Source organism: Mobula birostris, chromosome 3, assembly GCF_030028105.1.
Source record: "Mobula birostris isolate sMobBir1 chromosome 3, sMobBir1.hap1, whole genome shotgun sequence".
Taxonomy (NCBI): Eukaryota; Metazoa; Chordata; class Chondrichthyes; order Myliobatiformes; family Myliobatidae; genus Mobula; species Mobula birostris.
Window position 1 is genome coordinate 155,877,357 of NC_092372.1, and position 144,179 is coordinate 156,021,535.

At 41.5% G+C, this 144,179-nt stretch overlaps 1 protein-coding gene and 1 long non-coding RNA gene across 3 annotated transcripts; one reads left to right on the forward strand and one right to left on the reverse strand.

The window, feature by feature from the left end:
• The first annotated feature begins 6,053 nt into the window (after positions 1–6,053).
• LOC140195359 (uncharacterized) lies at positions 6,054–37,237 on the forward strand. 2 transcript variants are annotated; one of them, XR_011885434.1, is made up of 3 exons: positions 6,054–6,123; positions 9,264–9,520; positions 37,058–37,237. It is a non-coding gene; the product is annotated as an uncharacterized lncRNA (long non-coding RNA). The 2 variants fall into 2 exon arrangements; XR_011885435.1 differs by lacking the exon at positions 6,054–6,123 and adding an exon at positions 7,780–7,837.
• Positions 8,862–74,370, reverse strand: znf830 (zinc finger protein 830). The gene is made up of 10 exons (XM_072253540.1): positions 74,209–74,370; positions 60,948–61,043; positions 56,533–56,656; positions 50,304–50,337; positions 47,625–47,839; positions 36,776–36,863; positions 34,693–34,756; positions 34,434–34,514; positions 25,180–25,256; positions 8,862–9,099 (listed from the first exon to the last, which is right to left on the reverse strand). Exons 1-10 carry the CDS (start codon positions 74,329–74,331, stop codon positions 8,922–8,924), a joined length of 1,080 nt encoding a protein of 359 aa, XP_072109641.1. The 5' UTR covers positions 74,332–74,370; the 3' UTR covers positions 8,862–8,921.
• Positions 74,371–144,179: the final 69,809 nt, after the last annotated feature.

The following is a 144,179-nucleotide window of genomic DNA, read 5'->3' on the forward strand; positions in this document are numbered from 1 at the left end:
TGTGTGCCTACAAACACATACTGTACATTCCCAAACCAAAAGTTGTGGATGAACCAGGAGGCTCACAGTCTGCTGATGACTAGATCTGTGGCATTTAAGTCTGACGACCTAGGTCTGTACAAGAAGACCAGGTATGATTTGCGGAGGGCAATTTCAAAAGTGAAGAAACAATTCTGAATAAGGTTGGAGGTGACGTCAGATGCATGTCAACACCAGCAGGCTTTGCAGGACATTAATCCTATAAAGCAAAACACAACATCATGAATGGCAGTGATACTTCACTACCAGACAGACTCAATCCTTTGAAAGAGAGAATAAAACTACATCTGTGAGGATCCCGGCAGCACCTGGTGATCCTGTGGTCTCTGTCTTGAAGGCCAGTGTCAGGCTGTCTTTCAGGAGGGTGAATGCTCACTCACAAGGCAGCTGCCCCGATGGAGCACCTGGTAAGGCTCTGAAAACTTGTATCAACCAACTGGCAGGTTATCAAAGACATTTTCAATCTCTCACTGCTACGGTAGGAAGTTCCCACCTGCTTCAAAAGAACAACAATTGTACCAGTGCCCAAGAAGAGTAGTGTGAACTGCTTTAATGACTATTGTTGAGTAGCATTCACATCTACGCTGATGAAATGCTTTGAAAGGTTGAAACTCCTGCCTCAGCAAGGACCTGAACTCACTGCAATTTGCCTATCACCACAACAGGTCTACGGCAGTTGCGATCTCATTGGTCTTTCACGTGGCCTTGGATCACCTGGACAATACAAACACCTATTGATACTGTTTATTGATTATAGCTCAGTGTTTCGCACCATCACTCCAACAGTCCTGATCAAAAAGCTACAGAACCAGGGCCTCTGTACCTCCTTCTGCAACTGGATCCTTGACTTCCTAACTGGAAGACCACAAACTGTGTGGATTGGTAATAATATTTCCTCCTCGCTGACGATCAACACTGGCGGACCTCAGGGACTTGTGCTTAGTCCACTGCTCTACTCTATATACCCACGACTGTGTGGCTAGGTACATCTCAAATGCTATCTATAAGTTTGCTGATGGTACTCCCACTGTTGGCAGAATCTCAAGTGGTGACGGGAGGGCGTATAAGAGCAATATATACCAACTAGTTGAGTGGCGTCGTTAACAACTTTGGACTCAATGTTAGTAAGACCAAAGAGCTGATTGTAGACTTCAGAAAGAGTAAGACAAAAGAGCACATACCAATTCTCACAGAGGGATCAGAAGTGGAGAGAGTGAGAGTTTCAAATTTCTGGGTGTCAGTCTTTGAGGACCTAACCTTGTCTCAACGTATTTATGCAGCCATAAAGAAGGCAAGACAGCAGTTATATTCCACTAGGAGTTTGAGATTTGGTTCATCGTCTAAAACACTCAAACGTCAACAGATATACCGTGGAGAGCATTCTGTCTGGCTGAATCACTGTCTAGTATGGTGGGGGCTAGTATACATGATCAAAGTAAGCTGCAGAAAGTTGTAAAATTAGTCAGCTCCGTCATGGGTACTAGCCTCTGCAATATCCATGACATCTTCACAGAGCGGTGCCTCAGATAGGTGGCATCCATCATTAAAGACCCCCAGCACTCAGGGTATGTCCTCTTCTCATTGCTACCATCAGGAAGGAGGTACAGAAGCCTGAAGGCACACACTCAGCGATTCAGGAACAGCTTTTCCCCCTCTGCCATCCAATTTCTAAATGGACATTGAACTCGTGAAGACTACCTCAATACTGTTTTAAATTCCTGATCTTTCACTACTTATTTTAACTACTTTATATATATTTACTGTAATTCAGTTTTTTCCATATTTATCATGTATTGCATTGCAAAGTAACAAATTTCATGATATATGCTGCTGATTACCTGATTCTGATAAGGCAATATACTGGGGAAAACTCTGTGCAGATTCTGTAATTGCTGTCTAATCTGTGAACCGTGTGCAGTAGGTATGGGGTTCTTCCAAAGCTCCCACAACAGTAGGAGAGTGCGTGGTTCAATCCGTCACATCATTATTTGCTCAGCTGATGCCAGACAAGTTTTGGATTTGCAGGGCAGAATTGTACATGAAGTGCTAAAACTTTGCAAATAATGGAACAAGCTGAGAGTTGAAGTGCAAACAGACACAGGTTTGAGTATGTGGCACATTGGGGCCATGGTAGAAAACAAAATGGTGGCTCAAACTCAAACAGGCTTCATGGGCGTCCTGCAGTACTAAAAGACAGTTAATAAATTGTTCACATATTCCATGGAGACGATGGAAATGTCTTTTAATACAGATCCATTTATAGTTAAATTTACAGATTGATTACCTAGGATTGGTGTGTGTGTATATGGGGCATGCGTTTGGTCCAAGAGGAAAATTGGATCCAGTCAAAGCTATTAAGCACAGAAGCTTCATGCTTCATTGAAATATGTTATGGCAACTTCCATGGAGATGAATGGCCAGGAGATTCCATCCTGAGAAGGTGTAAATGTAAAATTGATCTATAGTCAAAGGATAGCTACCAAAACTGTCCAGAAGCAAGACCACCATTGTGTAAAAACAAGTGACATATGAGTGTAGATGTACTGGCAGTCTTCAGTCCCCTTCCCAGCAACTTTATTTTCAAAGAGTGGAAGTCAGAAGAAAGGACACTGAATGATAACTTTACACAATGATCACGAGTACCAAATGTAACATCAGTTTCTTGTTAAAAGTTCTAAAAATGTAAATCTGCACTGTTACAATTGCTGCAGATGAGAGAATTTACTCTCTGTGCTACAAGCAGGACTTTAAGGTGCAGGCTAGGCAGCATCTATGGAAAAGAGTATTGTGGGCATTTTGGGCTGAAACCCTTCGGCAGGACTGGAGGAAAAAAAGCTGAGGAGTAGACTTAAAAGATGGGGGGGAGGGGTGAGAGAAACTCAAGGTGATAGTGGAACCTGAAGGGGGAGGGGTGAAGTAAAGAGCTGGGAAGTAAATTGGTTGAAAGAGACAGAAGGCCATGGAAGAAAGAAATGGGGGGAGGAGCACCAGAGGGAGGCGATGGGCAGGCAAGGAGATAAGGTGAGAGAGGAAAAATGGGATGGAAAATGGTGAAGGAAGGGGGACGGGGTGGTGGGAATTACCAGAAGTTCGAGAAATCTATGTTCATGCATTCAGACTGGAGGCTACCCAAATGGAATACAAGATGTTGTTCCTCCATTGGCTCTAATGGCATTGGTAGAAAGGGGGAAGAGGTCTTGCACAGAGAGTATAGGGAGTTAGAAAGAAGCTGAAGAGCAGGACTTCCAAGCTAGTGATCTCAAGCTTACTCCTAGCCCCACGTGCTAGTCAGGGCAGGAATTGGATGACAGTACAGATGGATGAGTAATTACAGGAGGCAGGATTTCACATTCTAGGATCATTGGAACCTCTTCTGGAGCAGGGGTGACTTGTAAGAGGGATGGGTTGCACCTAACCTGGACAGTAACCAATATCCTGACTGGGAGGTTTGTTAATGCTACTGGAGGAGAGTTAAAACTAGTTTTGCAGCAGCCTGGGAACCAGAATACCAGGTCAGTAAAGGAAGGTAGATATCAGGGCAAATTTTGAAAGGCAAAAATGAAATAACAGGTTCGATGGGTCTGATAGCTTGAAATGTGTATATTTTAATGCTAGGAGTATTAAGGGTAAAGAGATGAACCTAGAGCATGGATCAGTGTAGGGAATCTATGATGTTGTGGACATTACAGAGACTTGGTTGAGAGGGACAGGAATGGGTGCATAATATCCCAGGGTTTTGACATTTTATTAAACATAGAGAGGGAGGTAAAAGGAGGAGGAAGGGGGGAAGAGCTGCACTACTAATGAGGGACAATACATAGCTGCACGCAAAAGGGACATAATAGAAGGCTTGTCCACTGAGTCTACATGGATAGAATTCAAAAATAGGAAGGGTCCAATCACTCTGATAGAATTGTACTACAGACCTCCAGTAATCAAGGGACATGAAGGAACAGATATGCAGGCAGATAAACGAAAGGTGTAAAAGGTGTAAGGGTTGTTATTAAGGGGGACTTCAACTTCCCTAAAATAAACTAGGACCTTCTGAGTGCAAGAGGTTTAGATGGGGCAGAATTTGTCCAGTGCATCCAGGACGGTTGCTTAAATCAGTATGTTGAGAGTCCAGTGAGAGGAGGGACTGTACTGGACCAGGTGCTGGGTAATGAGCCTGGTCAGGTGACCTAACTTTCAGCGGGTGAGCTGTTAGGGAACAGAGACCACAACTCCTTAAGTTTTAAGATAGTTATAGATAAGGACACATATGGACCTTGTGGGAGAGTATTAAACTGGAGCAGGGCAAATTATGAAAGCATTAGGTGGGAACGAGGGACAGTTAATTGGGAACAGCTGTTTTTTGGGACAAGTCCACATCCAACATGTGGAGGGTGTTTAAAGTCTAACTACACAAAGTACAGTATGTTCTAGTCAGAAGGACAAGGATGGCAAGGTAAGAGAACCTTGAATGTTAAGGGAGATGATGAACTTAGTCAAGAAGGAAAAGTACATAAGGCTTAAGAGGCTAAAATCAAACAGAGCCCTTGAGAATCCCAGTGCATTCTATATATACATCAGGAGCAAGGGGATAACCAGAGAGAGTGGGACCACTCAAGGATGTGGGTGACATCCTGAATTAGTTTGTTACATCAGTATTTACCAAGGAGAAGGACGTGGATGGAGATCTGCGCCAAGACTATTAATATATGAGGGCATTTCAAAGTACCAGAGGAGGTAGCGTTGGGTTTCTTAAAGAGCCTTGAGGTGGATAAGCCCCCAGTACCTAATGGGATATACCCCACGTTATTGAAAGAGGCAAGAGAGATTTCTGGGGCCTTGACCAATATCTTTGTATTCTCTATAGCCACAGGCAAGGTCCTGGAGGACTGGCAATGAGCTAATGTTGTTCCATTGTTCAAGAAGGGAAGCAGGGAAAATCCTGGAAACTATCAACCGACGAGTTTCACGAAAGTGGTAGGGAAGTTACTGGAGAGAATTCTTAGGGATACAATTGATAAGCATTTGTAAAGCCATGGTCTAATTAGGGAGAGCCAGCATGGTTTTTTACGGGGCAAGTTGCATCTTACTAACTTGAAATTTTGACAAGATGATAGGGGTGAAATGATGAAGGTCGAGCCGTGGATGTTGTCTATGTGGAATTTAGTAAGGCTTTGTCAAGGTTCCTCATGGGAGGCTCATCCAGAAGATCAAGATGCAATGGAACAATGGTGAATTGGCTGTTTGGATTCAGAACTGGCTTGCCTATAGAAGACAGAGGATGGTGGTTGAAGGATCTTGCTCTTGTTGGGAGTCTGTGATTAGTGATGTTCTGCAGGGGTCTGTAAGGGGACTGCTTCTGTTTGTGATGTACATAAGTGACCTAGATGAAAATGTAGGCCAGTGTGTTAGTAAGTTTGCAGATGATACAAAGATTGGCAGTGTTGTGGAAAATATAGATGACTGGGAAAGAATACAACAGAATATAGATCAGCTGCAGATATGAGTGGCAAAATGGCAGATGAAGTTTAAACTGGCCAAATGTGAAGTTGCACCTTGGTAGGTCAAATGTTAAGACCCTTAACAGTGTTGCTGAGCATAGAGATCTTGGGATCCAAGTTCATAGCTCACTGAAGGTGGCTACACAGGTTGATAAGGGTAATTAAGATACAAGACAGATGCTTTATTGACCCCAAAGGAAATTACAGTATCACAGTAGCATTACAAGTGCACAGATATACAACTATTAGAAGAGGACTACGAAAGAATAAAAATAAGTTACCTTAAAAATAAGATATACAAGACTTACAAGTCAAAGATTACAAGATTTACAAGTTCACACTAATAAGGTGGTAGTGCAAGAATTTCCGTAATATGATACAGTAATGGGTGCATATTTGCATCATCCAGATAAGAAGTGATAGCAGTATTGCACAGGGTGTCCATAACAACAGGGTGTGGTAAACAGAGCTAAACAGAGATAAACAAAGATCAAACAGAGTTCTGGTAACTGAGGTTAATAACAGTCTAACAGGAGGGGGTCATCACTTCCCCGGCTACAGATTGACTCATTATAGAGCCTAATGGTCAAGGGTAAGTATGACCTCATAATGCGCACTTTGGAGCAGTGCAGTTGTCTTGGTCTGTTACTGAGAGTGCTCCTATGCTCAGCCAAGGTGGCATGCAGAGGGTGAGAAACATTGTCCAGAATTGCCAGGATTTTCCAGAGGGACCTTTACTCTACCTCAGCCTCCAATATGTCCAGTTTGACACCTATAATAGTGCCAGCCTTTCTAATCAGTTTATTGAGCCTGTTGACATCAGCTGTGTTGATGCCATTGCCCAGCACACCACTGCATAGAAGATTGTATTGGCGACAACGGAGTGGTAGATTGTGAAGGAGAGGCCTGCATACTCCAAAGGACCTCATCCTCCTCAGGAGGTGGAGGTGATGTGGCCCTTCTTGTACATAGCCTCTGTGCTGGTGCTCCACTCAAGTCTGTCATCCAGGTGCACCCCCCATGTACTTGTAGATCCTCACCATCAATAGTATCGGGAAACAGTAAGATTTCATCTTCCTAAAGTCCATCACCATCTCCTATGTCTTACTGATGTTGAGCTGCAGATGGTTCAGCTTGCACCATTCGACAAAGTCCTCCACCAGGGCCCTCAATTCATCCTCCTGTCCTCCTTTCATACATCCAACTATTGCTGAGGCATCAGAGAATTTCTGCAGATAACATGACTCGGTGATGTATCTAAAGTCCAAGGTATACGGAGTAAACAGGAAGGGGGCCGATACAATCCCCTGTGCGGCTCCAGTGCTGCTTATAGCCATGTCTGACACACAGCTCTGAAGCTGCACAGACTGGTCTGCTAGTCAGGTAGTCTATTATCCAGGATGTAATGGAAGTACCAACCTGTACTGAATGGAGCTCTTCCCCCAGCAATGAGGGCTGAATGGTGTCGGAGGCACTAGAAAAATCAAAAAAACATGATCCTCAGTGCTGCCCTGCTTATCCAAATGGGGTAGACTCTGTTCAGCGGGTAGATGACAGCATCGTCAACTCCAATGTGCTCCTGTCGGTGATCAAGGACTGATCTGACCAGGGGTCAGAGGTGAGCCAGGACCGGCCTCTCAGGGGTCTTATGATCAGGGCCACTGGACGGTAGTCATTCCAGACATTTGGTCAGCCCTTCTTGGGTACCAGGACCACATATGGTGCTTTCCTCACAGTTGTGACCCTCTCCAGGCTGAGATTCAGATTGAAAATGTGCTGACCAACTCCACACAGCCGCTCAGCACCTCGGGTCCCAACGCTTTGCTGCATCTGAGTTTCCTCAGAGCTCTCCTCGCCTGCTCAGTAGTGAAGGTGAGTCCATGATGACTGGGAAGTTGGTAGAAGGTGGAAGAAGGCATTTGGCATGCTTGCCTCTTCAGTCGAGCACTGAGTTCAAAAGTCAGGATGTTGCAGCTTTATAAAACTCTAGTTAGGCTGCATGGGAGCATTGCATATAGTTCTGGTCACCCCATTATCGTAAGGATGTTGAGGCTTTGAAGAGGGTGCAGAAGAGGTTTACCAGAATGCTGCTGAATTAAAGGGCATGTGCTGTAATGAGAGGTTGGATAAACTTGGGTTGTTTTCTCTGGAGTGGTGGAGGCTGAGGGGAGATCTGATAGAGGTCTATAAGGTTAAGCAAGACAGACATAGAGTAGACAGTCAGCATATCTTTCGTAGTGTTGAAATGTCTAATACCAGAGGATATGCATTTAACATGGTGGGAGCTTTTTAAAGGAGACGTAGAGGTAAGTTGGTTTGTTGTGTGTGTGTTTTTTTTTTACACACACAGAGTAGTGGGTGACTGGAATGCACTGCCTGAGGTGGCTTTAGAGGTTGATATACTAAGGACTTTTAAGAGACGTTAAGATACACACATGAATGTGAGGAAAATGGAGGGATATGGACATTATGAAGAGATGAAGAAAGAGAGGTTGGCAAGTTGATTACTAATTTATGTGGTTTAGTACATCACTGTGGGCCAAAGACCCTGTTTTCTGTGCTGTATTGTTCTATGTTCTCTGTAAAAGAGATTTACCCTTTACTGTTTTTGGACTGGAAATTCAGCTCTTGCAACATAACACAAAACCAGCATATTACTTTGTAAAATTCCATTTCTAAAACAAACTTGTACAAAAGAGCTAGGTTTTCAAACCAAATTTTACCACAATGCTTGATTTCTTCTTCAGAAAAAGTTGTTAACATAGAAAACCTACAACACAATACAGGCCCTTTGGCCCACAAAGCTGTGCCAAACATGTCCTTACCTGAGAAATTACCTAGGGTATACCTGTCCAGGAGTCTCTTAAAAGACCCATCGTATCTACCACCACTACTGTCGCCGGCAGCCTATTCCACGCACGCACCACCCTGCATAAAAAAAAACTTACCCCTGATATCTCCTCTGTACCTACTTCCAGGCACCTTAAAACTGTGCCCTCTCGTGCTAGCCATTTCCACCTTGGGAAAAAGCCTCTGACTATCCACACGATCAATGCCACTCGTGTTACTGGGCGCCGCCAAATTTAATCTTGTATAAAGCTCAGTGCAGAAAAATGAAATATGATCAGAAAATCCTGTTAGTTGAAGTAATCTGATAAAACTAAATCTGGACACAAGTGAACATTTATTTTAATGTAATAACCACTGTACATCTGAAAAGCTTTACCAATCTAAAAAAGAAATAATATTTCAAAGTATCCCCATGGTCATGACTGAAGTTCTTGAATATTTATCAGTTCATGCGAAAGCTCCATAAGAAGTCAGCCTTGATTAGCAATACGAATAGGTTTGTTGTATGCTTATTTTGAGTAATTATTGCACAACAGTGTACTAAAGCAAAGCTCCTTTTGCTCGCCAATCACCTGAAAGGAACTCTTGAAGTTCCTCTTCCTCATAGGTATCAACTTTCTCATCACCTTGTGATGGTCTGCCTTTCAAAGTTGTCATCAATTGTTGCTTTACAGTCTCTTGCCGGTCTCTTAAATACTCTACACGTTTGTAGCACATGCTGCAGGAAAAGAAAGAAACGACAATAATTATGAAAAGAATTAATAACTAAAGAATAAGCAAAACAATATTTCATGATTTTATCATGCAAACTAATGCATGACAAATTCATCAGACCAGAAACAGGTTTATTACTGACATGTTGTGAAATTTGTTGTTTTGCAGCAACAGTACAGTGCAATACATAAAAAAAATATAAAAAATTACAATACAAAAGAAAATTACAAATAGAAGCAAAAATAGTGAAGTAGTGTTTATGGATCATTCCGAAATCCTTGGTGGAGGGCAAGTACTGAGAAGAGAGCACGTCCTGGATGGTGAGGGTCCTTAATGATGAATGCTACCACCTTCAGGCATTGTCTTTTGAAGATGACCTTGATGAATATTGATGGACTATTAAAATTGTACAGCAAGAAGAACAGGTGAGGTATCAGGAGAAGTATTATTTTAGAGTACTATTAACAAAAGTGTTTGTTTAAACTGGAGGAGAAAAGGGACATAAAACAAAAATCACATAAGGAACACACACAAAAAGCTGTTGGAACTCACCGGGTCAGGCATCATCTATAGAGGTAAATAAACAGTCGACGTGGGCTTCAGCTCGAAACGGCAACTGTCCATTTCCCTTTTTCAATGCTACCTGTTCGCTGAGTTTAGATTGGGACAAGCTGTTTTCTGGCAAATGTGTACATGGTAAGAGGGAGGCTTTCAAACATGAATTTTTGAGAGCTCAGAGCATGTATGTGCCTGTCAGAATAAAAGGCAAGGACAACAGGTTTAGGGAACCTTGGCTTTCAAGAGATATTGAGGCCCTGGTTAAGGAAAAAGAGGTGCATTGCAGGTATAGGCAGGTAGAAACAAATGAGGTATTTATGGAGTATAAAAGCAATAGAACACAAGAAAGGAATCAGGAGCACTAAAGGAAGGCATGAGGTTGCCCTAGCAGATATGGTGAAGGAGAATCCTAAGAGATTCTATAGGTATGTTAAGAGCAAAAGGATTGCAAGGGACAAAACTGGTTCTCTGGAAGGTCAGAATGATAATTTGTACATAGAGCCAAAAGAGATGGGGGAAGATCTTAAATGGATTTTTTGCATCTGTTCAGGACACAGATACAAAATCAATAGAAGTGAGATGAAACAGCAGCAAGTTCATGGACCCTATACAGATTACAGTGGTGGATATGTTTGCTATCTTGAGGCAAATCAGAGTGGATAAATCCCCAGGGCTTGACAAGATGTTTCCTTGGACCATGTGAGAGGCAAGTGCAGAAATTGCAAGGGTCCTAGTAGAGATATTTAAATCATCCTTGGCAACAGGTAAGGTACTGGAGATTGGAGGATAGCTAATGTTGTTCCACCATTTAAGAAAAGCTCAAAGAATAAACCAGGAAATTATAGACCGGTGAGCCTGACATGAGTAGTTGGAAAGTTATTGAAAGGTGTTCTAAGAGATAAGAGTAATTGGACAGTTTGGGACTGACAGGGATAGTCAGCATGGATGTGTGCGTAATAGGCCATGTCAAACTAACATAGAGTTTTTCGAGGAAGTTACCAGGAAAGCTGATGAAAGCAAAGCAGTGGATGTTGTCGAAGGCCTTGCTGAAGTCCATGTAGACAGAGTCTTGCATGAGAGTTTGGTCAATAAGGTATAGTCACTTGGTGTTTAAGATGAGGTAGTAAAAATGGATTAGACATTGGCTCTGTGGGATGTGTCACAGGGTGGTAGTAGATGGTTGCCTCTCTGAGTGAAGGCCTGTGACTGGTGGAGTGCTGCAGGGATTGGTGCTTGTCATCTACATCAGCGATCTGGATGATAATGTGGTTAACTAGATCAGCAAATTTGCAGACGACACTAAGATTGGGGGTGTAATGCACAGCAAGGAAAAGGATCAAAGCGTGAAGCCAGATCGGGATCAGCTGAAAAATGAGCTGAAATATGGCAGATGGAATTTAATGCAGACAAATGTGAAACGTTGAACTTTGGGAGGACCAACCTACGGTATGTCTTATAGAGCGAGTGGCAGGACACTGAGGAGTGTGGTAGAAAAAGGGGATCTGGGAATACAAGTCCAATCATTGAAAATGGTGTCACAGGCAGATAGAGCTGTAAAGAAAGCTTCTGGCACATTAGCCACAGAGATCAAAGTATTGAGTACAGGAATTGGGATGTTATGTCCACATTGTACAAGGCATTGGTGAGGCCTAACTTAGAGTATTGTATGCAGCTTCGGTCACAACCTACAAGAAAGTTGTAAATGAGATTGAAAGAGTACAGAGAAAGTTTACAAGGATGTTGCCAGGACTAGAGGACCTGAGTTACAAGGAAAGATTGAACAGGTTAGAATTTTATCCCCAGAACACAGAAGATTGAGAGGAGATGATAGGGGTATATAAAATTAAGAGGTATTGATAGGGTAATGCAAGCAGGCTTTTTCCATTGAGGTTGGGAGGGACTACAACTCGAGGCCATGGGTTAAGGTTGAAAGGTGAAATGTTCATGGGTAACATGAGGGGAAACTTCTTCACTCTGAGGGTGGTAAGTGTGGAGTGAGCTGCTAGTGCAAGTGGTGGGTGTGATTTTGATTTCAACATTTAAGATGAGTTCTGATAGGTGTATGGGGGTGGAGCGGGGGGAGGAATATAAGACCATAAGATATAGGAGTAGAATTAGGCTATCTGGCCCATCGAGTCATTTCCACCATTCAAGCATGGCTGATCCTTTTTCTATCTCTTCCTCAACCCCAGTACCTGGCCTTCTCCAAGAACTTATTAATCTTTGCCTTAAATACGCCCAACGATCTGGTCTTCACAGCTACACAAATTCACCACACTTTGGCTAAAGAAATTTCTCCGCATTCCTGTTCTGAAAGGGCGTCCCTCTATTCCTAGACTCTCCCACCATGGGAAACATCCTTTCCATATCTATTCTGTCCAGGACTTTCAACAGTCAAAAGGTTTCAATGGGATCCCCTCCCCCCCCATCCTTCTGAATTCCAGTAAGTACAGATCCACAGCCATGAAACATTCCTCATATGATAACCCTTTCATTCCCAGAATCATACTCGCGAACCTCCTCTGGACCCTCTCCAATGCCAGCATATCTTTTCTAAGAGGAGGGGCCCAAAACTGTTCACAATACTCAAGGCGAGGCCTCACCAGTGCCTTATAAAGCCTCAGCATCACATCCTTGCTCTTACATTCCAGACCTTTTGAAATGAATGCTAACGTGGCATTTGCCTTCCTCACCACTGACTTAACCTGCAAGTTAACCTCAAGGGTGTTCTGCAGAAGGACTCCCACGTCCCTCTGCTCTCAGATTCCTGGATTTTCTCCCCATTTAGAAAACAGTCAGCACATTTATTTCCTCTTCCAAAGTGCATGACCATGTACTTTCCAAGATTATATTTAATTTGCCACTTTCTTGCCCGTTCTCCTAATCTGTCTATGTCCTTCCACAGCCTTCCTGTTTCCTCAACACTACCTGCCCCTCCACCAATCTTTGTACCATCGGCAAACTTGACAACAAAGCCGTCTATTCCATCATCTAAATCATTTATGTACAGCACAGAAAGAAGTGGTCCCAACACCGACCCCTGCGAAACACCACTAGTCACTGACAGCCAACCAGAAAAGGATCCTTTTATTCCCACTCACTGCCTCTTACCAATCAGCCAATGCTCTAACCATGTCAGTAACTTTCCTGTAATATCATGGGCTCTTAACTTGGTAAGCAGCCTCATGTGTGGCTTCTTGTCAAAGGCCTTCTGGAAGTCCAAATATACAACATCCACTACATCCCCCTTATCTATCCTACTTGAAATCTCCTCAAAGAATTCCAACAGGTTTGTCAGGCAGGATTTTCCCTGAAGGAAACCATGCTGACTTTGTACTACCTTGTCCTGTGTCAGCAAGTACTCCATCACCTCATCCTTAACAATTGACTCCAATATCTTCCCAACCATTGAGGTCGGGCTAACTGGTTTATAATTTCCTTTCTGCTGCCTTCCTCTTTTTTTAAAGAGTGGAGTAAAATTTTCAATTTTCCAGTCCTCTGGTACCATGCCAGAGACCAATGATTTTTGAAAGATCATTTCTAGTACCACTACAATCTCTAACACTACCTCTTTCAGAATCCTAGGGTGCAGTTCCTCTGGTCCGCATGACCCAAGTATCTTTAAGTCTTTCAGCTTTTTGAGCACCTTCTCCCTTCTAACAGCAACTGCATCCACTTCTCTTCCTCCACACACTACAGCATCAAGTAAACTTGTGACCTCCACAGTGAAGACTGATGCAAAATACTCATTTAGTTCATCAGCAATCTCCTTGTCCCTCATTATTATTTCTCCTGCCTCATTTTCTAGTGGTCCTATATCCACTCTCATTTCTCTTATTTTTAACATACTTGAAAAAACTTTTACCATCCACTTTGGTATTAGTTGCTAGCTTGCTTTCATATTTCATCTTTTCCCTTCTCATGATTTTTTAGTTACTCTCTGTAGCTTTTAACAACTTCCCAATCCTTGATCTTCCCACTAATTTTTGCTTTGTTGTATGCCCTTTCTTTTGCTGTTACATTAGCTTTGACTTCCCTTGTCAGCCACGATTGTACTATTTTACCATTTGAGAATTTCTTCATTTTTGGAATACAAATGTCCTGCACCTTCCTCTTTTTTCCCAGAAACACACGCAATTGCTGCCCTGCTGACATCCCTGCCAGTAGCAATTTATTTTGGCCAACTCCTCTCTCATAGCACTGTAATTTCCTTTACTCCACTGAAACACTGCTACATCAGACTTTCCTTTCTCCCTATCAAATTTCAGGTTGAACACAATCATATTGTGATCAATGGTTCCTAAGGGTTCTTTTACCCTAATTGCCTCTAGTTCATTACATAGCACCCAATCCAGTATACCTGATCCCCGAGTAGGAGGGCCGTGGTCTGAGCGCAGGTCAATGCAACCAGGCAGTTTAAATGGTTTGACATGGACTGGATGGGCCGAAGGGTCTTTTTCTATGACTCTGCCATTTTTATTCACAACAACAGATACGGGCCTTGTCTATTGAAGCTTTTCTCATAAGACAACCCTTCCATACCCAGTCATGTTTGAGTAAATCATCTATGAATTATTTCTATATACCTTCTTTCACTGAAATACCTATTAATTCTTTCAAAACTGCCTCAGCATGAAGAATGCTATAATGTTCTTTCTTGCAGTTTTCAGTGTTCAATACTTAAGAATGCCAAGCTTGAGATGAAAATAAATTACTTGGCCATTCTGGCCTATCCTTGTCTTTAAATCACTCCATCCCTGCTCCACTATCAATTGATCCCATACTAAATGCAAAACAACTATTTCCTTAAATAAACTAATATTAACTAGATTCAATACTCTCTAAAATGAAGAGTCTTATTTTTTATTATTTTATTATTTAGATCAGTGGTGCCCAAACATGGACCATTACCATTAAGCACGGAGTCCTTGGACTCTGATTGAGAACCACTGATTTAGTGATTTGGAACGGTAACAGGCTCTTCTGGGTGATGAGCCCCTGCCACGCAATTATACCCTGCCATGTGACCAATTAATCTACATGTGTTTAGAATGTGGGAGGAAACTGGAGCACTCAGGGGAAACCCACACAGCAAGGCGAGAACATATAAACTTCTTACAGATAGGTGGAATTGAAAGTAGGTTGTTGGCAGTGTAATAGCATTACGCTAGCCACTATACTGTCACACTACCCTTCATTAGTCTTCTTTCTGATGATGAGCCCACTTGATCAGTTTCTGGGTCATGTTTGGACATCTCTATAGTTTGTTTTCAGCTATAGGGGATACGCTATACTGGATTGGGTGTTATGTAATGAACCAGAGGTGATGATGGATTTTAAGGGAAAAGAACTTCTTGGAGGCAATAATCACAAAATGACTGAGTTCAACTTGAAATCTGACAGGGAGAAAGTGAAGGGAAAATCTTGCCTGATGAACCTGTTGGAATTCTTTAAGGAGATTACAAGTAGGATAGATAGGAACGTCAACAAAAATCAACACAAATGTAATGACTTCTAACATACACTTTATTGAGATCCGCCACAAATGGCAAAATCATAAATATAACCCCACCCCCAAAACGTAATAGCATAACAGGTAACATACACGGTGAACTTAACTCTTGACAGTCTGGGTAAATTCCGCCTAATGAAATTAAGGATGCAGTGGATGTTGTATATTTAGACTTCCAGAATGCCTTTGACAAGGTGCCATACATGAGGCAGCTTATCAAGATAAGGGCCCATGGGATTACAAGAAAGTTACTGGCATGGTTAGAGCATTGGCTGATTGATAGCAGGCAGCAAGTGGGAATAAAAGGATCCTTTTCTGGTTGGCTGGCAGTGGTATTCCACAGGGTTCGGTGTTGGGATCACTTCTTTTTACACTGTATATTAAAGTTTTAGATGATGGAATAGATGGCTTTGTTTACAGATTTGCAGATGATATGAAGCTTGGTGGAGGCAGGTATAGGCATCCGTTAGTCTCATGAGACCATGGATTTGCGCCTTGGAAGGTTTCCAGGGCGCAGGCCTGGGCAAGGTTGTATGGAAGACCAGCAGTTGCCCATGCCGCAAGTCTCCCCTCTCCACGCCACCGATGTTGTCCAAGGGAAGGGCATTAGGACCCATGCAGCTTGGCACCGGTGTCGCCGCAGAGCAATGTGTGGTTAAGTGCCTTGCTCAGGGACACACCGCTGCCTCAGCCAAGGCTCGAACTAGCGACCTTCAAATCACTAGATGAATGCCTTAACCACTTGGCCACGTGCCAACACGAGGGGCAGGTAGTGTTGAGGAAACAGGTGGGCTACAGAAGGACTCAGGCAGATTAGGAGAATGGGCAAGAAAGTGGCAAATGAAATGCAATGTTGGAAAATGCATGGACATGCATTTTGGTAGTAGAAACAAATGTGCAGACTATTTTCTAAACAGATAGAAAATCCAAAAATCTGAAATGCAAAGGGACATGGGGGTCCTTATACAGAACACCCTAAAAGTTAACATGCAGGCTGAGTCAGTGGTGAGGAAGGCAAATGCAATGTTAGCATTCACTTCAAGAGGTCTGGAATACAAGAGCAGGGATGTGATGCTGATGCTTTATAAGGCACTGGTGAGGCCTCACCTGAGTATTGTGAACAGTGTTGGGCTTCTTATCTAAGAAGATGTGTGCTGGCATTGGAGAGCATTCAGACGAGGTTTACAAGGATGATTTCAGGAATAAAAGAGTTATCAAATGAGGAACATTTGATGGCTCTTATTCTGTACTCGCTAGAATTTAGAAGGTTGAGGGGGGAATCTCATTGAAATCTTCTGCTCTCTGAAAAAAATACCATTTAGTTATGAAGAGGTGGGAATATAACACCTTATCATTGTCCAAGTCACAATGACAATAAGGGTTAATTTTTTTATATGGCTTTGTTAATTTAAACTATGGTAAGCTATAAACCTTATTGAATGGGTGCATACTACTTCTTCTATCGTGTCCACGGACAGTCTATACATGGCCCAGCCAGAAATGGACACATTTTTGCACCTTGTTGTTGAATTCGGCAAGATCCGCAACAGTACAGGGTTCCTCCAGCGATGGGCATTGCAGGAGATGTTGCATAGTTTGTGGTTCAGTTCCACATTCACAAGTTGTTGGGCTGGTTGTATATCCCCATCTGCTTAGTGACACCTTTGAACGACCTACACCAGTCCTAAGTCTGTTAAGGCACTTCCAGGTTGCCCAGTTGCAATTAGCTCCTGGGGGGGAGGCTTTCATCCGGTAGAATTTCCATCCAGTCTCAAACAACTGGTGAGCCGGTCTTTCCACAAGGCGATGCGGGCTTCAGATGGGGTTGATTGTAACAGAACAACACTGTTCATGAAGCTCTTCCGGCGGCTGGGTGTAGGTGTGTGACCATGTAGAGGGTGCCTCTCATCTGATGTTTGACGGAGTCATTCTTTCTTGCTGACTACCGTTCTTCCTATATCGGGGAGCAATACCCGCCAGGATATAGGCTATTGGTGTTTGTTGGTTTTAAACAACCTGTGATAAGTTGGCAGCTTGCATTCAGAACGGCATCCATCTTAGCATGAGTAGATCTTTCCCATGCAGGGTAGGCATATTCGGCAGTGGAATAGCAAAGAGCAAGTGCACTGGTTTGCAATGTTTTCGAGCCTGCTCCCCACTTTGTGTTAGTGAGCTTTTTCAGGATGATGTTTCGTGCGCTCATTTTTGCTTTTGTCTTATTGATGTGGTTCTTGAAAGTGAGGCATCTGTCAAGGGTGACTCCTGAGTACAAACGTAGATTGGGTGCTCGCAATGCATCAATGTTGCTCCACACCAGGTCACTTTAAACTGTCGTTTGGCTTCACGGTTCCTGAGGTGGAATGCACGAACTTGCGTCTTTGATGGGTTTGCGTGGAGGTGGTTTTCTTCATAGTAGGATGTTAGTCCCTCCAAGGCCTCAGAAAGTGTTTTCTCCATGGTGTTAAAATCAGTGCTTTGGGCAGTGATGCATAAGTCATCAGCATATATAAAATGGCTTATAACGGTGCATACTAAATTAGGCAATAATAATATTCTATCAAAATATGTTTCTGCAATACAGCTCTACACAAACCAAAGGCAAGTCTAATGATGGCTATTTCTCCTTCACCAACGGCAATAATTTGCATTATGGCAAAAATATAGACTTTGCAAATATGCTTAACTTTCTACAAATGAGCTGAGTTCATGAGAAGTGCAAGTTCATTTCAAAACAGATACACATCACAAGTAACAGTACTGTAAACCCGTATTATTACAATTAGGTTGAAACAGCACCTTCAAAAGTTATAGATATAAAATATTTAAAGTTAATCGATCTATATGCCCAGCAAAAAGCTGTGGTTTGTGACAATACACAAATCCAAAAACTCAAACTATAAATCTTCAGCTTTCTAAGTAGGTGTTCCAAATAATTCAGTAAAGTACACAAATTGTCATGGTATGTTTCAGAGATTATAACACAGAGAAATGCTGCCTTCTGGGCTGAAACATGATTGTGTTGAGACAAGATGCCAAAGTGATAGAAAAATTATAAATTACAATTGAACAATTCTCATTTCAATAGCATACATCCTCTCGTATTTCATTGTCAAGAATTTAGAAAAATTAAAACAAAATTGGAAACTACTCCATGAATATCGATTAACTGTGTTCTTATTAGCCACATACCATTATATTCTGACAAGTCCTGATTTGCAACAATAGTTGCACAAGACCCACAAAAATTAGCCCACAGCCAGCATGTTGTCCCATCAGCAGAGCATTCTATGAAATGCCTCAGGCTTCTAAACTTATCTGTAATTGATACCACTCAGATTCACAACACTATTAGGAGAACAGGTTTGCCAGCATTATACTTAACTGATGTCCTACCGCTAACTTTACTGATATTGGTGGCAATATTAGCTCTTTCAGCCTTGAGGTTATTCAATTTTCTGCAAATTGTAAATTCATATCTCAGAAACATAATACCCGATTAATGTAATGGGATCTTAACATTCAACATCGGATTATAAAAATCAACTGTTCATAACTGAATCTGAAAATAAAGTAGTGTACTCATTGATTTTCACTGCCATTAAACAGGGTCATAAATTTAAAGCACAGAAACAAGTAATTCAAACCACCACATTTTTATTGCAACTTAAAGTAACTTTTATGTCTTGCACTGTACTGCTGCAAAACAACAAATTCATGACATACATCAGCGACTACACCTATGCTGATATTAATCTATTTTTCCAATACAGCCCAGTTTTCTGTGCATTGACAATTCAAAATTCAGCTTAATCTCAGTGTACCTGCATTCACACTCTCTCACTGCATATATATGTATTATGAATATATATTATATATAAATTCTTCCTCCGATTCCCTTCTAAACTTTCTAAATCTTTTCCCTAAACCATTTTTCTGGTTTTAGACACCACCTTGCTGCCCACCCGATCTAAGCCCTCATAATTCTGCATAGTTCCATCAGTACTCCATCAACCTCCTCTGCTCTCACTTGAGTACATTTACATCCTATCTATAATGTGGCAGATGTGCAGAGTAGTCCATTTGTGGCCTAACCAATGTTTTATAAACTTGCACCATAGCCTGCATATTTTTAGACTTTATGCTCTGGCTAATGAAGGGAAGAATTTCATGTGCATTCTTCAGAAACTCACCTACTGTCACCTTCGGGGATCCTTGGATTGGCACAAGACTAAATTCCACCATTTTGATGGCCATTGTTCATTGCTGTACCCTTTTGGGTGTATCTTTTCGATTTTGAGCTGCTGATCATGAAAATCACCATGAAGTTTCCCTATCACACATGTTTTTAACAATCACCCACAATGTAAGCTAGAAAGTTCTCTATCTTATCCTGGTATGCCAGGACACGCTTAGGCAGGGCAAATGCTGCATGGCAGGACGGGTTTTAAGAAAAGTAACAAATGTATACGCTAATTCTCAAAGACAAAGCATGACTCCTCTTACTAAGGCCTGTGAGCTCTTGAGACCTTGGGTGTAAAATTGGTGACCAAAGACAAAGGCTGGGCTCCTCATACTTGTGGCACAACATGCGCTGTCAATCTTAGAGCTTGGCTCAGAGGTACTCGGGGGTCAATGCCACTGGCTGTTTTAATGAAGTGGTGAGAGCAGAAGGATCACGTGACAGACTGCTACTTCCATCTGACCAGTGTGCCTGGTTTCTCTGCTAAAAAGAGGACATCCATTGAATACCCCAATCTTCCTTCAGCCATGAGACCTGTGATGCATGACAGTAGTCTTCCAGTACCGAAGCCACCAGAGACATGGAGTCTTGAGGAGGCAGATAAAGATGCCATGATGCACAAACCAGGAATGGATGATGACACTAATATTGATATAGATTTTGAACCTTTTATGTTGAGTGAATCTCAACTAATAACTCAAACTGTGTTAAATAACCTGATTGGAGACCTGGATTTGTCAAAGGTAATTGCAAAATTACTGGGTTTAAAGCTGCAAGGATCAAATCTGTTGTCATCAGGCTCAAAAATTTCTGTGAAGAATTTCGATATTTGAGACAGATGTTTCCCAGAATAACTGAGGAAAATATTAAGAAAGGTATTTTTGTTGCTCCACAAATCAAACAGGTCAATGACATTTAAGTCAAAGAACACCAAGTGGGACTAGAGAAAAATCACATAGAAGGCATTTAAGGATGTTGCTGAAAATTTTCTTGACAATTACAGGGCATCAAACTTCATGCAGCTGGTTGACAACATGCTTCAAGCATACAAAACCATGAAGTGCAACACGTCACTAAAGATCCATTTTCTGCATTCCCATTTAGACTTCTTCCTTGCAAATCTTAGCACTGTCAGTGATGAACATGGTGAAAGATTTCACCAGGACATTGCGGTCATGGAGCAACAGTATCAGGGCAACTGGAATCCATCAATGCTGGCTGAGAATTGGTGACAAATTAAGTGAGAAACCTCAAAGACCATGTAGAAATAAAAACTAAAACATTTTGAGCTTAGTTGAACTATTGGAAAACATCAGCACCATTATGAAATTAAACATTGTATTCAATAAAAATTCATTCCTTGTTTCTCCAAATTCCTACACAAGCAGTCTGACATTATATTTCTGTTCAGCTGCAAGCTGTCTACCATAATCACAAAACATTTCTGAGGAAGCAACACTTTTGAAAAAAGCTGCTGATCAATATCATGCTGTCATGTAAAATTACCTTTCTCACTATTAACATACAAATTTATCTGCAAGCTTAATTATCACACCTCCCACATTAATTTCTATGTCAATTTCCTTGAATCCCAGGCTTTCTAATTTCTTGGAACAGTCTCCTACATAGGATTAATGTAAAACAACTGATAGAAATTAAAGGGAAATTTATATGATTGATTTTCAAACACTTAACTGTGCAATTCCAGCATCTGTTTGTCTTGAACTTCTGGCAATTTAATGGCACCAATAACTCCCTAATACTCTATCGAAATCAACACAGCCTAAATAGGGTCTTAGCAAAAATCAACAGAACAAAATGACATTCTAAGAGTTTGTTCTTCTTTGGCTTCCAAATTAGTACTTCCCAACAGGGACTGCACCAAATGAATATTATACCAACTTGGTGAAGCCAAGTTTATGTATAAATAACAAATGACCAGCTCAATTTTCCTCTTGAACAGAAATTAGACAGTTAACAATCTGGTGTGAATTCCCATATTTGCACTTCTGTTTTTACACTAACTGTTAATATGGGAATGAAACACTATCTTTTGAGGCAAGGTCCTATGTAAAAATGAAGAAAGTGAGTTTTAGGCATTGAAAATTATACAACTCCAAACGTATCTGCTGATTTCAGTCACACAAATAGAATCACTCATCTCTTTCTTATTGTCTACTTCCCTATGCTTTAGTTTCCTTAGAAACCTTGGACTGTAAATATGCAACTGGAATGAAAGTGAATTTGATAAACAGCTTGTATCTCATTGACTGGAAAAGACACAAAGCATTTTTTTTAATACTCTCTGTCACACTGACAAAGCTGAAGAATAATATTAATTTATCAACAGCATCAAGCAGGTTTACAAAAAATTGATTTTGAGAAAATTTCTGCTGAGCACCCAAGTGAACTCAGGCAAAACCTGAAACAAATGAATGGCTATCACGGAGACATACATAAAGGTTACACTTCCAGAAGTTTATTAATCTATCTCGTTAAATGATAAGGTTCAAAAATCATGTTTGGTGTATTTAGCCCAACTATAAATAATTATACTAGATTTGAACTCATTTGAGACTGGAAGAAACAGCTGGGGTAAAACTGAGGCATAAAGTGGCATTGGGATTCTTGGGAGGGATAGTGCTTAGAAACTGAATTCTTACAACCTTAAGGAAGGTAAAACTGCAAGATGAATTAGACAAGATGAAACAAAAAATCTTTAAAAAAAAAGAATGGTGAATATAAGACTAAAAGTGTTATGCTTGAATGCATGTAGTATACACAATAAGGTAGATGTTCTGCAGTGCAGTTAGAAATTGGTAGGTATGATGTGAGCACCTGACTGAAAGATCATAGCCGTGTGCTTCACATCCAAGGATACACATTGTATCAAAAAACAGGAAGGTGGGCTGAGGGGGTGGGGTAGCCTTTTTAGCCCTTAAAAAATTAGTATCAAATCTTTAGAAGGAAGTGTAGGTACAGTTAAGAAACTGCATGCGTATAAAGACCTTATAAACTCAAGAAAATCTGGAGGTGCTGGAAATCCAAGCAACACACACAAAATGCTGGAGGAACTCAGCAGGCTAGACAACATCTACAGAAAAAAGTAAATAGTCAATGTTTCATGCCGAGACCCTTCATCAGGACTGGGGAAAAAAAATGAGAAGTCAGAGTACAAAGGTGGGGAGGAGGGGGGCCTGAAATGTTTACTCTCTTCCACAGATGATGCCTGGCCTGCTGAGTGCCTCCAGCATTTTGCATACGTTGCTAATAGAAGTTATATACATAGATCTTCATTCAAACAGTAAACAAAACCCAGGATGATGATAGAGCATCAAGGCTGGTATTTCTGGGAGACGCAGGATCAGCAGATGCCAAAGCAGCAGCAGCATTCTGAAGAGAGGATGAGGCAATCATGGCTGATAAGAAAAGACAGACACCATAAACACAAAAGAAATGGCACAAAATATAATAAAAATTAGTGGAAAGCTAGAGGAGTGGAAAGCTTTAAATATATATATCAATTTAAAAAGCAATATGAAGGGAAAAGGTTAAATGTGAAGGTAAACTGTCCAATAATATAAAAAGAGGATAGCAAAAGTTATTTCAGATATACAAAAAGTAAAAGAGAGGTGAGAGTGGACATCAGACTGCTGGAAAATGACATTAGAGAGGGAGCTAGCAAAAAGTGGATGAACAACAATCTTCATTGTGGAAGACACCAGAAGTATGCCAGTAATTCAAGAGTGTTGGGGCAAAAGTGAGTGTAATGGCTACTAAGGAGAACTTGCTTGGGAAGCTGAGAGGTCTAAAGATAGATAAGTCACCTGGGCCAGGTGGATGACACCCAGTGTTCTAAAAGAGGTAGATGAAGAGGTTGTGGAGGCATTAATAGGATTTTTTAAGAATCACTAGTTTCTGGAATGGTTCCAGAGGATTTTAAGATTACAACTATCACTCCACTTTTTAAGAAGGAAGGGAGATAAAAGACAGGAATTTATAGGCCAGTTAGCTTGACTTCAGTGGCTGGTAAGAGTCCATAGTTACAGATGAGGTTTCGGGGTACTTGAAGGCACATGATAAAATAGGCCAAAGTCAGCATAGTTTCTTCAAGGGGATTTCTTGCCTGACAAACCTGTAATGATTCTTTGAGGAAATAACAGACAAAGGAGGGTCAGTGGATATTGTTTACTTGGATTCTCAGAAGACCTTTGACAAGGTGCTGCACATGCGGTTGTTAAATAAAAAAGGAATGTATGGTATTATAGGACAGATACTGCATGGAATAAGGATTGGCTGACTGGCAGAAGATAAAGAATGGGAATAAATGGGGAATTTTCTGGTTGTCTGCGAGTGACTAGTGATGTTCTGCAGAGTTGCTGTTGGGTCCACTACTTTACTCATTATATACTATACTGATGTTCAGGATGATGGAATTGACGGCTTTGTGACCAAGTCTGCGGATGATACAAGATAGGTGGAGGGGCAGATAGTGTTGAGAGGCAGCAAGTCTGCAAAAGAACATATTAGGAGAGTTGGAAAAGAAGTGGCAGATGAAAATATTCGGATGCTGACATTGGGATGGGTTGAGAGGAGGTTTACAACAATGATCCTAGGAATAATGGCTCTTTGCCTAGACTCACTGGAGTTTAGAAGAATGAGGGAGGATCTCATTGAAACTCACTGAATATTGAAAGGCACAGGGTGCACATGGAGAGGTTGTTTCCAATTGGGAAAAATTTAGGACCGGAGGTACTGCCTTGGAACAGAAATGAGGAAGAATTTTTTTTGCCAGAGATTTGTGTATGACTGTGGAGACCAAATCATTGGGTTTGTTTAAACTGGAGGTTGACAGGTTCTTGATTAGGTTATGTGTCAAAGGTTACGGGAAGGTGACAGGAGAATGGGATTGAGAGCGAAAATAAATCAAATAGTTAAGTAGAAAAAAAATCAAAGAATCAACCCTCAATTATATCACATCTTCTCCAAAGAGTGTAGAAGGTAGCAAGAAAATCAAGATATCATAAAGAATGAAAAGGATGAAAAAGAATTTGCATTTTCTATTCAGAATCATAGGATATTTCACAGTGCTTCACAATGGACTACATTTTTGAAGTGCATGTTGAGCCAGAAATGCTGAGCATCTGAGCTCCTCACCATCACAGAAGCCAGACTTCCCATTCAAAAACACATGATATTAAGAAATGGCTTCAAGGACTGAACACGACAAAGTTTGTAGAAACAGACGAGTTCGTAGCTGTAGTACCGAAGACCAACACACAAGAAAATGCCAAAAATGTAGCTAAGCAGTTTTAGAAATGCTAAATTATATCTAATTGATAATGCAGAAATCTCCCGCTTACAAAAAGTAGCATTCATATTTAAAAAAATCAGACAATAACATCTCCAATAAGTGAAAGATATTTTGACATTCAACAATCACCATTGCAATAAAGCCATTAGTGACAGAGACACATAACTGAGTAATGAAACTGTAGAATCACTAAAGAAAAATTAAAACATTGAAATCTATTTAATACAGAAAACAATATGAAGTAAAGTTAATCCATCCCCAATCTTGTGATGTGACCAGATAATATAGATAGAAAAGGAACAGATCACATATTTCAAAGGGTAGCACTTTCACTTTTAAACCTCTAACATGGTAAATTTATAAAACACTGTAAAAACAATGTTAAAAAAACTATCAATCAGACATTTAATCAATTGTACTGTTACATATCCCAATGCAAAACTTATTTGAATTTACTTACATTTGTTCATCAATTTCTTCTATTTGTCTATCTAAACGAACTTCTTCGTCATCTTCTGCTACAATTGCTTCTGAAACCTTTGTGTCATAAAGAAATTAGTGATAATTAAAGTAGGATAAATATTTATTACAAAAGCAGCAGTTTTAAACCTGTATAATAACTGAACAAAATCTCATTGGTGCTAAGGAGATAATCAGTTACACCCTCCTCTGAAGATTCCTGCCAGCACTGAGGCTAGATTTCACTCAACCAACTTGCTTCATTTCAGATGAAGAAACATGCAGGTGCACTGATACCAGAGGTTGCAGGCCACTACAATATCCCAACTGCAACACTGAAAATTTGCCTCAGGACTATCTGCACCCCTAGAAATGCACATTCTGTACAGCTACAACACTGGTACTTTCCCAACAATATGGAAAAATTCCCAGTTGTGTCCAGATTATTAGCTAAATGGAGAGAAACTGCAAGTCTGTAAATTTCTGAAGAATTGAGGTGTTTTCTGTATGAATCACAAAGAAATAAGCCAGCAGGTTCGACAAATGGATAAGATAAACAGCCTACTGGACTTCATTGAAAGGAGGCTGGAGTTTAACAACAGAAAGACTTTGTCACAATTGTATAGAATACCAGCAAAGCCAGACCTGGAAAACACAGATGTGGTCTAATACCTAAAAAAAGAATATGGTAGTAGAACAGGTCTACAGGTGAAAGTTCTGAATTGGAGCAGAGCCAACTTTGAGGGCATCAGGCAGGATCCAGCTGGGGTAAACTGGGTAACTCTATTCAAAAACAAAGGAACAGATGGCAAGTGGGCAGCTTTTATAAAGGTCATATCAAGACTCCAGCAAGTTATGGTTGGGGTGAAAGGTAGACATACCAAATTCAGGGAATTCTGGCTGATTGAGGCTCTGCCAAGGAAAAAGAAATAATCATACATTAAATTTAGACAGCTGGTATCAATGAACCTCTTGATGAATATAAGAAGTTAAAGACCACCAACGAAATCAGGAGGGCAAAAGAGGGCATGAGACGGATTTGTCAGGCAGAGTAAAAGAGATATTGTAATAAGAGATGCCGAGATGGCAGAGGAACTGAATGCGTATTTTGCAACAGTCTTCAGAGTGGAAGACATTTGTAGTACAGCAGACATTCAAGAGTGTCAGGGAAGTGAAGTATGTGCAGTGAAAATTACGACTGAGAAGGTGCTCATGAAGCTTAATGGTCTGAGGGTGGATGAATTTCCTGGACCTGATGGAATGCACCCTTGGATTCTGGAGGAAGTAGTTGGAGAGATTGCAGAGGCATTAACAATGATCTTTCAAGAATTGATAAGATTCTGGCATTGTACCGGATGATTGAAAAAATTGCAAGTGTTACTCCGCTATTTAAGAAGGGTGGGAGGCAGCAGAAAGGAAACTATGAACCTGTTAGCCTGACATCAATTGTTGGAATCGATTGTTAGGGATGAGACTACGGAGTACCTGGAGGCACATGACAAGATAGGCCAAAGCCCTGCCTGACTAACCTTCAGCAATTTTTTGAGGAAATTACAAGCAGGATAGACAAAGGAAATGCAGTAGATGTGGTGTACTTGCCTTTTCAGAGGGCCTTTGACAAGGTGCCACACGTAAGGCTGCTTAGCAAGATAAGAGCTCATGGAATTACAGGGAAGTTACTAGCATGGGTGGAGCATTGGCTGATTGGCACAAAATGGAATAAAGGGATCCTATTTTGGCTGGCTGCTGGTTACCAGTGGAGTTCCACATTGGTCGGTGTTTGGACCACTGCTTTTTACGACGTAGGTCAATGATTTGGACTATGGATTTGTGGCTAAATTTGCCAATGAAACAAAGATAGGTGGAGGAGTGGGTAGAGTTGAGGAAACAAAGAGCCTGCAGAGACTTAGATAGTTTAGGGGAATGGGCAAAGAAGTGGCAAATGAAATACAATGTTGGAAAGTGTATGGTTGTGCACTTTGGTGGAAGAAATAAATGGGCAGACTATCATTTAGATGGGGAGAGAATTCAAAATGCAGAGATGCAAAGGGACTTGGGAGCCCTTGTGCAGGATACCCTAAAGGTTAACCTCCAGGTTGAGTCGGTGGTGAAGAAGGCAAATGCAATGTTGGCATTCATTTCTAGAGGTACAGAATATAACAGCAGGGATGTGATGTTGAAGCTTTATAAGGCACTCGGGAGACCACACTTGGAGTGTTGTGTGCAGTTTGTTTTAGAAAGGATATACTGACATTGGAGAGGGTTCAGAGAAGATTAACGAGAATGACTCCAGGAATGAAAAGATTACCATATGAGGAACGTCTGGCAGCTCTTGGGCTGTATTCCCTGGAGTTCAGAATGAGGGGGGATCTCACAGAAACATTCTGAATGTTAAAAGGCTTGAACAGATTAGATATGGCAAAGTTATTTCCTATGGTAGGGGAGTCCAGGACAAGAGGGCATGATTTCAGGATTGAAGGACGTCCATTTGGAACAGAGATGCGGAGAAATTACTATAGTCAGAGGGTGGTAAATCTGTGGAATTTGTTGCCATGAGCAGCTGTAGAGGCCAGTCACTGGGTGTATTTAAGGCAGAGACAGATAGATTCTTGAATGGCCAGGGCATCAAAGGGTATGGGGAGAAGGCAGGGGAGTGGGGATTACTGAAAGAATTGGATCAGCCCATGATTGGATGGCGGAGCAGACTTGATGGGCTGAATGGCCTACTTCTGCTCTTATATCTTATGGTCTAATAATATTAAGAGTAAAAGGGAGCAAGTGAGAGTCGAGTTCCTCTTAAAGACCATCAGGGCTACCTACGTGTAGAACTGCAAGAGATTTTTAATGTCTATTTCTCCTGGATGCCTAGGAAATGAGGGGAATACGTAGTGAGGTCTTAGAACATATGCATACTATGGGGAAGGAAGTATTTGCAGCCTGAAGCAAATTAAGAAGGGCAAATCCAAAGTGCACCCTGGACTTTATGGGAGGCCATGGAAGAAATCGTAAAGGCACTTTAAGAAATATATGCTTCACTATTAGCCACTAATGAAGTGCGAGAAGACTGCAGGGTGGCCATTTGTTCACTGAAAGGTAGCAAGAACAAGCCAGGAACTACAGGGCAATCAGCCTGACTTCAGTTGTAGGGAAGTTACTGAAGGGAATCTGAGGGACAAGATCTAATATCACTATAGCAAGGTCTGATCAGGAACAGTCAGCATGGTTTTGTGAGAAGGAGGTCATGTCTGATGAATCTTTTGGAGATTTATGAAGAGGTAACTAAAGGGATAGATGATGGTAGGGCAATGGATGTCGCCAATAGGGACTTTACTAAGGCTTTTGACAAGGTCTATATGGGAGGCTGTCAGGGAGGTTAGGTCGCATGGGATTAAGGGGGCACAGCAAGGTAGATTCAGAATTGGAACGCTGAGAGGAAGAAAACAATGATGGTTAAAAGTTGATTCCCTGACTGGAGCCTGTGACTAGTGGGGTATCTCAGGAGTCAGTGTTGGGACCGTTGCTATTCATTATTTATGTAAATGATTTAGATATGAATGTACTTGGCATGATTGGAAATGATTTTAGCAATGGTTTGCTGATAATTCTAAAATTTGGGGTCTTACTAACAATGAAACAGGTTACAGTGAATTGCCAGTGATCTTGATTAGATGGGAAGATGGGCTGAGGAAACAGATTAGTATGAGGTGATGAATTCTGAACCAGGGTAAGACTTACAGAGTGAATAGTGGCACTGATGAGTATTGAGGAACAGAAGGACAAGGGAGTACTAAGTGCACTGTTCACTAAAAGCAGCCGTGCAAGTAGATAGGGTGACGAAAAAGGCATTTAGCATGCCGACCTTCGTCAGTCTGGACATCGAGTTTAGGAGAAGAGATAATATGCTGCAGTTACATAAGCATTGGTGAGGCCACACCAGGGAAATTGTGCACAGTTTTGTCAAGATGGAGAAGGTACAGAAGGGATTTACAAAGATACTGCCTGGATTAAAGTGCATGAATTGTAGAAGAGATTATCCAGGCTGGATCATTATTCCTAGGAGTGCAGGATAATGTTTAGAAAATCATTAGAATCAGGTTTATATCATTGGCATACAGTATGTACATGTTGTTGTTTTTGCGGCAGCAGATACAGTGCACAACATTAAAAAAACCTATAAATTACAATACTATATATATTTTTTTTTCAAAATCATTGTCTTTTTGAGTCATTGCCTTTTGAAGATGTCCTCGATACTGAAAAGGCTTGTGCCCAACATGGAGCTGGCTGAGCTTACAACTTTCTACCATTTTTTTTCCAATCCAGTCCCTTCATACCAGATGATTATGCAACCAGTTAGAATGCTCTCCATAATACATCTGCAGAAATTTGCTGAAGGCTTTGGTGACATACTAAATCTCCTCAATCTTTAACGAAATATAGCCATTGTTGTGCCTTCTTGCAATTGCATCAATGTTGGGCCCAGGATAGATTTTCAGAGACATTGGTACCCAGGAACTTGAACCTACACAGCCTTTCCACTGCTGATCCCTCAGCGAGGATTGGTGTGTGTTCCCTCGAGTCCCCTTGGTGAAGTCCACAATCAATTCCTTGATCTTATTGACATTGAATACAAAGCTTTTGCTGCAACACCACTCAACCCGATAATCTATCCTCACACTTGTACGCTTCCTCGTCACCATCTGAAATCCTGCCAACAACAGTTGTGTCTCAGCAAGTGTATAAATGGTGTTTTGAGTCGTGCCTAGCCACACAGTCATGTATGTAGAGAGCAGAGCCGTGGGCTAAGCACACATCCTTGAGGTGTGCTGCTGTCAATTGTCAGCAAGGAGATCTTATTTCCGATCGCACTGACTGGGTTTTGCAATGAGGAAGTCAAGGATGCAGTTTCAGAGGGAGGTACAGAGGCCCAGGATTTGGAATTTGTTGATTAGTACTGAGGGTATGATGGTGTTGAACACTGAGCTGTAATCAATAACGCCTGATGTTGGTATTGCTATTATCCAGGTGGTCCAAAGCTGGTTGCAGAGCCAGTGAGATTGCATCCACAGTAGACCTATTGGCAATAGGCAAATTGCAGTGGGTCCAGGTTCTTGCTTAAGTAGCCTGGCCACGGCCAACCTCAAAGCACTTTATCACAGTAAATGTGAGTGCAACTGGGCAATAATCATTGAGGCAGCTCACCCTGTTCTTCTTGGACACTTGTATTATTGCCACCCTTTTGAAGCAGGTGACAACTTCCAAATGTAGCAGTGAGAGACTGAAGATGTCCTTGAACACTCCTGCCAGTTGGATAGCACAGGTTTAAAGTTCCCTACCAGGTACACCATCGGGGTTTGCCGCCTTGCGAGGGTTCACTCTTTTGAAAGATGTTCTGACATCAGCTTCTGAGACAGAGATTACAGGGTCACCAGATGCTGCAGAGATTTGCCCTGGTAAAGGTTGATTCTCCCTTTCAAAGCATGCGTAAAGTGCATTTCATTCATCTGGGAGTGAAGTATCACAGCCATTAACAATGTTACGTTTTGCCTTGTAGGAAATAATGGCATACAAACCTGCCAGAGCTGATGTGCATCTAATTTCGTGTCTAACTTCAATCGGAATTATTTTCTGCATTTAAAATAGCCTTCTGTAGGTTGTACCTGGATCCCTTGCATGAAAGTGTAGGTGTGGGATGGCACAGGAAGTATTCTTGATGGTGATGTAACAGTGGTCAAATATATTGGCTTTCCTGGTTCCACAGGTGATATGTTGGTGGCAGTTGGTCATACTTCTTCAAGCTGGTCTGGTTGAAATTTCCTGCAATGATCAGGAAGGCACCAAGGTGTGCTGTTTTGTGACTGCTGGTCACGATGTTCAGCTCCTCCTGAAGTTGGCAGGGGTAGAATGTACACTGCTACCAGGATGATGGCAGAAAACTCACTCGGCCACCAGATGTTCCAGGTCGGGTGAGCAGGACTGCGACAGAATCGCCACATCGATGCATCATGATAAAATAATCATGAAGGAACTCCGCCTCCACCTCCTCTACCTTTAACAGACTCCGCTGTCCTGTCCAAGTAATGGATGGTGAAGCCCTGGACACAGAAACATAGAAAATAGGAGCAGGAGTAGGCCATTCGGCCCTTCGAGCTTGCACCGCCATTCAGTATGATCATGGCTGATCATCCAACTCAGAACCCTGTACCAGCCTTCTCTCCATACCCCCTGATCCCCTTAGCCACAAGGGCCATATCTAACTCCCTCTTAAATATAGCTAATGAACTGGCCTCAACTGTTTCCTGTGGCAGAGAACTCCACAGATTCACCACTCTCTGTGTGAAGAAGTTTTTCCTAATCTCGGTCCTAAATGGCTTCTCCTTTATCCTCAAACTGTGACCCCTCGTTCTGGACTTCCCCAACATCGGGAACAATCTTCCTGCATCTAGCCTGTCCAATCCCTTTAGGATTTTATACGTTTCAATCAGATCCCCTCTCAATCTTCTAAATTCCAACGAGTATAAGCCTAGTCGATCTAGTCTTTCATCATAAGAAAGTCCTGCCATCCCAGGAATCAATCTGGTGAACCTTCTTTGTACTCCCTCTATGGCAAGGATGTCTTTCCTCAGATTAGGGGACTGCAAGGTTGCATCTGAAATGGTGGCAGTGAGGAATGTGTTCATGAAACAAAGTACACTGCAATCCCTGGTGTCCCCTCGGGTATTGCAATCTTGCTCTGAGGTCTTCAGTTTTATTTTCCAGAGACTGTTTATTTCATCAGCAGGTTAGCAGGGGGTGGGGGTCTAAGGGCTCTGCGTTTTAATTTTACCTGCAGGCCAGCACACTGTCCATGTTTCCTTTTCCTTAAACAGAAATTGCACTTGTGACCCGAGTCTGCAGTCGGGGTCCGCGAATTTGAGGATCGATAGATTTTTTTAAGCATCTTAAAATGATGCTCTCACTGAAGTGCCCATGTCTGTGATGGTAGATTTCAGCTGGAGTAATCCTAACTGGGAGTATTTTATGATTCCCTTCAGAGCTGCGCACGCAAAAGAGTTGCCATTTTTGTATTATGAGGAGTATGGATAAGGTGGATGGTCATAGCCAGGGGTGGGAAATCCAGAATTTGAGGGCACAGATACAAGAAAAGTGGGGAGATATTTGAAAGCGACCTGAGAAATAATTTCTTTACACAGAGTAGTGAGTATCTACAATGAACTTCCAGAGGAAACGGTTGAGGGATTTGGATAGGTACATGGAGGGGAGGGGCTTAGAGGGTTCTGAGCTGAATATGGGCAACTGGGACAGGAGACTGGTCCCAAACAGGTTCTAAACAGAATCACTCATGAGGCTGTTCAGATGCTATACCATGCTTAGAGCGAAGTTTTTAAATAGCATTCATTGAGTGTGTTTGTGTTCAAAAAGCAGTGATTTTTGTTACTAATAGTTAGCGAGAAATAAGCAGTTGGATCCAATTTATTCTGTTTCATTTAAGTACAGTACATAATTTGATACTCAGTTAAACTGCAGTTCGTCTTTTTAATACTGTACTGGTTTAACTATTTCCATGAAACTTTGGCTAACTGGGACAACTGCTTAATTGAGTCCAAATGTACTGGCCCCAATGAACCCGAATTGACAGTATCCTCTCTGAGCCTCACCTCTTCCATGCTTCCCTTTGCTTATCCTATTTCTCTCTCAGTTTCTGCAGGTGAGGTCTGACGTACCTAAAAAGAATCCTTCTTGTACAGTTGATCTGCTTGATTCAGGCTATATGAGCAGACCAATCTTTGTCTCACTTGACTCCAGACCCCATTACAGCTTGGTGAAAACAGACCAAGCAGCATGAATTCTGGAAGTGAGATAAGAGTAATTGCCCTTGACATCAAGCCAGCATTTTTATATGTGCCTTCATAAAACTTAAGTCAATGGCTACCAAATAGAAAACACCCCTGTAGCTCAGATCAAACCTTCCTCAAAGAAGGATTGTTCTGATTGTCTGAGTCAATTATTCCAGCTCAAGACCAATACTGCAAGTTCCTTAGGGCCAAACCTCTTCTGCTTGATTACCTCCCAAAATCACAAATTCTACTATCCAGAGACACAAGGGCAACAGGTGTATGGGAACACCATAATCTGCAGATTCCTGACCAAGTAATGTGTAACCCTGACAGGAAGATATGTTGATGACCTGATGTTGGGTCTACAGTCTGGAGTTTCCTCCTCAACACTGTTGGAGTATCATCAGCAAAATTACCAATGTTGAGGTTGAGAGCTTCAAGTTTCGAAGTGTGAACAGCCTCACAAACAAGAGAAAATGCAGATGCTGGAAATCCAAGCAACACACCCAAAATGCTGGGGGAGCTCAGCAGGCCAGGCAGCATCTATAGAAAAGAGAACAGTCGATGTTTCCAACATTTTATGTGTGATGCTTATCACCAATAGCCTGCCATGTTCTAGCCACGTTGACATCTCAGCCAAGAAAGTTCAGCAATGCCTCAATTACTAAAGAAATGTGATTTGTCCCTATAAACTCTTACCAATTTTTACCAATACACCACAGATACATTCTATCTGGATGCATAACACCTTGTTATGGCAACTGCTCTGCACATGACTACAGCAAACTGCAGAGTTGTGGACACAGCTCAGCACATCACAAGAACCAGTCTCCCCCTATGGACTTTGTCTATACTTCTTGCTGCTTCTGTAAAGCAGCCCGCGTAATCAAAAATCTCACCCACCTCAGACATTCTCCCCTCTCCCATCAGGACAAAGATATACATGCCTGAAAGCATGGACCACCAGGCTCAAGGATAGCTTCTATCCCATTTTATCAGACCCTTGTACGATCAGATGGACTTCTGGCCTATCAATCTTGATATGATCATGCATTTTATCAATTATTTGCACAGCACCTTTTCGGTGGCTTTCACACTTTATTCTGCATTGTTATTACTTTACCTTATTCTAACTCAACGTACTGTGTAATGACTTCATTTGTATAAACCGTATGTAAGACAAGCTTTTCAGTGCATCTTGGTAAATGACAATAATAAACCAATACCAAAATAGCACTTATAGAGGCTATAAATGCTGGCCTTGCCAATAGGTCCTGGAAATATTTGCACATTGTTTTATAAGTTCCGACCCAGATTTGAAACCGTGCAGTTTAATAATAAAGGATAGATGATCCTTTATCCACAGTTTTCTAATATGTGACTGCAAATAATACTTCATATTCTTAAAATGACTCACCGTATTAACCTGTCTGATTTCTTTTTGAAATTCTTCCCATTCTTTATCCATCTGATCTTTCGGTAGGTCTACCTTCCGCACCTGCAGTATTAGGCGAGAGTGAGAAAGGTAACAATCAGTTATCAGAAATATAGCAGGTCTGTGCTGCCCTCTACAGCTTATCAAAGTGAAACTTGCAAAAATAGGCAGCAAATAAAGACATGCGTAATTAAAAATAGTATTAGGTTTGGAGAATAATGTAGATTCTATATGTACTTGCCATTGCATCCTTTACTGGATCATCGAAGAATCCTTCTGGCAAAGATTCAGCAGTATTCTCTTTCCTAAAGGAACAACATAGTTCTGATTATGTTTTGAAGCAATTAATTATCAGAAACTTAGCTCACCTTGTTTAACAATGACATGAACTTTTCAGAGAGAATGAATACAATCTTCTGTCCTGAAAAGTACTTCAGTCTTCTCAATACTAAATGAACATGAATTCTTTAAAAATAAGACTTTTTGATTTTTATTAGCTTTTATAATAAATATACCACTAAATTTGCAGCAATTCAAGTTCAAGAACTTACTAAAATAAACACAAGAGATTCTGCAGATTTCACTATGCCTGCCTTTTTGTTGGCTACGTAAAACAACCCAACCCTTCCCTGGTATTGGTCCCCAAGTCTTCCTGTACCACAATGATGACTGCATTGGTGCTGCTTCATGCACCCATGCTGAGCTCGTCAATTTAATCAACTTTGCCTCCAACTTCCACCCTACCCATAAATTCACTTAGACAATTTCTGACAGCTCCCTCCACTTTCTCGATCTCTGGAGACAAACTGCCTTCCGATATCTTTTATAAGCCTACTGGTTATCATGGCTGTCTTGACTATACTTCCTCCCACCCTGTCTCCTGTAAAAATGCTATTCCCTTTTCTCAGTTCCTTCGTCTCCACCGCATCTGGTCCCAGGAATGAGGCTTTCCTTTCCAGAACATCAGAGATGTCCTCCTTCAAAGAACGGTGTTTCCCTTCTTCCACCACTGATGTTGTCCTCAGCCACATCCCCTCCATTTCCTAGACATCCGTGCTCACCTCATCTTACTACTGCCTTAACAGGGATAGAGTTCCTCTCGTCCTCACCTACCACCCCACGAGGCACCACATCCAACACATCATTCTCCACAAATTCTGCCATCTTCAACGAGATCCTACCACCAAACACATCTTTACATCCTCCCACAGAGACTGCTCCCTCCATGATTCCCTTGTCCATTTGTCCCTCTAATCTCCCACCTGCTGCATATCCCTGAAAGCGACAGAAATGCTATATCTGCCATTCACCTCCTCCCTTACCGCTATTCAGGGCCTCAGACAGTCCTTCCAGGTCAGGCAACACTTCACCTAAGAATCTGTTAGGGCCGTCTATTGTATCAGGTACTCCTGATGCAGCCTCCTCTATGTTAGTGTGACCCAACGTAAATTGGGGTCCACTTTGTCGAGCATCTCTGCTTCACCCGCCAAAAGCAGAATTTCACAGTGGCCAAACATTTTAATTCCTATTCCCCATTTCCATTCCAACATGGCCTCCTCTTTTGTCATGGAAAAAAAAACACTTTCAGGATAGAGGAGTAACACCTCATATTCTGTCTAGGTAGTCTCCAACCTAATGGCATGAACATCGATTTTTCCTTCTGGTATTTCTTCCCACCCCCACTTTCCTCCTCTTCTATTCCCCACTCTGACCTCTTATCTCCTCCTCACCTGCCTATCACCTTCCCCTGGTGCTCCCCCTTCTTCCCTTTCTCCCATGGTGCACTCTCCTCTCCTATAAGATTCCTTCTTTTCCAGCCCTTTATCTTTTCCACCCACCTGGCTTCAACTGTCACCTTCTAGCTTGTCCTCCTTCCCCTCCCCTCACCTTTTTACATCTGGCACCTTCCCCCTTCCTTCTCAGACCTGAAAAAGTGGCTCCAGCCTGAAATGTCGACAGTTCATTCATTTCCACAGATGCTGCCTGACCTGCTGAGTTCCTCCAGTATTTTGTGAATCATTAAACTTGTTCTTTTTTAATTGTTTTAGTAACACTTTTGACATATATCTTGTTACATAAAGTGACAATAATAATTAGAAAATGTTTATATGAAGTGGACGCCTACCAAATAAATACATGGTTATAGGGTTTTGCAATCAAATATTTGTTTATCAAGATATAATGAAAACAAGTTAATAATTAAAATTAAATAGACTTTTTTTCAGAAATGGAATAGTATTTAAAATCATACACACCATTTACATATGTTACAATTACTAAACTTGCTCTGTAATTAGTTCATAATTACCACATCAGAATTTCACCTTTCCACAATCTTCTCTGCTTGTTCTGGTTTTTGGATAGATCCAGAATGAGAAACAGCAGTAGGTGTTAGACCGCTATCAAAGAAATCTGGAAAGAGTGTGAGGAAGAAACAAGTTAGAAATCAAAACAGGGAATTTGAACTGAAGGGGTACTTTTCAGTTTCTTTCAGTTACATATCAGAATGTTTTTACTAAGACAATCTACCTGCTTCATACTCCATCAACACCATTATGTAGCTGTGCAGAAGAAACACTAATTGTGAGTACTTATCTCTCTGTCAGGGGTTCATATCACAATCGGGCAATAGATCAACTCTGAAGATGTTTTTCCTTCTCCCACAATCATGGCTGAAACTTCTGGCAGAGTCTGAGCATTTGGGAAGAAGTTTGAGGAAGCACTGACAATGGCCACTGCATTTAGAAGCAGTTTGCTTCAAATTCTTTCTGACTAAATAAAAACTAATAAACCTTGAGACCAGAGTCCAGCCTTTTTCACTTAACAAATGAGTCCTGCTTGAAGCATTATAAGCAGTATGGTAATTTGGGAGAAAAAGAAAGAAAATTGGGTAATTGGGAAAGAATGCACTAAACAAAATTGCCTTGATGATTTTCATCTTATTACATGTGTAAAAACTTTGCTGTGATGTGATTGCTTTGAAGAATTTCTTTCCATGGTGGCTACGAGCCAATTGCTGAAAAGAGATCGATCTCGGAGAAGTGAAGGGACACAGTTTTGCAGTTCCCCTAGCCAGATCCAAATCCTGTGCTGTGACTGGTACCTTGCCACACAGATCGGACTATCGGAGATGGTATTTAGATCGCTGTTGTTCATCGTGTGGAAAGGCTGACAGTGACCTGATATCCAGCAATAATAAGTGAGGCTGGTGTATGAGAGGAAGAATAGGCTGGGCAAACTTTACTTCACATATTACTCACCATCTACTACAGGGCCAGTTCTTTTATTTTCCTGTCACTGATGTGATTAACATTGTACCTTTAAAATTCAATTACTGCACAAAAAATGTCATAAGGAGCGCAATTTCTGGGCAATATTTTTTATTTCAGTGATATGAATACAAATGTTGTCCAGAATAATCTGAGGTAAATAGTATCTAGTTCTATAATTCCAGGCTTTTGAGACAAGCAAAAGCAAAACTCCAAAGAAAGCATTATAATATAAAAAACTAACATCAAATTATGTGATTTTTTTACATCTAATTTTGTTTAAAAACTTCTGTATTTTAATAAACAACCAAACCTAATGTTAAATAATTTTTAAACAAAATAGTCCTTGACGGGTCACTCTTATTTATTTTATTGATAAATTTAATAAAGTATTTTGGAGAGTATGCAACAGGAAATACAGTTAGAAATTAGCAATAACTGAAGGGCCATTTTACATAGACTCAACTCAGTACAGTGGGTTCCAGTTAATTGGGGCAGCTGCGTATTTGGGACAACTCCTAAAGAACAAAGACTAGTCGAGAAGATAGCCAGGATTCCCTTTGTTTATTTGGGACACTTTGCTGCTTAATTGGGACAGGAGATCGTTGCTGAACAGTTTCTAACAAGTGCCAGTCGCTTGCACTTATGTGGCCGCTACACACGACACCGTACTTGGAGAGAAGTTTATAAACAGTGTCAGTTGTGAGTGTCTGTGTTATTTTTTGTCACTGATAGTTGGCGAGAAATAAGCAATTGAACAATTCAAGAATTGTAGTGAGTTGAGCACTGAGGCTTGGAGATCCCAGAAATAGCCAGCAGTAATAATGAAATGATTTCACAACCTTAACAACACGCAAAATGTGGGAGGAACTCAGTAGGCCAGGCCGCATCCTAAGAAGCACTTGGACGGATTGGTAATCATCTTGAAAGTTATAATGAAGATGAAGACTTGGAGGATGCAATCATCAAAGCATTGTATGAAGGCAGTCTATTATTTGTACTAGGTATCGATATTGATTTTGTTCCTCTAAGTCAATCAAAAGAACATGGCAGTGTACACTATATGAATTCCTCTGCCGATAACTATTAGGAACTAATACAGAGTTTTATAGGTATTAGTAGTGTTCTAATTTGGTCTGTATTTCATTTAAATACATACATTGTTACTCAGTTAAACAGCAGTTTTCTTTTTTTATACCTATTTAATTATTTCCATGAAACTTCAGCTAATTGGGGCAGAATGGGGCCAAAATGTACTGGTTCCTTGTGTCCCAATAAACTGGATTCTACTGCACCTGAATCACTGCACAATGAAACAAAATCAGGTAGATTTTTAGGCCAAACAGCTACAAAGGGGATAAATGACGGAGAGGGTAATAGGAGTAAAAATGATATGATGCAGTATGAAGGGAGAGGATAAAGTGAATGTGGAAAAGGTGAGGTACTGACTTGAAAGCAACAATACAGCAACACTCCAATAATGGTGTTTTTAAAATTCACTATTTTTAAGATCTTACGCAGTGCTATCATATTTTTTTGAATGAACCTAGTAAGCTTAAAGGGAGCAGAGTTAAAGGACCCTGGTATTTAAAGGGAGTGTGAAAACAGAGTCCAGATATGCTTAAAGGGAGAGTGGAGGCAGAACCCAATGAGCCAGATGCCAAACCAAGAGGATTTCTGAACAATCTGATACCGGATTGTCAGAGTTTCATTGTACTCAGAAATAAGTGGGGAGGGGAGGAGAATTAGAAATCATGGAAGGGTAAGTGGACATAAGGGGAGTAAGGAGGTTGGAAAGTGGGCAGATCATCCAGAAAAATATAAGAGACTGCACACACTAGAATCTGGAGGAACTCTGTGAATCAGGCAAAATCAATGGACGGAAATTGACAATCAACATTTTGTGCTGAGACCCTTCATCTAGACTGAAAGATAGAGGGGATATAGACAGTATGCAGAGGTGAAGCATCCAAGTGAGGAGGGGTGATAGGCAGATGGTAGAGGGGAAGTGGAGATAGCAGCATAAGCTGGGTGGCAATAGACGGAAGTGACAAAGGGCTGAAGATAATGGAATATGATTGGGGAAGAAGGTGGAGAATGGAAGCGAATAAGGGCGGTCAGGAGGGCAGATGGGGCTAGTGGGAGTGGAACCAGTGGGAGGAGTAGGTGGAGAGGTTGGAGGAGGGAAAGGAAATAGGGTAATGGGGGCTGGGGTGAGTGCAAGGTAAACTGGGTAGATCAGGAGGAGAGAGAAAAGGGAGAGAGCAGGAAACAGTTTACTGGAATTGGAGAATGATATTGCTATTAGATTGTAGATTACTCTGGTGGAAAAGAAGGTGATGTTCTCTAGTTTGCATCAAGCCTTACCCTGGCAGTAGAGAAGGCTGAGGATAGACATATTGATGTGGGAAAATGGGAGGAGAATTAAAATGGCTAGCAACCGGGAGATCCATACTGACACAGCAGACGGAGCACAAGTGCTGGCAAAGTGGTTTCTAGTCTGTGTCTGGTCTCACTGACATAGCAAAGGCCACATCAGGGGCACCAGAAGTAATAATTAAAGCTAGAAGGTTTGCACGTGAATGACTGCCTCACTTGGAAGGAGTGTTTCAGATGGTGGTGAGGGAAGTGGTGTAGGGACAAGTGTTAAAGACCTCTTATTGTCACAGGGATAAGTGTCTGCGAGGGAGGGATGAACGGATCTGAGAGTCAGGGAGAGAGAGATTCCTGCAGAAAGGGGTGGGGTGGGGAGAGGAAATCTGTGGCAGTTGGTAAGATAATGATGTAGCTGGCAAAAGTTGTGCTGTATGGTTGTTAGATACATCGGTTAGTGAGGTGATATACGACAACCAGGGGAACTTTACCCCTGTACTATCTAGGGCTGGGACGGGATAAAAGCAGAAAAATTGGAACTAATGGAGATACAGGCAGGGCTCCAATGGTAACAGTGTAGAGGGGAACCCCATTTTCTGAAAGAAGAGGATATCTCAGATGTCTGGGAGTGGAAAATCTCATTTCAGCAGATGGAAGGTCGGAGAAAAAGGAATGACATTGGACAGGGTAAGAAGTGTAGTCCAGTTACCTATGTGAGTTATTGATGGGTAATCTGTTTCCTGAGATGGAGACAGAAAGATTAAAATAAGACAAACAGGTGTTGAAGATGGACCAAGTGAAAGTGAGGATAGGGTCGAAGTTGATAGCCAAGTTAATGAAATTGTTAAGTTCTGCAGGAAACAGCACAATGCATATACACTGAATTCTTCAACTTCTGAACTACAAAAAGCTCCCCTGCCCCCAACTCCTTTTCCTCTCTCATCCCAATTTACTGTTCAGCCTACTCATCACAGATCCCATTACTCTGTTTCTTTCCCCTCCTTCACACTCTCCACCTACCTGGGTGTGATATTGTAGCCAACACCCACACAATGATCCATTTGTTTAAGGTGTGTTCGTAATTACATGCCACACATTACAATAGCAATCTAGTTTTACAAGTTTGACAATTTCCCTCCATAACAATTAGCACCCTGCTCTTAACAAGTCATTCAGAAACCAATGGGGGGGGAGGGGGGGCAAGAGAAGCCCAATGCACCACAACTAAGAATTTAACAATATTTTTTAGCTCTGAATTGCATGTAATAAGGCAAATGTTTTCTACTTCAAATTAATGGTTCAAATCAAAGTACCAATCCAAAAGATATGAATTAAATTCTCTTGTGGCAACTAGGGAATTTAAACTAAACGTATTTGGAATAAACTTATTTACATGGTAACTGAATATTTAGATATGGTAATCAAGAAAAAGATCAGCTGGGCAAATGAGATGTTTTAATGCCGGCTGATGACCTGTATTAACCTGCCTGATATGATGGTGGTATCAACTGAATAGCAACTTTCAGGAGAGATTTGGATAATATTAAATACGATTAAGGGGAAAGAGTACAAGAGTAGGACAATGTGGATATCTCCTTTGATACGACAGCACAATTGTGTAGACAGTCAAATCTAAGAACAAATATTAGATGCTCAGTGTGGTTTATTTAATATATAAAAATGTTTATGCTCCAGATTGAAATAATTTACATGGTAATCATTATACACCAACACAGATGCCACAAAATATATGGAACTTAATGCTTCATTGAACACTAGCACATTAAATAAAAATGGAAAATACTGCTGATACTTATCAAAATAAAGCAGCACTTGTGGAAAGAAATGAAGAGGTGATCGATTTAGTGCGCAGAGGGAACATGAGCCGAGGGGACAGAAGGAAGAGAGGACAGAGGGGGCAGAAGTAGTGATGGGGAGGAACAAGGAGGGAGTGTGCCTAGATGTTGTAGATAAGCAATAGTATGCTATAACAATAATTTAATATTGCTCATTAACCACCAATAATCGTAGTCTCTTTCCTGAAATCATCAGCAGAATTCTGCTGGTTCTCTTTCAAGAACCTTCCTCAACAAAAGCAACCATAAGAATGGATCAGCTTTACCATGTAAATAAAGTGGGGCCGACTGGTTAATTAGTTGCTGATATAATATTCAGTGGTTGCAATTTCTTTAAAGCTGACATTTGCAAGCTTGAAATCATTGCTTTTAGACCAAAGCAAAAATTTCATCCCTTCCTTTACTATAAACTCTTCTCTTCCAGTCACACTTCAGCTGAATCACAATACCTTGTACCAAGTTTTAACACTATCCTTCAATATTCCCAATGTTGCAATTTAACAACCTCAAATCAATCTGTCATTACTGGAAGTTTAAAACCTTATGAAAGTTGTCAAAAATTAAGCACAGTTTCAATCATTTATTTATTATTATTAGAAGTGTGTGACAAAGTGTAAATTGAAATGTAAACAGATAAATATTCAATCACAATGAGGTATGTTACAAACAATTTGTATTGAACATCTTATAATGATGCCCAAGATGTCCATACATCAACTGAGTCTATGCTAGGCCCCAGGGAGCACAGATAGCATGCTTCCACCACATCTGTTCGGAGGATGTAGCTTTCTATTCCAGGATATCAGAGATATCCTCCTTTAAAGGACAGGATAACCCCTTCCTCCACAATTGATGCTGCCCTCACATGCATCTCCTCCTATTTCCAGTACATCTGCGCTCACCCCATCTTTCCACCATCTTAACAGTGATACAATTACTCTTGTCCTAACCTATCAGGCCATCAGCCTCCACATCCTCCGCCATCTCCAAAGGGATCCTACCACAAACCACATCTTTACCTCCCCACTTCTCTCTGCTTTCTGCAAGAATCTCTCTCTCTGCGAATCCCTTGTCCATTTGTCCCTCCCAGCACTTATCCCTGCAAGCAGCAAGTGGTCTAGGTGCTACATCTGCCTATACACCTCCTCCTTCACCTCCATTTAGGGCCCCAGGCAATCCTTCCAGGTGAGGCAACATTTCACCTTCGAACCTGCTAGGGTCGTCTTGTGTCCAGTGCTCCTGATGCAGCCTCCTCTACACTGGTGAGATCTGTTGTAAATTGGAAGACTGCTTCATCAAGCACAAGTGGGACTTTTTAATTCCCATTTCCGTTCCGACCTGTTGGTCTATGGCCTCATTTTTTGCCTCCTCAGGGTAGAGGAGCAACCATCTTGGTAGCCTCCAACCCGATAGCATGAAAATCAATTTCTCCTTTGGATAAACAAATCTCCCACCCCCTGCCCATCTTCCTCTATTCCCCACTCTGACCTTTTAGCTCTTCTCACCTTCCTAAAACCTCCCCCTGGATCCCCTCCTCCTTCTCTTGTGGTCCACTCTCTCCTCTTCTATCAGATTCTTTCTTCTCCAGCCCTTGAACTTTCCCACGCACCTAGCTTCATCTATCACCTTCCAGCTAGCCTCCTTCCCCCCCCCCCCATCTTTTTATTCTAGCATTTTCTCCCTTCCTTCAGTCCCGAAGCAGGACCTTGGACTGAAACTCATTCCAAAGATAATGCTGAATTCCTCCAGCATTTTGTGTTGCCCTTTCAATGTTCTGTTTTGTATAAATTGTTCTAACCAAAATGACTAGTGTGGCAATTGCACAATATTACACAGCCAACATGGATTTTGTGATATCACAATATTTACCCTTTGAATGACCTTTGAAAACATACTTCATTGTTTATTCTTCAAAGCTGGTAACTAACTACACTCTCAAAAATAACCTCATTTAAAGAACTGTCACACAGATTGCTATATCAAATGTACAACAATTATGAGATTTCCTCTAGATTTTATGTAATGAAGAACATTAACTCGAAATCTAATAGTGTATTCATAACAGTGTCAGTATCTATGTCCATGGTTGCCAATGATCAAGAATTTTATATAACTCCAAACACTAGACTATCTACAGAACAACTAGAACTTGCAACAAATTCACAAAACTGGAGATTAATGTTCACATATCTGTGTATACATGAACTGAAGACTCCTGACTTTGTTTTTTAACCAAACTTCAATCTCCAATGAGAACATTCTACATTGAGCAAATAGTACCATTCTTACATCACAGATTCTATGCTTAAAAATACTTTATTTTAAGCTGAATGTCAGTAAGGTTGGCTTACAGAAAATTCACCATTTATCTCCTCTGACGCAACTGTAGATTCTGAGGAAAAACTCACATATTTGGACCAGATGATCATTTGTGACAAGCCAAGTGCAAGTACTGATAATATATTAAGAACTCTTTATTGTTCACACTCCAGAAAAGGAATTACTTTATAACAGCACTTCCTGTAAATTCAGCATAAAGGGACATCACATCAACTAGGTTGACACTAGAACTGATCCAGAGATTCAGACGTAAATGAATGGCCTTTTATCCAATCAGAGGATGAGAGTGTAAATAAGGATATGGATAGTCTTACGTGGCATCCTCAAGCAAACAAGAATGAAAAGAACCAAGCTAACCTTACCAAGTTAGTGGGAGCCAACACAACAATAAATTATACTCACTTTGTGTTTGCAATTAAAAAATTATGCACAAGGAAGCTGCCTAGAAAAGTAATTACAAAGAGAAAATCTGCAGATGCTGGAAATCCAAGTAACACAGACAAAATGCTGGAAGAACTCATAGGCCAGGCAGCATCTATGGAAAAGAGTACAGTCAGCATTTCAGGCTAAGACCTTTCAGCAGGATTGGAGAAAAAAAGATGAGGAGGAGAGTTAAAAGGTGGGTGGAGGGGAGGGAGAAACACAAGGTGATGGGTGAAACTGAGAAGGGGAGGATTGAAGTAAAGAGCTGGGAAGTTGGTTGGTTAAAGAGATACAGTGCTGGCGAAGGGGGAGTCTAATAGGAGAGAACAGAAGGCCATGGAAGAAAGAAAAGGAGGGGGAGCACCAGAGGGAGGTGATGGGCAGGCAAGGAGATAAGGTGAGAGAGGGAAAAGGGGATGGGGAATGGTGAAGAGGAAGGGGGGGGGCATCGAGAATTTGATGTTCAAGCTATCAGGTTGGAGGATACCCAGATGGAATATAAGATATTGTTCCTCCAACCTGAATGTGGCCTCATCGCGACAGTAGAGAAGACCATGGATAGACATAGGAAGTGGAATTAAAATGGCTGTTACTTGTGAAAACGCCATCCCCTTCACTCAATTCCTCTGTCTTCTCCACATCTGCCCTCAGGATGAGGCTTTTCATTTCAGAACGAAGGAGATGTCCTCTTCCTTCAAAGAAAGGAACTTCTCCTCCTCCACCATTAACGTTGGCCTCAACTGCACCTTTTCCATTTCACACACGTCTACTCTCATCCCATCTTCCCGCCTCCCTACCAGGGATAGGGTTCCTCTCATCCTCACCTATCACCCCACCAGCCTCTGCATCCAGCACATAATTGTCTGCAAGTTCCTCCAAGTCCAATGGGATCCCACTATCTTTCCCTCCCCACCCTCCACTTTATGCTTTCCACAGGGATCACCTCCAATGTGACTCCCTTATCCATTCGTCCTTCCTCATTGATCTCCCTCCTGGCACTTATCCTTGCAAGCGAAACAAGTGCTACACTTCCCATCTCACTACTATTCAGGACCCCAAACAGTCCTACCAGGAGAGGCGACACTTCACCTGTGGTCTGTTGAGGTCACATCCTGTGACTCGTGCTCCTGGTGTGTCCTCCTGTATACCGGTGAGGCCTGATGTAGATTCCGAGCACTATGTTCTGCCCGCCAGGAAAAGCGGAATCTCCCAGTTGCCACCCATTTTAATTCCACTTCTCATTCCAATATGTCAATCCATGGCCTCCTCTCCTGTCGCAATGAGGCCACACTCAGGTTGAAGGAACAACACTTTATATTCCGTCTGGGTAGCCTCCAACCTGATGGCATGAACATCGATTTCTTGAACTTCCGGTAATGGGCCCCACCTCCTCTCCTTCACCATTCCCCATCCCCCTTTCCATCTCTCACCTTATCTCCTCCCCCTGGTGCTCCTCCCCCTTCTTCTTTCTTCCATTGTCTTCTGTTCTCTCCTATCGGACTCCCCTTTCTCCAGGTCTGTATCTCTTTCATCAATCAACTTCCCAGCTCTTTACTTCATCCTGCCCCCTCCTGGTTTCACCTTTTACGTTGTGTTTCTCTCTCCCCTCCCCCATGTTTTAAATCTACTCCTCATCTTTTTTTTTCTCCAGTCCTGCTGAAAGGTCTCGGCCTGAAACGTCAGCTGTACGTTTTCCCACAGATACCACCTGGCCTGCTGAGTTCCTCCAACATTTTGTGAGTGTTGCTAGAAAATTAATCAAGTTATTTCGCAATGAGATTAAATGGTTTGTCACATGAAAGTCACCCTAGCGCCCTTAAGGAAAAAAAATCAAGACTATTATTCTGAAACAAGCAATGGCTTGCTTATTTAAGGGATAAGATCATCAGGGCATTCAGTCTTTTCAGCTTGAACTGGCCCTGGGATCAACAAATAATCGTATTTCTTTAACAGCACCTATTTTTCACTCATATATACAATGAAGGGCATAATTAAAATTCCAACCGTCATTGCGCAACACAATTCTAGTTTCACTGGAAAGGATCTTATTTTACATACATGATTCCTGGAGAGGTTAATATGACTGCATAGCCGCTAATAACCCAGTAACTCTATATGCATTTAGCGCTAAATTGGAAGTCATACCGATCAGTGCACAATTGTTACCGAGTGAACAGAATTTATAGTGAATTAGAGATCAATAAATACCTGTGGGGAAGAGGGAGTGTGGTAAGTTAAGGAGGGGCAAGGTAGAAGAAGCAAAGAAGCCTCATTCCATCAATATCAAAGAAGATCACATAGTCATGCAGCATCCGTGGAATCTGTGGCACTTCCCTAAAATATTGCTTATTTCCTTTTCCACAGATGCTGTCTGACTTTCTTTTTCTTAATGTTTTGTTCTTGCTTCAGATTTCTGGCATTTGCATTTTTATTTGCTCATAAATTGTTGACATCTGGGACTTACTTCCTATTCCTCAACAGACTCAATAAGCACAACAATTATCCATCCCTGTTTTAGGGTCCATTTCCACATTTTTCTCAAAAGATTAAAATCTAAAGCAAAGGCCCTTTAAATAAAGAGAATTATTTACACGTTTGTTGCAAAACAGTCACTGAAATTGCATGTGAACATGAGCTCATAACTCCAATTGAGTATTGACTGTAAATTACATCTGGAATTTTCCACATAGCAAACAGTCCTTATTATGCATACATCAAAATCTAAAGAACAGCAAAGACAAATTAAAATTCATCTTGTATACTAGTTTAATCATGAATTGCAGAATGGTTGGACAAAAATAGGGCCTTAAGTAAAACGTTGCCTTCTATTTTCCTGCAATGATGATTGAAATGTTAAAAATAGTGCCTGCAGTGATATGTGTTTAATGAAGGCCTCTCTTTCAAATCATTACCTGCAGGAAGGATGTTTTCTGTCTTGTTCTGCACAGGTGCTGGAAGAGTAGCGTTTTTCTGTAAAACTTCCACTCCCAAAGGAGACGCAGGATGACCTCTTTCCTCGGCCACTTTTTCGACATCATCATTACTGACAACTTCTGAATTTCGACTAGCATGCTGCATGCACTGTTGAGACAGTTTATTCACTGGATCGATAAAGTTAGCCGGTAACCTACAAGTATTAATGGTGAAGAACAAAAATCACCAGTATATTTTTTCTGGACATTTTTTCATTATAATATTTCAAGTACTTTCTGTGATTAAAAAATATCTGCGACTTTAAATGACAGTGTCCTTATTTCTATCCCAAATTAGACTATAAACTAAATCTAGCTAGAGGATTAAATTCAAATCTGGCATCAGGCCTTCAGCTTAAACTAATAAGAACAGTTGTGATTATTTCTGTCTTACTGCTTGAATAGCTGTACGTATAAATAAAAAGGCAAGCAGTAGAAAAGCATACAACCTTAATGAAAATTTGGAATAAACACCAAGTGCTGAGAAGCATAGAAGATTACATTTTTAGTGACCTAATTATATCATTTAGAAGTGCGTGCCTGAGAATGCCACTACACAAATCCAAAAATGGCATGTTACCTAGGCAACTGACCTAGCCCATAAACAGCAAAATTAGGAATATTTCAGGCATCCTAGCTCTAATCCAGATATTTGATCCTTGACCTTTGGCAGGATTTTAATTTGAGCTGTTTTATTTTTCTGGCATGTAACTCCCTAAGTGACAACAATAGGTTTTCCATTTTAGGAAAATCAGAAAAGCAGTTGCTTTGCTCTTCATAATAGACATTAAGAACTAAAAGATGATTATTTCTTCCCATGGTGAAAAGAATAGATAAATTTGATAGAAATCAAACAGAACAAAATGGATAAGAAATGGGAAATTGAGGCATATTTGGAAATAGCCTATGTAAATAGACATCAGTGATTATGAAAAGGAGATGGGAGAGAGACATAACAGAACTTGGTTTAGACATGATATTCTGTCAACAGGAAGAATTTTAAAAACTTTACACTGAAAACTGGAATTTAAAGGAAGGTGGTGATAAATGCACGAAGTACAGATAATAATCTGATTTCGTCACTGTGTGAATTTGAAGGCATGGGATGGTCTGTGAATCATAATCAAAAAACGAGGAAAAAGATTAACCAAAGGGTTGTATGCTCTAGATTTAAATGATGTAAATATTTCAACACAAAACTGTGTCTTTGGTCTGATCTGCTTTAGTAATGTGGCACTTGGTACAATTGTCTGCTACATTTAATATACGTGTTTAGCAACTGTCACATTAATTGCATATAAGAGCCCATGGTATCACAGAAAGATACTAGCATGGATAAAGCACTGGCTGAATGGCAGGAGGCAAAGAGTGGGAATAAATGGAGGTTTTTCTGGTTGGCTGTCAGAGGTTAGTTGTGTTTCAAAGGGGTCTGTGTTGGGGTTGCTTCTTTTTATATGTCAATGACTTGGATGACGGAATTCATGGCTTTGTGGCCAAGTATGTAGATGATATGAAGACAGGTGAAGGGGCAGGTAGTTTTGAGGAAGTAGAGAGGCTCCAGAAGGACTTAAGACAGAAGTGGCATATGGAAAACAGTGTCAGGAAGTGTACTGTCATACACTTTGGTTGAAAAGTTGTATATACTATTTATTATAAATTTCTATAAATTGCACATTTAGACAGAGACGTAATGTAAAGATTTTTACTCCTCATGTATATGAAGGATGTAAGTAATAAAGTCAATGCAATTCAAGAAATAAAAGTGTAGACTATTTTCTAAATGGAGAGAAAATTCAAAAATCTGAGGTGCAAGGGATTCTCTAAAGGTTAAATTGGCCGGTTGTGTTAATTGGCAGGTGAGGAAGGCAAATGCGATGTTAGCATTCATTTCGAGAGGACTAGAGTATAAAAACAAGGATGTACTGTTGAGGCTGTGTAAAGCACTGGTGAGGCCTCACTTGGAGTATTGTGAACAGTTCTGGGTCCCTTATCTAAGCATAGATGTACTGACATTGGCGAGGATTCAAAGGAAGTTCACAAAAAAGATTCTGGGGTTGAACGGCTTGCCATATGAGCAGCGCTTGTTGGCTCTAGGCCTGTACTCACGAGAATTCAGAAGAATGAGGGGTGACCTTATTGAAACCTATCAAATGGTGAAAGGCCTCGATGGCGTAGCTGTGGAGAGTATCTTTCCTATAGTGGGAGAGTCTAAGTCCAGAGGGCACAGCCTCAGAACAGAGGGATGCTTATTTAGAATGGAGACGAGGAGATTTCTTTAGCCAGAGAAATGGTGAATCTATGGAATTTGTTGCCACAAGTGGTTGTGGAGCCCAAGACATTGGGTATATTTAAGGCAGTGGTTGACAGATTCTTGATTAGTCAGGGCATGAAGGGTTATGGGAGAGAAAGCAGAAGATTGGAGCTGAGAGGGAAAATGGATCAGCTATGATGAAATGGCAGAGCAGACTTGATGGACCAAATAGCTTAATTCTACTCCTAGACCTTATGGTCTTGTATTGCTTCTGAAGCTTTAATCCCTCACTCATATGAAATCATTTAAAAATCTAACCTTTGCAACAGAAGAATAAACAGTGCAATCTTTGCTGAAAAATTACTCACCCAGTACTTGTAGCTGCTCTAGATTCACAGTAGGCTGCAAAAGAAGTATACATTTGCTATAAAAATGTTTGCTGCTATGGCAAGAAATATTAATTAAATTTTGATGACATTGTTGGTTGTTTCTTGTACTCAGACCGTATTTTAAAATTCAAGGAACATCTTGATTTGATATTTTTCTCATCACTTTATTGCAGTCTAGATCCCTGTCCAAAGTTCACTGAATTACAAATCTCTATATACAATTGCACAATTTAGGAATGGAGAGGACTGAGAGGGATAAAGAAAGTCTTGATTTTGAAGATGAGGACATAGAAATTCTCTCTTAATACTCTGAATAAAATAACAGTGGGTAGTTGAAAAGCTCTTCGAGGTTTCAGTCAGAGAAATCAAAGAAAAGCTCTAGGTTAAGTTTTTTTTTTCTCTTCTTTATATGTCCTCAGCTAGGACAGTAGAGATGCCAGGCAAGATAGCTGAATGCTCCTCTTACGTGATGTAGGAAGACATGGAGACTTCCAGTGTCCCTGACGTCTACAACTGCGAGACGTGCGTCTAGCTCCAGCTTCTAACAATCCGTGTTAAGTATTTGGAGCTGGAACTGGACGAACTCTGGATCATTCAGGAGGGTGAAGGAGTGATAGACAGGACACAGTGAGAGGTAGTTACACCCAAGCTGCAGGATGCAGGAAACTGGGTTACAGTCAGGAAGAAGAAAACGGTTAAGGGGCCATCGCAGAGTACCCCTGTGGTCACCCCCCTCCACAACAGGTATATCACTTTCAATACTGTTGTGGGGGGGGGGGGTTGGGGAAGGAGGTTGACCTAACGGAGGAAAGTCACAGTCGTCTTTGGTAGCAAGTCTGGCTCTGTAACTCAGAATGGAAGTGGGGAGAAGAGGCATGCTGTGGTGATAGGGGACTCGTTAGTTAGGGGAATGGACAGGAGGTTCTGCGGGCGAGAACGAGATTCCCGGATGGTACACTGCCTCCCGGGTGCCAGGGCAAGGACATCTCAGATCAAGTCCTCAGCGTTCTTAAGTGGGAGGGTAAGCAGACATAGGATGTGGGCCATGTAGTTACCAATGACACAGGTAGGAAGAGTGACGAGGTTCTCCAAAGTGGGAGGGTGAACAGCCACAGGTTGTGCTCCATGTAAGTATCAATGACATGCGTAGGACGAGTGACAATGTTCTGCATATGGAGTTCTGGGATTAGGTGCGTTAAAGGGCAGGACCTCCAGAGTTGTAATCTCAGGATTGCTACCCATACCACGTGCTAGTGAGGCCAGAACTAGGAAGATTATAAAGTTTAATATGTGGGTAAGGAGTTGGTGTAGGGGAGAACGGTATAAGATTTTTGGATCATTGGGCTTGCTTCCAAGGAAGATGGGACCTGTACAAACGAGATGGTTTGCACTCGAACTGGAGAACTAATATCCTAATGGGAAGGTTTGTTAATGCTGCACAGTGGAGTTTAAAGTAGAGTTGCAGGAGGATGGGAACCAGAATGCCTGAACAGTTAGTGGAGAGATTATGCAGCACATATTGGTAAGACCTCAGGCAAAGTTAGGAATCAAAAGGTTGAGCATGGCGTGACTAGTAGCATATATTTCAGTGCAAAAAAGTATCATAGCAAGGCAGATGAGCTCATAACATGGATCAACACCAGTAATTATGATGTTGTAGCCATTACTGAGATTTGGTTGCAGGAGAGGCAGGACAGGAAGCTCAGTATTCTGGAGCTCCGTTGTTTTAGACGTAACAGAGCAGGAGGGATTAAAGGAGGAGGGGTAATGTTAGTAGTCAGGGAAAATGTCACTGCAGTACTCAGTAAGAACAGACGGGAGAACTCAACTAATGAGGCTTTATGAGTGGAACTGGGAAAAAAGGAAGGTATGACCACATTACTGGGGCTTTAGAGGAACCAATCTGTACAGAGACTGCAGACTGTTGCAAGAAACATGAGGTTGCTATAGTAGGTGATTTTACCTTTCCACATATTGACTGAGAGTCCCATACTGTAAAAGGACTAGATGGGATAGAGTTTGTCAAATATGTTCAGTAAAGTTTCCTTCATCAGTATGTAGAAATCCCAACAAGAGAGTACGCAATACTAGATTTGCAGTTACGGAATGAACCAGGGCAGGTGACAGAGAAGTTTGTGTTGGGGAACACTTTGAATCTAGTGACTACAACGCCATTAGTTTCAAAGTAAATATGCAAAGAGATAGGTCTGGTCCATGGGTTGAGATTCTAAATTGGAGAAAGGCCAATTTTAATGGTATTAGAAATGATCTGCCAAGTGTGGTATGGGACAAGCTGTTTTCTGGCAAAGGTATACTTGGAAAGTGGAAGGCCTACAAAAGTGAAATTATGAGAGTACAAAGCTTGTATGTGCCCGTCAGAATAAAAGGTAAAGATAACAAGTGTAGAGAACTTTGGTTTTCAAGAGATACTGAGGCTCTGTTTAAGAGAAAACAGGAGGTGCAGAACAGGTATAGACAAGAAAGAACAAATGAAGTGTTTATGGAGTACAAGGAATGGAAGAGAACACTTAAGAAAGAAATCAGAATGCTAAAAGGAGGCATGAAGTTGCTCTAGCAGACAAGGTGAAGGAGAATCCCACGGGATTCTACGGGTATGTTAAGAGTAAAAGAACTGCAAGTGACAAAATTGGCCCCCTGGAACACCAGCATGGTAATCCATGTGTAGAGCCAAAACAGATGAGGGAGATCTAAAATGCATTATTTGCATCTGTGTTTACTCAGGAGATAGATACAGATTCTACAGAAGTGAGGCAATGTGGCATCAACTTCATGGACCCTGTGCAGATTACAGAGGAGAAGGCATTTGCTAGCCTGAGGCAAATCAGGGTGGATAAATCCCCAGGGCCTGACAAGGGAGGTAAGTGCAGAAATTGCCAATCACCTAGTAGAGATATGCAAAACTTCCTTAGTGATAGGACAGGCACCAGAGGATTGGAGGAAAGCCAATGTTGTTCCACTGTTTAAAATACGCTGTAAACATAATCCAGGAAATTATAGGCTGGTGAGTCCAACATCAGTTATAGGAAAGTTATTGGAAGGTTTTCTAAGTGACTGGATATATAAGTACGTGGAGAGACATGGACTGATAAAGCATGGCTTTGCGCACGGTAGGCTATGTCTCACCAATCTTATACAGTTTTTCAAGGAAAGTGGATGTTGGCCCTTGGATCCCATGCCCCTTTACTTTCTCAATAAGCCTTGCATGGGGTACCATATCAAATGCCTTGCTGAAATCCATATACACTACATCTACTGCTCTTCCTTCATCAATGTGTTTAGCCACATCCTCAAAAAATTCAATCAGGCTCGTAAGGCACGACCTGCCCTTGACAAAGCCATGTTGACTACTCCTTATCATATTATTCCTCTCCAAATGTTCATAAATCCTGCCCCTCAGGATCTTCTCCATCAACTTACCAAACACTGAAGTAAGACTCACTGGTCTATATTTTCCTGGGCTATCTCTACTCCCTTTCTTGAATAAAGGAACAACATTCGTAACCCTCCAATCCTCCGGAACCTCTCCCGTCCCCATTGATGATGCAAAGATCATCGCCAGAGGCTCAGCAATCTCCTCCCTCGCCTCCCACAGTAGCCTGAGGTACATCCCTCATCCAGTCCCGGCGACTTATACAACGTGATGCTTTCCAAAAGCTCCAGCACACATCCTCATTCTTAATATCTACATGCTCAAGCTTTTCAGTCTGCTGAAAGTCATCACTACAATCACCAAGATCCTTTTCCATAGTGAATACTGAAGTAAAGTATTCATGAAGTACCTCTGCTATTTCCTCCGGTTCCATACACACTTTCCCACTGTCACACTTGATAGGTCCTATTCTTGCTCATCATATCCCCTTGCTCTTCACATACTTGTAGAATGCCTTGGGGTTTTCCTTAATCCTGCCCGTCAAGGCCTTCTCGTGCTCCCTTCTGGCTCTCCTAATTTCCTTAAGCTCCTTCCTATTAGCCTTATAATCTTCTAGATCTCTAACATTACCTAGCTCTTTGAATCTTTTGTAAGCTTTTCTTTTCTTCTTGACTAGATTTATTACAGCCTTTGTACACCACAGTTCCTGTACCCTACCATAACTTCCCTGTCTCATTGGAACGTACCTATACAGAACTCCACACAAATATCCCCTGAATATTTGCCACATTTCTTCCGTACTTTTCCCTGAGAACAGTCCCTGTTTCCAATTTAAGCCTCCAATTTCCTGCCAGAAAGTCTCATAATTCCCCTTACTCCAATTAAAAGCTTTTCTAATGACTGTTCCTATCTCTCTCCAATGCTATTGTAAAGGAGGTAGGATTATGATCATTATCTCCAAAATGCTCTTCCACTGAGAGATCTGACACCTGACCAGGTTCATTTCCCAATACCAAATCAAGTACAGCCTCTCCTCGTGTAGGCTTATCTACATATTCTGTCAAGAAACCTTCCTGAACACACCTAACAAACTCCACCTCATCTAATCCCCTCGCTCTTGATAGATACCAATCGATATTTAGGAAATTAAAGTCTCCCATCACGACAACTCTGTTATTATTAATCCTTTCCAGGATCTGTTTCCCTATCTGCTCCTCAATATCCCTTTTACTATTGGGCAGCCTATAAAAAACACCCAGTATTGACCCCTTCCTGTTCCTAACCTCCACCCACAGAGACTCCGTAGACAATCCCTCCATGGCGTCCACCTTTTCTGCAGCCGTGACACTATCTCTGATCAACAGTGCCACGTCCCCACCTCTTTTGCCTCGCTCCCTGTCCTTTCTGAAACATCTAAAACCCGGCACTTGAAGTAACCATTCCTGTCCCTGAGCCATCCAAGTCTCTGTAATGGCCACCTCATCAAATCTCCAAGTACTGATCCACGCTCTAAGCTCATCCACTTTGTACACAACACTCCTTGCATTAAAATACACACATCTCAAATCTTCGCTCTGAGCGCGTCCCTTCTCTATCACCTGTCTATCCTCCCTCTTGCACTGTCTACAAGCTTTCTCTATTAGTGAGCCAACCTCCTCTTCCCCAGTCTCTTGAGTTTGGTTCCCACCCGCCAACATACGGTGCATTGGCCTTCATCAATCGTGGGATTGAGTTTAAGAGCTGAGAGGTAATGCTGCAGCTATATAGGACGCTGGTCAGACCCCACTTGGAGTACTGTGCTCAGTTCTGGCCACCTCACTACAGGAAGAATGTGGAAACCATAGAAAGGGTGCAAAGGAGATTTACAAGGATGTTGCTTGGATTGAGGAGCATGCCTTACAAGAATTGGTTGAGTGAATTCCGCCTTTTCTTCTTGGAGCGACAGAGGATGAGAGGTAACCTGATAGAGGTGTACAAGATGATGAGAGGCATTGGTCATGTGCATAGTCAGAGGCATTTTCCCAGGGCTGAAATGGCTAGCACGTGAGGGCACAGTTTTAAGGTGCTTGGAAATAGGAGATGTCAGGGTAAGTTTTTTTTTTTACACAGAGAGTGGTAAATGTGTGGAATGGGCCGCCAGTGATGGTGGTGGGGGTGAATACGACAGGGTCTTTTAAGAAACTCCTGGATAGGTACATGGCGCTTAGAAAAATAGAGGGCCATGGGTAACCCTAGATAATCTCGAAGGGAAGGACATCTTCAGCTCAGCTTTGTGGGCCGAAGGGCCTGTATTGTGCTGAAAGTTTTCTATGCTTCCTTCAGCTTCTTGTTTATTGTTTCAGATCTCAGCATGCTTGTGAAGTTGCACCAGGGAACATGCCAGTTTTTAACCAGGAAAGGAACTGAAAGTAGACTGGGGAAGTGGAGAGAGGATTGATGGAAAAAGCGGATTGGGCAAGCTCAGGAGAATCAAGGTTGGGTGGAAAACTGGGGCTTGTTAAAGGATGGTACAACTTCATTCAGGGAGATAACTGGGCCAGGATTGGGGAATAGGGCAGGAGGATCTGTGGGGTGGGAGAAAGAGTTATTATTGGGTTCAGTCAAAGAATTAACAGTGGGGGCTAGAGATTGTCAAAGGAGGAATGAAGGTATGATGTGCTCAGTTCAGCTCATACGACAACCATGGAGTCAGAAAGGCAGAAGCACAAAATTAAACCAGGTGCGGAGGTGAAAGTGAACACTTAGAATGGATTACAGAATTTCTCCAACAAAGAATTATATCAACAGAACATTTTTTAAATTCTTAAAATTGTTTACCTTTGATCTTCTTTATTGGTTGTGTTTCTGTATCTGTACCTTTTCTCTTTATTACAGGAACTGTTGCTGTATTAACTCTTGATGGTCCAGTTGCTTGATCTACATTTCTTAGCTTCTCCAGGTTCTGCAAGAAACAGTGTGATTACTGTGCTTTCCTATGGGATCAACAGCACCTCCCAACACAGCATTTTTGACAGATATTTCCTGGTAAGGGTATCTTTATGCACAAATAACACTGATTGATCTAGCAATTTCAAAACTTGGGCAGTCTTAGCTGCTCTTGGAACATAGAACAACAGGCCCTTCAGCCCACAATGCTGCGCCAAACCAGTGAAATTAGTATTCAAATGGCCAACGAAACAAATTCCTTTTGCCAACACAATGTCCATATCCTTCCGTTTCCCTCAAATTTGTGTGCCTATCTAAATGTCTCTTAAAAGTCCCTAATGAATTTGCCCCAGCCATCACCCTGGGCAGCCAGGCAGCACATTCTAGGCACCCACCACTCTGTGTAAAAAAAACCTGACCCTCATATCCCTTTTGAACTTATCCCCTCCCACCTTAATATCTTCTGGTATTAGACAATTCCACCCTGAGAAAAGGATACTCTGTTTACTCTATCTATGCTTCTCATAAACTTATAAACCTCTATCAGATCTCCCCTCAGCTTCGCTGCTCTTCAGAAAACCCAAACTCTCATTATAGCACATGCCCTGCAATCCAGGCAGCATCCTGGTAAACCTCTTCTGCACCATCTCCAAAGCCTCAACATCCTTCCTATAATGGCCGATCACAACTATACGGAATAATCCTGATTGGGTTTTGACTAATAAAGACAAGCATGCCGTATCTTTTCTTAACCAAACTATCAACCTGTGCAGCCACTTTCAGAGAGCTATGAACTTGGATCCCAAGATCCCTCCTGATTGACAACACTGTTAAAGATCTTGCCCTTAACAGTGTACTGTCTCCTTGCCTTTGCCCTACCAAGGTGTAACACCTCACCTTTATCTGGGTTAAACTCCATCTGCCATTTCTCCACTCATATCTGCGCTGTATCCTCCCCCTCCCCCCATTTTCATCCAAGTCATTTTGAAAAATCACAAACAGCAGAGGTCTCAGTACAGATCCCTGTGGAAAACCAATAAGCACAGAACTCCAGCTAAAATAAGTCCCTTTGACCACTACCCTCTGTATTCCATGGGCAAGCCAGTTCTGACTCCTAACAGCCATTTCACCGTGGATCCCATGGGACCTAATTTTCTGGATGAGCCTCCGATGAGGGACCCAGTCAAATGCCTCACCCAAATCCATGTAGGCAATATCCACAACTCTGCCTTCATCAATCACCCTCGTCACCTCATCAAAAAACTCAAACAAGTTAATAAGACACGACTTGCCCCGCACAAAACCATGTTGGCTCTCCCTATTTGGGCCACAGTTTTCCAAATAGTCACAAATCCTATCCCCAAGAATTCTCTCCAGTATCTTCCCTACCACTGACATGAAATTCACCGGACTATAGTTTCCAAGATATTTCCTGGTTCTTTTTTTGAATAATGGAACATTAGCTACTCACCAGTCCTCCAGATCCTTGCCATTGGCTAGACATGGGTTAAGACCCAGCCATCTCATTTCTTGCCTCTCTCAATAACCTGGAATATATCCCATCATGCCTGAAGAACATATCCAACAATGCCCTTTAAGAGTTCCAACATTACCTCCCCCTTTGACTTGAAGGGTCCTGCTCAGTACTGCTCTCCCTATCCTCCACATCCTTCTTCTTGGTAAATACTGATGTAAAGTACTCATTAAGGACGCTCTCACTGGTTATCCTCTTGGGATAATACCAATGCCATGGGATTCTATTTAATCCTACTTGCCAAGGCCTTTTCGTGACCCCTCATGTCTTTCTTAATTCCCTCAAGTTCTTTTCTGGGTTCTTTATAATCCTCAATGTCATCTATAAATTTGCTGATGATAAAACCATCGTTGGCAGAATTTCAGATGGTGACGAAAGGGCGTACAGGAGCGAGATATACCAGTTAGTTGAGTGGCGTCGCAGCAACAATCTTGCACTCGACATCAGCAAGACCAAAGAGCTGGATGTGGACTTCAGAAAGGGTAAGACGAGGGAACACAAACCAATCCTCATAGAGGAATCAGAAGTGGAGAGAGTGAGCAATTTCAAGTTCATGGATGTCAATACCTTTGAGGCCCTAACCTGGATACAACATATTGATGCAGCTATAAAGAAGGCAAGACAATGGCTATATCTCATTAGGAGTTTGAGGAGATTTGGTCTGTAAACTAAAACACTCAAAAACTTCAACAAGTGTACCATGGACAACATTCTAACCCACTGTATCTCTGTCTGGTATTGGGGGGGGGGGGGGGGGGCAGCTACTCCAGAATATCGAAGTAAGTTGCAGAGACTGTAAAACTAGTCAACTCCATCACGGGTACTAGGCTCTGAAGTATCCAAGGCATTTCAAGGAGCGGTGCCTTTGGAAGGTGGTGTCCATCATTAGGGATCTCCACCACCCAGGACGTGCCCTCTTCACACTGTTACCATTATGTAGAAGGTACACACTCAGCGATTCAGGAACAGCTTCTTCCCCTCTGCCATCCACTTTCTGTTTTTTTTGCACTATTTATTTTAACTTAACTATTTAATAGACATGTATATATTTAATGTAACTCAGGTCTTTTTGCTCTTTATATTTATTTATCATGTACTTTATTGTATGCTGCCATAAAGTTAACAAATTTCACAACATATGCAGGTGATATTGAACCCGATTCTGATTCAAGGCTGTTTGAAACTACTTTCCTAAGTAGTTTCCATTTTCTCCTTGCCTAAATACATCACCTCTCTTGTCATCCAAAGTTCTCTTGCAATGCCATCTTTGTCCTTTCTGTCCTGTACGCTGTGTATTTTGTCTTCAAGCACCCTCCACACGTCAGTTATGGATGCCCTAAAACTGTTCCCAATTACCTCTCCCTAGTTCCTACCTAATGCTCTCATAATCTGCCCTGCTCCAATTTAATAGTCTCCCACAAGGTCCATACTTATCCTTTATCTATAGCTATCTTAAAACTCAAGGAGTTGTGGTCACTGTTCACTAACCGCTCACCCACTGAAAGGTCAGTCACTGATCAGGCTCATTACTGAACACTAGGTACAGTACAGCCCTTCCTCCTGTTGGACTATCAACATTAATGTAAGCAACCATCCCGGATGCACCAAAACAAAACCTCTGCCTCACCTAAACCTCTTGCACTAAGAAGATTCCGGTTTACATCCGGGAAGTTGAAATCCCCCATGACATATGACAACAACCCTATTATTTTACACCTTTCCTAAATCAGCCTGCATATGTATTCCTTAATGTCCCAGTGGCAATTGAGGGTGGGTAGCAGAGGTCTGTAGTACAATGCTAGTGGTTCCACGCTTCCTGTTTTTTTGAGTTCTATCCATACAGGCTCAGTGGACGAGCCCTCCATTATGTCCAGCCCAAGTACCGCTGTGATGTTGTCCCTGATTAATAGTGCAACACCCCATATTTGTCACGAATAGTGGTGAACAGCTAAACCAAGTAGAGGAGGTGGCTCAAAAACCATCGCCTTCTCTGACGAATCATAGGATTAGTTTAACTTGACATAGTCAGAATTTTCATCTGTACACAAGCTACAAGTTTTACAGGACTGCAATATATGGCTATAAAGGGGTCAACCATTGTGTTGGCCTCTGTCCCAAAACCAGTTTTAACATCATTACTCCCTTTAACCCATACCACAAAGAATTTGTGTTTTTTTAAAAAAAAGCAAAACTGACAATACAAAACTTAGTTTATAGTGTCACATTTTTGGAATTGATGTAACATAACAGAATAAGGTTTAATATTACTGGCATATGCCATGACATTTATTGGTTGTGGCAGTACATTGCAATACATAATAAAAGAAAACTATACATTAGAACAAGATATATCTGACTATATTAAATAATTACATACTGTACATGAGTTCAAAGTCCATTCATAAATCTGATTGCAGAGGGGAAGGAGCTGTTCCTAAAACTTTGAGTATGTGTCTTCAGGCCCCTGTAACAACGCCTTCATGGTAACAATGAGAAGAGGGTATGTCCTGGGTGATGAGTCATCTGCAAATTTATAGATGGCACTTGAGCTGTGCTTAACTACCCAGTCATGGATGCAGAGATAGTAGAGCAGTGGGCTAAGCACGTGTTTTGAGGTGCGCCAATATTGATCAACAGGGAGGAGGAGATATTATTTTCAAGCCACACTGACTGTGGTCTTCCAATGAGAAAGCGAAAGATTCAGCTGCAGAAGGAGATACAGAAGCCTAGGTTTTGGAGCTTGTTGTTTCGTACTAAGTAACCATATTCTTACCTCTTTATGTTGCTTCCCCAGAATGTGTGTCTGCCACAGTAGTTCATTTTTCACTGGAGTGCTGCAAATCACACAGCTGAGATGACCTAAACTGTTATATGTTCGAACTAGTTAAGGTAAAGCAAACTTCAAAAGTTTATGCATTTGATATAAGAATTTCAAACACAGTACTTATCATTATCTCTGTTTAAGTGTGAATTCTTACTGTATAGGTACAACAAAATAACAGGCTGCATGAGAATATGCCAAATGTTTAAAAGAAAGTAATGGAAAAGAAACATTGAGTCAGATCTTCTGCTTAAAAGCCAGCAGGTCCATTCAGATGTGATGGTTCACACCAGCTTATCCAAGAGGAACCTTTGGGCTCCCAAGCATATGCTGAAATCCAACCTTCCGCTCAGTTCTAAATATTGCCAGACATCTGTGTTATGCCACTAGACTGTCTGAATTAGAAGCCTAGAACTGGTTTTGAGTATCAGGCATTCAAGTGGCTCTTGAGAGTTACAAGGTGGTTTAATAATGGATTGGGGAGAGATAGAAGGGACATGAGTAAGACTAAGTAAAACCCCAAGGCATTCTATATGGAAAATTAAGAACAGGAGCACAACTAGAATCAGGGTAGGACCAATCAGGGTTAAAAAAGGGAATTTTGTGTCCGGAGTCAGAAGAGTTAGGGGAGGTCCTCAATGAATACATTGCATCAGTACTCATCAGTGAGAAGGACCTTGATGAATCCGAGGTCAGCATAGAACATGCTGATAAGCTGGATCATGTCAACCTTAACAAAGATGTTTTGCTAGAACTTTTGAAAACATTAGGAAGATAAATCCCCAGGGCTGGATGGGATATAACCCAGGTTTCTACAGGAAGCGAGGCAAGAGACTGCTGCCCGGGCACTGATCCCCGAGTCCTCGCTGGCTACAACATTGGTGCTAGATTGGAGGCGGCAAATGTTATTTCTTTGTTCAAGAAAGGTAACAGAGATAACCCCAGGAATTATAGACCAGTGAGTCTTACATCAGTGGTCAGTCACAGAACACAACTGAAACAGGCCCTTCAGCTCATCTAGTCCAATGCCAAACTATGCACTTTGACAGAAGGAATAAAGGCATGGGCTGTTTTTTAAATGGAGGAAAAAAATTCAAAAATCATATGTGCAAAGAGACTTGGGAGTCCTTGTGCAAGATTTCCAGAAGATTAACCAGCAGGTTGAGTTTGTGGCAAGGAAGGCAAATGCAATGTTAGCATTCATTTCAAGAGGACTAGAATATAAAAGCAAGGTTTTATTGCTGAAGGTTTATAAGGCATTGATCAGACTGTACTTGGAGCATTAAGAGTTTTGGGCCCCTTATCTAAGAAAAGTTGTGCTGTCATTAGAGAAGGTCCAGAGGATGTTCACGAGAATGATCCCAGGAATGAAAGGGTTAACATATAGAGCTTAGAAGACTAAGGGGGAATGTCATTGAAACCTATAGAATATTGAAAGGCCCCAATGGAATGGATGTGGAGAAGATGTTTCCTATAGCGGGGGAGCCTAGGACAAGAGGGCACAGCTTCAGACCTGAGGATGTCCATTTAGAAGAGAGATAAGGAAAATTTTCTTCAGCTAGAGGGTGGTGAATCTATGGAATTCATTGCCACAAATGGCTGTGCAGGCCAAGTCATTGGGTATATTTAAGGCTGAGGTTGATAGGTTCTTGACTAATCAAAGATTACAGGGAAAAGGCAGGAGAATGGGGTTGAGAGGGATAATCAATCAGTTACGATGGAATGGCAAGCAGACTCAATGGGCCAAATGGGCTAACTGTTCCTGTGTCTTATGGTCTTAATCTGCTTAGTAAAGTCAACCTGCACCCAGACCATAGACCTCCATACCCCTCCCATCCATGTACTTATCCAAATTTCTCTTAAATGTTGAAATCAAACCTGCATCTACAGCTTCCTTTGGCAGCGCATTCCACACTGTCACTACTCTCTGAGTGAAGTTCCCCATCATGTTACCCTTAAACATTTCACCTTTCACCCTTAACCCATGACCTCTAGTTCTAATCTCATCCAACCTCAGTGGCAAGACGAAAACACGAGGAAATCTGCAGATGCTGGAAATTCAAGCAACACACATCAAGCAGCATCTCTAGGGAGAGGTACAGTCGACGTTTCGGGCCGAGACCCTTCGTCAGGACTAACTGAAAGAAAGAAGAGCTAGTAACTTCCTAGAGATGCTGCCTGGCCTGCTGCGTTCACCAGCAACTTTGATGTGTGTTGCTCAGTGGAAAGAGCCTGCTTACATTCACCCTATCTATACCCTCACAATTCTGTATACCTCTATCTGAACTCACCTTATTCTCCTACGCTACAGGGAATGAAGTCATAACCTGTTCAACCTTTCCCTGTAATTCAGATCCTCAAACCTTGGCAATATCCTTCACATTTTCTCTGCAATCTTTCAAACTTATTGATATGTTTCCTGCAGGAAGGTGACCAGAACTGCATATAATACCTCAAGTCAGGCCTTACCAATGTGTTATACAACTTCAACATAAAATCCCAACTCCTATGCTCAATACACTGATTTATGAAGGCCAATGTGCCAAAAGCTCTCTTTACAATCCTATCAACCTGTGATACCACTTTTAAGGAATTATGGATCAGTATTCCCTGTGTTCTACCACACTCCTTGTGCTCTGGCACTCACCAGATAATTCCTACCATAGTTTATCCTCCCAAACTGTAACACCTCACAGTTGTCTGCATTAAAGTCAATTGCTACTTTTCAGCCCATTTTCAAGTTGGTCCAGATCCCACTGCTAGTTTTGATATCCTTCCTCATTATGCCCCCAATCTTGTTGGGCAAACTACTGGAGAGGATTCTTAGGCACAAGAATTACAATCATTTGGAGAAGCATAGTCGATTTGGAAAAATCAACACGGTTTTGTGAGGGAGTGACAAAACATCTTAATGAAGGCAGAGCAGTGAATGTGGTGTGTATAGATTTTAGTAATTAATTCAACAAGGTTCCCCATGTTAGGCTCATTCAGAAAGTCAGGAGGCCTGCGAACCAGGGAAGCCTGGCTGTGTGGATTCCAAATTGGCTTGCCTATAAAAGGCAGAGTATAGAACTAGATGGAGAGTATTCCGCCTGGAGATTGGTGACTAGCAGTGTTCTGCAAGGATCTATTCTGGGACCCTTGTCCTTTGTGATTTTTATAAATGACTCAGATGAGGAGGTGGAAGGGTATGCAAGTTTGCAGATGACACAAAGGTTGGCGGTGCTGTGGATAAGTTACAACAGGACATTGACAGGATGCAGAGCCGGGCATGATGAACAGATGGAGTTCAACCCAAAAAGGTATGAATTGATTCATTTTGGAAAGTCAAACTTCAAGGTAGAATACAGGGTTAATGGTACGATTCTTAGAAGTGTAGAGAAACAGGGGGATCTTGGGGTTCACGTCCATAGATCTCTCAAAGTTGCATGCAAGTTGATAGGGTGGTTAAGACGGTGTATGGTATGTTGGGCATTATTAATCAGAGGGTTATGTTCAAGGGCCACAAGGTAATGTAGCTCTATAAAACCTTGGTTAGACCACACTTGGAGTATTGTGTTCAGTTCTCGTCACCTCATTATCAGAATATTTGGAAGCTATAAAGAGAGTGCAGAGGAGCTTTACCAGGATGCTGCCTGGATTAGAAAGCTTGTTTTATGAGACTAGATTAAGAAAATTGGGGCTTTTCTCTTTGGAGGATGAAAGAGGACTTGGGAGGTGTACAAGATGTTAATTTACAGAGACTTTTTCCCAGGGCAGAAATGGTTCATACAAGCGAGCATAACTTTAAGAAGTTTCGAGTATGGGGGGATATCACAGGTTGTGGACGATGGTAGAAACAGATACATTAGGGACATTTAAGAGGTTCTTATGTAGGTACATGGATGAAAGAAAAATGGATGGCTATGTAGGAAGAAAAGGTTAGATGGATCTTGGAGTAGTTTAGAGGGTTGACACAACAATGTGGGCTGAAGTGCTGTACTGTTGTGTGCTCTATTAGACTTCAGCCTTTTCTGACACTGAATTTCAATTGCTTGAATTATTTTCTCTGTTAATTTTCAATCCTTAGATCCTCAATTGTTCAGGATATGCACCATATATCTCATTATCTATTGAGGCTCCTGATGATCTTGTGCCATTGCTATTCTGCTAAAAAGCAACTTGTAAGTAAAAACTAGTCTATCTAATGAGGTCACTGCTACAGACCCATTTCAGCAATAATTGGCCCACCAGGTTAGACATTGGTGAATTGAAGTTCAGAAGGAGAAATATTAATAAATATTATCATTGTATTTATTCAGGAATGCAAAAACCAGAGTAAATTATGGAGTCAAATAAAACCATGCACTGTAACACACCAAGATATCAAATCAAAACAGATTATTCTTGCCTCTTTTTTCTACCATGTGAAAGATTGCAAAATATAACTTGTAGTTATTTCTATCCTCAGTAATTCAAGCTAAGTGCTTTAAACTAAACTACTAAAAGAACATAAACAACATAGTGGAGGACCAGACACGGGCTGACAATGCCGCACTGGCTTAACCAAAAACCTACTAAAGCAGTCTCCCTTCTGCCTACATGTCCAAACCATTCCATTCTCTAGATATTGATGGTGCCTATCTAAGAGCTTCTTAAACAACTCTTTTGTATTTCACTCCAGTAATGCCCCGAGCAGTGCATTCCAGGCACCCACCACTTCTGTGTACAAAAAAAAAGCCACACACGTTTTTGAATTTAACACCCCTTCCCCTCACCTTAAATACATGCCCTCTAGCATTAGACATTTTGACATTGGGTTAAAAAGATACAGCTGCCTACTCTATGCCCTCATGGACTGATAAATCTCTATCAGGTCTCTGCAGCCCCAGAGAAAACAACTCAAATCTGTCCAATCCTGGTAAGTCACTCCTACACCATTGCCACAACCTTCACATACTGGGGTGAATAAAACTGAATGCAATACTTCAGATGTGCAGGCAAGCTGGAGCTTTACAAAGCTACAACATAACTTCCTGAGTCTTGAACTTAGTGCCTCGACGAATACAGGCAAGCATGTCATTTGTCCTCTTTACCTATCAATCTGGGCAACTGCTTTCACGTAGTTATGGACTGACACAACAAGACCCCTCTGTACATCAACATTATTAAGGGTTCTGCCATTACTTGTGTACCACACTTTTACATTTAATCTCCCAAAGTGCAACACTTCACTATCTGTTCTTTCTTCACCCATATCTGCAACTGATCTATATGCACTTGTATGCTTTGGCAGTCTTCTATATTATCCACAACGTCACCATTCTTTACATCCTCTGCAAACTTATTACTGCACCCATCCATGTTTTCATCCAAGTCATTTATCAGAACCAACGGGCACCCCAGTACAGATCACTGCAACACACCACCAGTCAAGGACCTGCAGCCAAAACGTCTATTGTCCACTACCTCATCTACTATGGGCAAGCCAATTCAGAATCCAAATGACAATCACCACAGCCCATGCATCTCAAAATTCTGGATGTGCCTACTACATGTGACCTATTCAAATACTTTACTAAAATCCACGTAGACAACATCCAGAGCTCTACCTTCATCACTTCCTTGAAAAACGCAATCAACATAAGACCTGACTTGTCCCACACAAAATCATGCTGACTGCCTCTAATTAAACCATGATTCTCCAATGTTCATAAACCCTACCCCAAGAATCCTGTCCAGTAGCTTCCCTACCATTAATGTGAGAGTCACCAGTCTATCCCTATACCCCTATTTAAATAACAGAAGAGCATTAGCTATTCACTAGTCCACTGGAACCTTCCCTGTGACTAGAAGGGATATGAAGATTTTGGTAAAAGATCCAGTAATTTCATCCTTTGCTTCTCAATAAACTGGGGTGTATCCCATCAGGCCCTGGGAACTTATCCACCTTCATGTTCTTCATGAGAGCCAACAGTATTTGTTCATTAATCGCAAAATGCTCTGGTATATTAGCCTGCTTCACACTGATCTCACTTCCAGCTACTGGTAAATAATGACAAAACGTACTCACTTAGGACTTTGCCCACATCCTCCACCTCCAAGCACATGTACCCTCCTTTATCCTTCAGTGGTCCCACCTGCTCCCTAATTACCCTCTTGCCCTAGTGCACATGTAGAATGTCTTTGGCTCCTTTTTAATCCCACTTGTTGAGGGCATTGCATGGCCCCTCCAGGCTCTCCTAATTTCCTTCTTGAGTTCTTTTCTAGCTTCTCCATTATCCTCAGGGGCTCAGTTTGACTGTAGCTTCCTAATCCTTACATACGCTTCCTTTTCCTTGACCAAATTCATCACCTCTCTCATAATCTAAAGTTCCACTGCCCTGCCATACTTGTTCTTTTCTTAAAGGAATATATGCATCCTGTACTCTCTGCAGTTGGTCTTTAAACACCTTCCACATGCCAGATGTGGACTTGCACATTAACAGCTGCTCTCAATTAACTCTCCCTTGGTCTTGCTTAATACTCTCATAGTTTGACCTGCCCCAATTTAATGTACTCCCACAAGGTCCAGATTTACCTTTATTCACAGCTAAATTAAAGCTTCTGGAGTTGTGATCACTGTCCCCTAAATGTTCTCCTACTGAAAGGTCAGTCAGCCAGCCAACATCAGATCTCCACTACCAGGTCCACAATTCACCTCCACTAGTTGAACCATCTACTTCATGATTTAAGAAACCTTCCTGGAAGCATCTAACAAATTCTGCCCCATCAAAACCCCTTGCGCAATAGAAGTTCCAGTTTACATTGGGGAAGTTGAAATCATCCATGACAATTCTGTTGTTTTTTTCACCTTTCCTAATCTACCTATGTACCTACTGCTGAATTTCCAGTGGCTATTGGGGGGTGGGGGGCATTGTCCTGTGGTATAATCCCAATAGTGTGACACCTTTCTTACTTTTGACTTACATCCAAACAGACTTGGAATATCAGCCCTCCACTATATTGCCATTGAGTGCAGCTGTGATGTTTCCCCACCCCACCCGCTTCTACCTCCCTGTCTATTCTAAAATATCGAAACGCTGGAATATTACTATCAAATCCTCTCCTCATCTCAACAAAGTCTATTATGATCACAACATAAGTTCATGTACTGATCCATGCTCCAAGTTCATTTCTCACAGTCTTAATACTCCTAGCACTGAAATAAAACACACTTCAACTCATCCCTCCCTTTTCGCCTATTACCTCAGCCTTGCCCGCCTTTCTTTACATACTCACTGGTGATGTATTCTCAATCCTGCCACTTAATGACCTAATAATAGGCAGTTTCAAAACTTCAGCTCGGGCAAGCTGGGCCAAAAGGCCTGTTTCCGTGCTGTAGTTCTCTATGACTCTGTGGTGCTCTGTGACTTGGGACAGGTGACTGTCAATGTCTCATGCCATTGAGCCTTCATAAGGACTAAGCTGCAATCTGAGTTCAAGGCCACTGAACCAGACTTAACTAGGATCCAACCATGGTAATCGGTGAAAGGAAACTGAAGTGATCAAATAAACCTGAAACTTCAAAAAGGATGTAATCTCAGCAGTGATAATATGGCACTACTGGATGGCTGTAGGAAAAAAAACTGTATCACTAATGTCCTAAAGGGAAAGGACATCTATACTTACACAGTCAAGCTTCTTTGTGAATCCAGTCCCATCAACGTGGTTGATTCCCACAGTCTACTTTTAGAGCAATTAGGACTTGACAATGAATGCCAGCTTGTATTGTCTACTTCTCATTAATGAGTTATTAACAAAAAAAGTTTTAAATATAGGACTGGGAGGGGGATTTAAATGAGAAGTTTTGGACATCTAAGATGGTGACAGTTTCAGGAAAGGAAGAATACCTTGATTGGAAATGCACAAAAGGACTTTGAATGTGATATGGAACAAGTATTTTAAAGAACTGGCAAGAAGAGCAGAAGTGTGGAGAAAGAGAAATGAATGCCCACAGATGCAGTATAGTGGGATGAGGCAGGAAGTGGAAATAGATCAAGGCAGAATTTGGAAGGAAGTATGCTGGAATTCATAGGACTATAAGAAAGATATCAGTCAAGATAGGATTAGTGTAAAAATGAGTGTCTGATGGCTCAGAAGAATTCAGTGGGCCAAAGGGACTGTTTACATTTGATATCTCTCTTTAATAGTAAGCATTTCTTAAACAATTTGAGCTAAAACCAAATAGATTGTATTAAATGTATGTTTAAAATTGATGATAATCAAGCAAGGAGACCAGATATGTTATCCTGTTTTGGCATAAAAATCTGTTTAAGGGAGACATGGGCATAATCAATCAATGACATAAAAGGCAAAGATGTCAGGAGACCTGCTGGGGTCCTCATAGGGATAGAATAGCAGCAGGAAGTTCCAGGTGCGAGAATTCCTGTTCATTCCAGCAATACATAAATAAACTTCATGATGTACCGGGGTGAGATGCACAACACTGAAATCAGTACAGCCCAGGGACAGACCCTTTGGTCCACAGTGTCTGTGCCACTGCGATGCCAATTTAAACTGCACATCTGCCTGCACCATATCTACATCTCTTCATTCCCTGCCCATTGAATACCTTTTAAGTGTTGCTATCATATCTGCTTCCACTACTTTCAATGCACCTACCACTCTGTATAAATAAACTTGGCTTGGGAATCTCCTTTACACTTCCCACCTCTCAGCTTGAAGCTATGCCCTCTAGTATTTGACATTTCCACTCTGCGAAAGAGACCTTGATTACCTTCCCTGTCTATGTCTCTCAGAGTTTTATCCATTCCTTCAGGTTTTGGAGTTGTATAGAAACATTGGATTATCTACTCTAATCCAATTTTCCTGCAGCAATTCCACATTCTTCTAGGCCCTGCTTATTTGAGTACTTGTATAGATATCTCTTAAATCTTGTAACTGTGCCTGCCCAAATCAACTCCTCTGGCAACCAGTCTGTGTGTAAAGTTTACTCATCAGATATCCTTTAAATGTCCTCTCACCTTGAACTTATGCATCTTGCTACCATGAGAAACAGTCCATCAACCTCTTACTATTATCCGTCTATCACAGTAATCTCTTAATTTTATATACCTGCATCATATCACTTCACCCTCTAGAGAAGACTGTTGATTAACATCTTTTACAAACTCATAGACTTTCACATTTATCCTGACGAGATCTCTTCCCAGTCTCTTTTAAAAATGCTATTCCTTTCTCTCGGTTCCTCCATCTCCACTGCATCTGCTCTTAAAATGAGGCTTTCCATTCTAGAACATCTGAGATGTCAGCGCTTTTTTTTTTCCAAAAAATGGTGTTTATCTTCCACCTCCATCAATGCTGCCCTCACCCAGATCTTCTCCATTCCCCCTGCATATTTGCCCTCTCTCCATCCTCTTGCATGGATAAAGTATCTCAGGTGCTTACTTACCATCCCACTAGCCTCCGTATCCAGCAAATCATTCTCAACTTCTGCCATCTTCTATGGGATCTTTACACTAAGCACATCTTTCCTCCTCCCCACCTCTGTTTTCCACAGGGTTTTCTTTCCGTTACTCCCTTGTCCACTCATTTCTCCTGCCCCCCCGCCAATGATCTCCCTCCTGGCACTTTCCCCTGCAAGTGTGACAAGTGCTACACCTGCCCCTACACCTCCTCCCTCCACTACTCAGGGATGCAAACAGACCTTCAGGTGAGGCAACACTTCACCTGTGAGTCTGTTGGAGCCATCTATTGTATCTGGTGCGGCCATCTCTACATCGGTGAGGCCCGACTCAGATTGGAGAACAGTTTCATTGAGCACCTTTGTTCTGTCTGTCGCAAAAGACAAGATCTCCCTGTGGCTACCAATTCTACTTCAACTTCCCATTGCCAATCTTACTATCCATGGTCGCCTCTACTGCCATGAAAGGCCAAACTCAAGTTGGAGGAGAAACGTCTCATATTCTGTCAGGGTGGTCTCCAACCTGATGGTATAAATATCGATTTATCTGACTTCCAGTACCTACCACCGACTTAGCCCTACTTTGGTTTTCCATCCCCTATTCTGGTTACCTCTCAACCTGTCTCTTCCCTCTGGTTCCACCCTTCCGTCCCTTTATTCCAAGGTTCACTGCCCTTATTAGATTCCTTCTTCTTCATTCCTATGTCTCTTCCACCGATCACCTCTAAAGCTGCTGACTTTATCCACCCTCCCCCACTAACCCACTTGCCCCATCATCTGTTCTCAGTTCTCACGTGCTAACTTGTCTTCCTTCTCCTCCCTTACTTCATTATTCTGGCTTCTAGCCATTTATTTTCCATCCCTGAAAAAGGGTCTCAGCCTGATATGATTCTCCCCCATCGATGCTGCCTGACATGCTGAATTTCTCCCAGCATTTTGTGTGCGTACCTCTCACCTTTTTCTTCAGGAAAAAAACACCCAGATTATTCAAAGCAACAGTTCTGTTGAAGGGTCTTGTCCTGAAACAGTAACTGTTCCATTTTCCTCGAGAGATGTTGCATAACTTGCTGAATTTATCCAGCATTTTGAGAGCGTTGCTCCAGATTTCCAGCATCTGCAGACTCTCCTGAGGCTCTACATTATTCAATCTCTTTTTGACTCACGTCCTCCTTGTGAATCTCTTCTGTGCCCTCTGGAGGTTTGTCACATCTTTACCATGGTCAGGAAATCAGAAATGCAGACAATATACCACTAGCCAATATTTTGTAAATCGGAAACATGATGTTCCAATTCTTTTAACCATAGCCTCAGCCAATAAAGACAAGCATACAATATACCTGCCTCATCCTACTCATGTTTCCATTTTCAGGAAATGATGTTCTTGTGTCTCTGCTCAGCAACACTTTCCAGGGTCCTACCATTCCTGGCCAGGTTTTACTTCACAAAATTCATTTATCGTAGCTAAATTCAATCAGCCATTCCTCTGCTTATTTTCTCAGTTGATGTATCTCCCATGTAACCTTAGACAACCTTCTCCACTGTCCACTATCCAGCAACTTTGGTGTTATTTGCAAGCTTACTAATTATGTCATCAACATTCTCGTCCAAGTAATGATAAGAAACCAACATTGATCATTGTGGCACACCACTAGACAAAACCTCCGTTCTGAACAACAATTTTTCTCTTACACCTTCTGCATTCTACCACCAAGCCAATTTCCTATTCAATGGGATTGCTCACTCTGGCTCCTGCATGGTCTTGCTGACTCGTCTTACCTCGACTAGCCTTACTGAAGCCCACTGTGGTGGCGAGTAGTGCACTTCTTACTACCATAAACCTCAGCTACACCAACAGCCTGTGCCAAAATGGTGAGATTCCAGGCAGCTCGCGGTCACCACTGCTGCTTCTGCTATCTCTCCCTGGTGTGTGGGGGTTCAGGAGGGATGGTGGCAGCTTCCTATGGCACTGAGTCCTAGTTAAACCAGCGAAGTAAGCTCACAGACTGAGAACAAGCTGCCCCCCCCCCCAATCCCAATCAGAGACAACATCCTGTGAAAATCCAGAGGATCATTAAGCAAAAAGGCCTGTTTCTGTGCTGTAGTTTTTCTATGGTTTCTAACAAATGGAAACAAGGTTGAGGGCCATGTGCTCCTGAGATCAAGGGTCATCCTGGGAAGACCGAGGGAAATCCTGGGGTCAAAACCCAGAGGTCAGCAAATCCAGAGGTTGAGGGCTCGAAGTTTGCAAGTCTGGTACCTGGGCAACGGCAGGGGGTCAGAAGCAGCCTGTTCTGGGGTTGAAGGACCAACTGTGTGTTGAGTGGGAAAGGTGTTTAATTTGCTGTTGCCTCTATGTTGACTATGTGTTCTGTTGAACATTGTGAGCATGGTATGTAGGGATCGGAATGTGTGGTGACATTTGTGGGCTGCCCCCAAGACATTCTTAACTTGCACTGGTTGTGAACGTAAACACCACATTTTACTCGATATGTCAATGTACATTTGATAAATAAATCTAATCTAATCTAATGTAGGCAACATCCACTGCCAAACTGTTCGATCACCTCTTCAAACAACTCAAGATTTATGAGGCACCTTTCCCCATGCTCAAAGCCATGCTGACAATTCCTTATTGGTCTCACTTTTGCAAATGCAAACAAATCTTGCCCCCCAGAATCCCCTGTAGTAAGTTTCCCATCAGTCTTGCAAAGTTTACCAAGCTTATCCTGCTACTCTTTTTAAATAGAGGCACATCATCAGCTATCTTCCAGTATCTTACCTGTGGCTGAAAATGTTCCACAACAATTTTTCATGGAGCACTAGTAACCTCCTGCCTTGCTTCCCATCAGTCCTGAAACTGTGCAGTCAAATTTACCAATGTCAGCAGCATCCCCTTAGGTAATGGCAAAGCACAAAGGAGTGCAAATACTAATAACCAAGCGTTCTCATTACTCTAGTAAGATATGAAATGAGAGCTACTAGAATGCTGACATTATTAGATGCACATTGAACACCAGAAAAACATCAGATGTACCAATCCCATTTCCTAGTGGATGCTGCAAATGAAAGAAGTAATCTGCTCTAGATTGTCTCAATTTCAAAGCAATTTGGACATAAAAAAAATAAATATGCGTCCATATAATGGCCAAATTCATTTATTTGTCTGCCTTTCTTTCAGGTATACAACATCCCCTGGACCATTTCAGTTTACGTGAGCACTCGTGCTAATTGTACCGATCAATTAATTTCAGGCAACGCATTTGAAAGTCATATTTTAGGGATATGAAACGGAGTACAACACTTTTCATGGGATTATATGAACATTTTGACTAAAACACCAAAGGGGTCAGACTTTGACTATATCGGAAAAGCGCTATCCTTCATGGTTTAAAAAGAACGTCTACAGCAGCCCCCCCCCCGCCCCCTCTCCGTTACCCTCGACTTTACTGATCTCAGGGCACTGGCGTAGTTTACTTGGTGACACGAGAGAGAATGAGTGGAAATCTGGAGCAACACCTGCAATGTGCTGGAGGAGTTCAGCAGGTCAGGCAGCATCAAAAGTGGGAAATAAGCAGTCCACCCTTCATGAGTCTCTCGGTCCGAAAAGTCGACTGTTCATAACTCCCCACAGATGCGGCATAGCCTACTGAGGTCCTGCAGCTTTGTGTTTGTGTTGATCACGTTGTTTACTGATTGATAAATGTGGATGTGAGCCTGAATGGCGAGCAACAGGTTCACCCCCTCCAGCTGCCCGGCCTCTCCAAAAGGATATTTAGCGAGCGGAGACTCAATCCTTCTGCTGCTCGCGCCCGCCCGCTGCTTCTCCCTCATCAGCCGCCGCAGCTCCTGCTGGTTGACAACTTTCTTCTTCGCCTTGACCAGAGCCGCCATCTCCGTTGCAGCGATCAGTTCCGGCGCGTACCGGATGGGTTTCTTCAGCGGCGTGCAACGTCACTTCCGGGCGAAGTTCCACGCCGTCTCCGCCCCTATTTGGGGAGGGGAGATCAACCTCGGGGGTTGTATCGCAATTATCGCCACGACAAATTGAATTATTGTACGGAAGTTATATTCCCGAGGTTACAACGATGAAAAATTAACAGTTACAGATTTTCTTCTAAGGCACCATGATGCATGTTACAGTCAACAAAGTATTTTTGAAGCGCAACAGTTTGTAATGTATAGAACGAATCCGCAACCCCACAAATTGTAAACTGAGTACTAGATAGTTTTAGTGGGGAGACAAATATTGGCCGGCAAATCAAGAATCATGGTTGTTCTTCAAATTTTTACATTCCCATTTTTGAGGATTTTGACTTCTTTTGCAACCATTTTCTCCCTTAGTTTTGGAATTCTATTTCTCCCCCCACAAAGTAGGTCAAAAACATAATAATGTAAAAATTAGGAGAAGGATTAAGCCACTCATCTATGCGAGGTTTCTCTGTCACTTACAAAGATCAGGGTTGATAGATTTCAATACCGTTCTCAGTACTCATTCTTTCAGACCCTTTATACAGTAAAACTAATGACGCAACATCCTTGGGGCTATGGTGGTACAGGATTTATGGATTTTCTGCACTATTTTTGATGTACAGAATGATTGTGGTTGATCTACAGAGGGGCCTTGGCATCCAAGTCCATAGAAAGTGACCATGTACGTAGATAGGCTGTTAAAGAAGGCATGTGACGTACTTGGTTACATTGGTGAGGCATTGAGTATAAGACTCTGGGAGTAACATTGCAGATACTTGGAACTTGGTTGCTATGCGAACTTTGGTTAGGTCACACTTGGGAGTATTGTGTGTAATTATTACAGGAAGGATATGGAAACTGTGGAAATGGTAGAGAAGCGATTTACCGGGCTGCCACTGACATATTAGCGGGAATGAGCTCTAAGGAGAGGTTGGAGAAACTTGTTTTTCCTCTAGGGTTGGAGGCTGAGAGGAAATGTGATTGGAGTCTATAAAATTATGAAAGACGGATAGGGAAGACTCTATGAATCTTTTTCCCAGGATAGAAGTATCAAGTTGTGTAGAACATGCATTTAACCTGGGGGTGCGTGGGGGGGGGGGGGGGTGCAAGACAATTTTTTTTTGCCCAGAGATTGGTATGCGCCAGGAATAGGCTGCCAGGACTGGCCATTGAAGCAGATAGGAAAGTTGTGTGTAAGAGTGTTAGATAAGACTTTTAAGATATACCATAAGAGCAGAATTAGGCTGATTTATTTTCCCCATCTACCCTATTCTCAAGCCTTCTCCCTTTATCGTTTGATACCTTTACTAATCAGGAAGCTATCAACCTCTGCTATAAATATATCCAATAAATTGGCCTCCACACTCATCCAAGGCAATGAACTCCACAGGTGTGCCACCCTCTGGCAAAATAAATTCCTCCTCACCTCTGTTCTAAACAAACGTCTTTGTATTCTGAGGCCCTGCTCTTTGGTCTGAAACCCTCAAACTATCAGAAACATCCTCACGAAAGATAGTCTGTCTGGGCTTTGATTTCAATGAGATCCCTTCCCCCCCATTTTTCTAAACTCCAGTAAGTAAAGGCCCAGAGCCATCAAACACTCCTCATACATTAACCCTTTCATTCTCAGGACCCAAAACTGCTCACCACAGATAGACAGATGATTATGCAGGGAATGGAGAGATGTGCATTAGGTGCAGGAGGAGAGATTTAATTTAATTGAACATCATGTTTGGCAGAGACACAGGCCAAAGAGCCTGCTCCTGTGCTTATTCTGAGTAAATGTTATTTCTAGTAAAACACCAAATCACTTTCAATTCACTTTGTTCAGAAGGTACCCAGTGGTGAAATGAATTTTCCAGTGAATCAGTGGAATTAAAAGCAAACACAGGAAACAGGTGAGATTAAAAGGAATGGGATTGTGGTTTGGTGAATGTAAATTGCGTAATGAATGGAGTGTCAGAAATAGCACCCTAATGGGTTGAAAGTGAACTTGGGAAATGGGGCCCTGGTGAGTTTAAATTCAACAACGGGTCTTGGCCCCAGTGAGTTTAAAGAGAGTGCAGAAAACAGATTAGATGTGCTTAAATGGAGCACAGAAAACAAGGCCTGATGTTTAAATGGATTATACAGTAATTTGGGAAATGGAGGACATCAGGAATTAGAAAACCATTTCACTTGAATGTGAACAATAAGATCCTGCCCAAGGCCATTGCTAAGTGAGTCAAGTCTCCGGTGGTGTGGTATCCTCAGTACAATGCAAATCAGTGGGTGGGAGACAAATAGTTTCCCCATCAAGCCTGGAGTGAGGCAAGATTTCCCTCTCTCCCCTGCCTTGTTTGTGTGCTACACAGAACCATTTGCCAATCCATCCAGAAGGATAAGAGGGGCAACATTGCCAGGTTTCTGCCCAGATTTGTCAGGCCTGCATAAGCAGGCACCTCCCAGTTGCCCCCACCCCCACCTAATAGGAATCACCTGCAGCCTATTTAAACCCAGCTCTCACCACAGCCCTTATTCAACCATCAAACCAGCCAGCCTCAACTATTTACTCCTAGCCTTGTTGCCTGCGAGCTTAACATCTGCTTTCTTTTGTTTTGTGGCCCCAATGGCTTGTTATGGTTGCAGTTTATTATTTAAGTTATTTGTTCACTGCTGAATCATCTTTGCTGTTCTGAATTTGGTCAAACCTCTTCTACACTCCCTGACAGGATGAATGACCTGGCAGAGTTTGCATGCCTGAGAGAAGTCATCTGTCAACAGGAGCACATGATCCAGAAGCAACAGGAAACCTTTGACCACCTACTCACAGCTTTCAACTAACTCTCCATCTCGTTACAGCAACCCTGTTAATTAACCTCCTCCCTCCGCGCCTTCAAATTCAGTGCTTAAATGCTATGGTGGATCCCCAACCTGACGCTATCACTTCCTAGCCCAATGTGCCTTACTCTTCGAGCTCCAGCCACCTCTATCTGCTTCAGACTGAACCAAGGTTGCCTTCATCATTTCTCTCTTGACTGGGCGAGCTCTGACCTAGGCCACCGCTAACGGCCAATAAAACCCCCATTTGCAACCAATATGAGGACTTTACCACTGGGATGCATGCACTGGGGTTTCAACCATTTGGGAAGTGGAAGGAAGGCAGCCGGATGGGAAACTTTGCCTTTGTCAAGGCTCATGTTCTGTGCTGGATTACGTGTGGAATTAAGGACCCTTGCAGCTGGAATGAGGAAGCGCTACTAGTCCATTACTTCCATGGCATTTTGGAGCACTTGAAAGACAAGCTGCTGACCTGGGAGATGTCCATCAAACTCAAGGACCTCATCATTCTAGCCCATCAAATTGATGAACGCCTTATCAAATGACCCACCAAGTTATCAGCCAGAGCCCCAGTTCCATTCCCAGAACCATTTCAATCTGCAGGATCCTCATCCTCAATGTCTCCAGAAGCCATGCTGTTTCGGAGTGCTCCCTCCCTCTCCACCCCTCCCCCCCCCCTCCCCCCAGGAGCATGAGTGTTAGTGGAGACACAACTTGAGCACCTACTGCAGAGCCACCGATCACCCACGCATCGAGTGTTCACTGCATCTGGGAAAATGGCACCAGCAGGTAGATATGATGGGCCTTGGAGAATGACTTGGGGAAAGTTAGAACAGTGTATGAGAACGCCTTGGTGAGTAGGTTTAAGGAAAACACCAAGACATGCTACACATATATTTGGACTGTGGTCAATCAGTGAACAGGAGTGTGAGAAGAAGAGCGACTTCACACAGATCCGCGATTGAAGATTAAAAAAGCATGCTTGTGACTGTTTTTGGAGTTTGAAATGCAGCTAATGAGTGAACAGAATTCATTAGCAAGGGCAAATAAAAAGGCAGGGGCAAGCAGAAGTGGCCACTGTTAGAGTGGGGAAGCTTTGGCTTTGGTCATCAGATTTTGGTAAGCTAGTTATCTGGTAAGTTTCTTCTTCTTTATTCTTCATTCCTTGTCTGTTAGGGCATAGTTAGAGCAGTGAGAATGACTCCAGGTTAGTGTTATATTCTTTGTGTACTAAGTAGGAGTTCTGAAAGACCCACAACCTTCCACGTAGCCACATCTGCACCAGGTGCACCAAGCTACAGCTCCTCCGAGAACGTGTTAAGGAACTGGAGCTGCCACTCAGTGACATGCGGCCCATATGGGAGACTCAGGAAGTGATAGATAGGAGCTACAGGGAAGTAGTCACCCTTGGCTGCAGGAGGCAGGTATCTGGGTGACCTTCAGGAGAAGGTAGGGAAATAGGCGATGAGAGCAGAGTCCCCTTGTGACCATACCTCAAACTGGATACTGTTTAGGGGGGATCTACCAAGGGGGAGCTGCAGTGACCAGGTCTCTAGCACTGAGCCTGGCACCGTGGCTCAGAAGAGAATGGAGATGAAGAGGACTGCAGTAGTGATAGGAGATTCCATAGTTAGAGGAGTAGAGACGGGATTCTGTGTACGCTACAGAGACACCTGGATGGTATGTTGTCTCCCCGGTGCTAGGGTCAGGAATGTCTCAGATTTTGACAATGGCATTCTGAAAGGGAGCATGAGCTGCAGAAATCTTGGTACATATTGGCAGCAAAGACATTGGTAGGTATGGAGTGGAGTTCCTGAAGAGAGATTTTAGGGAGCTAGGTATAAAGCTGAAAAGCAGGAGTCACTGAGGTTCAGAATAGGAGCATTTGGCAAATGAATGCTTGGCTGATGAACTGATTTGGGGGGTGGGGGGGAGTCAGATTTGTAGATCATTGAGATCTTTTCTGGGGTAGATACAACCTGTACAAAAGGGACAGCTTTCTCTCCAGTGCTTATTTAATAATCCAAATAGAGTAATTGCTGTCTGGTCTTGCAGAGCTATAGATCTCAGTTCTTATCTATTGGTGCTGGGGTATGCTTTTTCTGTGTTTCGCATTCATATTTCGCTGTTTATGATGGATAAAGAACTGTGTATTACCTTCACAATGTTGGCACTGATTTTTGGGTATGTTTTGATGTGCTCCTAAAAGAAGCTTCTAAAGTCCGTATTGTTCTAGGGTTGATGACTGGCATGATAGTGATGATGGGATGAAGAATATGTCATGTCTTGAGTATTAAATTGCTGTAGATAGCTCAACCCTCTTCATGGATGCTCATTTAGAGCTGGTGGAACTTCTGCTGTCTGGTATGGTGGTTGTGTCATATAACACGATATCCTTGGTATAAAGGCAGAATTTCTTTCCTAAAACAGTTGTCATTCCTGTCAAGCCGGCATGTAGTTCAGATAGATTGGTAAAGACCCGATCAAGTGAAAGAACGATAAATAGTGACTGCAGATGCTGGAATCTGGAGCAACAATGCAAACTGCTGAGGAACTCAGAGGGTTAAGTGGCATGTATACCAGCAAAGGGAGGATTGGTGTTTTAGATGCTGCTGCAGGGTCACAACCCAAAATGTCAACCACTGTTTCAGCCTCCTTTGCTCCAGGGAAAACAGTCCCAGCATATCCAGTTTCTCCTTATGACTCAAAGCCTCCAGTCCTTGTGAATATCCTTTTGAATCTTTTCTGTACCCTTTATAGCTTAATCACATTCTTCCTGTAGTATGGCAACCAGACTGACATGCAGAATTCCAAATGGGGTCTCAACAGTGTCTTGTACAGCTGTAACGAGATTCCCAGCTCAATGCCCCATCCAATGAAGACAAGTGTGCTTACCACATCCCTTTCAGGACACTCCAAAGAACTTAATGTGCAATTAACTACTTCTGAAGTGACCTCATGTTATAATTCCCTGAGGTTCTTCCAAGTGGTGTTCAATATGTAAAGCATGCTAGTTTATAAACAGGTGGAAGCTTTCTTGCCCGCATTTGATCTTGTGTTCTAAGACTTCCTGAGGTTTGGAGTCAGGACTTCTCTCTCTCCCCACCTGATGATACTGCACTGTCAGTGTTGGAATCTGGGATGTTGGCTTCACCTAAGAGGCAATATAAATGCTGGGGCATGTTAGCAAGACTGAACTTCACCAGCAAGTTCCATGGGAAGTCTAGTAACAAAGAAATTGCACAGATTCAACATTGTGAATCTGTAAGTCTGGAATTTCTGCCTTCACTTTAGCTAGCATAACCTGCATTATCATTAACTTACAGGCTATTGTGAATTAAATAATTTGCTCTTATTGCAAGCAAATCACTTTGTTAAAAAGGCCAATGGAAAGTTAGTCTATATATGAAGAGCAGCTGAAATGCAAGTGGGAGGAGCCATGTTTGGTTGTTGTGGAGCTTCATTAATATTCTAATTTGGATGGTGCGCCCAGTGCAATTCATGAAAGGTATATAGGCTTTGGAGGGGGTGTGGTGCAAATTCAAAGAAGTGCTGGCAAGAGTTAAATTATGAGCACAGATTTGCCTTTTGTTTCCTTGAGTTTAGAAAGCTGAAGGATGATCTGGTAGAGACGTTTAAAATTGTAAAGGTGTTAGAAAATTGGACGGGAAATATATTTTCTCCAGTGGGGGGGGGGGTTGGGATTCAGAGCAACAAGGTACTTTTGAAAAAGTAGTGTGAGTAATTTAACAAGTGGAATCAAGGACTTTCGCATAAAGGGTTGTAGAAATATGAAACCCTCTTTTCCAAAAGACTTTTCGTCTAGATCAATTGCAGTTTTCAAAAGTCTAATTGCTTGTTGTTAGGCAAAGGTACCAGGGGATACAGAACAAAGGTAGGTAAACAAGATGGGTATGACTGGCTTGTGCTTATTCCAATTTTATATTTATGTGCTTCAACACAATCGGAGGCCATATTAGATCCTCCTGCCTCTCAGCAGAACAGAGCAATTCCATCTGTTCTAATTCTTCTCTTATCACCTGTAGTGCCCATCACTCATAGACCCATCACATCCCCTTCGATTCTTTGCTCTATACAAAGGGGTAATTAACATTAGCCAGTTAACTTATCAGCATGCCTTTTGTCTGTAGGAGGAAATTGGAGTACTTGGCAGAACCTATTTGATCAAAGAGTGAACTATGCAAACTTCACATCGACAGCACCCAAAACTGAGCTGAAATCTGTGTTCCTGGAGCTGTGAGGCAGCAGCACTACCTGATGTATCATCTCACTGCCAAACTGGGGAGTAGGATGAGAGAAACACCATTGGACATATTAACCTAGGAAGGGTCTTTAAAAATGTTCAATCTGGGGCAAGTTCCAATTAATTTTGGAGTATAGTAAATAAGTAGCACTCACCACTGATTAGAAATCCTGCCAGGTGTCTCTGAGTGTCATTTGTCTTTGGAGTTGATCTTTCTGGTCACATGCCCAAATGAGCAAAGTTATAATGAAAACAGGACATCCTGTACAAAAGTAGTTGAGGCAGGAAATTTCCTATTTATGTACAAGGTGTTTCACTTGATATGGGACCGTTGGTGTAATGTACAGTATATGCTTATGCATATATTCCTGCATCCAATACAGGAAAATATGGAGATAGACAGACAGGAACTGCTACAATATATGCAGCTTAATTATTCAACATGCTAACCTCATTGCATGTTCAGTGGATTCTGGTTAACTGGGATAAACCAAGACCAGTACATTTTGGCCTAATTAAATGGCTGTCCCCATTAGATGAAGCTTCATGGAAATAGTTAAAAAAAAGACAAACTATTGTTTAACTGATGAGCAATTTATTTATTTAAGTTAAATACAGAATAAATTAGAACACTACCGATTCCTCTACAGTACATTAAAATTGTGATTTAGTTCCTAAGAGCTATTGACGGAGGAATTTATCCTGTGTACACTGCCAGTTCTTTTGATTGACTGTAGATAGAATCAGCACAGAAACCTAGTGCAGATAATCTCAACAGTTTCCTGTCCCAGTTAAGCAATATTATATCTCAAATGAATGAAGTCCTGGCTAGTTTCTTGATCAGTTTTTGTTCTTTGAGTTGTCCCAAATAAGTGGCTGCCCAGATTAACCAATGGCCCAATTAATCAGAATCCACTCAACTTGCATTGTGCATTACATAAAATGCACTGCTTTCCTTTTTTGTAAGGAATTAGATTACTGTATCACTTAGTAATGGGTCTTGGCTAAATTGATTTTTATTTGTATCCTTGGTTCTATTTAGTACTGGAGCCTTAAACGCACTCCTGTCTGTATCAATGGTTTTAAAGTATACAGGGTTGAGAACTTCAAGTTTCAAGGTGTAAACATCACCAATACCTTGTCCTGGTCCAACCACATAAATGCTGTGCCCAAGAAAGCACCTCTACTTCCTCAGAAGTCTAAGAAAACTTGGCACATCCCTGATGACCACTCACATCCATAATTAAGTGCTTTGAGAGGTTGGTCATGCTTAGAATTAACTCCTGCCAAGTCAAGGATCTGGACCCACTGCAATTTTCCAAGTGCCAAAACTAGTCTATAGTGGATGCATTCTCACTGGCTCTGCACTCGGCTTTGGAGCACCCCAAGCACAGCAATATATATGTCAGGCTGCTGTTTATCAATTATAGTTCAGCATTCAACATCGCAATTTCCTCAGTTCTAATCAACAGGCTTCAAAACCTGGGCCTCTGGACCTCTTCTGCAACTGGATCTTTGACTTCCACATCAGGAACTCACAGTCAGTATGAATTGGTAATAACATCTCCTCCTCAGAATATTCTCCACTGTACGTCTATAGAAATTTGAAAGTCTTTAGTGACATGCCAAATCTCCTCAAACTTCGAATGAAGCAGAGCCACTAATGTGCTTCTTTGTGATTGCATCAATGTGTTGATCCTCTGAGATGTTGACATCCAAGAACTTGAAGCTGCTCATCTTTTCCACCATTGACTTTTAAATGACGACTGGTATATGTTCTCCTGACTTCTCTTTCCAGAAGTCCACAATCAATTCCTTGGCCTTTCACTCAACCAGCTGATCTATCCCACTCTTGCAAACCTCCTCATTGCTCTCTGATATTCTGCTAACAGTAGAGTAATCAATGAATTTATGGATGGCTTTTGAACTGTGTCTACCCACACAGTTTTGAGTGTAGAGAGAGTAGGACAATGGACTGAGCACACATCCTTGAGGTGCACCAGTGTTGACTGTCAACGAAGAGGAGATATTATTTCTGAACTGCACTGACTTTTAATTTCCAAGTTTGTGGTTTCCCACAGTTTTCGATGATCTAGGTTTAAGCTTGACCCTTAGTTTCCAAAGCATAGTTTTCAAATGGATTGTTTCCTTTGAACTCTACATAAAAATGATATTCTTGTACCTCTGTATTGCATCATCAACTACAAGCACATAGAGTCGTCAAACAGTGCACCAGAGAAATATGCCCTTTGGCCTATCCACTCCATATCAAACCATTTAAACTGCCTACTCCCATCAACCTGCAGGACTGCTAAGACTATAGCCCTCATGAAGAAGTTCCCCCTCATGTTCTCCTAAACTTTTCACCTTTCACCCTTAACTCATGACCTTTAGTTGTAGTTCCACCCAACCTCAGTGGAAGAAGCCTGCTTGTAGTTACCCCATCTATACCGTCCATAATTTTGTGTACCTCTATCAAATCTCCTCTCAATCTCTATATTCTAATGAATAAAATCCAAACCTATGCAATCTTTCCTTTACATCCTTGTAAATTTTCTATATTCTTTCAAATTTATTTGCATCTCTCCTGTAGGTAGGGGACCAAAATTGCACACAATGTTCCAAATTAGGTCTTGTACAACTTCAACATAACATCCCATCTCCTGTATTCAATACTTTGATCTATGAAGGCAAATGTGCCGCAAGCTTTTTTTAATGACCCTATCTATCTGTGATGCCACTTTCGAAGAATTATGAACCTGTATTCCCAGATCCCTTTGTTCTACCACTCTTCTTGGTGCCCTACCATTCACTGTGTAAGAGCTACTCTGGTTGGTCCTACTGAAGTGTAATATCTTGCATTTACCTGCCTTAAATTCCATCTGCCATTTTCCAGTCCACTTTTCCAGCTGGTCCAGATCCCACTGCAAGCTCTGATAGCTTTCTGCTGTGTGCAGGGAGCTGTCAGGGTGTGGAGGAGGATGGAGGGTGTGAATTAGACTACAGTGCTGGATCAAGAGGCTGAAGGAAGCTCACCAGACAGAGTGCCCCTTGTCTCTACGTGCTCTGTACGCACTCTGTAGATCCACTTCGGTGCAGTTCTGGGCTCTGTGAAGTGCTTTGAAAGTGCTTTCCAACAAGGGTTTGAGGGTAGCAGTTCTTAATGGTGATTTTGTTGAGTGTTCAGCAGTTGATTCAGGAACCACAACTCCATCTTTCTTTTTGAAAAAAATTAATGCTGCACTGGCTGGGCACTGGGATGGTCAAATGAAGCCATGCTGTAATGTTTCGGCAATGTAATCATTCATGGCTTGGGACTCAGGAGGGGAGAGGGAGAACAGAAGACCTCAGAGAGGGGTGGTGCCCAGGTGTCGATCACACAGTTTGTGAGGCAGCAGGGTAATGGGTTCCCTTTTACAGATGATAGCTAAATCATGGTATTCCTGTGGAATTCTGCTGAGGTCAAGAGTTTCCACCGTCTCCACAGGTTTATGGTATGAGGCTGCAGGCAGGTGGTCAGCGGGGGCTCCCTGACTCAGCAGTGAAGCAGATCACCAGGCAACGTGAGGGTAGTGAGTGGAGAGCCAGGGGTAACCCTAGATGATACAAGTGTTGGATGAGTTGATGATAAGGAATTGGTTAGACTTGCGATGCTCTCCTCTGCTCATGTGCTCAGGCCGTGTGTGCACTCTGATCATCCTGGGACCTAAGGGACATCTGTCAATGGATGTGATGTAGAGAGGGTGAGATAAGTATGGTAGGGAGTCCAAGCTACACAACAGTGTCCAGTCCAGAAAGTGCCTGCTGCACCGGGATCCTCCAGAGCCTACTGTGTGCATAGAGCCGTCAGCGTGTGGAGGAGGACAGAGGGAGTGAGTCAGGCTATAGTGTTGGAACAAGAGGCTGGAGGGAGGCCCCTCATCTCCACCTGGTGGTGCAGCTATCCCAGACACAGTGTGTATTTGATGCATGGGTAATCAATGGCTCCGCTGTAAGCGCATGTTCTTTCTCCACTGATACTCAAGCTTTTGGGGTGTTAAGGGAGCACTCCTCAATTGCATACGTTCTGGAGATGTTGATGATGAGGATCTTGCAGACTGAAATGGTTCTGGCTGATGATCTGGAGGGTCATTTGTTAAGATGCTTGTCCATTCAGTGGGCCAGACTGATGAGGTGTTTGACTTCAGTGGGCATCTCCTGAGTAGACTGCTCATCTCTCAAGCACTCCAAGATGCCGTGATGGTAATGCACCAGCAGCACTTCCTCATTCCAGCGGTGAGGGTTCTGAATTCCACAGTGTAACCCAGCACGGAGGGTAAGCCTCGACGCACCACAGGGTTGTGGTGACAGCACGGTTGAAATAGGCTGCAGGCGATGAGTTGAAAATGAGTGGCAGGGGCAACTGGGAGGTGCCTGCCTGTGCAGACCTGACAAATCTGGCTGAAACCTGGCACTGTTATGCTCTAATGCTTCCTGATGGATTGACAAAAGGGTTCTGCAGACATCCCACCTCTCCCGGAAGTTCTGTGAATTTCCCACATATGAATAGTGGCTCCCTGATGCCCGCAAATTATATACAATATCACGGAAATCAATTTTTTTGAGAGCGAGCCAGAGAAAGCAAGAGAGAGCGCAAGAGTGACCACGAGAGAGAGCGCGCGCGAGAGACAGAGCGAGAGCAAGCAAGCGAGAGAGAAAGCAAGCGAGAGTGCGCGAGCGAGAGTGAAAGCAAGTGAGAGAGAAAGCAAGGGAGAGTGCGCGAGCGAGAAAGTGAGAGAGCGCGAGGGAGAAAGCAAGTGAGAGAGAGAGCGGGGGAGAGCAAGAGAGAAAGCAAGCGAGAGCGCGAGCGACCACGAGAGAGAGGGCGCAAGCGAGAGCGCGCCATTGCAGAGTGTTCCAAGAAAATATAAAACGTACGTCACCCCAGACTACACTAAAGTGTACTCCTGCCTAATAAGTGTCAAAATAATGATAGTGTTGCTCGCCCCACTGTTTGCAACAGTGACTTTTCTATTGCCCATGGTGGGTTAAGACTGTAAAAGATGTGTTGAGGTGAGTTTAACAGGTGTCATTGGTTCATTAGCTAACGTTATTTAAACTAGTTGGCCGGCTCCTAAGGAGCTGCTGTATTGCAGACATCCCACCTCTTCCGGGAGTATCCTGCAATTTGATGGTGCTACCTCCCTGAAATGAGTTTTTGCAGGGTGGGATGTCTGGTTCTGTGCAGCACACTAACAAAACAGGGGAGAATGGGAAATCTTGCCTGACTCCAGGCTTGATGGGGTGCTGCACCATTTGTCTTCCACCCATTGATTTGCATTGTACTGAGGATACATGTATTGAGTAGTTGGATCCAATTTCTGATTCCCTCCCCAAAAGCCATTTTGCAGAGCATGTCCATCATGTACATGTGTGATATTCTGTCAAAGGCCACCTCCTGGTTCAAGCTGACCAGGCAGGCACCCATCCATACCAAATTCAGAACAGCAAAGATGATTCAGCAGTGAACAAATAACTTTAATAATAAACTGCAACCATCACAAGCCATTGGGGCCACAAAACAAAAGAAAGCAGATGCTAAACTCATAGGCAATGAGGCTAGGATTAAATAGTTGAGGCTGGCTGGTTTGATGGTTGAATAAGGGCTGTGGTGAGAGCTGGGTTTAAATAGGCTGCAGGTGATTCCTGTTAGGTGGGGGCAACTGGGAGGTGTCTGCCTGTGCAGGCCTGACAAATCTGGGCAGAAACCTGGCAATTTTGCTCCTCTTATCCTTCTGGATGGATTGGCAAATGGTTCTGTGTAGCACACAAACAAGGCAGGGGAGAGAGGGAAATCTTGCCTCACTCCAGGCTTGAAAGGGGAAACTATTTGTCTCCCACCCATTGATTTGCATTGTACTGAGGATACCACACCACCAGAGACTTGACTCACTTAGCAGTGGCCTTAGGCAGGATCTTATCGTTCACGTTCAAGTAAAATGGCTGTCTAATTCCTGTGCCCTCTGGTCCAAGACTTTCTCACTGTCCTCCATTTCCCAAATTACTGTATAATCCATTTAGACACTGGGTCTTGTTTTCTGTGCTCCATTTAAACACACCTAGTTCTATTTTCTGCATTCTCTTTAAACTCAGCGTGGCCAAGTTCCTTTTGTCGATTTTAAACTCACTGGGGCCCTATTTCCCAAGTTCACTTTAAACCCATTAGAGTGCTATTTCCAACACTCCCTTCATTACCCAATTTACATTCACCAAGCCGCAATCCCATTCCTTTTAATCTCACCTGTTTGCAGTGTTTGCTTTTAATTCTACTGGTTCACTGGAAAATTCATTTCACCACTGGGTACCTTCTGAACAAAGTAAATTGAAGTGTATTAGTGTTTTCCTTAAAATAACATTTTCTCGGAATAAGCATAGGAGCAGGATCTTTGTCTCTGTCAAACATGATGTTCAATTAAATTGAATCTCTCCTCCTGCACATAGTCTACATCTCCCCATTCCCTGGATATTCATCTGTCTATCTGTGATGAGCAGTTTTCGATCCTGAGAATGATCCCAGGAATGAAAGGGTTAATGTATGAGGAGTGTTTGATGGCTTTGGTCATGTACTCACTGCAGTTTAGAGGAATAGTGGGGGGAATTACAATTCATTGAAACCTATCAAATATTTTAAGCCTAGCTCATGGATGTGGGAGAGTATATTTCTTATAGTGTGGGAGTCTTGGACCAGAGGGCACAGCCTCAGAATATAAGTATGTCCCTTTAGAACTGAGTTGAAGAGGAATTTCTTTTGCCTGAGCGTGGTGAATCTGTGGAATTTATTACCATGGATGGCTGTGGAGGCCAAGTCATTGGGTATATTGAAAGCAGAAGTTGCTAGGTTCTTGATTAGTGAGGGTGTCAAAGGTCACAGGAAGAAGGGCAAACAGGTGCAACTGTGATAGTCTTTCTCACTGTCCACTACACCCCCTATCTTGTGTCATCCACATAGTGCTGATCCAGCTAACCACATCATCATCCAGACCATTGATTATAGATGACAAACAACAATGACCCAGCCCCGATCCCTGCGGCACTCCATAGGTCATAGGCCTCCAGTCAGAGAGGCAACCATCTACTACCACTCTCAGGCTTCTTCCACAAAGCCAATGTCTAATCCACTTTGTTACCTCATCTTGAATGCCAAATGACTAAATCTTCCATGTGGACTTTGTCAAATGCCTTGCTGTAGTCCATATAGACAACATCTTCTGCCTTCCCTTCAACTGTTCTGGTAACTTCCTTGAACAACTCGATAAGATTGGTTAACCATGACCTAAGATGCATAAAGCTATGTTGACTAACCTTAATCAATTCATGTCTATTCAAATACTTAAATATTGGGTCTCTGAGAATTCCTTTCAATAATTTTCCCTCTACTGATGGCAGGCTCACCTGCCTATAGTATCCTGGTTTTGAGAGCCTTTTTTAAACAGCAGAACCACACTGACTATCCTCCAATCTTCTGGTACCTCACTTGTCGCCTCGGATGATTTAAATATTTCTGCTATGGAGGGCCCGGCAATTTCTGCACTTGCTCCCGCAGGGTTTGAGGGAACACCTTGTCAGGCCCGGGGGATTTATCCACCCTTATTTGCCTCAGGACAGCAAACATCTCCTCCTCTGTAATCTGTATAGGGTCTATGAAGTTGATACTGTTTTGCCTCACTTCTATAAGCTTTGTGTTTGTCTACTGAGTAGACACAGTTGGCAATTCATTTAAGTTCTCTCCCATCTCTTTTGGCTCCATTCATAGATTACCATTCTGATCTTCCAGAGGACCAATTTTGACCCTTAGAATCCTTTTACTCTTAGCACATCTGTAGAAGCCCTTCATCTTATCTTTCACCTTGTCTTCTAGAGCAACCTCATGCCTTCTTTTAGTCATACTGATTCCTTTCTTGTGTTCTCTTACATTTCTTATACTCCAGAAGCACCTCATTTGCTCCTACCTGCCTATACCTGAATGCATCCCCTTTTTTTTATCTTAACCAGGGCTTCAATATCTCTTGAAAACCAAGGATCCCTACACCTGTTATCTTTACCTTTTATTCTGACAGGCACATACAATCTTTGTACTCTCAACATTTCATTTTTGAAGGCCTTCCACTTAACAAGTACACCACTGCCAGAAAACAGCCTGTCCCAATCCACACTTGCCAGATCCTTTCTAATTGGCCTTTCTCCAATTTAGAATCCCAGCCTGAGGACTAGACCTATCTTTATCCATAATTACCTTGAAACTAATGGTATTACAATCACTAGACTGTGGGCACGTGGCCAAGTGGTTAAAGCATTGGACTAGCGATCTGAAGGTTGTGAGTTCGAGCCCCAGCCGAGGCTGCGTGTTGTGTCCTTGAGCAAGGCACTTAGCCACACAGTGCTCTGTGACGATGCTGGTGCCAAGCTGTATCGGCCTTTGCTCTTCCCTTGGATAACATCGATGTTGTGGAGAGGGGAGACTTGCAGCATGGGCAACCGCCGACCTTCCATACAACCTTGCCCAGGCCTGCGCTTTGGAGAGTGAAGAGTTGCAGGCGCAGATCCATGGTCTCACAAGACTAACAGGTACCTTTACTTTACTTACAATCACTAGATGCAAAGAGTTCCCCTACACAAACATCAGTCACCTGCCCTGGCTCATTCTGTTGGTGGGACCTCCATGTACTGATAAAGGAAACTTTACTGAATACATTTGACAACACTATCCCATTAAATCCTTCTGGGAGTCCATGTCAATATGTGGATAGTTAAAATCACCTGCTATCACAACCTTGTGTTTCTTGCAATAGTCTGCGATTTCTGTACAAATTTGTTCCCTTAAATCCTACGGACTGTAGGGTGGTCTGTATTATAGCCCCATTAACACGGTCATACCCTTCTTATTGCTCAATTCCATCCATAATGTTCTCCAGACTGTCAAATTGTGTTATTGTATTTAAGCCTCACAAATTGTATTATTTTCTCATTCTCTCATGCTTATGCTTGCTGACACTCTGACAGTGTTTTCAGCCATTACACTCATTGATACTAAGCTTGAAGTTGCCTCTTTGGATATTAGCTTAATTGACATGAGATCATTTTATTTGCTTCAGGCAAAGTCATTAGTATTGCTGTAATGTTGATGGATTAAATGGGATAGAATACTCCTGCTTTCTTCATTGTTTGCCCTTTCTGCTTTTCTCCTCCCCCTCGCCAGCCCCCTCATTTTTGACTCCTTCAGTCCAAAAATTCCAGTCAAGGTGGTGCCTGTATACAACATTTCTTTGGTCAACATCTTCTAGGTAGATCATGAAAGCATATATTGCACTTTTTTTATGTCCTTTATGTTTGTTTTTCGTCTTGGGTGTGATTCTGGAACTGTTGGAGCCTGTGATTTGCTGTTTAGAGATCATCTGAGTGTTCCAGTGCTCTGCAGTCTCCACGAGGATTCTGTGAGGCAGAGGCGGAGGGCGTGAATCTCGTGGTGGGCAAGCTGCAAGCCAATGTTTGACTGCATTTTGCTGATTAAAGCTTCCATTGTTGGCTGATAAAACTGACGAGGGAGATGGAAGCATTGAGGTGAATGAGAAGGCTTGGAGATCTGCAGTCTCCAGGAGGATTCTGGGAGACAGAGGCAGCCCACACAAGCTTTGCGGTGAGAAGGCTACGGGATGGGGCGTAAGCCATTGTTCGATTCTATTTTGCTAATTTGTTAAGTGTATCCAGGAAGGTTTTTAGATCAATATGTGGATGGTCCAACGAGAAGAGGGGCCATACTGGACCTGATGTTGGGTAATAAGTCAGGTGGCTGACCCTTCAGTGGGTGAGCAGTTCGAGAAAAGTGACCACAACTCCTTAACTTTCAGGATAGTTGTTGGTAAGGATAGCTATGGTCCTTGTGGGAGAATTCTAAACTGGAATAGGGCAAATTATGAGGGCATTATGCCAGAACGATGAAGAGTTCATTGGGAACAACTTTTTTTTTTCTGGCAGGTCCACATCAGACATGTGAAGGGTGTTTAAAGATCAATTGCACAGAGTACAGGAAAGGTATGCTCCTGTTAGAAGAAAGGACGGGGATGGAAAGATAAGAAAACCTTGGATGTCCAGAGAGGTGATGAATTTAGTTACGAAGAAAAAGAAAAGTATGTAAAGCTTCAGTCGTTAGGATCAAACGAAGCACATGAGGAGCATAAAGAAACCAAAAAAAGAACTAAAGAAGAGAATTAGGAAAGCTGGGAGGGGCCATGTAAAGTCCTTTGCGAATAGGATTAAGGTAAATCCCAAGGCAATCTTTACATATACATCAAGGGCACAAGAATACTTGAGAGAAGATGGGACCACTCAAGGATAAAGGGGAGATCATTTGTGTGGGTGTGGAGAATGTGAGTGATGTACAAAGGTACTTAATGAGTACTTTGGTACAGTATTTATCAAGGAACAGGATATGGAGGACCAGGAGATCAGTGCTGACTGTATAAAAATGCTAGGGCATTTCGAGGTCAAGAAGGAGAAAGTGTTTGGCCTCCTACTGAGTATTAAAGTGGTTTTGTCGGCAGGGTCTGATGGGATTTACCCTAGGTTATTGATGGAGGCAAGAGACGAGATTGCTGGGGCCTTGACCAGTATCTTTGTGTCCTCTCTAGCTCAGGTGAGGTCCTGGAGGACTGGTGAATGGTTAATGTTGTACTTCTGTTTAAGAAGGGGCAAGGGAGAATCCTGGGAACTATAGACTGGTGAGTCTCATGTCAGTTGTAGGTAAATTGCTGGAGAAAATTCTTAGGAATAGGAATATGAGGATTTGGAAACTCGTGGCCTAATTAGGGAGAACCAGAATGGCTTTGTGTGGGGCAGGTTGTGTTTTTTTGACAAGGTGATGAGAGAGATTGATGAGGGTAGGGCAGTGGATGTTGCCTACATGGATTTTAGTAAGGTGTTTGACAAAGTTCCTATTGGGAGGCTAATCCCACAGATTAAGATGCATAGGGTCTGTGGCAAATTGGCTGTTTGGATTCAGAACTGGCTTATGCATAGACGACAGAGGGTAGTGGTTGAAGGGGCTTATTTGAGCTGGAAGTTTGTAATTAGTGGTGCTGGGACCTCTACAGTTTATGATGTATATAAATGACTTGGAAGGGTGGGTTAGTAAATTTGTGGATGACACCAAGATTGGTGAAGTTGTGGATAGTGCCGAAGACTGGCAAAGAATACAGTGTAAAGTAGATTAGTTGCCGATATGGGCAGAGAAATGGCAGTTGGAGTTTAACGCAGATAAATGTGAGGTGTTGCACCTTGTAAGGCAAATACAAGGAAATAGTGCACTGTTAAGGGCAAGATCCTTAACAGTGTTGCTGAGCAGAGAGATTTTGGGATCCAAGCTCATAGCTGCTTGACAGTGGCTACACAGGTCAATAAGGTGGTTAAGAGGCTTATAGAATGCTTACTTTTATTAGTAGAAGCACTGAGTTCAAAAGTCAACATAGAAATTTACAACACATTTAAGCCCTTTGGGCCACAATATTGTGCCGACCATGTAACCTACTCTAGAAACTGCCACTATAGCCCTCTATTTTTCTAAGCTGCATATACCTATCTAAAGAGTCTCTTAAAAGACCCTATTGTATCATCCTCCACCACTGTCACCAGCAGTGCATTCCACACACCCCGCACTCTCGGTGTGAAAAATTTACCCGACATCCCCTCTGTACCTACTTCCAAGCACCTTAAAACTATGCCACTTGTGTTAGCCATTTTAGCTCTAAGAAAAAGCCTTGGGCTATCCACATGATCAATACCCCTCATCATCTTATACACCTCTATCAGGTCACCTCTCATCCTCTGTTGCTCCAAGGAGAAAAGGCCAAGTTCACTTAATCTATTCTCATAAAACATGCTCTCCAATCCAGGGAACATCCTTGTAAGTCTCCACAACTGGAAGTGTCCTCGTAAATTTTCTCTGTAAACTCTATTGTCTTTGTCATCACTTTACAGGAAGTAAAATAATAATTATACTCAGTACTTAGACTGTGGCCTGACTGGAGTTTTATACAACTCTAGTGTGATTCTCTTGCTGTTGTTACAAGGAAATATTATGTTTATTGTCTACTCCATTATCTCCCGTCACCCTGCTTTCAAGTGATGGTAGACGTGGATTCCAAGGTATTATCTAGCGTCTCAATATCCCATAGCTTGCTTATTCTTCTCTGTTAGCCACCTCCAATATAATATATCACAGTGTACTAACTCAATTCTAATTGTAGTTTTCTCCTGGCCAAATGGATCATTGATATCTTCAGCAGTCCATAAGACCATAGGAGCAGAATTATGCCATCTGGCCCATTGAGTCTGCTTCGCTATTCAATCATGGCCGATCCTGTTTTCTATCTCCTCCTCAACCCCATTTCCCAGTCATCTCCCCGTAACCTTTGATGCCATGTCCAATCAAGAACCTATTAATCTCTGACTTAAACACACCCAACAACCTGGCCTCCACAGCTGCATGTGGTAACAAATTCCACAACTTCACCACCCTTTGGCTCAAGAAATTTCTCCTCATCTCTGTTTTGAAAGGATGTCCCTCAATCCTGAGGCTGTGCCCTCTTGACCTAGACTCTCCCACTATGGGAGACATCCTTTCCACATCTACTCTGTCTAGGCCTTTCAACATTCAAAAGGTTTCAAAAAGATCCCCCCCCCCCACCAATCCTTCTGAATTGAGAGTTTCAGGGGGCAGAAGTGAGTGCAGTGATTGTGTTCAACTTGAAATTTGATACGGAGAAAGTAATGTCTGATGTAGCAGTATTTCAGTGGAGTAAGGGAAATTACAGTGGTATGAGAGAGGAGTTGGCCAAAGTAAATTAAAAGGAGCTGCTGGCAGGGATGTTAGCAGAGCAGCAATGGCATATGTTTCTGGGAAAAATGAGGAAGGTACAGGACATGTGTAATCCAAAAATGAAGAAATATTCAAGCGGTAAAATAGTACAACCATGGCTGACAAGGGAAGTCAAAGCTATTGAAAAAGAAAAAGAAAGGGCATACAGCAAAGCAAAAATAAGTGGGAAGATCAAGGATTGGGAGGTTTTTAAAGACCTACAGAGAGCAACTAAAAAAATCATTCGAAGAGGAAAATGGAATATGAAAGCAAGCTGGCAAATAATATCAATGTGGATAGTAAAAGTTTTTTCAAGTATGTTAAAAATAAAAGAGAAATAATGGTGGATACAGGACAGCTAGAAAATGAGGCAGGAGAAATAATAACGGGGGGCAAGGAGATGGCTGCTGAACTAAATGAGTATTTTGCATCAGTCTTCACTATGGAAGACAATACCAGAATGCCTGATTTTGTAGTGTGTGAAGGAAGAAAAGTGGGCGCAGTAATTGTCACAATAGAGAAGGTGCTCAAAAAGTTGAAAGACCTAAAGATACATAAGTCACCTGGACCAGGTGAACTGCACCCTAGGTTTCTGAAAGAGATAGCGTTAGAGATTGTGGTGGCATTAGAAATGATCTTTCAAAAATCATTGGTCTCTGGCATGGTGCCAGAGGACTGGAAAATTGCAAACGTTACTCCACTCTTTATGAAAGGAGGAAGGCAGTAGAAAGGAAATTATAGACCAGTTAGCCTGACGTCAGTGGTGGGGAAGATGTTGGCGTCAATTATTAAGGCTGAGGTGATGGAGTACTTGGTGGCACAGGACAAGATAGTACAAAGTCAGCATGGTTTCCTTCAGGGAAAATCCTGCCTGATGAACCTGTTGGAATTCTTTTGAGGAGATTACAAGTAGGGTAGATGAAGGGGATGCAATGGATGTTGTACATTTGGAATTTCAGAAGGACTTTGACAAGCTGCCACACATGAGACTGCTTACCAGCTTAAGAGGCCATGACATTACAGGAAAGTTACTAACATGGTTAGAGCATTGGCTGATTGGTAAGAGGCAGTGAGTGGGAATAAAGGAACCTTTTCAGGTTGGCTGCCAGTGACTAGTGGTGTTCCGCAGGGGTCGGTGTTGGGACTGCTTTTTATGCTGTATATCAATGATTTAGATGATGGAATAGGTGGCTTTGTTGCCAGTTTTGCAGATGATACGAAGATTGGTGGAGGGGCAGGTCGTGTTGAGGAAACAGGTAGGATGCAGAAGGACTTAGGCAGATTAGGAGAATGGGCAAGAAAGTGGCAAATGAAATACAATGTTGGTCATGCACTTTGGTAGTGGAAATAAAAGTGCGGACTATCTTCTAAATGGGGAAAAATTCCAGGAAGCTGAGATGCATAGGGACTTGGAAGTCCTTGTGCAGAGCACCTTGAAGTTTAACTTGCAGGTTGAGTCGGTGGTGAGGAAGGCAAATGCCATGTTTGCATTCATTTCAAGAGGTCTAGAATACAAGAGCAAGGATGTATTGCTGAGGCTTTATAAGGCACTGGTGAGGCCACACTTTGAGTATTGTGAACAATTTTGGGCCCCTCATTTTAAAGTCTACAACTTTATTCATCAATACTACCAATTTTGCATTATCTGTAAAATTTTTAATTACGGTCCCAAAACTCATATCTAAGGAATCTGCCAACAATATGATTCTTACCTAGGATTTGAATTTGTGAGCATGCGAGAGGTCCTGAAATCAAAACCCAGATGAGCCCTCTGATTAAAATCGTGCCTTACTGCTTAAGCTAACAATATTATAAAATAATTTTTTTCAGATATGTGAAGTGTAAAAGAGTGACAAGTGTGGACATCAGACCAGTGGAAAACCACTGGGAAATAAAGAAATGGTGGAAGAACTGAATAAGTATTTATTGTTGGTCTTCTCTGTGAAAGACACCAACAACATGCCAGAAATTTGAGAATATCAGGGGGCAGAAGTGAGTGCTGTTGCGTTACTAAGGAGAAGGTGTTTGGGAAGCTTAAAGGTCTGAAGTAGGTAAGTCACCTGGATCAGATGGGTTCTGAAAGAGCTTGCTGAAGAGATTGTGGAGGCATTAGTAGTGATTTTTCACGAATCACTAGATTCTGGAATGGTTACAGAGAATCGCAAATGTCTCTCCAACCTTTATGAAGGAGAGGAGGCAAAAGACAGGAAATTATGGGCCAGCTGGCCTGGTCAGTAAGATCGTTAGAGCCCCTTATTAAGGATGAGGTTTTGGGGTACTTGGAGGCACATGATAAAATAGGCAGAAGTCAGCATGGTTTCACAAAAGGGAAATCAAGCCTAACAAATCTGTTGGAATATTTTGAGGAAGTAACAAGCAGGATAGACAAAGACAGGTCAGTGGATATTATTTATTTGGATTTTCAGAAAGCCTTTGGCAAGGTGCCGCAGATAAGACTGCTAAACATGATGGGAGCCCATGGTATTACAGCAGAGATACTAGCATGGATAGCAGCTGACTGGCAGAAGCAAAGGCTGGTTGGCTGCCAGTGACTAGTGACGTTCTGCAGGGGTCAGTCTTGGGTCTGCTATTTTTCATATTATATGTTAACTGGATAACAGAACTGATGGCTTTCTAGCTAAGTTTGCGGATGATACAAAGATATGCAGAGGTGCAGGTAGTACTAAGGAGGCAAGGGAGTCTGCTGAATGATTTGGACAGATTAGACAAACTGGCAACGAAGTGGCAGATGGAATACTGCATATGTATGTGTACAGACAAGCACTTCGGTGAAAGAAATAAAGGTGTAGACTATTTAAACAGGAAGCAAGTTCAGAAATCAGAAATGTAAAGGAACTTGAGAGTCTGTGCAGGATTCCCTGAAGGTTAAGTTGCAGTCAGTAGTAAGGAAGGCAAATGCAGAGTTAGCATTCATTTCGAGAGGACTAGAATATTAAGGCAGCAATACTGAGGCTTTATAAGGCTTAATTCAGACCACATTTGGAGTATTGTAAGCAGTTTTGGGTGCCAAATCTAAGAAAGGATATGCTGGTCTTGAAGACAGTCCACAGGAAGTTTACAAAAATGATCCCAAGAATGAAAGGAATGCCAAGTTATTGGGTATATATAAAACAGAGTTTGATAGATTCTTGATTGGTAAGGACATCAAAGGATATGGGTAGAAGGCAGGAGAATGTGGTTGAGAGGGAAGAAAACAGCAATGATTGAATGGCGAAGCAGACTCGATGGGCCAAATGGTCTAATTATGTCCCTGTGTGTGATAATCAAATGATAAGCTTATCACAGATTTTTCCTGATTTGACCCTCAAATTTATCAGCACATTTACAGGTCGATGAAGCTTATTGAATTCCCCACCGAAATGGAAATTAAGAGGTCTGATCAAATCTCAGAAAATTACTGTAATAGATATTTGGTACTCACAGATGAATTTCTCCCTGTAAATAGGAAGGTTTTGTTCACAGTATTTTGGTGCAACTTTTAACATTACAGAATTTTCTGAATTTCATCAGAATGGATGCTACTTCAACTGCTTGAAATGGAACTTGTGTGAGAACAATAGGACCTGCAGTTTGTTGCTGAGATTTCTTGTGAGACGTCGAAGGGGTGATCTGTGGTTAAGAGCACACTGATGGACAGCAAAGGAAATACGAAGTAATAGCATCTACTGGGGTCGATAGGGCATAGCAGAAACCTTTAGTGTACCAAACCACCCCTGAAGATATGGTATGTTTTAAGAAGATGAGGATCTAATTTGCTTTACTCTGAATACTGTTAATTGTGACTGAGTTTGAAAAACCTTATTATATGGCTATTTTAAGATCATGATAACCAATTTGATTTTTCTGAGCTTTTCCATTAATTCCAATACTGTATTGTAAATATTTTAATTCTGGTTTGCTGTTTTGAATTCTGTAATATCCTTTCAGTCTATAACAAAATGCTAAATTAAACACCAATTATCATTTTTGACCTCCATGATCACCTTCGAGGCATCAGCAAGGAGAGGCTTGAGTGAGAGAAGGTGAGAAGGCTGTCGGTAGATTATTTCCCCAGTTTATTTATTATTTCCTCCCTTACAGTTGCACAGTTAGAACAGTAGGGATGCCAGGCAGAAGAGTTGAATGCTCCTCTTGCAGGATGATGGAGGGCAGAGAGACCTTCAGTGTCCCTGACTACACCTGCAAGAAATGCATCTAGTTTCAGCTTCTAACACTCTGTGTTAAGGAGGTGGAGCTGGAACTCGATGTACTCCAGATCATTTGGAAGGCTCAGGTGGTGATAGATAGGCCATATAAAGACACAGTCAAGAGAAAATCCGCAGATGCTGGAAATCCAAGCCGCACATACAAAATGTTGAAGGAACTCAGCAGGCCAGGCAGCATCCTTGGAAAAATGTACAGTCGACGCTTCAGGCCGAAACCCTTGGCAGGACTGGAGAAACAAGGAGTAGATGAGGATTAGATTTAAAAGGTGAGGGAGGGGAGAGAGAAACACAAGGTGATCGGTGAAATTGGGAGGGGAAGGGATGAAGTAAAGAGCAGGTAAGTTGATACAGTGCTGGAGAAGGGGGAGTCCGATAAGAGAGAACAGAAGGCCATGGAAGAAAGAAAAGGAGGGAGGAGCACCAGAGGGAGGTGATGGGCAGGCAAGGAGATAAGGTGAGAGAGGGAAAAGGAGATCGGAAACGGTGAAGGCGGGGTGGGGAACGCCATTGCCAGAAGTTTGAGAAATCAATGTTCATGCCATCAGGTTGGAAGCCACTCAGGCGGAATATAAAGTGTTGTTCCTCCAACCTGAGTGTGGCCTCATCGTGACAGTAGAGGAGGCCATGGATTGACATAATGGAATGGGAATGGGAAGTGGAATTAGGTGCAGGACATAAGAAACTGGGTGACTGTCAGGAGTATGAAAGGGGTTAAACCGCCAGTGCAGAGTATTCCTGTGGCCATCGCCCTCAGTAACAGGTCGGTATACCACTTCGGATACTGTTCGGGGCGGTGGATGGGGATGACCTAGTGGAGGACAGTCACAGCAGTCAGGTGTCTGGCACAGTGTCTGAGCTCTGCGGCTCAGAAGGGAAGGGGAAAGAAGAGGCAAGCTGTGGTGATAGGGGATTGGCTGGTTAGGGAAACAGAAAGGAGGTTCTGTGGATGAGAACGAGATGCCCATATGGTATGTCTCCCCCTGGGTGCCTGGGTCCTCAACATCTCAGATTGAGTCCTCAGCATTCTTAAGTGGGAGGGTGAGCAGGCAAAGGATGTGGTCCATATAATTACCAATGACAAAGGAAGAGGGACGAGGTTCTACAAAGTGAGTTCTGGGAGTTAGGTGTTAGGTTAAAGGACAGGACCTTCAGGGTTGTGATCTCAGGATTGCTATCTGTGCCACATGTTAGTGAGGTCAGAAGTAGGTAGATCAAACGGCCTAACACATGGCTAAGGAGTTGGTATAAGAGGGAGGGTGTCAGATTTTTGGATCAATGGCACCCTTCTAGGGAGGGTGGGACCTGTACAGATTGATGGTTTGCACCTAAACTGGAGGGGGCTAACATCCTAGGGGGAAGGTTTGCATGAGGGTGGGGGGTAAACTAGAGTTGCAGAGGGATGAGAACCAGAGTGGGAACAGATAGTGGGGAAGTTATCGAGGTACATGTTGTTAAGATCTCAGACTGTCAGAAATCAAAAGGTTGATCATTGTGAGACTAATGCCATGAGTTGCGTATATTTCAGTGTAAGAAGTATTGTAAGAAAGGCAGATGAGTTCAAGGTATGGATCAACACATGGATTTATGATATTGCAGCCATTAGTAAGACCTGGTTGCAGGAGGGGCAGGACTGGCAGCTCAATATTCCATGATTCCATTGTTTTAGACATGATATAGCAGGAGGGGCTAAAGGGGGAGGGGTGGCATTACTAGTCAGGGAAAATGTCATGGCAGCATTCAGTCAGAACAGACTGGAGAACTTGTCTAGTGAGGCATTATTGGTAGAACTGAGTAAATGACCACATTAATGGGCTATATTATAGATCACCCAACAGTCCATGGGATTTTGAGAAACAAATTGGTAGAGAGATTGCAGACCATTGCAAGAAACAAGGTTATGATAGTAGGTCACTTTAACTTACCTGATATTGACTGGGACACCCATACTGTAAAAGGACAAGATGGGACAGAGTTTGTTAAATGTGTTCAGGGAACTTTCCTTAATCAGTATGTAGATGTCCCAATGACAGAGTGTGATACTTGATCTCCTATTAGAGCATGAGACAGGACAGGTGACTGAAATTTGTGTCAGGGAACTCTTTGCCTCTAGTGATCATGATGCCATTAGTTTCAATGTAGTTATGGAAAAGGATAGGTCTGGTCCTCAGGTTAAGATTATAAATTGGAGAAAGACCAATTTTGATGGAAGTAGAAAGGATCTTGTAAATGTGGATTGGGACAGGCTGTTTTCGGGCAAAGGTGCACTTGGTAAGTGGAAGGCCTCCAAAAGTGAAACTTTGAAAGTACAAAGCTTGCTTGTGCAGGTCAGAATAAAAGTAAAGTATAACAGGTGTAGGGAACCATGGTTTTTGAGAGATGTTGAGGCCCTGGTTAGAAAAAAACTGGAGGTGCATAGCTGGTATAGGCAGGTAGGAACAAATGAGATATTTGAGGAGTATAAGAAATTCAAGAGAACTCTTAATCAGTGAGGCCAAATAAAGGCACAAGTTTGCTATAGCAGACAGGGTGAAAGAGAAGATGAAGGGCTTCTACGGATGTGCTAAGGGTAAAAGGATTCCAAGGGACAAAATTGGTCCTCCAGAAGATCAGAATGGTAATCCATGCATGGAGACAAAAGAGACCAGGGAGATCTTAAATAGATTTTTTGCATCTGTATTTATTCAGGAGACAGACACAGAATCTATAGAAATGAGGTAAAGTGACAGCAAAGCCATGGGTCCTATACAGATTACAGAGGAGGAGGTATTTGCTGTCTTGAGGCATGTTATGGTGGATAAATCCCCTGGGCCTGACAAGATCTCTCCCAGATCCTGTGGGAGGCAAGTGCAGAAATTGCAGAGGCCTTAGCAGAGATATTTAAATCACCCTTAGTGCCAGATGAGGTATCAGAGGATTGGAGGATAGCAAATATTGTTCTGTTATTTAAGAATGGCTCTGGCCAATGAGCCTGACATGAGTAGTGGGAAAACTATTGGAAGGTATTCAAAGGGATTGAATATATAAGTATTTGTATAGACAGGGACTGATTAACAATAGTCAGCAGAGCTCTGTGCAGTAGCTCAGGAAAGTTGATGAAGGCAAGGCAGTGAATGTTATATACATGGACTTCAGCTAGGTATTTTTACAAGGTCCCACTTGGGAGGTTGGTCAAGAAGGTTTAGTTGCTCAGTATTCAAGATGAGGTAGTAAATTGGATTGGACATTGGCTTTGTGAGGGAATCCAGGGAGTGGTAGTAAATGGTCGTATCTCTGTCTGGGGGCTTGTGACTAGTGGAGTGCGCAAGGATCGCGCTGGGTCCATTGTTGTTTGTCATCTATATCAACGATCTGAAGGATAATGTGGTTAAATGGATCAGCAGATTTGCGGATGACACCAAGATTAGGGGTGTAGTTGACAGCAAGGAAGATGATCAAAGCTTGCAGCAGGATTTGGACCCCCTGGAAAAATGGGCTGAAAAATGACAGATGGAATTTAATTCAATGTTCCACTTTGGGAGGACCAACTAGGGTAGGTCTTACACAATGAGCGGTTGGGCAGTGAGGAGTGCAGTAGGACAACGGTATCTGGGAATACAACATTGAAACTGGCATCACTGGTAAACATGGGCATAAAGAAAGCTTTTGGCACATTGGCCTTCACAGATCAAAGTACTGAGTACAGGAGATAGGATGTTATGTTGAAGATGTATAAGACATTGGTGTAGCCTAATTTGGGGTATTGTGCAAAGCTTTGGTTACCTACTTGCAGGAAAGAACTAAATAAGATTGAAAGAGTACAGAGAAAATTTACAAGGCTGTTGCTGGGACTGGAAGATATGAATTAGAAGGAACGACTGAATAAGTTATAACTAAATTCCCTAGAATGTAGAAGATTGAGGGGAGATTTAATAAAGGTGTACAGAATTATAGGGAGTATAGACAGGGCAAATGCAAGCAGGCTTTTTCCATTGAGATTGGTTGAGACTACAACTAGAGGTCATGGGTTAAGGGTGAAAGGTAAAATGTTCAGGGGAGGAAACATGAAGGGAATCAGATTCACTGAGAGAATGGTATGAGTGTGGAATGAGCTGCCAGAGTAAGTGGTGGATGCAATCTCCATTTCAGCATTTAAGAGAAGTTTGGATTGGTACATGGATGGTAGGGGTATGGAGGGCTCTGGTCCCAATGCAAGTCAATGGAATAGGCAGTTTAAATGGTTCAGCAAAGACTGGATGGACCAAAAGGCCTGCTTCTGTGCTGTAGTTTTCTCTGACCCTATTTTCTATTTCTCTCGTCATTTCTATTTCTCTAATCACTTATGATTATTCTAACTGTAATAAATGTCATATACATGCTTTATTGCTTAATAATATAATAATTTAGTGGAACTTGCCTTCATATAGCACAACAATTTATTTAGATTCATTCTAATGGGGAACAATAAACAATAAAGTCGTAGCCTTTTGAATGGTATTTGGTGGCATATTGAAGACAGCAGGGAGTTACTGTAGAAGGATCCAGATAGTTGAATTGTGTGCCAAATAGCTTCTTCATGCAATAAAATCCACCTTCAACTTTTATTTTGTTCATTTTAAGGTATATCTTCATGAAAACACTCATCAAATTCAACTAAGGTATGTAAGTGTTTAAATAAACCCTGATGTAATTAATTAATTAATTCAAATCCACTTGTTTTCCCTGCAGAGACAAAAGCTAAGGGGTGACCTGATGGCAGTACATAAGCTTATGAGACTTGGTCAAAACAACAGGGCATAGATTTAAGGTAAGAGGTAGGTGCTTTGAAGGGATATTTGGGGTAAGATTTTACACAGAGTGTTGTTGATGTCTAGAATCATAGAGTTATACAGCACGGAAACAAGCTCTTTGTCCCAATTGATCCATGAAAAATAAGGTGCCTTTCTGAGCTAGTCCAATTTGTAAATTGGTTTGTAATTGACACACGTACTGAAGTACAGTGAAACACTTTGTTTTGTATGGCAACCATACAACTCATTTCATTACAACAGTACATTGAGGTAGTACATGGGAAAACAATAAGAGAATGTGGAATAATGTGTTACAGATACAGAGAATGTGCAGTGCAGGTGGACAATAAGGTGTAAGGCCATGACAAGGTCAGGAGTCCATCTTATTATAACAGTGCTGTCCTTGAGCATGGTGCTATGTGCTTTCAGGTTTTTGCATCTTCTGATGGTGGAAAGATAGAATATCTGTGTGCATTCATCTTATCTTATTATCTTATCTGTTATCCCCCCTCATTATCTTAAACTCCTACAGTCCATGAATAAAAGTCCATGCCTATCCAGTGTCTCCTTATAATAATAAAAGGTGAATAAATAATACTGAGAACATGAGTCGTAGAGTCCTTGAAAGTGAGTCCAAAGGTATTAAGTCAGTTCAGTGCTGAGATGGGTGTCGTCATCTACGCCAGTTCAGGATCCTGATGGTGGTAGGGTAATAACTGTTCCTGAACCTGGTGGTGTGGGACCTAAGGCTCCTGTACCTCCTGCCCCATGGCAGCAGAGAGAAGAGAACATGGCCTAGATTATGGGGGTCCTTGATGATGGATGCCACTTTTTGTGGCAGCAGTTCTTGTAGATACGCTCAGTGATAGGGAGGGCTTTGCCTGGGATGGATTAGTACAAAGGTTACTGGGAGAAAGCAGGATAACGGGGTGAGAGGGAAAATAAACCAGCTGTTTTCAAAATTGCAGAAACTCGATGGGCCGAATCGCCCAATTCTGTTCCTATGTCTTATGAAAGAAGAAATACAGAATACAGGTGAAAGGTAATGTGGGGAAAACGAAAGTCAGCTGTCGAGGGTTCAGAACAAATATATTAATGCTACCTAGTTGTCTCTTGTGACAGGTGTAATGTTTAGGCTTGTCTTTCCTGAAACATTGGTTTGCAAAACTACGCCGATAATCTCATTTATAGAATTAGCACCGGACTGAGAATTAACGATGCTCATGTACAAAGACATGCAGGAAGAGGCGACGAGGAGACCATTAGATAGGTTTCATTTGATTTATATAAAAAAAAAACACGCTTCGAAATAAATTTCCAGAGTTGGTTTAGACAGGCAGGCTGCTTTTATTTAGTTTGTGTTCCTATCGATAAGCCTCAGGCATTGAAGTAATCAGCGGGTTATTTTTCGATTTCATATAAAGCCTGCTTTTATATTCTTCATTCCGATACACTGTAATTTGTAATGAAACACCATTTGAGGAAATGACCGTCTTGCAGTTTTGGAGATTGCGTAACCGGGCAACGGTGGCAGGTGAGAGCAGGTTGTTCTTGCTCACAGGATTTTGCAGTCTTGCGCCACTTCTGTGTAGGCTGGCAAGGAGTGCGGCTGCGTGAGCGCAACTTCCTCGCGTTCTCACCTGCACATTGAACTTGGAAAATTCCCTCTCAATACATTTCTTAGCAGCAACAATACCAGCGAGTTCACCGATTATTCATCTCCAGGGCAATTAAAAAACGCCATTATGGCGAGATTTATTCGCCAGTTCTTGGTGTTATTTTGGAAAAACTGGCTCTCGCGTTTACGCCAACCGGTAAGGGTTTTGTTCCATTTTCCTACGCGGATTGTGAACATGTTTATTTGATTTATTGTGGATTTCGAAGGATTCAATTCATGTTTCATTTTTTATTTTAGGTGCTATCCCTGTCTGAGATCATTTGGCCATGTCTACTGTTTATCATCCTGCTTGCAGTTAGAGTTCAGCACTCCCCCCAGGAACGAGATAATTGTAAGTTTTTATGTGTAAACAGATAAATTATTTTAATAATTTCAGAAATTTCTGTTTGGCAGTCGACCGTTTCCGTAATTGGACTGGCGACGAGTTCGGTTCAGACACTGATGTCGGTGAATGTTTGTTAATACGTTCTTCATCGTCGAGTGTTAGTTATATCGCAAAAAGTAGCCGAGTTGATTCAGATGTTGAGAATTTCTAATGAAATAAACAATCGAGTTTATAATTTTGTTAGCAATGACAATGAGACGAAATCTGACGATGTTGGATCGAATTAGTTAAAGTCGGGGGACATGCAGTCAACGAAAAGAAGTGGCGCGGCGGTAAAGGGTATCAAAAACAGAGTGGGAACGATCCAGTCCTTCCACTTCTGTTCTGTGACTGGGATAAAAGGAAAGTCCCACAACGATAAACCAAATAAACGCATTCGGAGTCTTTACAAATAACATTTGAGGAAATTTAGGTTTCTGTGAGCAGAGATTGAGGATTTATTATAATCAATGTTAAGTAACAATCTTTGAGTAGCCCCGAAGATGCACTGCTTATCTGGGTCGAAAGGGAAAGTCTACTACATAATATCAAATTTGCATATTTGGAATTTAAAACTGCCGTTGAGCGAATATGTTTAATTACTTGACAAGTAAAATGTCAGTACATGAGCAAAAAAATCCACAAACCTGATAATGGTGCAGATGAGAGAATCTGAAAACCCCGCGATCGCGATGCGGTGCATCTGAACGATGTTGTGGATAAAATACAGGCAGGAGAAAGGGACAGAAAAAAAAATAAACCAATGTAAAGAAAATACTTGTGGGGATAGGAAAATAATGAAAGAGGAAGATGGAGCACTACAATACGGAAAAGTTCGAGAAGGAAGCAGGATTGGCCGATTAGCTGCGTTAATTAGAAACAATATCATAACGACACAACTGGGAATCTTATTTCTGTGATCTCGAGTGCACCAACTGATGCCGAGATATATCCTAGGATATGCCGAGATACATCCTAGGAAGCGGTGGGACACACCTTCACAGATATAACCTGGGCTCATCAGGTGTTTCGGGTCTTAAGAGTGCTGGGGGTTTAATGGAAACATTCAACAGAGAATCAATTGGATTAATTCTTGAAGGGAGAAAATAAGAGAAAAATATCAAAGTGAAATGAAGTGTTTTTCACAAGTTGTCTTCCGTGTTGTATTCTAGAAATCTATGTTTAAAAAGTCATATAAAAACAATAATCTATACCAATCAGTAGAAATTAAGATAATCGATTTTAGTTCATTTTATTAAGATCACTTTTCATTCTGGTAATCACTCCTCATGACAAATCAGCCAAGTCAAGAAACAGCCAAATGAACCTTTTCTGTGCTTCCTTCCTTAATTGGGGAGATCAGACTTTGCACAGTGCCAAAATGGTGCTTTCACTGGGGTTCTGTGCACTTGGAGCAAGAAGTCGGCTGACTAATCCTCTTGCAATAAAGACCAGCATACAATTTGCCTTTGTGATTGTTGACCATAGCCACAAATTAATTTTGAGTGATTTGTTTAAAAATTAACATCAATACCTATTAATCTTTCAGTATATAAAAATGCTGGGCCATTCTATGGTTAAGGTGTTGGACTAGTGATCTGAAAGTCGCTAGTTCCTGTTGTGTCCTTGAGCAAGGCACTTAACCATACATTGCTCCTGCACGTTTATAGTCCAGAGGTGGCGGTTGGTGCAGTATGGATAAGATAAGATAAGATATGGTATTTATCTACCAAAGTGAATTACTTTTATTTCCACACCACTTTGAGCTTATACTTAATGTATGTATGGTATGTCCTCCAAAGTCATTTTGTATCCTCCTCATAGTCCAAACTCCCAAATGGCAAACTCAATATATTATATTTGATGCAAAACATTGATACAGATTGTGAACAGCTGGAGCTCCAATACTTACAGCAGATTACTAATCACAACACCCTTACTCAAAGATGATTCGTTTATTCCCACTCTGTTTTCTGTCTATGAATCCACCCTCTATCGAATGCTGTAGCCTCTAATTTTATTTAATCCCCATTTGGGTGGCACTTTACTGACCAATATTTCAGTCATGTGAATTCCTTAATCTCATCCATTCCAAGTATACTTAATCCGATTTTTAGTGCAAGGTTTTCTGTGTCTTTTTTGTGAATAGTCACAAATATTAATTTACAATTTCCTTATTCCCTAATATTTCTCATTAACTCATTGTGTAAAGGCTTCACAATAATTTTAATTAATCTTCTGCTTTTCATTTGAGACTCTTATGTTTTTCTGGTTTTTTTTGCCAGCTTGGATTCATATTCTAAATTCACTTTTTTAATCAATGCCTTAGTTCTGTCTGAAGTTTGATATCTTCCCAGTCCACAAAATTATTGTTTTTCTTTGTTCTTATATTATCTGTAACTCTACAGCTGGACCACTGTTACTGTTCCTTTTGCCATAAAGGATCTATATGTCACTCATAAACTACATATTAGTTCTTGTTTGTATTAGTTATTTTTATATGGTACATTATCTTTTGCTCAGGACACCATGGCCAACTTGTACACTGTGCCTTTGTAGTTTGTTATATTCAGATTGAAGATTTTAGTTTCATAGTGAACAGCATCACTTTCAATTTTGTATAATATCCTACTACACTATTCACTAAAGACCTTTTAAATACCAGCTCCTTAATTAACATAGTTTCAGATCTCAGATAGATTCACCCAATATTTGTTGACTCTACAATGCTGCCCCTTTTACTTGTTCAGTCTTCAGTAGAATTCCACACTGTTACTGTATTACAATACAATACACAAAACCTGGGAGCATATGTATAAATCTCATCAATATTTTCAGCTCCTTGTTAGTTATCTGTACTTTTGTACTGTACTAACTGTACTAGATTTTCTGATCTGTGATATCAGAGCTACTGTCCTTCACTCACTTCCTCTTTTCTCACTTTGCCTATCTTTTATAAAATCAAGTATCTGAGAATATTTAATTCTCAACCTTGAATCTTTGCAACCATGTCTCTGTGATGGCTGTTAGATCATCCTCATTTATTTTACTTGTGCCATTAATTCACCTGCCCTGACAGAAATGCTGCATGCATTCAGTGAAAAGGTAAAACGCATATCATTGCTCACTTTACGCAAAATCTTGGCTGTTTTAAGAAAGTGAGGGTAAGTTGAATGTAAACAAAATGGTATGTACACGTTATGTAAATATTAGAAGAGAGAATATTAGTGAAGGCCATGACTGTTTTGGGAAAGAAATAAATAAGTAATTAGGAATATATGAAATTAAAGAACAATGAATATGTAAGTAAGGTTTAGCTGTATACATGTGTATGTTTGAATGACAATAAACTTGAACTTGAAATAAATATTCTATGTGTAGGAAAACAAAAAGAAGAGTAAAAATAAAGCAAAGATTATTAAGAGTGGAGAAAGATTATCTAGAAGTGGGCTCTTGAATAGAGACATGAATTAAATAAATTATAGAGGTGAAGTAATAAAAAAATAGTATTTCCAGTCTGGTGCTTGCTCTCTGCAACCTTTAGTCCTCTAACCTCTAAATACATCTTCATCAGAGTTGGGTCCTCAGCATGAACACAGCAAGGAAGCTATTTCCAATCTGATAGTCAAATTATGTTAAACACTTATCACGACAATACATGGACATTTGGAGGAAAAAGGATTAGGCATCTTTCAGTGATTAATTTAGTTCATAATGATCAAATATAATCATCATCATTATCAGGTGCCATGCCCAGTTTGAGCTTTGACTGCCATGGCCCACACGCTCCTGTTTCAGATCAAGTGGATCAATTCATTGGTATTCTTTTCCAGTTCTCTGGCTGCTGTCTCCATCATCATTTGTCTTTGTCTTCCTCTTGCTTTCTTCCCTTCAATCTTTCCTATAATTGCCATGCATTCTAACTACTCTTTTGTTTGCATTTTCATGATCTCATACATTATTTCTCTTTTTGTGTTTGCTGTGTTCATGACATCCTTGTTAGATATTCATCTCATCCATGATATTCTTTGCATCCTCCTCAAAAACCACTTCCCTGCTGCTTCAATTCGTTTCCTCATGTTACTAGATATTGTCCAACATTCAGAGCCATATAACATAACTGGATAAACCACGTAACATTTCAGTACTCTGAGGCGGGTTGTCATGCCTAGTTAGTATTGGTAAGTATACTCTTCATTCTCGTAAAGGTGTCTTTTGCCATCCCTATTCTTCTTTTGATGTCCATGTCGCACTTGCCATCTGATGTCACCCAGCTTCCTAAGTAGCAAAAGTTCTGTACTTGTTTTATGTCTTCCCCATTTACTTTCAGCCTGCAGATAGGATTCTCCTTCTTTTTGGATATCACCATACATTGTCTTTTTGCAATTGATAGACCCATTTTTGCACTTTCTTCAACAACTATATCAATTAAGTTTTGTAGTTCTTCCTCCATACTTGCAATTAACACAGTGTCATCTGCATCTGCCAATTTTGATTTCCAGGATGTCTCTTATTTTTTGTAATATTGTTTCACTGTACACATTAAATAAATCAGGGGAGAAAACACACCCTTGTTTAACACCTCTCTTGAGTTTTGTAAACTGACTCACTTCTCCATCTGGTCTTACAGGGGCAGTTTGTTCCCAGTACAGATTTCTGATTAGGCGGAGGTCTTTCGAATCTAGATCTAGAATTTCCTGTAATAGTTCAAATAACTTATCATGCTTCACTTTATCAAATGCTTTTGTGTAGTTGATAAAACAAACAAACCAAATCTTTTTGCACTTGAATAGCTCATTCTCATAGTATCCTTAACATCAATATTGCATTTCTTGTACCTTTGTCTTTCACAAAACCACATTGTTCTTTACCTATTTCAGCTTGTATCTTACTTTTAGCTCTTGTCATCAAAAGTCTTAGAAGTATCTTGGTGATATGTCTCACTAAACTTAAGGTCCTATGTAATTCACATTCTATTGCTCTAGGTTTCTTAGGAAGAGTGATAAATACTGATATAATAACCTTTCCTATTCTGCAACATTTTAGAGTACTGTACCATCTGTGAGGTATGAGATCCTTGATGCGTAAGATAAAGATGGTATGTTTCCTCTATCATTTGTGCCAGGCCTCACCTCTGCCTGCTTTCAGTATATGGACGTGAAGTTGTCAGTATTGGCCTGAATGCTTTTTCTCCATTTTGGGTGATCATGGGCTGAGGATTCCAATGAGTCTTAAGGAAGTTTTCAGAACATCTTTGTGCCTTTTTCTCTGTCCAGCAAAAACCAGTTTTGCTCAGAACAAAATTCTATTTGTGGACTCTGGTGTCAGATATGTGAACAATGAGGCTTGTCACCGGAGCCTGAATATAATTAAGCCTATGAGATTAGACAGGATTTGATGAAAGGTCGTTAGCCTAAGACATTCACATGTTTCTCACGTCACAGATCTTGTCAAACCTGAATACATCTTGAATTTTCTGTCTTGTATCAGATTTCCAGTGCCTGCATTTTCAGCATTTCCATTATTTTTAGATGCATTTGAACCTGCCCTGATGTATGAGGAGAAAGAGTTTTTACTGAAATTTATTTAGAACTCGGCAGTCACTTTGGCTTTCTTTCTATAGTGAGGTTGGAAGTTGGGATGTTTATTGATGATTGCATGATGTTCAATTCTATTTAGAGCTCTTTGGAAATGAAATATTCTATATGTGCATGTTTTCTGATAACACTCATGCATAGGCCTGCAGCATTTATATCAGGCAAAATGCCAGGGAATAACTGTGCCCAACAACAAAGAGGTGAACCAACTACTCATAAATTCAGTGGCATTGCTGTCATCAAGATTCCCACCACTGGGATTCTGGGGCTTCTCATTGACCCGAAACTCAACTAGCCCATACCCAAACTAAACACCACAGCTACAGCAGCAGGTCAGAGGCTGGGTATCTTGAAGTGAGTCTTGCACTACTGGCTCTCCACATCTACAAGGCACAAATCAGGATTGTGATGGAATATTTTACTTTTTGCCTGGATGTTTGTAGCTCCAGCAGTGCTTAGGAAGCTCAGCACCTTCCAGTATAGGACAGAACTATAGTGCATTGGTTGCACTGATGCCTGATGGCTCCAGGAATCTGAGAACATAAGGAACAGGAGTAGGCTAGTTGATAAGCTCACGTCCTGTCTCCTCTGAGGTTTAGTGTTGATCCAGAGTGTTATTGGTGTGGAGTTTGCATGCTCTTTCTGAGACTGTATAGATTTTCTTTGGATGATCTGTTTTTCTTCCACATTCCAAAATATGCACTCTTTGTTACATTACTTTATGGCTGTAAACTGCATCTTCTGTAATTAAATTGTCCCCTGAAGGGCATATGAGAGTAAACAAAACACAGGAGCCTGCATGCACCAATAATCATTGGCAAGTAATTAAATTATGATAAAGTAAAAATATGAATTATGTGTGCATAAACAGACATTGGATAATCACACATTGCAATCTGAGGCTTGTTGGCAATGCAATTCAATTTAATACCTGAAGTGAATTTGAAAGCATTACAAATCTTTTTAAATTCAAACTTTCTCTTTGTCCTAAATTTCTTGTATTATCCCTTAAATCCTGAAATTCTTTAATCCTGCCTGTTCTAGAAGCTAGAATCTTGCACTAGTCTTGAAAAACTCAGGAACTTTATGACCATTGCATTGCCATCTGAAAAATGTAAATGTAAAGCTGAAGGGGAAACTCATTCATGCAGGCATCACTTCCACAGCTCTTTAGAAATTGTGATATTACATAAAGATATTACTTCATTACATTACCTTGTGTCTGCTTGTTTTATTCAATGCTGTGGTTTTCTGCTAAAGCTTCTCTCTGTTTATTTTGGATCTGATGATGTACATCTGTAATTTCATAAGTCTTGATTTCTCTTTGAAAGAGTTCTTAAGAAATTTATAAACCTATTTACTTTGTGATATTCCTTCAAAATTTTAAACTGATCTTTCAAATTGTCTTTTAAACTTGCTTCTTTGAAAGATCAGGGAATTCAAAGCTATGGATAACTGACACAAAAGAGGAATTAAGGTATGGGGTAGAATAGCCCTGATTTACCACACACAAGACAATGGGAGCAAAAGTAGGCCTCTTGGTTCCTGAACTTGAGCCTAATATGATCATCTCTGATCTTCCAGGTTTTAACTCCTCTTCTCTGCCAGATGCACATAGGCCTATCTTCCCAGTCTTTAAAAATAATATCTTATTCTTACGTAAATACCTCTGATAATCTGGATTTCTGAACCACAGGCTTCGGCAAGAAGAGGCACAAGCTATGACAAGTTTCTTGCATCCCATGAGTATGGCAGTCTGAAAAAAAAGACTCTTTTATTCAACATCCCTGTGATTACTAGTCTTCAATCAATTTTAACACACTTCCTCCAAATCTGCAAGCTCCCACCAGTGCACTAGCACTGGTACCATTCTTTCTAGAAATCTAAATACACTGCACCTAAAGGCTCCTAACTATCAATTCTGCTTGTTATAGCTTTGAAGAATGCTTTCATGATTTGAGCTTGAGATTGTGATACAGTTGCCTGTGGAGAGTAATGTGCCAGATTTAAAAAGCCAACAGGGACTGTCAGGACCTTTTGTGAAGCTTGACATCGTTTGCATTATTAAGCACTTGGAAAGAGCCAATAAAGTGAAGCTAGGATTAAGAGGAGTGGTCATTGTTGGAGTGGACAGAGTTAGTGAGTTAGTTAGTTAGTTAGTCAGGGTTACTGAGACGTTGGTCCAAGAGGCTTTTGTGACAAGGGGCACAGGCTATGGTAATTTTTTTCTTCTTTCTTCCTTTCTTTCTTTCTGTTAGGGCAGTAGGAATGACAGTTAGAACAGTGTAATGCTCCTCTTGTGAGATGTGGGAATACAGGAAAACCCGACACCTGCAAGAAGTGCTCCTAGCTGCAGCTTTTTGCAGACCACATTGGAGATCATTCAGGAGATGTAGGGGTTGATCGACAAGAGATACAAGGAGGTAGTTACACCTGAGGTGCAGGACACAGTAAACTGGCTGACCATCAGGAGAGGTAAAGGAATAGGCAGCTATGCGGGGTACCCCTGTGGCCATTCCGTTCAATAACAAGTATACTGTTTCGGATATTACTTGGGGGGGGGGGGGCAAGGAAATGACCTAGCAGAAGAAAGCCATAGCAGTCAGGGCTCTGGCACTGCTTCCAGAGTTTCCAGGGTATGTTGTATCGAGGGGTATGTTGTACCAGGGGTATGTTGTATCGAGTCCATAGCATTCTTAAGGAGAAGGCTGAGTAACATGTGGTTGTGGTCCACATCAGTACCAATGACATAGGCAGGAAGGGTGATGAGTTGCTGCAAAGTGAGTTCAGGGAGTTAGGTGCCAAGTAAAAAGACAAGACCTCCAGGGTGTTGATCTCAGGATTGATACCCATGCCACATGCTAGTGAGGCCAGACATAAGAAGATAATATAGTTTAACATGTGGTTAAGGAGAAGGTACAGGAGGAGAGCTTCAGATATTTGAATCATTTGGCTCTTTTCGGGAAACTGCAACCTGTACACACCTGAGATTTGCACCTGAATGGGAGGGGGACCAACATCCTTACAGGAAGGTTTGCTGGTGCTGCTCCAGGAGGTTTAAACTAGAGTTGCAGGGGTTGGAACCAGAGTGCCAGGGCAGCTAATGGAGTGGTTGTGGGGAAAGTAGATGTTAAGATGGGAAACAAAAGGTTGGGCATGTTGGGACTAATGTTATGAGTTGTGTCTATTTCAATGCAAGAAATATTGTGGGAATGGTAGATGAGCTTAGAACATGGATCTGCATGTGGAATTATGATATTGTGGCATTTGGCTTCAGGAGGAGCAGGACTGGCAGCTGGATGTTCCAGGGTTCCTTTGTTTTAGACATGAGAGAGCGGGAGGTATTAAAGGGGGAATGATGGCATTACTCATCAGGGGAAATGTTACAGCAGTGCTTAGACAGGACAGACTGGAGGGCTGGTCTATGGAGGCTATACGGGTGGAACTGAAGAATAAGAAAGGGATGACCAGCCAATATTCAGTGAGATTTAGAAGAGAAAATTTATGGAGATAGCAAACAGTTGCATGAAAAATATTGTAGGTGATTTTAACTTTCCACATATTGACCGGGACTCCCATACTGTAAAAGAACTGAATGAGATATATATATTCTTTTCTCTCTCACTCTCACTCTCACTCTCACTCTCACATAGCGGGTACAGTGTTTCCATGTTCCTGTTAGTATAACAGGCAATAATAACAGCTTTATGGAACCTTGGTTTCTGAGGAATGTCAAGGTCCTGGTTAGTACGAAGAAAGAGGTGCATGGAAGAAATTGATAGCAAAGAACAGATGAGACACTTGAATATAAGAAATGCAAGAGAATACTTATGAGGGAGACCAGGAGGGCTCAAAGAAGACATGAGGTACCATGGTCTAGCAGACAAGGTGAAGGAGGATTAAGATATATTAAGAGCAAAGGTATAGCAAGGGACAAAATTGGTCCATTTGAAGATTAGTGTGGTCATTTATGCACGGAGCCAAATGAGATGGGGGAGATCTTAAATGAATGTTTTCATATCTGTATTTACTCAGGATACAGAGTATGTAGAACTGAGGCAAAAGTGTAGTGAGCTTATGAAGTGTATCCAGATTACAGAAGAAGAGGTGGTTGCAGGCTTGAGGCAAACTAAGTTGGCTAAGTCCCTAGGGCCTGAGTAGGTGTCCCCTCGGACCTTGTGGAAGGTTAGTGCAAAAATTACAGAGGATCTGGCAGAGGTGTTTAAAACTATCTTAGCCACAGGTAAGGTACCTGATGTCAGCAGCGGGTAAGTGATTGGAAAGTATTCTAAGGGACAGGATATATATGTATTTGGATAGACGGGGCATGATTAGGGATAATCAGCATGGCTTCGATCATGTCTAATCAATCTTAAAGTGTTTTTGAGGAAGTAACCAGGAAAGTGGATGAAAACAAGGTAATGAACATTTTTTATGTGGGTTTTAGCAAGGCCTTTGACAGGATCCTGCATAGGAGGTTGGTCAAGAAGGTTCAGTTGCTTGGCACTCAGGATGAAGTAGTAAATTGGATTAGATATTGGCTTTGCAGGAGAAGCCAAAGGGTGGTAGTAGATGATTTTTGACTGGAGGCCTGTGTCTAATGGTATGCCACAGGGATCAGTACTGGCTCCATTGATGTTTGTCACCTATATTAATGATTTGGAAGATAATGTGATAAGCTGGATCACTCTTAACCTCGGACTTCTAGTAACAAGAGCTTACAAATGCTGTACTCTCAAAATCTCACTGTTAAAGGCCTCCCATTGACCAAGCACACTTTGCCAGAAAACAACCTGTTCTAATACACACTTGGTCATGGGAGAGGTGAATAATTAATGTTGGAGTTAAATATTTCTATGCAAGTATAGTATATGTGTTAATTCAAAATGAATGTTATTATGACATGTTTTGTAAAGTCTCTTTCCCTCTGAATCAGAAGTTGTTGTTTATTGTGCCAACATGACATTTTTATTTTGCTTATAAACTATCTGTTTTTGAATGAGGGAGTTAATGAACGCTGCAAGTTTGTGTCATGGGTATATGTCCATTTGGAACTAGCTAATGGCATCCTGTGACATATTTTGTTCTAATTGCGTTTTTCCTTGTATAATGTTTTTATGTTAATGTTGTGTATCTGATACTATGTATCTGTGATGCTTTAAATAAGTTTTTCATTGCACCTGTGAATACATGTACTTGTGCCTATGACAATAAACTCAACTTGGCTATACCCTTTCTTCCCCAGGTATTAAAGTAGAGAATAATAATCCACTGCACTGCCCAACCACTTGCTCTTAGTTTTTAACATGGTAGGAAATAACATGAGTAGAAATTCTACATAATAGACCGGCTCCATTTCATAAAACTGATGTAGCCATGGTAGCATAGGGGTTAGTGCGACACTGTTACAGCTTGGGGCATTGGAGTTCTGGGCCGTCTGGACGCAGTTTGTATGTTCTCTCCATGACCTTGTGGGTTTCCTCCAAATGCTCCCATTTCCACCCACAATCTGGTTATTAGGTTAAATGTTGATTAAAAATTTTTCTGTGACTAGGTTAGGGTTAAATATGTGTGTTGCTGAGTGGCACAACTCATTGGGTCATTTCCTCTCTGTATCTCTAAATTAAATAAAATAGCAATTATATATAATATTACTTTGCTTAGCTGCATTTTTATTTCACTTTGTTGATTTTAATTTGACAATGATTTCCCTTAATGAAACAAACAAAACTTTATTAAATCAAAATCTAAATAATAAAATTTTTACAGCCTACACATAGAAAAACTCATCAGCCAGGTAACTGAAAAATACTAATGGAATGACATTTAATGCAGATATAAATTCATCTTGGCTTGAATCTGCTATCTGTTTTTCCCTTTTATTTCTAGGTTACTTGGAGCCACGTAATTTACCCAGTGGTGGACTTTACCCCTTCGTTCAGAGTCTTTTTTGTGACGTTGGTTCTAAATGTCAGAGCACATCATTCACAGAAGCAAGGAACATTGCTCAAAAATCCAGGTACAATGTGCCAATAGGGGTGAAATTGGGATAGAGGTTGGTCTTGAAGCTGGGAAAAGTGCAGCATAGTGGAGGTAATTGTTTCATTCTGAAATTTATTCATCTAAATCAGTGAAGTAAATTTCTTAGAGTACAGTGGACTGTCTCCACTGTACAGTGTGATTAATGCTTCTGACAGATGATTATTTGTTGTCAATTATGATCATTACTCTCCAACCAAATTAAATAGCACCATGTTACCTATATTACACTTTATTCTGGGTTGGGGTACAGGGTGGATATGGACATCATCAGAAATGTGGGGATGGCACAGTAGCATGGCAGCTCGTGTAACACTATTACAGCACCAGTGATGCAGGTTCAATTCCCGCTGCTGCCTATAAATAATTTGTACGTTTTCCCGGTGACTGTGTGGGTTTCCTCCGGGTGCTCTGGTTTCCTCCCACCTTCCAAAGCTCAAAGTAAATTTATTATCAAAGTACACATATGTCATCATATACGACATTTTCTTGTGTGCATTCACAGTAAATATACAGAAAAATCAAGCAAAATAGTAATAATAAATAAAAATGCAATAACTATCTAGAGCATGAGAAGAAGAGTCCATAAAAGCGAGTCCATAGATCCTGGGAACAGTTCAGAATTGGGGTGAGTGAAGATGAGTGAAATTATTCTTTCTGGTTCAAGAACTTGATAAATGAGGGATGATAACTGTTCCCAAACCTTGTAGTGTGGGTCCTGAGGCTCCTGTCCCTCTTGATATCAGCATCAAGAAGAGTGCATGGCCTAGATGATGGGGGTTGCTGGTGATGGATGCTGCTGTCCTGTGGCAGCGCTCAATGTAGATGTGGTCTTTGGTGGGGAGGGTTTTACTTGTGGTGGTCTGAGCAGTATACACTATTTTTTATAGGCTTTTCCGTTCAAGGGCATTAGTAGTTCTATACCAGGCCGTGATGCAGCCAGTCGATATATTTTCCACCACACATCAATAGATGTTTGTCAAAGTTTTAGATGACATGCAGAATATTTTAAAACCTTCTTTTAAAAAAAAAGTAGAGGGGCAGTCGTACTTTCTTTGTAATGGGCCCAGGATGAATTGCTTGATGAGGACTGGCTCATGGACCTCTGGTTTCCTCCTTCTGTAGTCGATAATTAGTTCTTTGGTCTTGCTGAAATTGAGAGAGAAGTTGTTGTTATGGCACTGCTGAGCCAGATTTTCAATCTCTCTCCTATATACTGATTCATCACTAGCTATGATTCAGCCAATGACAGCGCTGTTGTCAGCAAACTTAAATATAGCATTGGAGCTGTGCCTAGCCTCACAGCCATAAGCGTTAAGTGAGTACAGCAGGGGGCTAAGCATACAGACTTGTGGAGCAAATGTGCTGACAGTGATTGTGGAGATGTTGTTGCCAATCTAAATTGACTGGGATTTGCAAATGGGGAAATCGATATATGGGTTATTCGGTAATTGGTCACATGGGTGTAATTGGGCGGCACAACCTTGTTGGGCCTGAAGGCCCGGTTACCTTGTGGTATCTCCTTTTATATAAAAAAAAGGCTGCAGCATTACTAATCTCTAATCGGCCTTGAGAAAATAGCAGTGAACTACCTACCAGCTCCATGGCACTCTATTGTCATTTGCTAGCCTAGCCATTTATTTAACCTTACATCCCTTTACAGGTGTGTTATGTTCTCCACACTTCTTACTTTTCCATTTCTCTTTAAATTGTCAGTGAACTTGGAAGTGTTACATTTTACTCTTTCGTTAACATCTTCACTTGAGCTGTCTGCAGCAAAAATGGTGGGCGATGCTTCCAACCCCACCCACCCTTATCTTTGTCAACTGCAGGTTATTCACACATATCCCAGCTTGAAGCAAACTTCTTAGTTCTTTTCAATGCTGAGCATATCACGTGATGACTGGATTTGTCTTGATCTTCACCCTGTTCTTGTTTGTCTACCCTTAAATGGCCAGGTTGGAGATCTTGTCTCTCAGAGAGTAGAAAAGCATTTGAAAGGGAAATGGTAGAATGAATAAGAGATGTTATTCAAACAATGGGACTGGTAGATTAAGAGATTGTCAGATGTAAATTGGAAAATTAGATTTGAGAAACAACCTTGTGTTTTATAGTTTCTGCCTCCTATAGGTTTAGTGATATCTTCTCCAGTTGAAACAGATACCATTGGCTCTGTGTGTGAATGTTTATCACTTGCTGGTTAGCTTTTGCCTTCTCACCTTATGTATCACCACGTCCTGAAAGAAAACAGGCTATGCACCAGTGTGTGTTGTGCAATATATTTGAGAGACACACCTGTTGGGATGAAATAGTTTGCATTGTGTGCCTATTGTGAGATGTAGGTGTGACACCGTTATAACTGATAGGCACTTGATGATTTGGCATGCAAAATATGAGATGCAATTAGTCAAATTAGTTGCTGGGCACTGATGGAAGTGTGATGAATAGAAAATTCTAAACTTAGTGCAATTTAATATTTTAAAAATGTATTTATTGAGCTTAATTCTAAAAATAAGCAGTGTCATTACACTTCCCTGTCTGTTGTAATCAGCAGGTCGGGCAGCATCCGTGGAAACGATCAGTCAATGTTTCGGGCCGGAACCCTTCGTCAGGACTGAAGATGGAAGGGGCAGAGGCCCTATAAATAAGGTAGGGGGGGGTGGGAAGGAGAAGGCCTTCTCCTTCCCACCCTCCCCCCAGCTTATTCATAGGGCCTCTGCCCCTTTCATCTTCAGTCCTGACGAAGGGTTCCGGCCCGAAACATTTACTGATCGTTTCCATGGATGCTGCCTGACCTGCTGAATTCCTCCAGCATGTTGTGAGTGTTGCTTTGACCCCAGCATCTGCAATTTATTTTGTGTTTACCTTTCTGTTGTTATCTGTCTTTACACTTTCCTCTCTGTAACCCATTCTATGCTATATGACCTGATTCTTCAACTCCCAGGTTTAAGTTGCAGTAGAAAATTAACTCATCAATCTGAACATCTTTGGGACCTGGGAGGAAACTAGAGCACCTTGTGGAAAATCTTGTGGTCATAGAAAAACTCCACATAACAACACCACCCGCTGTGCCACTGAGCCAATCTTTCAATGCATGCTATTGCTTTTGGGGAATTTGGCGCACATTTTAAATCAATGGTACTGAATGGTCAGTCTTAAATTTTCCTGCTGTTTTTCTTTTCAGTTGTTACTTCTTGAAGGAGAAATAAAAACAAAACTGTATGGGCTGGAAATCTGAAATATAAACAGAAAATTCTTGAGGCAGGTAGCATCAACGACCTGCTTAATGTTTCCAGTACTTTTTATTTTACTTCCAACGGAAATGTTAGACTGTAGCTGCATTTCTGCAACCTCACCAGTGGAAATCAGCATTCTTGTCATAGATTTCTACAAAGTGTATATGCGCTGGGAAGTGCAAAGGAGTCACTTGACCAATTCTTTGATATAAAAAGAACACTAATACTACAATGGTCTGTAGAATAGCTGTGAATTTACAAATCCTATGTCAACTATTTTGCTATTGCTGAGATACCACCACAGAAATGAGTAAAAACTCCCTCTGGACTGAAGAAGTTCAAGAAGACAATTTGTCACAGCAACTCACTGGGGATGTCAGTGGTGTTCATATTCTGTAATATGACTTAAAAGCACATAAGTTTCTTTATGGTGAGCAGCATATTTATCCCATACAATTATTTGTTGTGTCATGAATCCACTAAAATTGATGGCTTACTGTAACAGAATTCTTAGATGGTTAAATAGGGTACTGCTGCATAGAAAGAAGTTATTCAGCCCTTTGATTATTAATCAGAATCAGGTTTATTATCACCGGCATGTGTTGTGAAATTTGTTAACAGCAGCAGCAGTTCAATGCAATACATAATATAGAAGAACAAAACAAAATAATAATAATAAATAAATTACAGTATATGTATATTGACTAGATTAAAAATCATGCAAAAACAGAAATAATATATATTAAAAAAGTGAGGTAGTGTTCATGAGTTCAATGCCCATTTAGGAATTGGATGGCAGAGGGGAAGAAGCTGTTCCTGAATCACTGGTGAGTGTGTGCCTTCAGGCTTCTGTAACTCCTGCCTGATGGTAACAGTGAGAAAAGAGCATGTCCTGGGTGCTGGAGGTCCTTAATAATGGACACTGCCTTTCTGAGACACCGCTCCTTGAAGATGTCCTGGGTACTTTGAGGCTAGTACCCAAGATGGAGCTGACTAGATTTACAACCTTCTGCAGCTTCTTTCGGTCCTGTGCAGTAGCCTCTCCATACCAGACAGTGATGCAGTCTGTCAGAATGCTCTCCACGGTACATATATAGAAGTTTTTGAGTGTATATGTTGACATACCAAATCTCTTCAAACTCCTAAAGGTATAGCCTCTGTCTTGCCTTCTTTATAACTGCATCGATATGTTGGGACCAGGTTAGATCCTCAGAGATCTTGACACCCGGGAACTTGAAACTGCTCACTCTCTCCACTTCTGATTCCTCTGAGGATTGGTATGTGTTCCTTTGTCTTACCCTTCCTGAAGTCCACAATCAGCTCTTTCGTCTTAATGACATTGAGTGCCAGGATGTTGCTGTGACACCACTCCACTGGTTGGCATACCTTGCTCCTCTAACTACATACAGTACATTTAGCTTTGTTTTGTTTTACATTTGAGCAACTCATTGACCTTCATTTTGTCGCAGGTTATCGTTGGACTTGGAGGAAAGTAGTGGGTCCAGTCTGCTGTCAACAATAGAAGAACTTGGAAAGGAAGTCAATGCCACCATACAACAAGCATTCAGCTTACAGAGTAAAGTGAATGAATTGATTGAACAGTCAGGTAATAGCATGCAAACTGTTCTGAGAATATACTTACTTTAATGACTAAGCCAATGGACTATACAGACCCACATATCTGTTGAAGTGCCGTTCTGAGTAATATCAATTTCTATAGGAAAAAATGCTGATCGGGAGCGCACAACAGATGTTAGCTAGAGGTTTGATTTGGGGCCCTTATACTTCTTAGGAAATGATACAGTGGGATAAGGGGAAACTGGATTGCTTTGCTTTCGGGTGATATTTCACAGGTAAGAGCAGAATCATCCCGGACTCTGGTTATCCTAATGAAGGGAAGGTCAGACTGGGTCAGGAAGTGTCAATTGCTCATTGCATCACCACAAATAAAAGGAGTGAGCACTGAAAAGACGTAGTAGGTCAGTTATCTGCGGAGAAGTTAACCAACAATCTGCTGGTGGAACGTAGTGGGTTAAGTGGCATCTCTGAGGGGAAAAGAAGCTGTCAGTACTCCAGTTTAAATCTCTGCATCAGGGCTGAGGCCGAGACGGATCCTTCTAGCATCTGCAGTCTCTTGTGTCTCTGGAGAGGATAACCAAGTGAACGCTTCAGGTCATTGACCCTCTTTCAGAACTGGAAAAGTGAAAAATTAAGTGAGTGTTAAGTTGCAGAGAGGAGGAGGGGTGAAAACAACAAAAGCAGTGCTGGTTTTTCAGGTAATGCAATGCTGTCAGTGTGATCTAGTTATGAGATGAATGCGGGCAGCTAGAAAGCGAAACAAATCCTCAAATGAGCATGCTGGAAAGGTCAGATACAGAACATGGCTGTTGTTTGAAATTTGAATCATGAAAGAATGCTAGAAATTCTCAGCAGATTAGTAAACAACTGAGAAAAGCTGGGTTAATGTTATTGGTGAATGACTGGTTTTGGCACATACAAGAAAGACATGGAAGGGCAGATATGGCTTGTAGCAGTTCAGCCACAATGGGATTGAGTGGCTTGAAGGACTAAATGGCCCTGTTTTCTTGTGTTCTTGTATTTTGTGATATGCTCCTCAGCTTGAAGCCAGCCTGATTGAGAGGCTCTAGAATAAAACCATGCCCAGGAGGTGTTATGGCTTTGTCCAGGAGGTGTTATGGCTTTGCCCAGGAGCCAATTGCAGGAGACCAAAGGTTGAGGGAAATTTGAGGATTGCAAAGGGCTGAATATTGTGGAGAGTAATAGGTCAGGTGATCAAGTATTATCGTGGTACAGGTGGGGAGATATGGGGGAATTGACAATTGATGAGGGGGATCTGGTAGAGATGGATCATGTGGCTAAATATTTTGGTCTAACTGAAATGCCTTCAAAATTCTCTTGAGATTTTAGATGTATTTTGATCCTTTAAAACTGTACAGTGTTTTACAAATACAGTATTTGTAATATAAATTAGCACAAAATCATTACATGGAGTTCCGTCCTTAAATTTGGTTATATTAAAATCCACGGAACCAGTCAAGTGTTCAGTCTGTGAAAAGTTGACTAAATCCTGTTTGAACTGATGCTGGTTACAAAACTGTGCTGAACACTTCATTTTCTTCCTCAGGTGCAGATGGACTCACTGCCATGGTAAGTGACTGAACTGGTGTGTCAAATTAAGAAGCACTTCAGGAGAAGGGCCATTCAATTAAGAACCACGCCAGATACTATTGCTTCTGAGTCTATTTGACGGTTGTTCAGCTTGTCCTTTTCTGGGTGGTTTCACTTTTCACAGCAGTGATGGAATAGTGACCCTAGAACACAGAACAGTACGGTGTAGCACAGCACAAGAACAAGAACTTCAGCTCACAATGTCTGTGCTGCCAATTTAACTGCAGATCTGCCTGCATGTGGTCTGTATCCTTTCGTTCCCTACCTGTTCACGTGCCTGTCTAAACACCTCTTAAATGTGGCAGTTGTATTTGCTTCTACTGGCTGAGTGTTCCAGCTACCTACCCTTCTCTGTGGAAAAGAAAAATTGCCCCATGAAACTCCTTTAAACTTTTCCTCCTCTCAATATAAATGTTTGCCCTCCAGTATTTGACGTTCCCAAAGACTGATTATCTACCCTATTAATGTCTCACAATTTCCTATACTTTGAACAGGTTGCCTCTCAGCCTCTGATGCTACAAGAGAAACTAATCTCAGTTTGTCCAACCTCTCCTTTTAGCTAACAATCTCTATCCTCTTCTGTATCTCCTACAAAGCCTCCACATTCTTCTTGCAATGCAGCAACCAGAACTGCATACATTACTCCAAATGTGGCCTAAAGAGCTGCAGTGTGATGTCCTGAAGGAAAACAGGTTTAGGGATCCTTGATTAGTGTCTCTTTTGAAGTCTATACAAGCATGAGTGCATGTGACAAATGGGTTCCCTTCATCTTTGGAATTAAGCTAAAATAAGAGATCAGCATTTCTGGCAGAGGTATAAAATATTACATTTTAACAGCACAGTGGCACAGCTCATCGAGCCACTGGGTTGCCATGCCAACAATATGGGTTCAGTCCTCACTTCACATGCTGACTGTGTGAAATTTGCATTGTAAGGCTTTACTCCAGGTGCTCCAGTATATTCTTACATGTCAAAGATCTGTGGGTTGATAGGTTAATTGGCACATATAAATTACCACAGGTGTAATAGTGAGTGGTACAGTCTGAGAGAAATTGATGAAAAGTGGGGTGAATAAACTAACAAGTCAGATGTAGGATTAGTTTCAATGGGTGGTTGATGGCTGGCATGGAACTTGGTGGGCTGTAGAACGTGTTTCTGTCCTATATCTCTCTATGACTCTTTGAAACAGGCCCTTTGGTTCACTACTTCCACGATCACCTTTCTTCATATCTATTCCACACCCTTCTTTGGCAGCTAGTTTCAAATATCATTCGTTCTGGTAAAAATAAAAAAAATCCTCATAACCTCTTTAAAACTCTTTGTTCTCATCTTAAATCTACATCCTCCTTGTTTTTGATACCCTTACCATGGGATAAAGATTTTGACCATCTGCCCTATCTCTGCCACTCATAGTCATACATACTTCTGTCAGGCAACCCCTTAGCTACCATTGCCCCAAGGGCACATCCTGGCGAATCCCCTCTCCACTCTCTCCACAGCCACCTACGTCCTTTCTATATAGTGTGTAGAATTCCATTTGTCATTCCTTGGTCTACTTTCCCAGTTGTTCCAGACCGGTTATAATCTTAAATGACCTTCTTTGCTGTCAACTATACCACTCATTTTGGTGTCATCCATGAACTTACTAACCATGACAACTGCATTCTCATCCAAATTGTTAATATAGATGATGAAAAATAGCTGAACCAGTACAGGCCTCTGGTCTGGAAAACTACCCTGCTTTATCACTTTCTGACCCTTGCCCCCAGGTTAGTTTTATATCAATTGGCTAGCTCACCATGAATTCCATGTGATTTAACCTTGTGGACTAGCCTACCATGTGGGACTTTGTCAAAGGCCTAGTTAAAGTCCACATAAAAAAATGTCTGCTGCCCTGTCCTTGTCAATCCTCTCACTCATTTTTCCAACAAATTTATCAAACACAATTTCCCATGTACAAACCTCGGGCTATTCATAATCAGTCCTGGTCTTTACAAATCCAGGTGGATCCTGCTCTTGATTTCCTTCCACTGATTAAGTGCACTGCCCTGTAGTTCCTGGCAGATCCTGCTTAAATAAAGCCATAGCTTTAGCCACCCTCCAGTCTTCTGGTGCCTCACTATGGTTCATAAAAATACAAACTCTGCCAGGCCCCAGCAGTTTCTTCCCTATCTTACATTTTATCAGGCCAGAATCAGAATGAGAATCAGGTTTATTATCACTGTCTTACATGGTGTGAAATCTGTTGTTTTTTAACAGAAATATTGTGCAAAAACATGAAATTAATAAATGATTTAAGAGAAGTAATAATGAGATAGTGTTCATGGGTTCACAGAGCATTCAGAATCTGATGACAGAGGGGAAGAAGCTCTTCCTGAATCACTGAGTGTGGGATGTTAGCTTCTGTATCTCCTCTTTAATGGTAACAATGATAAGAGGGCATATCCTGGATGGTGAGGGTATTTAGTGATAGATGCCACCTTCCTGAGGCACTGCCACTTAACTTTCTAACTTGGGTAATTAGGGCTGGTATGAATTCTGACAAATTTCACGATGCATGCCAGTGATATTAAGCCTGATTCTGATTCTCAAATGTTTCAATTTGAAACAGTCATTACAAATTTGCATGCACATTTATATCTACGCAGATTAAAATTTTATCTTTTCTTGCTTGTAGAAGTAAACCTTGAATCATAAAATACATTTTTGGTAAATGTAAGTTGCCTTCATTACATTTTTTAGAATGGAATGGACAACATAATCAACATAATAGAAATTATTCACAATGAAACCTATACCTGGGACGTTCTTTTTAGTCTTCCTAACCTTGTACATGTACTGATGAATGAAGACTTTTTAAGCAGAGGGATTAGCACCATCACTGAAATGATGATGAATCTAAAAAGGTATGGATTTATCTTTATTACAATGATTTTAATAATTAAAGTTAATGCTGAGAATAATTTATAGTTCATAAATTATTTATTGCAATGTCACTTCACCTTTGAGCAAAGAGAAGGAAAAATTCGAATGTACACTTGCAGATCAAGCAGATGTGAACTCGTCTGGGTATCAAGGAAATACAATCTCAGGCTTATGGTGCAGAGTGACCTTAATCAAGTTTTTCCGGATTTCATTAAAAGCTTTATGCAGTGTTTATTTGCTCTCCTTCCAAGCCACTTTTTCGATGCCAGATCAAATAAACAGCTGACCCTAAACCAAAAAGATGGTAAATAGCAAGGAGAAGGTAAGAGACTTTGAGAGTTCGTGGATAACTGGCCAGAACGGGCAGGAAACTGTCAGATGAAATTTGGTAGAGGTATGTGAATTGATACAATTTGATGGAGAGTGCAAGAAAAGACAATATGTAGGATATCAAGTACTGCACATCAAAGCCATTAGCAAGTTTCTCGATACTGATGGAGCTGGACTTGTGTACTATGTCGTATGCTCCTGCCACCCATGGAGGAAGGTGTCAGAGGTCGTGCATGGTCCCACACTGGCGCAAGTGATTGTCTTGGATATTTTTCTTGTAAACTCAAGACCTGTTGGACATTGATGATATGGAACAGTGCTGGTTTATAGATGAGACCAACGGAGGGTGCTGGGTAGCCTTGGTTATTACATAGACTAGGCCTTCATGCCACAGGGTCGCCTGTTGCAGCCACTCAGAGGAGGAGACGCCGGAGGCGGTATGGCACAGCTGGGTTGGGGGCTACCCCTCGCATCGGTGCTGTCCTCCAGTGGAAGAATGTGTTTGTCAGCAGCTGCACTACCGCATGCTGCACGCATGCTCTTGCAGAAACGTAGCTCCAGGACATCATCCCATGCGCTATCAAGGCTGTATGTGACTATGTTTTATTGCTATCGTAAAGATAGGTGCTAAATGCGCCTTGTGCTGTGTGTGACTGTTGGCATTGTGTTTTGCATCTTGGCCACAGAGAAACACTTTCGTTTGGCTGTATTCCATGTATATGACTGAATGACAATTAAACCTGAACTTGACTGAGTAGCATGATTCTAAAAGGGTTGAAAGATTTGAGGGATTTGGATAGATAGATACAGGGTTTTTGTAAGAATCTATAAATTTAAAGAGAACAACTAGTAAAACATAGGGTCCTAGTCAGGGGAAGCTGCAGATTTAATAAAGGTGTTCTGAATTGTGATATGTTTAGAAAAGATAAATAGATGAAGGTCATCCCCAATATTGCACAGTTTGAGGCCAAGAGCACAAACACTGATGAAGAGGAATGAGGAAAACCCTATTCTAGTCAGAGTTGTTAAGCTCTGGAACTCACTACTTCTCAATCAGATTCAGTTATCTATTGCATACATATTGGAACATACAGTGAAATGTGTCTTTGCATTAATGACCAAAGAAAATTAAGGGTGCGCTGGATGCATCCTGCAGGTGTGGCCACATGTTCTGATGCCAACAGCGCATATCTACCCTGTTCACAGAATAGCACTAGCAGCAACAACAACAGGACACAGCAAAAAGGACATCAACTGGGAAAACAAGCCCATTCCTCCTTCCCAGCCATCCACTTATGCACACACATGGATAGTCTTCCAACCCTAAAAAAGGCTGTCTTTGGCCTCCAGACTCGCAGACATTGGGCCTTGAAATAGATGATAAATTCTGATGTTTTTTCAACAAATATAAAATGTTCAGCTAATTGATGAAATTGTCATTTAACAACAAGGCATGGAGAAAAAGATGCACGATTAGACCTGGAAAAGCATAGGAATTATGGTTGGTTAAAAATTAAATTATATCTACAGCATCGGGATGGTTGTTGTCATCCGAAGAGAGTTAACCCCTGGTGGCTTCTCAGGCTTAAGGAGTCTAGGAGTGAGGGTGAGGGTGAAAGGATCCACTGGCTTGTGGAGTTTAGATGAAGTAACATTAAATTGGGAATTTTATCTGTGTAGAATTATAGTTGTCGTGGTTCTTCAGTATGTGGTATTATAATGAGGTAGAAGTTGGGACTGGGCCCAAATGGGAACAGCAGTTGAACGTTTAGGTTTTTAGAGAGATCAAAATGTCTCGTCTAGTTGTGTTAAATATCTTAGTGATGGAGCTGAGAAGATGGGATTGTATGTTTGTAGGAACCAGTAGCAGCTGCAGGCTCCCCAACAGCTACTGGATTTCATGTGAAGCTATTTTGCTTCTTTGCTATTTGTTATTAATTGGAAATACTGAAATAACTATTTAAATAGAGCAGGACATTTGTAATTTTACAAACACAAATGATGCCTGGGAACCATGGATGGTGCAACTAGTAGCTTTGAACTGAATCTGAACACAAAATATGATCTGCAACCCTTCAAACTCTTTTCCTCATCACAGTTTAACTATTGAACTCTCCTTCCTTAAATATAAGAAGAGAAAGATGGCTCTGTCTATCAAAAGAGTGAACCAAAGATGACTTGATAAAGGTGTACAAGATAATAAGAGACTTAGATAGAGTGGATCTTCAGAGATTTTTCCCCAAGGCAAAAATGGGAAATACCAGGAGGGAAAATTTTAAGGTGATTGGGGGAAAGTTAGGGGGGGGAATGTCAAAAGTAAGTTTTTGCATAGAAAGATGTGGATGCATGAATTATCCTGTTAGGGGCAGTGGTGGAGGCGCATGACAGAAAAATGGAAGGCTATGTAGGAAGGAAGGGTTAGCTTGATCTTCAAGTAGGTTATAAGGTCAGTACAACTTTATGCATCAAAGGGCTTATAATATGTAGTGATGTTAAGTAAGAAAAAAGAAAGATGGAAAAATTGAGAAGAAACAGGGAGACAGACAGAAGCCCACTGGTGCAATTGTTAGTCTGCTACATTGCTTATCTCCAAGTAGAATCCATTAATGAAGCCTGGACATTCTGGGGAACATGCACTTCCAGTTCCAACAACACTACAATGGTCAGTTCAAATCTCCATTCATTTCCATGAACATTTTTTATCTGATGATTAAGAGGAAATAATAATTTGATTATTTATTTTCGTTCATTTTAATGATTTAATTATTTCTTAGACTTCGAATGTCTTTCACTATTATTTTGGAAAACACAGTCTTTAAAGTTAAGCAATTTCAATAGTTTGCTTTAGTTGAATTTGGATATTGGAGAACGGTAAACTGAAAGTGAGGGATAAACTTGGTTAAAAGAGGCTGAGTTTTGAATGACCTCATGCTCATGGAAAATAAAACAAGGGAGGCGGGGGGGGGGGAGGAGGCAGCCACAGTAACTTGGAATAGGAAGTCTGAAGGCAAAGGTATGGATTGTGGAACAGAAGGGCTGAGATAGTGCTGGAGTCAGGCAATAACATGAAGGCAGTCTTACAGAAAGGCTCGAAGTTCAACAAGGCTATAATGTGATACTAAGGTTACAAACAAAATAGTTCACTTTCAAGGGGTAGGATGTTGATGGCTAGGGAACTACACTCTGTGACTGCTTTACTAGGTACAGCTGTATACCTGCTCGTTAATGCAAATATCTAATCAGCCAATCATGTGGCACAAACTCAGTGCAGAAAAGCATGCAGACATGGTCAAGAAGTTCAGTTGTTGTTCAGACCAAACATCAAAATGGGGAAGAAATATGATCTAAGTGATTTTGATGGTGGAATGATTGTTGGTGCCAGATAGAGTGGTTTCAGTATCTCAGAAACTGCTGATCTCCTGGGATTTTGATGCACAAAGGTTTCTAGGGCTTACAGAGAATGGCGCGAGAAATAAAAACCATACAGTGAGCTGCAGGTCTGTGGATGAAAATGGGCTTATTAGTAAAAGAGGTCAGAAGAAAATAGCCAGACTGGTTCAAGCTGAGAGGAAGATGACAGTCACTCAGGCAATGATGTGTTCCAACAGTGGTGTGCAGAAGAGCTTCCCTGAATGCACCATGCGTAGAACCTTGAAGTGGATGGGCCACAGCAGCAGAAGACCATGCCAGGTTCCACTGAGCATATATTGTGGCAGGAACTGAACATGATCAGTCAAGCTTGGATACTGGATGACTATTTGGATCCAGAGCTAGGGAAGTGGTAGCTCGGAAAATCTGGCATGCATTTAACAACTGATTCTGTGGTATATTATGTTTAATTAAAGAGTAATTTGCAGATAAGCCTGCAAATTACAGGCCAATTTCTTTAATGCTATTAGTGCGGAAGTTATTAGAAACAATAATTCAGGAACAGATAAACATTTAGAGAAGCATGGAATAAAAGGAGAGCCAGCATTCATTTGAAGATTTGATTGACTTTATGGATAACTGGATGAAAAGGGCAGTGCAGTTATCTTTATATGTATTTATAAAGATATTGATGTAAATACACATTTTAAGCTGAATAAAAGGGAGTATAAGATTGATTCCAGGAGAAGAATCTAAGCTACAGAGAAAAGTACATAGTGGATTCCCCTTGCTTTTAAAGTAAGCACCTCTGTTGTCTCTGTTACTTTAATGACTTAAATTTGCAGATGATCTCAATCTTGGCAACTTCTGCAATATATAGTGAGGAAAATGGTAACAGGTTTCAAATGGCCATTGACCAGGGTGGCTACCAATCCCTATTGGGTCAAACATTCTCAGCTGAGGGGTGTAGTTAGGGTCAGTGCACGCAGACTTTTTCTACTGAAGTTGGATAAAACTGGAACTAGAGATCATAGGTTGAGGGTGAAAGGTGAAATGTTTAATGGGAACCTGAGGGAGGGCTTCTTCACTCAGAGGGTGGTGCATGTGGAATGAGCTGCCAGCGGAAGTGGTGGGTGCGGATTCAATTGCAACATTTAAGAGAAGTTTGGATAAATTCATGGATAAGAGGAGTATGAAGGGCTATGGTACAGGTGTGGTGTTGATGGGACAAGGCAAAATAACAATTTGGCATGGAGGAGATGGGCTGAAGCCTCTGGTTCTGTGCTGTAGTGTTCTTTTCAAGGCTGAAGAAATAGATTTAATTTAACTTTGGTAAAAGAGCTAGTGATGATCCCTGGAAAACATTTTGATGCCAAATTCTATATTCATCAGCTTGAAAAGAAATATATTGCTTGTTAAGCTGATGGAAATGGCTTCAATATACATCTTTCAAAGGGGAATGCAATGAGTGTTCGAAGGAGAAAAATGCTACGGGAATATGGTGAATGATTGGGAAAGTAGGATTCTACTGAAAGAGCTTACAATGGGTGAAATAACCTCCTACTGAACTGCATTATAATCTACGTAGGTGAAGTTTGGAAAGAATGAGAGCCACAGGATTATCTATCAATTCAAATGTGTTCTTTTGCAGGGTTAAGGGGGTGAATGGTATAGGCAATTGTATTGTTAGAGGCAAGGTTTCAATACCAAGACAAGTGGTAGTCAAGGCTAAGATGGTAACACACCCATACACAGATATTGATCACTTATTTCATCAGAAGGAGGAAAACTTGTTTTTGTTGCGTGCCATATACCACTCCCTTTTATTGAATGGGTTCAGAGTGAGTTTCATCAAGTTTTTTTCTTTCTTGCACTGGAATACCACTCTACAAAAGAGCGGAAACATGTGATCATCATTCCTGCGCAGTGTTATTATGCACTTAATTCTCATGTCTAAGGGGACAATTGCTTTGTGCTGATTCATCGCTTTCCCGAGCTTCACTTGGAAAACAAAACTGTACAATTCTACTTACTTTCAAACTGTTCTCTTAGTCCTTTTGATTCGTTGTAAGCTGATCTTCTTATTTAAAGCCTGATACTTTCTGTGATAATTGAACACAATGTCATTTTTAGGCAAGAAGATTCAGAGGCAAATCTCTTCTTCCTTAAGCTTTTATAGTAGAAAGGGCACTATTTATAATCATAGAGTTATAGTATCATACAGCATTACAGCACAGAGACAGGCCCTTTGGCCCATCTAATCCATGCCAAATTATTATTCTGTCTAGTTCCATCGACCTACACCTGGACCATTCCCCTCAGTACCCCTCCCATCTATGCACTTATCCAAACTTCTTCTAAATGTTGGAATTGAGCCCGCACCCATCACTTCCACTGGCAGCTCGATCCACACTCTCTCTACACTCTTGATTGAAGACAATCCCCCTCATATTCCCCTTATGCATTTCACCTTTCACCCTCTAATTCTAGTCTCACCCAGCCTCAGTATAAAAAGCCTACTTGCATTTACCTTATCTGTATCCCTCATAATTTTGTATACCTCTATCAAATTACCCCTCATTCCCCTAGTGTTTGGATTGTTGATACAGTGGACAAGCAACAGATCTAGCACCAATCGTTGTGGCACATTGCTAGTGACCGGCCTCCAGTCAGAGAGGCAACCATCTACTATCACTCTCTGGCTTCTCCTGTGAAGCCAATGTCAAAACTAACTTACTGCCTTATCCTGAATTCCAAGTGACTGAACCTTCTTGACCAACCTCCCATGTGAGATCTCATCAAAGGCCTTGCTAAAGTCCATGCAAACAACATCCGCTACCTTTCCTTCATCAAGCTTTCTGATAACTTCCTCAAAAACTCTATAAAATTGGTTAGACATGACATACCATGTTGACTATCCCTTTTCAGTCCCTGTCTACCTCAGTGCTCACATTTCCAGTGCTTTAGATAAATCCAGTAACCTACCCACTACTGATGTCATGTTCACCTACCTATAATTTCCCGGCTTATTCTTGGTGTCCTTTCTAAACCACGGAGCAGTATTAGCTATTAGCCAATCCTCGGGCACCTCACTTGTGGCTAAGGACATTATAAATACTTATGCTAAGGCCCCTGCAATTTTTTTTGCTAGCCTGCTGCAAGATCCGAAGGAACACCTTGTCAGGCTTGGGGATTTATGCACCCCATTTTGTCTCAACAAAGCAAGCACCTCCTCCTCTGTAATCCATATACTCTGAAGTCCATGATTTCACTACTGTTATGCCTCACTTCTATAGACTCTGTGTCCGTTTCCTGAGTAAATACTGATGCAAAAGATCCTTTGAAGATCTTCCCCATCCCTTTTGGCTGCATGCATAGATTATTGCTGATCTTCAAGAGGTCCAATTTTGTCACTTGCTCTTAATATAGCTGTAGAAGTCCTTGGGTTTCTCCTTCACCTTTCCATGCTGTTCCTTTGACATGGAAATGTTTAGTGAGTTCCACTAAAATTAGCACCCTTTGCAAACTAACATTATTTTAGCAGATCGGGAAATTTAATACCTATGGTGATAAATAAGTATGGTATTTAATACCCATGATGATCCACTCATCTTTATCCCGAGTCAGGGTATATTAACTTACAGGTCTCAGCTATTTCATGGTTGGCAGGAGACAGCAGTTGGTCAGCAGGATGGAGAGAGCGTGGAAGCAGCCTGAGCTAATTGATTCCTTCTTTTCACTCAGTCTTTCAGGATCGAGGATGATTTGGTCCCACTCCATTTCAGTTGAGGTAAATGTGGGACTAGTAGACTCTGCCACAGGTAGGGCAGTACATGCTTGAATATGGTAGATAGTGGATATGGTGCAATGCTTCCATTACCCTTATGCTGGGCTTCTACGTACATCTAATGAAATGGCGTGAGGTACTTAATGCCATGCTGAATGCTTGTTCTCCACTCTAAGTTATAATGGGTCAACTAAATTGTTACACATAATTGAAGAAGGCTTTGAGATCATTCTTCAGTCTTTCCCTGACCACCTTCCTTGCAATACAAGGGACTCCCAAGAAGAAAGAGGACAAGTAAGTTTTTCCCTCATATTTGCCTACTTGGTTCCAACCTCAGATCTAGTCTGGCTCATTTCACTTTCAGAACTTGGCCAGCTCAGTCAGTGATACTAAGTCATTCCCAGGAAGTGGATGACAGTTACATGACTTGGAATGATAATAGCCCTTTGCTTTAGGATAGATGGTTTGCATGTGAGCTAACTAAACCTGTTTCATAATAAAGCCACTTCCTCATGACCGAAGGTAACCTATTGTGCAAGTTAACATGTTTTTTCAGTGGAGATTGTTTTTCACAATATATGCACGTGATTGTCAACTGAGCCTCTTTAAATGTGGCTATTCAGAGTATTAAGCTGGGTGTATCTGAACTGTGTTTTCTTTATATTTATGTTGTAGACAAAGGTATGAGGAAGTAGCTGGATCCTTTGAGCGTTCTGTAAGGAAAAGCTGTGGATGCTGGCAACTCAAGTCTTTGCAGTTCCATGTCAAATCTTCTGTCTCATATATTTTCAACCCTTCTCATCAGTAGTAGGACTGATTGGCTTCTTTAGCTTACTCTACATACATTAGAAAGGATATAACATCTTTATAGAAGGTGAGGCAGACCTTTTCTAGAATGGTATCAGGGAAACTTGACTAGTTGCAGGGAGAGAATAAAGTGGCAGAGGAGATTTAATATATATATTCAAAATCATGTAGCATGTAGGAACAAATTGCAAAAGCATCTGTAACTGAAGGAGCACCATTAAATTTACTGGTGTAAAGAAAGGTGAATAAAGAAAAAAATTCTCTATGGGCTATGAGTTGTTTTGATCCAAAAGGCATTTTCTGAGGGGCAGTGGAAGCGAATTCAACGATTATCTTAAAACTAATAACCTTTCTTAAAATAAAACAAAAAATGCTGGAAATAATTGGCAGGTCAGGTAGCATTTCTGAAGATTAGATTAGATTAGATTATGAGGACACGCAGTCCTCTTTTATTGTCATTTAATAATGCACGCATTAAGAACTGATACAATGTTTCTCCAGAACGATATCACAGAAACACATGACAAACCGACTGAAAGACTGACAAAAACCACATAATTATAACATATAGTTACAACAGTGCAAAGCAATACCGTAATTTGATAAAGAACAGACCATGGCACGGTAAAAAGTCTCAAAGTCTCTCGAAAGTCCCATCACCTCATGCAGACGGTGAACCTCCAGCACCGCAAACTTGCTGATGCAGCATCCTGGAAGCATCCGACCACAGTCCGACTCCGAGCCTCTGACCAGCTCTCCGACACCGAGCACTGAGCACCATCTCTGCCAAGCACTTCGATCCTGGCCCCGGCAATAGGCAAACCGAGGATTTGGGGCCTTCCCCTCCAGAGATTCTCGATCGCACAGTAGCAGTGTCAGCGAAGTGGGCATTTCAGAAGTTTCTCCAGGTGTTCCTCTGTGCTTCTCACAGCTGTCTCCATCAAATCAGGATTGTGTACGGCCCTTAGTTACACATATGATATCATTTAGAACGGCCGCATGTGCTGCGTCGCGCCACCATCTTCTCCTCCCTCCCCTGAGAAAAACATAGTTAACAAATCCATCTGCAATATTAACTCAGTGTTCCACTATTCACAGATTTTGCCTGATATATTAGGCATTTCCAACATGGTTTGGTTTCAGTTCTGTGCAACAGAGTTAACTTTCATTTCATGGCTTTAACATGTCCCTTTCTTTGTCCTCTTTGTCTTTTGAATCATCATTATTATGTTTTTTCAACCATTTGGCTCTGTAAACTGTGGAATCATCTTGGCAATTTGGCCTCGCCCTTTTAGAACTATTTCCTTTGACCTATCCACCCTGCGCACTTAGCCCTGCCGGTCTCATGAAGTCCTCCTCACTCACATCTGATGGCACTGTGGCACAGGAAACAGTGCTGCTGCCGCACAGTTGTGGTGACCTGGGACAATGCTGATCTCAGGTGTTGGCCGTGTGGAGTTTGCATATTTTCTCCATGATCATGTAGGTTTCTCCTGGGTGTTCCAGTTTCCTCTCACATCTTAAAGACATGCTGATTGCTTAAATGACTTTTGTAAGTTGCCTCTGGATGGCAATTGCAGGTGGATGGCAGCAGAAACATGGGAGGTGGGGGTTTGAGGAGAATTTAAGAGAGAATAGGTTATAAGGAAGTAGCAAGAGAATTTGCTGATCTAATTCAACTCAAGTTTAATTGTCATTCAACCATACATGAATATTCATGGAACAGCCAAACAAGACAGTGTTACTCTGGAAACAAGGTGCAAAACACAGTACCAACAGTCACACACAGCACAAAGCACACCTGAGATAGCAAACAGAAATGGTATGGTATCACAATCACACAATAAGTCCCAAAACTCACACCGTCAATCCACGGTCAACCCCAGCAGAACCCGTCTCTTGCTGAGCGAACACTGGGGTGGAGGCAGCACCGACTCAAGCCTGGATGCGACGCTACACCACCCCTGGTGGAGCGCACTGTCATCGCCGTCCCCTCCTCCCCCCACCACTCCCCACGATACTCTGAGGCTCAGTCCTTGCACGTACAAGACAACAAGGACAAAGAGAATATCAGTAAAATACAGTGAGGCAGAATATACACCTGTATAGTCCAGACTTCCCAGCACATCAAAATCATCAGTTGACCTCGATGGAGCACTGACTCTAGCCTGGATGCTGTGCCACATCGCCCCCGGTGGAGCACACCAGCCCCGATGCCCACCAAAACCCCGGGAGGACAGCACCAACTCTGTTCTGGACGCTGCACCACATCATCCCCGATAGAGTGTGCCGGCTTCATTCCCTCGCTCCTGGCAGCCGCAAACAGGCGACACCATGGCTTGTGGCCTAGTCCTTGCTATGATCAAGGCCACACAGCTCCCACGCCATCTGCCCCTGCTCTCATACAATAAATCAGTGAATCAGACTTGTGGCATACCGGATTAACAATGTCCAAAGGATCTTGCAATCTCTAGAAAAGGACCAGCCGCTATTAGACAGCAAGCCTCCATTGACTCAGGCAGCAGCACGTCGTGCAGCTCCCTCATTATCTCTGCCAGTGAGCAACTCACTGATGGTGTAGACCTGCAGTACTTTCGTAAAGTATAGCAGGATCTTGCGATCATTAGAAAACATTTAAATAGAACATTAGTATCTTCTGTTGACCCTGTAGAAGCTGGTGTGACTGAATGTGCCACCATCTTGCTGGTTATTGAGGTGCTTTGGCAGCTGGCACAGAAACAATAGTACAAATGGATTGTTTTTATCTCCTGTAAGAAATAATAAAAAGGCATAATAAATCTGGGGATGTGCCAAAACTGGAACAAATCATGCAGCAGCCCAACATAGTTGTATATATAGAACCAATATTTCAATCACTTTTCAGATTTCCCAATCACCTTTCCTGGGTATGCCCCATTCCTTTGCAAAGACACATTCACCAAATGTAATGGTGTACTGAAGGGATTAGGACCCATATAGTTCTGAATATTTACTTTGAATCCCAGAAGTCTTGTGGAATCTGGTCAAAGGCAGACAAGGAAAACTTCTGCTGTTTAAAAAATCACCCTATGTCAGCCACATACTTCTCTCTGTTAAACACCAGTCAGAAGCCCTGAGGAGAGCGAGAGCAAAGAATACATTACCTTGTGCCTCCGCTGATTCTGCTCCCTCCAATACTAATGTTTAAATCAGAGAATCAAGATTGCTTCTTTAGAAAGGACTATAAATCATGTGCATTAAGTATTTATTCATTTTTTATAATACGTGAAATCACCTCCTTTTTTTGAACTGTGTCAAGTTAAATGCTTGAGCCAGATTTTGAGCCTCATGCTAAACTTGACGAAACCCTGGAGTGTTTTAGGAAACATAATGCCTTTACCACAGGAAAAAGATAGCAGACGTTGTCAAATGAGAAGCCAAGCAGAAGATTAGAAAGTCTCCTGTAAGTAACATGAGGAGATGTCCAATAGAGGTTTTATTGTCTATTTTTGTTAACTTATAATGGAAGTTTTTGATGAATTACTGTTGGTCTTTCCCTTTGGAACTCGTTCATACATCATCACTTTAACTTGAATTTCAACAAGAAAATGTGATACTTAAGTATTCCAGGGAGAGTGAAGAAGCAAAAATAATACCATGTGATCATATGCACAAACACTTATTTGAAGATAAAATAAACTTAAATCCTTTTTTTGTCCTTTGATTCACTTGATATCAAGTTAGATGTAAGTAATATTTTTACATATACTACAAGCATAGTTTTATGGCCTATGTAGCTATTGGGTCCAACTTGTGCTAATGAGCTAAGTTTGAACTGCCCTAATAGTGTTAAAGGGATCCGAGGATTTTATCTTCCCACAGAATTGCGTCCATGGAATAAGAGGCCAGAGGAAGTGGTTGAGGTGGCTACAATGACAACATTTTGGGTACATGTATAGGAAAAGTTTAGAGAGATACGGGCAAATGTAAGCAAAATGGGACCAAGCATATTGCTTGTCATGGACAAGTTGGGCCAAAAGACCCTTTTCCTGCTGCATGTCTCTACGACAACAAAAGCAAGGAGATCAGAATACTGTAGTACCAAAGACCTGATTAGTGGCCTCAGTACATTCCCATCTTCAGTATCTGCATACAGTGCCAAGAATGGAGTGTGCTGGAGATCTGATGTAGTACATCTGACTTCCCAATTCATCCTTGCACTCTGCACAACATCTGGGGCTTTTGCTGATTGTACTGAACTGAGGGGTCAGATATGTTTCATATCCGCCCCACAGCTTTGCACAAGCAAAGTAAGGATCCTATTCATTTGGATGGGATCACTGATGTCCGTAATAAGAGTTAAATTGTTGAGCTTTTTCTTTATTGTAAATATCATGTTTAAGTTAACATATGAATTAAATGAATTTTAAATAAGTTTAATATTTTATTATTTTAATGAAATGAAAATGAAATTTATTTTTTAATTTCAATTATTTCTATATGTGTCTGACTATCACTGACATTCAGAGACTTGAGTATGTTCTTCTGACATCAAAAATGAGAAAAGGCAATGAATACAAATTGAAGGCAAGGTCATCTCGGGCAAAATAATGCCCTGCCTTTAATTTGTTATCCTTGCCTTTTCCCACTTTTGATCTTATATTTATAACCATATTACAATTACAGCACGGAAACAGGCCATCTCGGCCCTTCTAGTCCGCGCCGAACTCTTACTCTCACCTAGTCCCACCGACCCGCACTATATTTTTATAAATATGCTGTTTATGCACATATTACTGATTTTTTTTTTCAGGTTATTTGAATCAGTGAAATACTTTTTCACTCATGAGAATGTATATTTGGCTTTAGACACTACTTTTAATCTGACTATCAGTATAATGGACATTGTGCGCAACGTGGTTAATCGAGGTTAGTACTCCTTTATGATTTTATATTCACCATTACAAGCAGCAATTTGTTACATCACCCAAATAGAAACATAATTTTTCTTTTGGTTTTATTTTCAATAGAGACTATATCTTGGCTTTCCTTTTTCATTTCCATTTGTTGAAATTATTTCAGTGTTGGCAACCCAGCGATGATTAGTTTCTGTGCATAAGATTCAATTGGCATAGTCTTGGAGACAACAAATAGAGTTTGACCTTATCACATTTGATATCCTGCACATTCCTGCCAGAGCCACTGGCTGAATATCAGAAGGAGAAATCCAGCCCTATTGTTTTAAACTTTCCCCCTGTAATGTGGACAAAAGTTATATTATTAATTAAAAGTTATATCATTAACTCACTGCAGACCTGGAATTGAACCTGAAACTTTTCTGCTTGAATTTGATTTGACAATTAACATATTATAAAAGGAGAAACAAATAGCAAAATTGTAAAATTGGTAAAGCTATAGGACAGTATTCAAGGTCATAACATTCAATATTGTTGTCTTAACATGTAAAGGTGTTTAATTTTGTCATAATGGTATGGATTTTATACAAGTAAGGTCCTGTCAAAAACTGTATGCTGCTATTGAAAACTCCAATTTTTATCAAGGCAACTTTCAAGAATATCCAAAGGTGTTTTGGGTTTTCTTTATTTTTTAAATCACCAAAATGAATTTATAAGCACACAAGATAAAACAGTTAAGTAGAGGGATATTTGAGTTTTAAAAAATCTTTTCTTTCTTATTTCCCTCTTTCATTACACCCTTGTGCTTTCTATACTTATTATCTGATACAGTATTGAGCTCTCAGCATATGGCATAAGCATTTTTTTATCTTGACCTTGTCATTCCCGTAGCTTCAACTTTCTGATCTGACCTCCGATCTTTTGGTTTGCAATTGAAAATGGAGTTATTCTGGATTAGAATGGAATTGCAATGATTTCTGGGTTACAGCATATCATTCTGGTTCAACCAGACACTGGTATTCGGTGTCAGCCATGGGGCTAATGATGTTTCTGAGCATTCCAGTTGTGAATCAGACATAGGCCAGCAGATAGGCAAAGTACAGCTTGTTCTTTAGCAATGTTGTTTTAAGGTCCATTCACACTGAAAGGTCAAGCTTCTCTAAGCTGCTGTAGGGCTCTTTGGCAAACTCCCAGTGGCCAAAACCTCTTCTACACTGAACTGGCAAATTTGCACTAAATTTTCAGTACTACACATGAATATGAGATTTTGCATAAGGGGGTATGAGACTTGGGGCCCAGCATTTGAGGGGGATTTCAGAACGTTGCAAAACCTAGACTAATTTGTTGGTTTCAGGAATACCATAGGGAAATACATTCTGTTGTTTGGAACAGTAAGGTTATTTGGGATCAGAGTGTTTTCTAGTTTCAATGACATTAATAGGATTTTCGCAATTTTGGGGATATTGATGGTTGTTTGTTGTCTGGTGGAGAGTATATTGACTGGCTGGATCACACCAATGCCCTTGAATAGAAAATCCTATAAAAGGAGTGGATATGGCCCAGTTCAGGGTTAAAGCCCTCCCCACTATTGGGCACTTCTGCACAAAACGTTGTCACAGGAAAGCAGCAGCAATCATCCCCCATGACCCAGAACATGGTCCCCTCTCACTGCTGCGATCGGGAAGAGGGTACAGGAGTCTGAGGACTCATTCCACTAGGTTCAGGAATAGTTATTACCCCTTAATCATTAGGCTCTTGAACCAGAGGGTAACTCTTCAACTTCACTTCATCATTGAAATGTTCCCAGAACCTTCAGGCTTACTTTCAAGGATTCTTCATCTCATGTTCTCGATTTTCATTGCTTATTTACTTATTATTACTACTATTTCTTTCTTTTTCTATTTGCTTAGTTTGTGCCTTTTGCACACGTTGAACACCAAGTTGGTGCGGTCTTTCATTGATTCTATTATAGATTTATTGAGCATGCCCGCAAGAAAATGAATCTCAGGTTTGCATATGGTGACATATATGTACTTTGATAATAGATTTACTTTGAACTTTATATAGGACCCAACAAACAAATAAATTCCATAAGCACAGTTATTTAACTTTACTGAATCATCAGAGATGGAAAAAATCCAGTTTTGAGGACCTGCTGTCAAGCATTTAGCAGACAGAACTCTTTTTTTTTTATCATATTCTTTCAACTGAACAAAAAATGTGACGGCTGATATCACTTGTATGGCTACAATTAGTGCTGCTTCTTCAAAAATTCAATAGTACAGTTAAAATATGATTCCTGAATGAGAAAATGGCAAGGAGGTTGATATAAACTGTATCAAGAAACATAAATAATCCATTTTAATTAACAGGTATGAAAATGGATGTGGTACTTAAGGATGTTCTCTGGAATGCTAAAGAACTTGAGTCAATACTGAAGGATTCATTTAATCTGGATCCCATTGTAGTCGAGCAGCTGATGAATACCTCAATTCCTGTCCTCAAGGTATGATGTCAATGACATGGTTATATATATATATATTTAAATATTTTGCATCTGATTCTAGATTTGGTTTGCAATCAGATGTAACAACTTGGATATTGAACAAGACGCCCAATTTTTTCAAACATTATCTGATAATGGAAAGATTATTCTGGAAACTATGTACTGGTTTGTTTTATTTAAACAGCTATGCAGAGTATACTACATAGCTTGACAAGAAAGGATAATTTGAATGTTGCATTTACAACCTTCTATCTTCCACCCGGATATCTAACCCTCTAATTCCCTCTGACTTTTGGGATGACTGTGACATAACCCTATCAAAGTGATCACCCGTTTCTTATTTCTAAATTCTACCCATATAATCTCATTGGCTGATCTCTTTAGAATATCAGTCCTGAGCTTTGATGGAATAACTTCCCTGATCAGCAATTCAATACCCACTCCCGTTTTGCACACTCTTCTAGTCTTGCTTGAAATATCTATACCCCAGAACACTGAGCTGCCAGTCCCTCCTTTCCCTCAGCCATGTTTCTGCGATTGCAACAATAGCACAATCCCACATGCTGATCCACTCTTGTATTGCCTTTGAGGCTTATTAACGTGAAGTAAATGCAGTTAAATCTTTGAACCTTCTTGTGCTTTCCCCTCCTGGCTCTGTCTACTCTCCTCTGAACTTGCCAGTTTCGCTCGCCACATGTGCATCAACCTCCCCTCCTGCACTGTCCCACCCCCTGTCTCATTATATTAAACCCTCCCAAGTACTACACCTGTCAAGAATCAACTTTCAAGATGTCAAAAGTTTAAGCTTTGTATGTTCCTGTTAGGGTGAAGAGCATGGCTGGCAGGTTTCAGGAAACTTGGTTGATGAGAGATAACAAGGCTCTGGTTAAGGAAAAGGAGAGGCACATACTGTGCATAAGCAATTGGGAGCTAGTGAATCCTCGGTGTCCACATTTCCGAGGATCTCACCTGGTCCCTGAACTCCTCCATCCTGATCAAAAAGGTGCAACAGCACCTTTATTTCCTGCGGAGCATCAAGAAAGCTCACCTCTGTCCCACGATACTGACAGACTTTTACCGCTGTACCATTCAGAGCATACTCACCAAATACATCTCAGTGTGGTATGGCAATTGTCCCGTATCGGACCGCAAAGCGCTCCAGCGTGTGGTGAAAACTGCCTAGTGGATTATTGGCACCCAATTGCCCACCGTTGAGAACATCTACCATAAATGCTGCCCGGGCAGGGCGAAAAGCATTATCAAGGATGCATCTCACCCTAACCATGGACTTTTTACTCTCCTCCCATCCGGTAGGCGCTACAGGAGCCTCCGCTGCTGCACCAGCAGGCACAGGAAGAGCTCCTTCCCTGCGGCTGTGACCCTGCTGAACCTCCTATCACAGTGCTAAGTAGTATTGCACCCATATTGTACTGTCTCAGTACTTTTATATTTGTGTGCTGTAGCACTTAATTTTTATTCGCAGTTATTTTGTAATAATACTATTTACATTTCTGTTTAGATGCTAACTAACTACATTTCATTGGCTTTGTATCTGTACTCGGCACAATGACAATGAACATAGAATAGTACAGCACAGTGCAGGCTCTTCGGCCCACAATGCTATGCCGACCCTTAAACCCTGCCTCCCATATAACCCCCCACCTTAAATTCCTCCATATACCTGTCCAGTAATTTCTTAAATTCACTAGTGTATCTGCCTCCACCACTGACTCAGGCAGTGCATTCCACGCACCAACCACTCTCTGAGTAAAAAATCTTCCTCTAATATCCCCCTTGAATTTCCCACCCCTTACCTTAAAGCTATGTCCTCTTGTACTGAGCAGTGGTGCCCTGGGGAAGAGGTGCTGGCTGTCCACTCTATCTATTCCTCTTAATATCTTGTACACCTCTATCATGTCTCCTCTCATCCTCCTCCTCTCCAAAGAGTAAAGCCCTAGCTCCCTTAATCTCTGATTAATTTCTGATGCATACTCCCTAAACTAGGCAGCATCCTGGTAAATCTCCTCTGTACCCTTTCCAATTAGTCTGGAAATATTGCACTGGTATATTACTGTCGTCTTGA

Bases quoted from the DNA above. Each gene is read 5' to 3' on its own strand.
- znf830 (XM_072253540.1), bottom strand. From the start codon at position 74,331: ATGGCGGCTCTGGTCAAGGCGAAGAAGAAAGTTGTCAACCAGCAGGAG. The intron at 61,044-74,208 runs CCTTTTGGAGAG...GTTCGAACATAT, and splicing joins AGTCTCCGCTCGCTAAATAT to AACAGTTTAGGTCATCTCAG. The intron at 56,657-60,947 runs GTAAGAATATGG...TGTTTCTTGCAG, and splicing joins TGGGGAAGCAACATAAAGAG to AACCTGGAGAAGCTAAGAAA.